The following is a 122,618-nucleotide window of genomic DNA, read 5'->3' as shown; positions in this document are numbered from 1 at the left end:
CTTTTCACTTTTTCGTGACGACTCAATCTCAGCCAGCATCTCAGCAATACGTCGGTTCCTCTAAGTACACTTGGATTTGCTATGGCCAAATCCTCGCCCGGGCGGGGCCGCCCGGCGGAGCGGCGCTGCGGGCGCCGGGGCCGCAGCGAGCGCAGCTCCGAGCGCCGGGGCGCCCCGCACACGCCGTGCCCGGCCCGCCCGGGCCCTCCGCCCTCCCGGGGCTCCCGCTGCCCTCGGCCCGGCCCGGGCCTGGCTCAGCTCCCCCCCGGCCTCGCCCTGCTGGGCCACCAGGGAGGCTCCGAGCGGGCCCCTGGGCCAGCTGAGCGGAGCAGAGCGGAGTCACTGCGCCGCGGGCACGGCTCCGTGCCCAGGAGACGCCGGGCAAAGCCATCCTCACAGCCCACGCTAGCTCCTAAAACAGAAATGTGCTTATTGCTTTTGTCCGTACGTGCTGCATTCACCATTACGGGTTACAGACAGTGCTGCACGGCCGGGACGGACACACGGCTACATTCAGGACTAACCGACACTTGTTTTTTACAGTAGGAAGGAACAAAATGCAGTGGACTCGAGTGGCTTCGGGGGGTCTTCCTCCCACGTGTGCCCCTCTGCTCCCACGTCCCGTGTCTCAGCTCATCCCCGGACCCGCTGCCTGCGCATTGCTACACACCCCGGCAGGACTCAGGGTCCGCTCAGGAAACGCTCAGTGACGGAGTCATTTGCAACTGAGTTTTACAGTAGAAACAGAGAACAACATAAAAGGTTACCATCACAGTTATCACAGGACAACTTGTGACTTGCTACAGGCTTGTAACAAATCACAGTCACAACAAGAGGCACAAATTAAAGTAGTGCTTGGTTAAAGTGCTTGATTGTTACACTCTGCTATCCTACTCCAGCATTGCAACAACGACAACAAAAAGTCAACATAAAGTGCTTTTCCCCCCACCCCGAGATTAAAAACCAAAGACAAATTATTTCCTACACAATTTGACATAACTTTATTGAAACAATAATATTTTAAAAACCTAGGCTGGTGGCTGCTAGTTCTGTTCACTTAAAATGGTCAGATCTTTTTTTTTTTTTTTTTCTTTCTTTCCTCTTTATTTTCTTGTTTCATTTAAAAATAACTGGATGTTATTAAAACATCAGGCCTGATTCTCCTGCCTCTCGCAGCCGCTTCGTGCCACGGCCCTGCAGGAGCCTCTCCTGCCCGGCCTCCTGGCGAGAGGGAGCACAGCCAGGCCTGGGACGGGTCACTAACGAATCCCTCTTTTTGCATATTTATGTAACACTTGCATATCTTTCACTGCGCTGCTTGGGCGCAAAAAGCTTCGGACCAACCTGCTCCTCTCCTGGCCCCGGGCGAGGCTGGGCCGCGCCGGGGCCCCGGCAGTGCCTGGCACGGGCAGGGCAGCCACGGCTCATCCCCGGGTGGGCAGGGCGAGCGCCGCCGGGGCGAGCCCCGGGCAGGGCTCTGGCCGCGGTGCCTCGGGGCGTCCTGCTTCTGCATGGCTCCTCCGGCCTTCCCGCGGGCCACGCGCTGGCCCTGGGGCGGCTACCGGCTTCTAGCAGAGGGCAAGTGCAAGTCTCACTATGTCCTAGGGCATGTTTGGAATTAGATACAAGTGGTGCAACTCACCCTGCTAATATTTCAAAAGAAAACATCAGGTCCTACAGGATATCAGATTGTTAAACACACAAAGAGCATTTTAAGAATTGGTTTCTCTAGACCATTAATTGTTTCAAATGCTTTTCACTTGGATTTTCCAATAATGCAAGTGTTCCCTGTTACCTTTAAACATAATATCCATCAGAGAAAGCTGTAGATGGGGAACCGCTGCCCTTACGCAGTGAGCATTGTGTTTTTGAAAGCTTTATACCAACCCCAGCAATTTATTCCAGAGTTCAAATCTGGCTGCCTTGGCATCCTTTATGGAACTAATGCAAATCAGATGTTAATATTTCCAAAAGGAGCTCTAGCGTTCAAGGGGAATGGATGGATATTTGGTCACATTGGCTTCACTGGACAACATGAAAGGAGATCAATGTGTGATCATGATTTGCAATCATTTTTTTTGACTGATGTGGGCAATGTCTTTAAAGTTGTTTCAGAGAAGGACATTTTCACAAACCCACACTGGACCTCCCCCAGACTTTTAGAAACGGGTGGCTTGTTTCAGCCAAGTTCATGCCATGCAGAAGCTCTTTTGTTTGTGTTGACTGTGAAGATATTCCTTTAAACTCTCAGTAAGTTCTTTCAGACCCCACCTCAGATGCTTTGATCATGTGTGCTAGCATGTCCTCCGCTGCCTGGTAATACATGGACTTCTGGGGAAATGTGATTTTCTAGTCTGACAGTCTCCTGATTGCCCTGGGTTCTTCCAGTGATACCTTCCATAGAGTAAATGCAGTTCTGCCCTATCAGCTTAGGGGAGGTGGGTAAAGCTGCAGCTTCTAGATGGTTCTTGTCTGTTCTATAAACATGGTCCTTTTGCTTTAGATAGCCACTGTTTGCAACATTGTACTTGGGACTCACATTTCCAGGCGGACTTGAGTCATACATCAGCTGACCTTCATCATCAGTGTCAGCATCTATGTATTTGTGTATACCAGCATCGTGGAAGTTGAAAGCTATGGCTGCCTGGGACTCTGGTGACTTTGGTGGAGTTCTCGCGCTCGCAGTTGTGTAGATCGAGGTTTCTGGGCTCATGAGAGACCTGTCAGAGAGTAAGGAAGCATCTGTGGCAGCAGCAGCAGCTCCCCGGCTCTTGAGAGGGTCTGGATATGTTCTCAGTACATTTGATGCTGGTACTAGTGTGCTGGTGTCCTCTTCCATGAAGTTGACTTTCAGAGATCTTAGTTTTAAAGGGTTACTGGCCTTTATGGAGCTTTTGGGACTTTCAATGAAAAAAGCAGAACGGTGGCTGCTTTCGGAGCTGGGGTTCATTTCCACATACCTGGCACCGCTCCCCTCCGGCCTGCTCTGCTCCTGGATGACGTTGATGCCCCCCTTGCAGGGCAGGGCAGTGAGCGGGCTGTGCGAGAACCGCGTGGGGTCGGGGAACTCGGCGGCGCAGCTGATGAAGCTGTCGATGCTGGACATGCTCCTCATGTCCATGATCCCGTCAGTGCGAGTCGCCAGCAGCGGCACCATGGGGCCAGGAAGGGTTTCCATTTCGAGCTCTTCCTTTTGCTTTCCAGCTTGACTCGACTCTTTAGTGATAAGGTTTGGCTGGGACTGAGTCTTTGCCATTTTGTTGTACATGTCCTCCAGCTGTTGGACATTCAGGTGTTGGGGACTTGAAGATGACCTGGCTTTTTCTGGGGATCCTTGTTCCTTAGTTTCAAAAGATTTACTAGAACTAGTTTCAGAGAGTGTTCTCTTGGTCCATTTCCATTTGCTTGGAGATAAATGATTGTCCTGGACTTTATCCTTTTTGGCTATGCTTTCTCCATTCTTTTCAACCACAATGTCCATGAGTTCTATGCTACGGGCAAATGCATCCTTCATGTTCATGGAAACAATACTGCCATTTCTTTTTGCTCTTTCAAGAGCTTCCCTGCGCTTAATGGCTTTCTCTTGCCTCTTCTGCTCTTTGTAAAACTCAGAGAAGTTATTGACAATAATTGGGATGGGAAGAGCTATCACCAGCACACCAGCAATGCAGCACAGTCCTCCTACTATTTTACCCAAAAGAGTTTTGGGGTAAATGTCTCCATAGCCTACTGTTGTCATGGTGATTGTTGCCCACCAGAAAGAAGCTGGGATGCTTTTGAATTTTGTATCATCCTCATCCTTTTCTGCAAAAAACACTAAACTGGAGAAGATCATAATGCCCATAGCTAGAAATAAGATGAGTAATCCAAGTTCATTGTAACTCCTCCTCAGTGTAAACCCCAAGGACTGTAGACCCGTTGAGTGCCGGGCGAGTTTTAGAATCCGGAGTATCCTCATAATCCGAAATATTTGGACCACTCTTCGTACATTTTGGAACTGAAGTACACTTTTATTGGATTCTGTGAGGAAGATAGTAACATAGTAGGGTAAGATGGCCAGCAAATCTATAGCATTCAGCGGGCCTTTGAAAAACTTCCATTTCTTAGGGGAGGAGAGGAACCGCAGGAGGTATTCCATTGTAAACCACGCAATGCACACCGCTTCCACGTGGGCGAGCTGGGGGTTATCTGTGGTCTGCCCGAATTCATCCACGCCTTGTAGTTCAGGAAGTGTATTAAGGGACAAGGCAATTGTAGATAGTACAATAAACATGATGGAAATGATTGCCAAAATCTGGAAAGGAAAGAGAAAACAGTGAGTTAATCTCAGAATACACGACGCTGTCTCTTGCTGCCGTTAACACATGGCTGCATTTTCACTCACACGTTGCAAGACCCATTTTGCTCAGTACACAGAAGTCAGATAACCAATGCATCCTGAGCTGAGTTTGTTTTGGAAGCTGTTTTAGTTATGGCAGATGCATAAAGGAGATAAAGCATCTACCTCGACTCCCGTGCTTTCATCTCCATGCAGTCAAGGAATATGTAAGGAACAGCTAGGATGCCAGGAGGGCTGTGAAGCAGCAGGAGCTTTTGATTAACTACTAATTAGGTGCCCAACAAGGCCCATCTGGACAACAAGCTCTGAAATTTAAGCAAGAAGGTATGCAATCCTGAATGCATTATTTGATCGGAGCGATGTCCTCCATTTAATGAACGGTTACTGCTGTAATTTGGGGTGCTGATGGCTAATTACAGAGATGTGCATACAATTCTACTACATAAGCATACAAATAACACACTCTTGTTTAATGACTCATCTCTAATTCAATTCTTGATGGTTGTGAAAAACATGAAAACTTCACCAAGCTTTCTAAGCCATTTTGAGTTTTCTGGAGGAGAGAGCAAGCATCTGAGCAAACCAAACTGGATACTGAGACAGCCAAGGCAGGGCAGGTCCAGACACTGGGGGCCTCACACGTCTCAAACTCAAGAGAATAAAATATAAGTCAAGTGTCTCATGGTGAAGTGTGGGGAAATTTAGACATTAATTACTTCTTCATGGTGGTTTGTTTCAAAATACCATCTCCTGGAGACCAGGCACTACCCCTGAAAAGCAGAGAGCCTGATTTGCTTTCCTAGAAGGCTCTTTTGGTGGTTTTGCTGTCACTGCTTTGTTTACAACCCACCATTTCTGAAGGTGTTTGGGATATTTGCAATGGTAATTTCAATTAGTTTTGCTTGGCTTTATCTCTGCCCACTATACACAGAAGGGCTTATTTGTAGGCTTAGATTTGTGTACCTGTTGGGTTTTATCTCCCTCACTTTCAGTGTAAATATTAACACTCCATCTTTATGCAGTGAATGACATCCAGCAGCAGTAATTGGTGTCAAACCTTCTGTTTCCTTTGATATACCTTCCTGCTTTGAAGATCAAGGCAATGCCAGATGAGTATAAATAAATAAACTGGGAGATCTAACGGTAGAATTTGATTTTGGTTTAGGAGATTTAGCAGCAAAGCTAAGCAATAAACAGAGACAGACATTTATAATTTCTCCCACAAGTTGCAGCAAGATGTCACTTGTGCTCCCAAGAGACAGATTTTCCCCCTTACTCATCTACTGCAACCACATCTTTGGGAATCTTCTTAGGCTAAGAAAAACTTCTAAATGTAAGTTGATTGTCCTCAGTTATTCAAGGCACTTTTCAATTGGAAAGAACATAAAATTGAGATGGAGTGTCTCCAGCACGGTTTAGAAGATCTTCCTCCTTCTGTAAGAGATATCTTGTCCTGGTAGCATCTACCATCCACTAAAGGCCACCCACAGAGCAGTTGTGCACAGAAAACTGGATCCAGATGCTGCTTTCAGGCTTTAGCACTGTTCAGTTGCACAGGGCTCTTTCCCAAAGTATTTACAGTCTAGGATTTCAGATTATAGAAATCACCATCTGTCTCTCTCTAATAAGGTTTCCCATCTTGGCTGTACTGAACCTCCAGCTTGGCAGCTCTTGTATTTTCCACTGTCAGTAATGAGAGACAGAAAGCTGGAGGGAAGACGTTTACACTCCCAGGGGGGCCTCTAGGGATGTTGTGCATTGCAGGCAGCCTTTTCATTCCATTCCTGGCCTTTCCTCCTCCCTTACTCTTCCAGGTTCACTTCTCTTCAACAAGAAAAGCCAATGGGACCAATTTCGACTTGAGCAGAAACAATCCCTCTGCAGTGCATGAGGCTCCAGCTCCTACAGAACTGGAAATCTTTTTTCCAGTCACTGTAAAAAAGCACCTGTGGTCCCTGTTCCAAGACCACTGACTCCAAATCTCGCTGCTTCTCCAGCTGCTTGCAGCTGCATGAAATGGAAGGAAGCATGGGACACGGCCTCCTCCCGTGGCACTAATCTCCATGATTCCTTAAAAGGCATTAAACATAGCCTTGTGCTCGTGAGAACTTTGGATGGGCAATCAAAGAGCTGAGGTTGAACAGGCTCAGGAAGGTCCCTAGAGCCCAGGCTTGGACTGGCAGAAGGGACAGGGACAGGAAAGCTCAGCATCAGAGGCCTGTTAGATTTTGTGAGTGCTGCTGAAATGTCCGTGTCACTCATGGAGCAAGCTGTCCCTGTCCCAGGTCTGGCTGCTGGCCTAACTGGCAAATGTGGGCTGTTTTTTGGGATCAGGGAAGGCACCTCCAGCATCCCTGCAGGAGCATCCAGAGCTGCTAACTTGGATGTCCTAAAAAATGCATAACTAAAATTGGAAAAGCTTGCAGCCTAAAATTCAGACGCAGAGGAAATAAATCAGGAGTCACCAATGGCTAAAATGAGTGACGTGAGGACACGTTTGTGACACAGGCAGGTGCGGGAGTCCCTGCATGGTGGAGCCACAGCTGTGACAAGTGTTCTCCAGTGTCCCCACGCTGGCTGCACGCCAGCCGAGGCCAGGAGCCCGACAGACCAGGCTGGACTGGGTGGGCACCCTCAGCAGAGCAGCACAGACACTGCTGCAGGTGCTCGTAAAGCTGACGGGGGTAAGGCTGGATTTTCCCCACACAACTTTCAGACCATTTGCACTAACAGCTTGCATGAGAGAAGCTCTGCAGTCCCCTTCCTCTTTGCTTCTCTGTATTTTCTCTTTCATTTCACCTGTAGCAATACACCATAAATTGTGAAAATCCCCTCAGGTACTTTACCAGGTTGCTTGCAGAAGGTATTGGAAGGAGCCCTAATGATGGCCCTGGCTTGTGGTGCAAGTCTCAGTATGGGCAGGATTTCAGGAAAAAACTTCTCCTCCACTAAATCAGCTGTTTCACAAAAGTTTTGGTGGAGTGAATCTCTGGATTGCTGCTATGGCTCCTTTGTGGAAGCTAAATAACCCAAGAACAGGCAGGGCAGGGTTTTGGATGAATTTAAAGCAGTTGTGATTAGCATGATTGTACACACATGCTGGTTATTACACATGCAAATGAGACAAGCCAGCTGATTTTGGGAGCAAGTGTAGCCAGTTTGTGCAACTGCTGTTTCCTCAGGCAAGATGGATGTGCCATGCTGGCAAGCCTTTCATGGCAGGTCACCTCTACCTGGCACCTCTCAGGAAATAACCACCTGCCCTGGGTGAGAGTGGCCCCAGAGATTCCTCCTTTGTGATGGCAAGGTCTGTGCTCCGCCCTGGGGAAGAGGGCAGGCAGCTGCTCGGGAGTTTCCATCTCTCTCTCTGCAGGAGAAGTTTGTGTGCTCACCCCGCAGGTGGCACAGAGGGGGGAGTTTTAGGCAGCAGGGACTAACCCCGCACTGAGGTTTGGTGATATTTATTGCTTGGTTGTTTTCTTTGGACTGCTAAAAACCCTAACAGAGATAAAGGCATAAGACAGGAGACTTTCAAGGCCATTAAAATTTATGAGAACTGGCTGTCCCAATCCCATAGATGGCTCTAAAATCTCAGGGTAAGCATCTGAGATCTCTCTGCTCGTGGCAACATGCCCTATACTTTTTCTGTCTTCATACTTGGTAATGAAGCTGATATAGCAAGGAGAAGGGGTGGTGTGTGGGAGAGAGTAGGAGGGTGTTTGAATATAGATTCGATATTCTTGGAAATACGATGAGGAAATTGTTATGTAATCAAGAAGTTCAATAATGGTTTTGTCTAATGTGCTTTTTTAGCTCCATCAAGGCCTGCAGAATAAATCTGGCATGAGGACCAGGTTTCATTCATATGCTCCATTTACCAAGGGATTTTTCCTGCAGCCCCTCTGCTTTCCCAAGCTACAATACACTTTGAGTCAGACTGTCCAGCTCCATCCTGCCATGCCTGTGCCAGCCTCTGTCTCCCCAGGCTCTGAGAAACAGAGCACAGTGTATTTTGAGCAATATCCCACGTGCTGCACAGTGCAGAAACAGATGGAGAGTTCCTTAATCTCCTCCCTACTTGATTCTGCACAGGAATAACATCTCCTGCTCACAGCAGCTATACATGTCTGCGGTATTTATTGACAGGGACTTGTTTTAGGAAACATCTCTTCACTAGAAAATGCCTATTTATTCATAAACTGAGTTTGCAGAACACAGTCACTTCTGATGTCAAGATTCTGACCACTGGGCTTGCAGGATGTCTATTCTAGAAAATGCTGAAGCCATAATGAGGGGTAACACTTGCTTCTTGCATCATGGCAAATTGAGTCAAAGTGGGGGATATGGTTGCAAGGGAAGTACAGAGAACCTTTAATCTGCTTTTTTCACCTGGAAGGATGTTAAGATGTAACGTAAGACCTTGAATCTCCAAACCCCTTAAGTCCTGCTGGTTCCTGTGGAGTATAAAGCTCTGCTTAGGAGTTTTCCCTGACCTGGCACTTTGCATGCCACTTGGAGGCACTGCCCCCACAGGCTCCTTGGGAACCCTCTGCTCCAGGAGCTCTGTGCTCTGGAGGGGCCCTGCACGCACAGCTGAGCTCCCTGCAGTGTCCTGGGCACCGAGCACACAGCCCAGAGGAAGGCAAACCCCCACACTCCTCTGCAGGCACTACTGCACAGCGTAACATCCATAAAGCCAGAATCAAGATAAAGTCACCTCTGTTTTGCCTGGGAAATATATGAGATCTCAATTTTGATATTTGCCTGGAAAAGCCAAGATTGAATAATGTTTAATTATTTGATTTCAATTACAGCTGTAATAAGTTTATCTGTTGAGAGAGTATGTCTATTTAGCTTAAAAAGGATACTTTTGCTGGTTCTGTCTCAATGTTTCATTTGCCTACTGGTGCCCAGAGAGCTGAAGATACAGCTGCTGCTGACTGAGGTGTAGTGGGCAGAAAGTCGCCTTCAGGCAGAGCTGGCTGTAAACTCTTTAACACTCTTAAGAACATGTTTAGTTGTCAGAGAGCTATCAAACCCCATTAAATGATAAATGGTGTCAGTCTTCTTTCAGAGCAAAGCCCAGATGTAAATGGTGCACTGGAGAAGAAAATTATAGATGAATGAATATACTGAAAAGGCAAACTTGAAAAACATACACTGCCTTTAGACATCAGTGCAGTGACAGCTCTCAGGAGAGGATGAGAGGGAAGCATCTGTCCTATTTCTGCTGCTGCTAGCATGGGGGATATCAAAAAAGAAAACAAATGAATGGCACATGGAAGCTGAAGTTTCCCGTTTTGTTCCTGGCCTTGCCTCGTGCCCAGGATGATGGAACCCCAGCAAGCAGCACTACTGGGAGACATCCACCCCCCCAGCCCTGGTCGGACCCAAAGCTGTCCTCCCTGCACGGCCATGCAGACAAACCCTGCTGCCATCCTCCGGCAGAGCCGGGCTCTCATCAACCCCTCCCAGCCTCCTGCTGACTCTCCTGCCTTCACCTTGCTCACACACTCCCACCCTTTTTGCCGTGCAAATGCGGCTCCTGGAGCACAGAGGTTGGCCGTGTGGTGCTGCACAGCCCGGCCCTCCCCTGGAAGACAGCTACAGGCACAGAGCCGGCTGAGACTGCCCCCGGCACAGAACACCCACCTGCTCTGCACCCCTGCGCTCCGGCAGCTCAGCGCCTGGCACTGGGGCCGGGCTCCCAGCCCTGCGCGGACAAACCCTTCCCCTGGCCTGGGGCCCCCTCAGGTGCATCTCCCATTCCCACCATCTGTCTTGCATTCTAGCAGACAGAGGTTTGGACTCAGAAAAAGCAAAAAAATAAAGCAAAAATATAAAGTAAAAAAAAAAAAAGCCTGCCTTCCACCTCAGCACTGGTGAGTGCTGGAGAACAGCTCTTCAAGATGCCTTTGGGATTTTACCCTGCACCATGGAAAGACTGCTCGTGACTGACTCCCACCATGCAGAGCAGTCTGCTCAGCCTCAGACACTATTTACAGAGGATGCTGAGCTCCAAGTGTTGGTGTTTGCAGGAGTAGTTGTGGGAGGGTTTTTTTTAATGGTTAAATTCAATCAGGAATGTGCCAAGATAGCATGAAATCAACTAAATGTAATTAAGCAAAAACTATTAACTTGATTGCTAAACCAGTCTTCCTCTCATGAATATGCATGAGAATAATTGATATTAATTCTTTTCAAATCTGAGGCACATTAGTCCTGCATATTATAGTGTAGAGTTTTTTGGAAGACTAAACCAGCTCCACTGCTGCTTTCTCACCAAAAGGCATAATTAGTCTTGCTGCAGGAAGATTTACCGAGTCATTGATACCATCCTGAGTTGCCACATAGAAAGGAAATTAGAACAGAGCTCAAGTGATGTTTTGTCTGCAAAAAAAGATGACCTGTTTAACATTTCTCCCAGAAATGTGTTAGGAAAAGTGGCAAATCCATTTACCAGCATCAGCCACACTAATGGCATTCTGAAGAGACAGGGAAGCCTGCAGGAACAGTAAATCCCTGTGGACAGAAAGGCAGGGGCAATACCCTGTCCTGCTGAATGTGTGGCCTTGTCAGCTGGGTGTCCAGGTGTCCCTGGGCTCTTTCTGAGGGCTGATTTCAGCTCCCTGTGGCTCCTGCTGCCCCTGGGCTCCTGCTGCAGGTCGTGGGGGCTTCTCCACTGGGTTTCAGAGGGCATTTTTGTTTTTTAGCTGATGCCTGGAATAAGGGCATACAATTCAGGCTGAGGCATTTCTGCTGCCTCACAAGCTGTCCTTGGGCTGCAGCCTCTGACCAGGGTTTGCCTGGACACTCAGCCTGATCTAAGAGGGCTTTGGTGGCACCTCTTGCACTGAATGGAAAACCGTGGGCTCACACAAGGGATTACAGCTGTTACCCTTGCAGTGCCCTGCAAAGAAATGGAATATTAACATTCTTCTTTTTTTTTCAAAAGAGACTTATGAAGCTTCTGCAGGTGGTGGGAAACAGACTTGCAGGATCACTCCAAGCTCTCAGCACCCTCCCAGCTCTTAGTTCTTTATTCTGCTAAAACCTTTTGCTTTCTTGTCAGCTTCTCAGCTCTCCACCATGCCTACACCCCTCCTCCTGTCTGGCAGGCAGACTTTGTGTCAGACAAAGGACTTTGATGCAGGGACACATCCACACAGGAGTCCACCTTCCCAAGCCAGGGTTCCCAAGGCTTTTCTTTAGAGCACAGCATGGAACCCTTGCTGGCAGCTTTGGCACAAAGTGATTGAAGTGTTTTAATCTCAAGCACAGATGGTTCTTCCGTTTATAAGCACCAAACACTGGATTAGATGTCACATATTTAATAAATAGCAACAACTGTATACAAACTGTTTACAAAAGCTGCTAAAAACTAATCCTTGGCAACAAATCATTCATATTACCATGGGGCCATAGCAAGTGGTAAGTAGAGCCAGTGGCCAGCAAATCTGTGTGAACATAAAAGAAAAGGCAGCTCTACATCAGCAGTTCAATAAGAGAGTTTGATCTTGCCTCACTATAAGAGTTTTGATGCATTCTTGCTATAAATATAGAGGATGAAACAGAACTGTGAAGATGTGTACTTAGTTCTTTGTTGGGGCACCTTTTCTTTTTCCTTTTTTTTCTTTTTTGTTTGTTTATTGTTGTGTTGCTTTTGAGGTTTTTTTAAACTCAATTTAAAAGCTCAGAAAATGCTCAAGCTCTTTGAAGTGTTCACTGGCAGTCTGGGAATATTCACTCCATGCTTGCTGACTTCTGGACATGGACATGTGAACAAACCTCTCCAAAGCACAGGGGATCAACACTATCTTGGGCAGCCCTTGGCTCTCCCACAGCTTTGCCAGCCTTTCCTGCGTCCCTGCATCCCAACAGCCCTGCACAGCCCAGGCAGCAACAGCACCTGCCTCTCCCAGAGCAGCCCCTCCTGCTCTCATCCCCCGGAAAAGTGAATTTACAGAAGGAAAAGAAACATAAAGCCCCACTGGCCATTTCGATAGGGAGCATAGCTGGGGTTTGTTTTGTTTCTTGGAGGGGTTGGGCTGTTTGGTTTTTAGTGGTTGGCTTACTGATATTTTGCACTTTCCCCTAATAAAAGTCACCTGAAACTGTTTGGAAAATGAAGGTGTGCTGCCTTCTAGTGAAGATTTATTGCAGAGAGGGGAGGGGAAGAGAAAGGTTTCCTGTAAGTGGCAGCTGAACAGTGCCAGGTGGTATATCTGATTTTAATCCGAGTGGAGAATAGCAAAGAGCAGCATTGAAGATTCAGGGAAATGATACACCTCACTGAGTTTTAGTGCATTTTTCAGTTACTTTTTTTTTTTTTTTAATTCGGGGTTTCTGTGTTAATGTAGGATGGTGCCATACAATACACTGGGTGGTAGAAATTAATCTTGTCATGAATGTACTTCTCTGAAGGGCTGAGCCTTCCTGAGCCCTTAATTTGAGCTGATTGGACTGGCTCATTATCATAGCAGCAGATATTGGAATAGCAAAGTTGAACCTCACTTGAGCTTGTTGGCTCCATAAGCGCTGTTCTTCTTTCTCACCCCCACCTCCATCCATGAATAATAATACCCAGGACCCCTTTTTTAAAAACCCTACCAACTATCCTAGTAACTATCTGCCAAACAAACACACACTAGCATTGAGAGAAGCACAGTAAAGAGCCTGAGTTTTGTTTGGCAAAGACAGAACTTGTCATTCCAGGGAAAGGCGCAGTTGCGATGTCCTGGGAAACTCGGGATCCTCCGCCAGGCACGCGGTCCCGTTATCTCACACATCGCGACAGCTTCGGGCTTGCAAAGCACACAGAGCGCGTGGCCCGGGGCCCGGTCACTTCTGCTCTGCCTTTCTGGTGTGAGCTGTCACTGCAGCTCAGCCGGGACTCGCGGCTTCCCTCTCCGGGCAGGGCTCTGCCCGACTCGTCCTGCGCTTCCAGGTCACCGCAGGGAAGCAGCTCGAGCGTGCTCCGGCTGTTTCGGTCCAGGCTCTGCCCGGCCAGCAGGAGAACGCAGCCCGTCCCCCGCAGAGCCCCAGGCTGGGACGCGGGCCGGTGCCCGCAGAGCGGTGCCATCCCCGCGGGCAGAGCCCGGGACAAGGCCAGCGGGGCGAGGCCAGCGCACCTGCGACAGGCTCCTGCGACAGGCTCCTGCGACAGGCAGCTGCGACAGGCAGCTGTGACAGGCACCTGTGACAGGCTCCTGCGACAGATACCTGTGACAGGCACCTGTGACAGGCTCCTGCGACAGGCTCCTGCGACAGGCAGCTGTGACAGGCAGCTGTGACAGGCTCCTGTGACAGGCAGCTGCGACAGGCAGCTGTGACAGGCTCCTGTGACAGGCTCCTGCGACAGGCAGCTGTGACAGGCACCTGTGACAGGCTCCAACGACAGGCAGCTGCGACAGGCTCCTGTGACAGGCTCCTGTGACAGGCTCCTGCGACAGGTAGCTGTGACAGGCAGCTGCGACAGGCAGCTGCGACAGGCAGCTGTGACAGGCTCCTGCGACAGGCTCCTGCGACAGGCTCCTGCGACAGGCAGCTGTGACAGGCAGCTGTGACAGGCTCCAACGACAGGCACCTGCGACAGGCTCCTGTGACAGGCACCTGTGACAGTCTCCTGCGACAGGCACCTGCGACAGGCTCCTGTGACAGGCACCTGTGACAGTCTCCTGCGACAGGCTCCTGTGACAGGCAGCTGTGACAGGCAGCTGCGACATGCACCTGCGACAGGCAGCTGTGACAGACACCTGCCACAGGCTCCTGCCACAGGCTCCTGCTGCCTGCTGCCACCTGTGGGACCGGGCCCATGAGAAGCTGCTCGGCAGGTTTGGAAATGAGGCACAGGGTGAGCCCAGCCCAGGGAGAAACCCACTGCTGAGGGCAAAAAACAAGTCCAGTCCAAACTGGGAGTTGTTTAAAGAAGGCAAAATAATAAGGGAAAGAACACTCAGCATGCCAGGGAAATAAGTTTATAAGAATTATCAAGGGATCCAGGAATAACCTTTCCATGGCTGCAGTCTGGCACAGACGTGAATGAGCATCCCTGGCAGCTGAGGGCTCTCTCTCCATGTGTTACATGGAATGAGCTGGCAAATCCCACGGCAGTCCTGAACGGCCAGACTGCTCAGAGCAGCTAATATTGGCTAATTGTTTTCCTTTATTTCTTGGAAAGAAAAAAGAGTCCTAAGGGCAGTGACACTATGGCCATGTGTCCCAATTAACCTGCTGCAGGTTGTGTCAGTCTGCTCTCTCCTGCATCCCCTGCCCCATGGGGCAAAAAGCGTGTCTGTTCCCATGGCCACTCTCCCCTGGGAAACAAAGAGGAAGGAAAAAATGGGCTGCTTTCTATTTATGAATGTCCTGCCTTTCCTGCAGCCAGGCTGAAGGCTCTGACTTCGTTTCACTCGCTCTCTCTTTCCCATTTCTCTCCCAATTGATTGCTCAGTGCCAGAGGGCATTATGGGCTTCAAAAGCTTCATTTTCCAGCTCCTGAGCTGCTCATCTTCTCCCAGCTCATTGCTGTTACTGGAGGTCAGATCCAAGTCCCAGAGTCTTTAGGCTGTTTTGGATTTGACCTTGAGAGCTTCTTTTGCTCACTCCACCACGTGAAACAATCCTTTGATCATTGTAGGCATGTACTTAAAAAAAAATAAATCCAGTGGGCAGAGATTTTTTTATTATATCAGTGGCAAGTGGAAATAAGCTGGAACCAGCCAGGTTTAAAGAACAGCAGTGCCTGGGGGCACCCCTGCTCTCCGTGGTGCTGGGGCCTGTGGCACACACCAAAAACTTGCTTCAGTTCCATAACTGAGCAGCAATTGTGCTCTGGTCCCAACTTCTCCTGTGCTTAAATTCAAGGGCTGCAAGATGCAGTTGTGTAATTTACATGAAAATTACAGCCTGTTCCTGAAGTATTTCCACCTGGAATGGAAATTCCTAAACTGTAACTTTCATCAGTGGCCACTGAAAGCACAAGGCAAAAAAAGGATGGGAGTAGTGAATCCTGAACTTCTGTGCCATGCTGGCCAGCCTCATCTGGCCTGGCTGGGGAGCCACAGAGAAGATGGTGGTAAAAATCCAGAGGTAAAAATGCCTTACAGAAAACATTTTTCCTAACTAAGCTGCTTATATACTGTTCCCTGCAGTACTTTAGAGAATCAGCTTGTTTTGCAAAGTCTCGTGAGATTCAGATCTTCGACATGACGTTTTTGCTATCCTCTGGGCAAAAGCATCTCTATCAGGCCATAGAGTAGCGGGTGGGTTTGCTCAGGAAGAGGTTCCTTCGATCAGCATTACCAGGAGCAGACCCTGCTCCTGCAGGCAGCAGCCGGGCACAGGCTGTCCTCTTCTGGGGTGAATAAGCCAGACATGGAGCTGCCACTCCAGCAGCTAAGCCTGGCTGGCTTTGGGCAAGCTGGATGTCAGTCCAGACAAACTGGGTCACTCTGGCTGACGTCCTGCTTTTGGAGACATGAAGAGGTACTGGGCTGTATTAAAGCTGCCGCGTGTAAGAGGTGATACTGTTGGAAAACTAATAAAAAACCCTCACAGACTTTGTCAGCAGGGCAGGAGGGGGAGGGATGGGTCCTATTTAAAGATGTCTTAATCAAATCCATCCCCTTCTACACCTCTAGGTTTTGCTCCAAAATCCAGATAAACCACAAACCTACTAAAGATCCCAGTTACCAAAGGGAGGGATAATGAAGATACAAAGGAAGAAAATTAGTGGCAAAGCTGTGCTCCTGGATTGTTTCAGTACTCCACGGGAGAGCACTGAGTTCCTGACAATTTACCTTTCAAATCTCTCAAATAAAACAACTCTTGAAAATTGCCAAAACATTATTAACACAAGCAGCAACAAACAGCAACAAGCAGCAGGGTGGCTTTGTCAAACGACAGCAGAGGCTGTTCCCCCCAGCTGCCAAGAGCAGAGGCTGAGGCCACGCCAGGTGGGTTTGGCTCCGTGTGCAGGGGGGCACAGATGTGGGATCCCTCCTGTGCCACTGCACCCCCACGAGTGGGAGACCATCACTCTCACTCTCACTCACACCCTGGGGGTGCCACTGCTGCAGCTGGAGCAAAACTCTCTGAAACAGAGGATTTTCAAAGACTGGAATACAGGGTGTAATGGGTGTCCTCCTTTTAGTGCCACCTTCTGCACAACCTCCCCTCTCTGCATCAAAAAGTAATTCCCAAAGAAATGAGCTCAAAACTAGTGTGGGACCATGCTCAGTCCCTGCGAAAGGCAGCCTGGAAGAAGGGCGCTGGAGTGCATCTTGCAGGGCTCACCTTCCTCTTCCAAGAAATGGGAAGTTTGGAGGTGATTGGACAGTTTCTCACACAAAAATATGTGTTATTGTTAAAAAAAAATTACTTTGAAGAAAAAAGTAACGATCACCAAGCCTCTGTGTTTGCAGTGCAGTGGCTGTGATGCCTGAAGATTTCTTAGGTTTTTATATATGTTTCATATATTTTTAGCCTTGTAGATTTTTAATCTATAGTTGTATGGTTTCTAGTACTTTTCCTGACTTTTCTCACAATAAGCTAACCCTAACTAACACATTCTTTAAAATCTGTTTAGTCTTATTGTTAAGAAGATAATTTCTGACAATCTTGTTTTTCACCAGAACTTAAAAGACATAACAAACAATGGGACAAAGAAACCCCTGGACCAACTCCAAGGGGCTGACCCAAGGGTGGGTTGTAGGGTTAGCTGATCTCCTACTGGATGTACCTGCTAGATATATTAATTAATTTACCTTATAAAAATTGTAGAAACCCTTCCTTATGTGTGCGCAGAGCTATATTTGTGCACCTGAAAGCTTTCACTAAAGAGTTGCTTTTTATATTATCACTCTTAATACTGTTTGGAAAGTTTTGTGTTTTTATTCCGGGCAACAGCTGCTGCTTTGAAATCAGGCTCTGGCAGATGTTATTTTGGGGTATTTAAGCCAGGCTCTTGCTGTCACCATCTCAATGTTCTTGGCTTTGTTACTGTTTCTCCGTGTTACTATTCTGAAGAAAATAACTCTGTTTGTGATCTTTTTCTGGCAAGGAAGGGCCGTGCCAGCACCAAGTGGCCAGACTCCAGGTGGCGGTGGCTCAGGGCTCGAGTCCCTTCCTCCTGCTGCAGGCAGGTGCTGTCACCGGGATTTCCCCCGTGGGGCACAGGGGTTCTGTGCCTCCCGTGCTGCCTGACGGAGCTGCTGAGCTGAGCTGCAGTCCTGCGGCCCAACGCTGCCAAGGGCTGCCCTGCCCGGCCGTGAGGCCGGGGCCAGGTGGAAGGGCTGCCCACGAGCATGCACAGCCCGGCTGGCCACGGTCTGCCCCGTCCCCACCTTCACGAGGGTGTGTGGCACAACGCCTGGAGTTCACAGAAAAACCCCAGTCCCTGCTATACACGAAAGCTGAACGCCAGCACCAGGGTCACTGCGTGGCCAGGGTCACTCTGTTCCCGGGGTCACTGCGTGCCCAGGGTCACTCTGTGCCCGGGGTCACTGCGTGCCCAGGTCACTCTGTGCCCGGGGTCACTCTGTTCCCGGGGTCACTGCGTGGCCAGGGTCACTCTGTTCCCGGGGTCACTGCGTGCCCAGGGTCACTCTGTGCCCGGGGTCACTCTGTTCCCAGGGTCACTCTGTGCCCGGGGTCACTGCGTGCCCAGGTCACTCTGTGCCCGGGGTCACTCTGTTCCCGGGGTCACTGCGTGCCCAGGTCACTCTGTGCCCAGGGTCATTCTGTTCCCGGGGTCACTGCGTGCCCAGGGTCACTCTGTTCCCGGGGTCACTGTGTGCCCAGGGTCATTCTGTTCCCGGGGTCACTCTGTGCCCAGGTCACTCTGTTCCCGGGGTCACTCTGTTCCCGGGGTCACTCTGTGCCCGGGGTCACTGCGTGCCCAGGTCACTCTGTGCCCAGGTCACTCTGTGCCCAGGGTCACTGCGTGCCCAGGTCACTCTGTGCCCAGGGTCACTCTGTTCCCGGGGTCACTGCGTGCCCAAGGTCACTCTGTTCCCGGGGTCACTGCGTGCCCAAGGTCACTCTGTTCCCGGGGTCACTCTGTTCCCAGGGTCACTCTGTGCCCAGGTCACTCTGTGCCCAGGTCACTCTGTGCCCAGGGTCACTGCGTGCCCAGGTCACTCTGTGCCCAGGGTCACTCTGTTCCCGGGGTCACTGTGTGCCCAGGGTCACTCTGTTCCCGGAGTCACTGCGTGCCCAAGGTCACTCTGTGCCCAGGTCACTCTGTTCCCGGGGTCACTGCGTGCCCAGGTCACTCTGTGCCCGTCCCTGGCGCTGCTGTGCTGCTGCACAGGGCTGGGTGCAGCACAGCCAGCAGCACCTGTGGCTGTCCTGAGCACAGACCAGGAGCCAACCTGGCTTCACCAAACTGCTCAATCACCTGGCCGGTACCAGCCTGGCAGGCAGCCTGGCGCATCCCCTCCCATTGTTTTCGGGGGTTTGTTGGTCCCCTGCTGTTCAGCAAAGGTTGGAGCTGTGACAGTCTCTTGCCTCTGAGCCGTCTTTAACTGTCCCCTGGAAACCCCCCACCCAAGAGGTACCCAGGTAAAGACCAGCCGAGGCTTCAATGCCTACATTTAAGAGGGTGGCCCTAGTTTGGGAAGCATTTTTGGGGGCCAATCTGTAATTTGAAACAGTTTAAACATATTTATAAGTAATCCTGTAAAATACTGTGACGCCAAGCAAGAGCTTTGGGTTAAATTACACCTGCACAAAAATCCCAGTGTGCAGAGGCTGCTGCTGGAGCTCTGACTGCGGCAGCCCCGCTGGGTGACACCGCGGCAGGGCGATCCAAGCTCGGCAAAGCTGCGCTCCGAGCGGCGGGGCCGCCCCGGGCCCCCCGTGCCCGCCCTGCCCCGGAGCTGTGCCCCGCACGGGGCACGACCCCGAACCACGTTTGCACGGGAAACACCTTCCGAAGAGCAACTGTGTCTGCTTGCTGGGGGAGGTTTCTGGGCTGCTTCTCTTCCCAGTTCAGGCTGCTCCGAAAAATAAACACAGAAACTGCTCTGCATAATATTTCTTGACACAAAGCCACTGCTCTGCTGTGTTGCTTGTGACAGTGCCACCATAAAATATAAGTTCCTTATCCTCTATTCTGATATTCACAGCTTGAGGCTTAAAAGTTTACTTATTCCCCCTTTCTCAGCCCTCTCCCACATCACCTCCTATGGAGCCAGGAGTATAAAAACACTAAGCCTCGTTGCTAATGGCCTAAGCAAATGATTTAATCAGTGATGTAAAAGGAGTGACGAGCCTGTAGGATGGAAAAAATGCCAGATAGACAGTAAGACTAATGAGGTAATGTGTAAATCCAGGCATTTTCTAACAGATGGGAAATGGCAGAGTTGACATGTATATTATTAAAAGGGACATAAAAACAGAGACAAAATAATAGTCCGGGTTGGCTGTAGCTTGCTTTACGCAGTGGAAACATTTTTTCTTCTGAAGGCAAAGGCGAAAAACATAGAAGGCTTTGCTTGGTAGTGAAGTTACAGCATTGTGAGTGGAGATGCAATGCCTGTATCCAAACACAGCTGGGAGCTCTGCAGCTCTGCAGCTCCGGGGTGAGGCTGCCTCATGCAACAGGTTTTCCTGGGCTCTGCGAGAGAAAGCAGCATTGCTGTGCCCACGGGAAAGGGGACCTGGACACCCTGAGGCAGCCTGGGGGGACAGCTCAGGGGGACAGCTCGGGGGTACAGCTCAGGGGACAGCTTGGGGACAGCTCAGGGGGACAGCTCGGGGGTACAGCTCAGTGGGACAGCTCGGGGGTACAGCTCAGGGGACAGCTCGGGGACAGTTCAGGGGGACAGCTCGGGGGTACAGCTCAGGGGACAGCTTGGGGACAGCTCAGTGGGACAGCTCGGGGACAGCTCAGGGGGACAGACTGGGGGGCCAGCTCGGGGCCAGCTTGGTGTGGCGCAGGTGCAGCCCTGGTTTGCAGGAGCCGGATTGCAGGGCTGCGGAGGAGAGGAGAACTCAGGGACGGGAGCACAGCTCACTATGGGATGGCTAATGAGACAAGTCTGTATTTCTGCCTGCCTGCTTTTACTGGAGAACCCCTTGGAAATTCCTGGTGGTGAAATGCAGAAAACCATAAAGCAAAAACCCTGAGTCATCTGTCTCAAACTGTCATAGCAGCTTCCCCTGTCAATCCACATGACCCACTCAATTCTCATCCATTTTCTCCATTTTGGGGGAGTTGTGAAAAATAACTACAACCATTCCAACTGATTGGTTATAACATATGCTCAAGTGCATATGCAGTGATTTGGCCAAATTCTCCCAAGAGTACCACATCTTAGGCTTTATATAATCCAGACAAGAGCACCAGACACAATCAGGGGACCTGGTCTGCCCTCGGTGCTGCTCTGCCCCGGGCAGACAGGCCACAGCTCAGTGCTCTGCAGCAGCTCAGACAAGAGAAAAATAATATAAAAAAAGAACGTAGTTACTAATGTCATTTTCCATTGAGATAGTGCATGAAGTCAATCTATCCTGCTAAATCTACAAGTTCCAAACTGTATACATAAGGTATATTAAGGGATTTGGAAAGATTAAGACTACCTCCTACGCGTCCGTGTGTGTATAAGCACCGATTGTTTTATCTGTGAATTACCTGCCGCTGCGGAAAAGGCAAAGATAAGGAAAGCAGCCTCGTTGGGAGCAGCGTCAGTGGGAATGCTCGCTCAGAGCTGAGCTCTGCCTCTGCTCCTCGGTGCCACAAAACAATCCCGGAGAGGTGCTGCCCTCCAGGGCCGGGGAGCCCGAGAGGTGCGAGCGGCCGTGCCCATGTGCTGCTGCCCCAGCCTCGCTCCCTGCTGGCGTCCCCTGCTAACCGAGGTGTTCCCGACATCTCTAACAGCTGCCTCCTCCTCCAAAAATTCACTGGCCACTTCCGTGTTAAAAAAATACAGCACTGATAAAATACAGCATTCAAATGCCATAGTGACTGGAGGCAGTGGGAAGAAGCTCCTTGCTCAGAGCGGGAGGGGATCCCAGCGTGGCCCTCCCAGGCAGAAATTCCTTATGGAGCACTTGGGACAGACTGGGCGAGAGCTCAGGACTCGGTGCTTTTACAGCTCCCTCTTGTTTGTGGCGCAGCTCGCTCCTCCCCGTGCCCCGAGAGCCACCGGGGCTTGCGGCTGACCCCGGCCGGTGGCCACGGCTCCCCCGGCCCCGAGGAATCCCCCCTGCTCCCCGGGAATTCCCGCAGGGACGGAGCCGCATCGCTGCCGGGACACAGCCCTGCCCTCGCCTCGGGACCTGCTCCCCGGGAATTCCCGCAGGGACGGAGCCGCATCGCTGCCGGCTGAGCCCGCAGCAGAACTCCGCCAGGGCTCGCCTGGCCGGACGCAGCTGGACCTCAGTCCCGGGATTTTGTCGGGAAGTGCTCACAAGGAAGCTGTTCCACGGGCAGCAGGTACCGGCTGTGGCTGCCAGTGGCAAACCGGGGTGACAGAACGTGTGCTGCTCCTCAGGGCTCACCTGGGCCGGCTCCGGCACCCCCGCCTAGGGCAGGATACCCTTCCGGACACTCAGAGCCTGCGTAACCGCGGGTTATAAAAAGCATCCTCTGAAAAGATTTTCCTGCTGGGTAAAGGCCCATTACCAGGACTTCCTGGCTTAGGCAGCTGTATATAGCAGCAGTAATCCTATTATGCTTATCCTAAACCGTCCTCCACCGAGCAGTGAAGTGAACTTTACAGAACACTGGAAGCCCAATTAAGCCTCCAAGCCTGCTGCGAGCAGCTCAGTTCTGCCTCTGTGCAGCCGCAGGGTCACGGTATGATGGAAAACACAAACACCTGTACCACACGCACCCCAAAGGCTGTCCCCTGGCTTCAGGCAGCTGGTTCGAGTAAATGCATCCAGTTCTTTGCAGGAAGAGCCGTCCTACTGATTCTTTATGACAGAGAGCCCAAATCCATGCCCACATAGCTACGGCAGTAACGCTGCCCTCGCAAACGGCTGTGCCAAGGCTGAGGGCTGCTCACACACTTCTGCATTTTTGTTGCACAGCTTTGAGGACAAAGAAACCTGGTACTGATCAGCGAGGCCCTGAGCCTGGCCCTTCTGGAGAGGCTGTGTAAAGAAGCAATATTACACCTACAGCTGGGGTGCAGCCCTGGTGCCTGAACAGCTGCCTCAGGCTGTGCCACGGTGTCAAGGCAGCTTGGAATGGCCTAGCTGCTTCATTCCAGCTGCATGAGGCTGGATGACAACATCCATGTTTCTCCCAAAAGCTTTTCACACCTGACAGTCTTTGAATGCCTCCAGAAGAAGCTGAATATCAAGGAGGTTTCCTTGGCAGAAACCAAAGGGATGATCAAGGAGAGAGCAGCTGCAGCTGGAAAGGGCTAAATGGATGATTATCCTGAAATCTTAACACTGTTAACTAATGTCTTAAACATTGCTTTAAAAACCCCAACACAACTCAGTCCTGCACACAGCACATGTCTCCCTGCAGTGGCACTCTGCGTGATGCATGCCCAGGCCTGGACAGGACCAGACCTAACCCGAGGATGTCACAGCACATTTGCAGCACAGCATGAGGTGCTGGCACCACCCTGTGCATGGCCAGCATGGCTTAACTGCTAACCACCACTAAACATGGATTTCTGTGACTTTTTCAGAGCTTCCTTGTGCCTTTTCCTAATGGAGGCAGCATCTGACATGTAGCTCTAGAAATTAATATCTTCAAATGCTTGTTTTTTTGGTGTAACAGACTGAGACAGGCTAAATATTTGTACTCTTCTCTTGGCTGGCTGGTAACCTAGATACTATTAGTGAAGCACAACTGGGTCATGAGAATTAATATTAGCATCTGCGTTAGCTGCTTTATTTACAGCACTGTAGCTGTCAAAAGTTGTGGAAGCTTAAAAGGAACATGGTTTATTCATGCTGACACTAGCAATGGAATAGCTGGATGAAGGCTGGCTGGCTCCTCGGGACCAGGCTGGGCCCGTGGCAAGCACAGACCCAAGCTGGGCAAATGCCCTGTGAACAGTCTGGGGCGAGGAGGGACAGCTCATCCCAGCTCACATGGGCCAGCAAAAGCCTTGGCTGGCAGCACAGCCTAACACATCCCCTGTTTTTCTGTACTGCCCCAAACCAGAGTGAGAGTTTCTGGAAGAACACAGGAGGGAGGGACCCTTAGGTTATGGTTAAGTTGTAAAAACTCTGATCACTGTTTCAGTATAATTAAGGAATTAATTAACTTCCCAGCTCAGTAATTATGGAAGCTTCAGCCCCATGAAGTGGCACCAGGTCCCTGTGGGCCTGGCAGTGGTCAGCGGGTGGGAACACCCCGCAGGTCCTGCTTGGAGCAGAGGGAGGGCTCCGAGGGGGCTGCTGTGCGTGCAGTCAGCCTGGCAGGAGCCCGAGCACACAGAGCCTGGGGAGAACACCATCATCATTGTTTCCAGCCAAAGACCAGAAGAAGCAGTGAAGGGGGCCCGTGGCGCCTCTCCCCACCATGCTGCAGCCAGGAGCTCCCTGGGATGCAGGTGCTGTCACACCTGTGGGTGCCCTGCAGGGCCAGACTTGGCTCCACCCTGGAGCCTGCTGCTGTGACACAGTGGACTCCAGCCAGTGCCTCCTGCTGCTGCACCCCTGTGAGATGGCCACTACCTTCTCAAGCAGCTGCCACCTCCCTGCCAGGTTCTGTCTCCTTTCCAAAATCACCCCTGACCAAGAGCCAGCCATCCTGTAAACAAAGCCAGTGCCGGGTTTCAGCTTTATATGAACTGAGACAATACAAATTTCTGTGTGACTGATGTCTCAGCAAGGAGGTCTTTAAATAACTATTGGCATGGGGCTTTTTATCAGCAAAATTATTAGAAATATTTTATCTTATCAGTAAAAATTGTAGCAATTTATCACCCAGTCTGCTCAGAAAAACCGTGAACAAAGAAAACTAGAAAACAGTATCACAAACTGACTTTACTAGGCAACAGCACTGCCAATTCTCTGGGTACCCAAAGGTCATGTTAAACCAGTATAAAACAGCAGAGCAGACTTTGAGACACAGCCATTCCAGGCAGGAATGGTGCCCAGCGGAGCTGCCTTTGCCTCGTGCTCAGGCCAGGGCTGGAAAGAGCTTGGGAGCTGGGAGGGCAGGGCAGCAGTGCAGGGAGCGTGGCCCTGGCTCCCCTGCCCCATCACAGCTGCACTGCTCATCTTCCAGCACGTGGGTCAGGCAGATCACCACCTGTCCAGCCACTGCACCAGGAATGCAACTGCCTGCTGGACAGTCCAGGGACCGCTGCACTCACCATAGCATCCTCCCACGTGGGCCACAGAAATCCTCACCTTCCTCTTGTATTCCTGTCTCAATTCTGTATGGATAAATTCTTAAGCCATTATATCACAACAAAGGCAACATCTATTTTTTAAAATGAGGAATCTGGCGGCCCCAGAGCTGGAGGTATTGTTCTCCATTGGATTTGGATGGATCAGCTGCTGAGTTTCTTTTTTCCTTCAAGACACACAATTAGCCATCTGGAAGCTTCATCAACACACCAAAACAGCAGCTATAATTGTTCTTATTAAAGAAGAATCTAAATCTGTCCCAGAGAAAGCAAAACTCTCCCTAGCACATGAACCCATGGCAAGTCTGACCTCCCATAAGCAGCAGTAACTGGTGAGCAGAGAAACTGTGCCTGAGGCATGAGCTTTAGGGTGAGAGGGACGAGCTCTGCTCTCAGCTTTGCCAGGTGCTGTCCGTGGCACGGACCCACCGAGGCCTCCAGCCTGAGTACAAATATTCCCAAACTGCAAAATCCAGCAAAACCCAGTGACTTCCTCAGAGTGTATTTTACATGGCAAGGTAATGCCAGTCCTTGGAATTCTCCTGGCCTGCTGAGGCTGATGATGAGCAGACGAGAGGTGGGAGCAATAGGACTTTCCCCCAGCAGGTGACTTTGTCCTCAGGAGCACCACAGGGGCAGCACACAGGGTCTGCACTTGGCTTGGCAAACACCCCGTGCCAACCACGCCCCGCCTGTTCCACCCCCTCATCCCTGCTCATTCTGCAAACCTAGATCCTAAAGATCCCACTGTGCACATCCAGTGGCAGAAATTTGTCCCTGGAGGTTCTGATCACGTGTGGTAGTGGGCAATAGCTATTTGCATACAATCAAGGGTGGTTAACCTTGAGAATACATAACTGCTGCCTCAGCTGTCCAGAAACCCCACCCTAGGTCCCCCCCAATCCTGCTCACAGCAAACTGAATTTCCTTGAACAAGAAGGGCTTAGAGAGAACAAGGTCATGCTTCACTGCCCCCCCTCCACCAGCACTTGCAAATCCCACCTAAGGATTACACAGAATTCCTCCCAGCAGTAAAAGATCCAGGAGTACAAAGTAGAAGTATTTGGAAAATACTAACAAATGCTGCTCCTGGATCTGAAGAATGAGTTGGAGTTGTTTTGTTGCTCTCTGCATTGCTGCTGTGGGGCCAAGAGCTTGGTCCAGGGGCTGCTCTCCTCATCCAGAAGTTCATGGGAAGGAAATGCAAGGAGAACAGAAAATATATGAAGAACTGGTAGAAAAAAAAAGAGTTGTTCTGACTGGTTATTTCTGACAGAGAGCTCTGAGCTTCTGCTGGCTTTAGTTTTGCTAACTGTACTTTTTAATTTTGGCAAGGGTGCCTAGAACCCAGGAAAGGAATGCATTGTATATATAATTATAAATCAAAATATAATATAATACAATAAGTAAAATGAACACTGAAAAATACCACTCACTAGCTGCATATGACATCTACCTAATTGTTCCAGGCTGTGAGTCACCACTTGAATTAAAGAGGTGCAGCGAGGCGGCAGAGGGCCAGCTCTGCACACGCAGTCGGGCTCTGGCTCCCCTGGCACCCACCTCGTGTGGAAGTGAAATCCAAACCCAGCTCAGCTCCCCCCAGGGCCCTGAGCTCAGCCCTGTCCCACCTCAGTGCCCTCGCAGAAACCCCAGCACCAGCCTGTACCTCCTGTGTTTTATAGGCAAAGAGTTAAATGCCTGAGAAATGGGATCACAGACCTGAGACCAGCCCAAAGCAGCAAAAGAAATCCGGGGCTGGGGCAGAGCTAAACATCACCGTAAAAGGCAGACACTGGAACCTCCAGGAGACGGACACCTACACCGGGGCAGTCCTTTCCCATAGGAAAACAGGGAGAAAGAGAGGTTGTTGCCATGCCCTGAGGGCTGGAGCACATGTTTGTGACCAGAGGAGCCAGTCCAAACTCTAATCCCTGCCCTGCCAGGCTGCAGCAAACCTTGGTTAGCTCTTGTTTGCAGCGAGAGAAACGATCTGACAGTGCTGCTCAGCTTTAGTGCTGGGCCATGGGAGGCTGTGAGAAGCAGAAAAAGCTGGTGCAATTGGTGTTTTTAAGTGACCACTTAATCATAGAATACTCTGAGTTTGCAAGCACCCACAAGGATCATTGAAGTACAACTCCTGGCCCTGCACAGGACAGCCCCACCAAGTGTGATCAAGGATTTAGAGAATGGAAATGTGAGGGTGAGAGGGACAAGGATGCAAATTCAACAGGTCTCTGCTGCTGACCTTAATGCCCTGAATGAAAGATCAAATATGCATGGAGATAACGAGGAGGAGGATGGGTGTAAGAAGAAAACATCACCCTGTGTGCAGTAACACACACCCCAAACACATCTGCACACACAGACCTGCACCCTGAGCTGCGGTGCCCAGGCCAAGCCACCAGCCACAGCAGGACCTTTCCTGAGCCCCCTGCTCCTGCTGCTCCTGTGACAGCTGCTTGTGGACTTCCAAAAACCAGCAGTGCAAAATAATTTACTGCTGCTTCTCTGCAAGATGTCAGGATCCCATAATAATAAGTCATGATGATTTCACAGCAGCTTTAAGCCAGTTTCCATCCTGCTGCCAAAGCCATGTGTCCTTGGCTTTAAACAGTTTCCTCCCCACTGGAATTCAGCCACCTCTGCACTGGGACACACTGGGATTTTAATCCTGTAATTGACAGCATCAATCATGGCCTCAGGGGCTTTCCTGGGAGCGAGGAACATGCTGCAGCATCCTTCAGTTCTGTTTTCAGACAATCAAATATTTCCAGCAAGCTGTTAATCTTTGAGAAGTGAGCTGGGCTTTGGTCATCATTACTTAAATGGAGTGGATGGCAGAAGGTAGGTACCTGAAAACTCAATAAAAACCCCAGCCAAAAGGTGTGAATATTTCATTCTTCTTCTAGAGCAGCAGGAATGTCACAGGATGTGACAAAGCTGATGGCTTGCTGGCTTGCAGCTCTGGCTGGCCAAAACAAGGCAAAAAAGCCTTTATTACATCTTTTTCTTTACAGGATTCCAGAAAAGCTCTCGGTCTTTTTGAAACTTCAGCAACAACCTGATAAGACTGGGAGTATTTCCTTTGCAGGGTTTTGGTTCCTAATGCACTCTACGTTTGTGATGCTTGGGATGGGAAAGACAATTATTCAAGCCCATAAATCAAGGCTCCCAACACCTTGTGTGTGGTTTCAGTGAAGCAGATTTGTTTACAGCATATTAAGGGCACTGGGAGGTTTGAGCATTTTTACCAGCTGTTCCTTGTGATTTTTTGGCAGCTCTCAGGATGTCACTGTCATTGTCATTCCCAGCATATCTCGAGATGGCTCTCAGAAGCCCAGGGAATGGCAGCCAGGCACTCGGGCACCCTCCCAGAGGTTCACTGTGCCCTGCACTCTCTGTTGTCTTTGGGAAAGGAAAATCCCCCCATCTGCTGTGCCTTGGAGCCTGAGAGGTCTGTGGGTCAAGAAGCTCCTCTCTTTGAATGCAAGATGCAAAGACAAAAAGGAAGAACACTTTAAAAATATTACTTTAGCCCTTTCAGAGCTTCTCACTAGAAGGTTTTGACTCACTGAGAGAAACAAAAAGGTATTAACTGTGATGCTGAAAATAGAGCCCCTTGCTCTCAGGCTGAACCCAGCCAGGGACTTTCCAGAGGATCTCATGGCACACCTGGTTCATGTGATTGTCCCCTACAGTTACTCTTTCTGATCTTTTGATCCACATCTGTTTTCCTCTGCAGGAAATTAACTGCTGTGCTTGGTGGCTGCTCCTTCATCTGGTGAGGGATGGATCTCCATGGGTCTTGTAAGACCTTCAAGATATACAGGCTGTAATTTGGGTGTTTCCCTTTCTTGCACATGAAATTAATTTTTGGTTTGCTCCTGCTACAGAGCTGTTTTGTGTACGTATTTTCTGTGTATAGAGCTGGTTTGTTAATGTATTTTCTTTCTTCATTGATAATGTTTCAAGTGACTGTGATACATTTACCTGTGAACTCCAGCAACAGAGTTCCACACTTTGTCCTGGGACAAGGCTCACTCACTTAATGCAAGGAATTAACTCAGATACTGCTGATGACCATGTTGATGCAGTACTTGCTCTTGACACTTTCAAACTTGATTACAGGCAGAAGAGCCCTTTGCAGGGCCATCAGGATAACTACAGATTGAAGGGCTTTACCATGTTCACAGATCAAGCTTATCTCAGCCACAATTTAGGCTGATGAAACAATCAGTCCCACTACTTCACGGAACAGGCTTTTAAAACCCTGTCATTAGAAAGGTTAAAAAAAAACTGTAGTCTCAGCTCTTCCCAATGCAAAACCGAGCACAAATTAGTAGAAATCGACGCCTCAACACAACAGTGTAATTTGCATTTAGACTGCTAAAGAGTTGAGCACAAACCCACACTGAGACCGAGAACATCAGAGTGCACAGTGACACTGCTGGGCCAGAACGGGGATCTGGGGCAGGAACCAAATGACAAAGGGCCTGGGCATGACAGGGTAGGAATGATGGAATGCCTGGGGGAGAGTCAGTCCCAAGGGGGAGGAATAGCACATGCTGTTAAAGCACACAAACTGGAATTAGGTAGTCTGGGTCCTTTTCCCAATTATGGCATTTTGGATTTGTTCTATGACCTTGAGTAAATAATTTATCATCTTTGTGCACAGTCTCTTCATCTCTAAAAGAAGGTTAATAGCTACGGCTCAGAAAGGTTGGCTTTTCCTGGCTTAGGTGAAGGTATGAGTCAGGGCAGACTTTGGCAGATGTGCTAAGAGACACTACAGAGGTAAAAAGTGTAAATAATTACTATTTCTTTTACCTGAGGTAGGTGATAATCACAGATGTGTTAGTGGTGCAGCACTGACCAGAAGAGTTGCCTGCCATGGCAGCAGGATGAGTCGCCAAGCCAAGAAGAATAATAGAATATTGTATTTCCTCTAGGTTTTCTGCAACCTAACTGTAATGCACAGTAGATATACTCACTCGGAATCGTGCAAGCTGGCTGAGGGTGATACAAAATCCCTCACACAGAGCAGTTTGGATGTGACCACGTTTTCAATCCCTTTCTACAGATGTTGTCGCTCCTAGTGCACAACACTCCTCCCTACAGAACCTTCCTGTCTGCTTTGGGTACCTAAAATGGATTTTTGGAGTCCATAACCAGCCATTTTTAGTGCACTCCAGAGTCACACATAACATTCAGTGACTTGATCAACACAGCAGTGACAGAGCCGATAGCAGGGTCTGACGGAAGTACTGAATTTCTGTGAACAGCCAGCATTTGCACAAAGACACCCGAGTAGAGAATTTATCTCCCAATAATTAGAAACCCTTTTAAGTCAAGCTATAATGCTGATGGTCTGTGTAATTTTGTATTTACTTCTTGTTTCCAGTAATATTGGTACTGTACAGAGTCTCCTTCATGGTAAGTGCCCACAGAACACCACGAAATCCCTGTGCTGCTCTCCCTGCTGTGTGTTAGCGGTGTGAAAATGCAGACCCAACTGGTTCTCCCTGTCTCAGTGCTGGCCTGGATCCCTGCAAAGTCGCTGACTTCCACCTCAGTGCACAGCAAAGAGAAAATCCAGGAGCAGTAATGCTGCTGTGGCATCAGCCTCTGGCAGCCTCCGTCTCACCAAGGGGACACGTGGGGACACTGGGACTACACAGGGAGCAGAGGGAGCAGAGCTGGGTCTGGCAAGGCAGGGCCCTCTGCGGTGTCCGCGCTGCTCTGCTCCCTGTGGGCTGTGAAACAACCCCTCTGTGCCCCACCAGGACGCAGGCCATGCACTGCTAAGGTGAATAACAAACCAGCCTGGACTGCAGATAATTTTCCTGGTCATACAACAGCCAACAGCATCCATTCAATTCTATTGAATTGCTTAGATTTCGGTATCTTTTATAAAAAAGAAGCCATGTGTGCATATAAGGGAGCTCACATTTTAGGAGCTTCCTATTATAGATGTCGTTCCCAATGGTTAGCTCATCCAAGTGTGACTTGAGTAGCCCACATCATCAATATTAAATGTGACATTTACTATCAAGAGCAAAGTTTTGGGGCTGCTGCCAGCCCCACTCACAGAGCTGTAAATATTTTGATCACGGAACAGGCAGGAGAAGGAGCGGCTCAGCCCTCGCTCACGGGGACACCAGCAGGAGCTGACGGTGTTTGCACAGAGCCCCGAGGGGCTCAGCAGGGGCAGCCTTGGCAGGAGCCTCCTCGGCTGGGCAGCCAAGGCTGTGAGCAACCCTGTGCCCAGGCTGGTCCCTGCGCTGCTGAGCACGTGACGGGCACATGGAGAGGATGGAGATGTTCCCTGGTGTTCCCTGCAGTGGGGGCACATGGGGAGGATGGAGATGTTCCCTGGTGTTCCCTGCACTGGGGGCACATGGGGAGGATGGAGATGTTCCCTGGTGTTCCCTGCAGTAGGGGCACACAGGGAGGATGGAGACGTTCCCTGCACTGGGGGCACACGGGGAGGATGGAGATGCTCCCTGGTGTTCCCTGCAGTGGGGGCACGCTGCAGAACAGCTCCCCCAGTCCTGCACATGCCTGCACTGACCTGAGCACTCGGCACAGCCTGGGAACAGAGCAGCCCCAGCACCCTGGGGAGAACCCGTGGCCCACCACAGCACCCAGTTTCCAACAGGTCCCTCAAACAGGATCAGCAACATGCTTCCTTCCCTTCTGGACGCCAGCTGAAGTCTGGCAAGTGATTTGTGCAATGATTTGACCCTCTGGAGGTGCTTTACAAGCGGTTTGCTCATGGCTGTGGCCAGCCGGGAGCTGCAGCTGTCTGGGGTGTTTACCCCCAGCTGAATCCCACACGTCCGTTCCCATCCCCGTCCATGGAGCCTGGGCACTGAGCTGGGCTTTGCTGCAGCTGCTCTGTGCCAGGAGCTGCTGGAGGCAGTGGGATCTCTGCTGAACAGTACACACAGGTACAAAGCCGAGGAGCTGCTGTTTCAAATAGGTTGTGTTTCAACAGTATTTTAAGGGGACGACCTTTTGGAAGACAATCAACTGTGTTTTTGTGAATGTGACCCTACACACACGATGAAGTCAGCAAGGTCTCATTGCTAAGGAATGGAGAAGCATAATAAAAACTGCAAATACCAAACAGCTTCATTACTTCCATTATCATCTTTTATCTTTAATTGCATGTATCAATTTTTAATAAAGAAACTTCATGTGCCTATGAGTTTGATCTTACTGAGGGAGACTTTCATTGACTGCAGGAACACAGCCAGGCTAGCTGGGCCTTGCAGACAGAAACAAGGTGGAGCAGGATCGAGCACCTTAGTTGTTGTGGTCTGCATTGTTAAACCTTACTTGGTGTCATTTAATGTTATTAGCCCTCCTGCACCAGAGGGATTTTACTGCTCCTCCAAATAATGACAAATGCTGCAGCTGGACAGAGATGAGCTATTCAGTCCCGTGATAACTGCTGTACAATGATAGTGAAGAAGCATTCACCAAAAACTTCCCTGGTTAATGATGTTTAATTCATTATTAAATGCAGCTCATTGCTGTTGGAAATAAGGCCATTTAGCAGACATCAGCTTTGCTAATATTGCTGAATGTCTTGCAGTGGTCAGACAGCAGGGGGGAAGGCAAGTTTTAAAAATATATTTTCACTTAAGAATAAAAATTTTTAAAAATTCTGCCAGTGTTTAGTAACAAAATAAAGCCTAATATCATCTAAATCTCTTGCTTCTCTGTAAAATCAGAGTACTCAGTTGTTTGCTCCTGGAACTAACATCTCCTTTACATGGGATTTTAAAGGTGAATTTCAGTGCAATAAAACCTCTGTATTCAGCACTTGTTGCCCTCCTGCTCCCCACATGCTGTTCCAGGAATACAGGAATTTAAAGCACAGCCTGTCTCTAAGCCTTTCCTCACAGCCACTGAGCCCACAGGCTTCCCCCAGCAGGGACAGGTTCTCCTGCTCCTGCAGGAGCTCCCAGCCAAGCTGCAGCCCCACACCTGAGGGGTCTCAGCTGTGACACAGGGCAGGGCACACCCGAGGGGTCTCAGCTGTGACACAGGGCAGGGCACACCCGAGGGGTCTCAGGTGTGACACAGGGCAGGGCACACCCGAGGGGTCTCAGCTGTGACCCAGGACAGGACACACCCGAGGGGTCTCAGGTGTGACACAGGACAGGACACACCCGAGAGGTCTCAGGTGTGACACAGGGCAGGGCACACCCGAGGGGTCTCAGGTGTGACACAGGACAGGACAGACCCGAGGGGTCTCAGGTGTGACACAGGACAGGACACACCCGAGGGGTCTCGGCTGTGACACAGGACAGGACACACCCGAGGGGTCTCAGCTGTGACACAGGGCAGGGCACACCCGAGGGGTCTCAGGTGTGACACAGGGCAGGGCACACCCGAGGGGTCTCAGGTGTGACACAGGACAGGACACACCCGAGGGGTCTCAGGTGTGACCCAGGACAGGACACACCCGAGGGGTCTCAGGTGTGACACAGGGCAGGACACACCTGAGGGGTCTCAGCTGTGACACAGGACAGGACACACCCGAGGGGTCTCAGGTGTGACCCAGGACAGGACACACCCGAGGGGTCTCAGGTGTGACACAGGACAGGACACACCCGGGGGGTCTCAGCTGTGACACAGGACAGGACACACCTGAGGGGTCTCAGCTGTGACACAGGACAGGACACACCTGAGGGGTCTCAGCTGTGACACAGGACAGGACACACCTGAGGGGTCTCAGCTGTGACACAGGACAGGACACACCTGAGGGGTCTCAGCTGTGACACAGGACAGGACACACCCGAGGGGTCTCAGCTGTGACACAGGACAGGACACACCCGAGGGGTCTCAGGTGTGACACAGGGCAGGGCACATCTGAGGGGTCTCAGGTGTGACACAGGACAGGACACACCCGAGGGGTCTCAGGTGTGACCCAGGGCAGGTTCCCACTGCACCCCACCACACCCGGGCTGCTCATGTGCCACGGGCGCTGCAGGCTGGCCCAGATGGTGCTCTACTTCCAAAGCTCATTAGGGAAAGGTGTTCGGTGGCTCATGTCTAATACCACATAAACGTTTCTCCAAGCCCTCGAGTACAATTCCCAAAGCCTTTCCCAAGCTGGAGACCTCTCTTTTGATCTGCAGACCCTGCACTGGCCAGGGCCAGAGCTGTGCTGGCAGGGCAGCCAGGTACCTCCAGTATAACACCCCCTAACGTGAGGAGAGCAAAGCTATCAACTCTGTGACTCGGGTCTCTGCTGTCTCAAGGCCCCCGTCCGTGCTAACACCACAAAATGCCACAGCTCATTGCACAGAGAAGTGAAGGGCTGAGGGGGCAGGAGACACGAGCCACCCTCCTGCGGTGGCCTGTGTGCTCCGTGGGCTGCATAAACCCAAAGATCTTTCTGACAAACGGATGTGCTAAGGGTACTGCCTCCCTTCTCTGTCCCTCCTCTCTCTTGCTGGGGATGGCTCTCAGCCCTCTCAGCTCCTGGGTGCTGCAGCTGCCCAGGCAGACAGCACCTGGCATGTCAGAAATGCAGATAAAACCAACACACCAACCACCAGCCACAACAGCGAGCAGAGTCGAACAGACTGGGATCACATCAAACTGATCAAATAAGCACGTAGATCTAGTGGTTTGCAACATACGATTCCCAAAGCAGCCACCCAGGAGCACCAGAGGCAGGCGGCAGGAGCTGGATTGCTGTGGAGAAGACTGCTTTTCCCTGGTGGGATGGGGCACATCAGACTGCTCAGCACAGTTTTTCACTCAGCCCTCCTCAGACAAGCAGAGTACTGCAGACTGAGGGAGCTGAGGTGCCAATTTCCTCCAAGAAGATATCTCAGCATTAATTCATATCTTTTGAGCTAAAAAAAAGATGTACAGGGTAATGTCAGGTTATAAAACAGGCCCTTGACTTGCCCTGGTTTAATTAAGATAATGAGAAATGTAGGATGATGAGCTATGGTTCTAGACAGCAGGAAAAAAGGATGAAGAGCAATTACATTTGGAACAGAAAAGAATCTATGGAGCTAGAAGCTGAGGAACAGGCTGTGACAAAGGGGATGTCTACAGGAGATTTATTGGTACTGAAAATAGAGCAGGGCAGGACTGGGTGACTGGAGAAGTTTGGTGAAGCAGAGCCTTCTGCACCTGGAAGGCAGGTACTGCTGCAGCCAGCGGGTCTGCTAGGTGGAGGAAAAAAGAGCTGGCAGCTCTCACACGGTCCCTTGGAGACACAGTCACGGGCAGGTCTGTGCAGCAGGGCTGCCCCCAGCCCCCCCGGCCCCAGGGCAGCCCCCCCGGCCCCAGGGCAGCCCCCCGGCCCCAGGGCAGCCCCCCGGCCCCAGGGCAGCCCTGGCTGCCAGGCAGGGAAGCCTGTGCACACGCGGTGTGTTGAGCACTCCCAGCAGGCTCTGACAAACAGCCTGAGCATGTGTTTAAGTCTCACAGATTTCAGTGAGACTTGTGTGGACCCAAGCTGAAGCATCTGTTCAATCACTCTGCTGAATTGAGCTCAGCCACTCCCAGCACCCAGACATACACAAGAACATTTCTTCCTTGATGCAAAATGCTGGGAAATCCTGTATAAAACTGGTCTTACTGTGAGAGACTATTATCTCTGCTAGCTCTGCATCAAACCCAGAAGAGGTTCAGTACTTTGTAGTTTAAATACAGTCTGTCCTCCCCTAAGCATAGCCCCATGTCTTATTTTTGCCCCAGCTCAGAGCCCACCCTGATAGTAATTTGGGTGAAGGTGTGAGAGAACCCAGAGTTCTTTGCTGATGCTTTCCTAATTGCAATAACTCTAATAATGTAGTAACACCTCCCCCATCCCACCAGCACCGGAGCCGGTGTGACTGAATTTACCATTCTGCAGCAAATTTGCTGTTTGCTTCTCCTGTACCATCACTTCCACTCATTGCCTGCAAAAGAGACCCCTAAAGCACAGGTCTGCCCTGTCTGCTTAACTTGGAAAACAGCTGAAAACTGTACTCCAGGAAATCAGGATCACATGCTGCACTGGGACAGAGGGGAAACTCCACACGGGTCTGTATGTGTATGCTGCATAATTCACCAGCACCACAATTAATCCCGATCACGTAGCTTTACAAGAAGTGCTTCTGCAGAGTAATTAAGCTTATGACAGAGCAAACTGGGTTCAACTTCAGTATTAAAAGAGCAGTCAGAGAAACACCTGGGAACAACGGGCGTGAAGAGGAGAGTTTAGAGAAGTGACAGTTGATCCATACTGGGGTGACATGAGACATATTACATACCTCCTTAATAAATATACATTTAATTTCTGACCTACTGTGTCAAACCCACTTGTCTGACACTATTGTATTACATTTCTGTGCTGTTTTTATAGGTTGAGTCCCAAGAACCATAATTTATTGACACTACTTTATAAATCTTTAAAAGGGCAAGAGAGACTGACTTAATCAGAATGAATCGTTTCCCTTCTGTTTGGACTAGTTTAAAATCAGTTTCTTGCTACTTGACACAATTTAAATGACTAATTATGACTTGATTTTCTCCCCTCCCTATCCCTTTGAATCATAATCAGTGCTTTCAGCTCATGAATTTACCATTCTCAGAGACTATTAAAGAAAGACTTGGTCTTCTCCATGAATAGTCTAATTTATGCAAGCTCCCAATCGACTTCAGAGAACCGAGTGATTAATTCACAAATAATTTATCTGACAAATGTTGCTTCCCCTCTCCCCCTTCCCACCCTTGCAAACTGCCTGTGGGTGAATTTGAAATTTCTCAATTACTCATTATTCAGAATTCTTGCGGGTTTTTCCCCAGTAAATAATTTTTGCTCTAAACATTGAGTAGCTGCAGTGCATGTGAGCACACTTTGTGCTTCCAAAGCCACGTGGCCTCATTTCGTCCCACAGCCAGGATGGTTTCCACACCTAACCAGCACAGAAGCAATGGGGAATGCTACTTTCTGACACACAAAATTACAGCTAATTCTGTATTATCTTCAATTATTTATCTATAGGCCCACTTTGAAGTATTTTAGGCAAGAGTTACATAAGAGGAAAGTATTGTTATTCCTTCACGTGCCCTCCTTTTCCCGGGATGGTGCTCCTGGCTCCGGCGTGAGCAGCTCCAATGCTGCTCCGGGACTCGGGAGGGGATCTGCGGGGGCAGGAGGGGATTCACGGGAGCTCGGGGTGCGGCTCTGCCTGTCCCCGGCACGCCCAGCGCAGGGAGATGCCCTGCTGGTCCCCGCTCCCACACCCTGAGACGAGGATGCTGAGCCGCTGGGCACGGGCTTCAAACGGCCACGGATGGAGCCGGTGGGGTTGTGCGGCCCCGGGGACAAACCAGGGACAAACCAGGGACAAACCAGGGACAAACCAGGAACAGCTCCAGGGATAAACCAGGGACAAATCAGGGACAGCCCCAGGGACAAACCAGGGACAAACCAGGGACAAACCAGGGTCAAACCACGGACAAAACAGGGACAAACCAGGGTCAAACCAGGGACAAACCAGGGACAGCCCCAGGGACAAACCAGGGACAGCCCCAGGGACAAACCAGGGAGAAACCAGGGACAGCCCCAGGGACAAACCAGGGACAAACCAGGGACAGCCCCAGGGACAGCCCCAGGGACAGCTCCAGGGATAAACCAGGGACAAACCAGGGACAGCCCCAGGGATAAAGCAGGGACAGCCCCAGGGACAAACCAGGGACAAACCAGGGACAAACCCCAGGGACAAACCAGGGACAAGCCCAGGGAGAGGGGCCGAGCACCCGGGGCCGTGGGTGGGCTGCAAATAGCAGCCAGGGCTGTGCCAGCACCCGGCAGGGTTCCGGGGTCCCCCAGAGACCTCCCTGGCACCCGAGTTCCCAGCAAACGTGTGCACGCTGGGCTCTGGGACCTCTGTGCGACTGCCAGCCCTCCTGCCCGGTGTCACCAGCCCTACAACACCTGGGGCTGACCTGGCACAGCCCAGGCCTTTGTGGGCAGCAGCTCTGAGCCACTGAGGCAGGGCCAGGGGCTGCGAAGAGAAGCTCCTGACTTGTCAGGAGACAGATCCTAATCTGACAGTGAATTCTGGGCAGCCACTTACTCCACTCTTTATGGAGAAGGTTCTTCCACCTTTTGGGCTTAATATTACATGTAAATAGAATTGATTTATGTCTGGAGAAGAAGCTCCTCAGTGAAGGAAAACAGCCAAGGTCTGCAGAGGGAGGTTTGTCAGGGAACATGTGACATCTCTCCTCCAGCAAGGGGCTTCTTCTGTAGAAAACCCTTCACTGGAGAGGTGCTTGAGGCTGACAGGGCTTCATCTAATTTAAATGAAATAACTCCCTGGCTTGCCCTCTGACCTCTGGTTCTTGCTCATTGTCATGGAAAATGGACAGATGAAACCAGAAAGAATTTGAAGGAGAACTTAACTAAATTGAAATTGTAGCCCTGGAGCCTTGTTTGTCAGCCTGTTTCTGCAGTGGCCCTGCTGCTAAATAACTGAACAGCGACACCTGACTAAGCACACGTTACAAAGCGAGTCAAGGGAGGGCAGGTAAGTAAAGGCAGCCTGTCCAACAGCACTCTGGTCCCTGGCAGGGCCTGCCCTGCCTGCAGCCCAGCACGGCTCAGCCTGCGTGGAAAGGGAAGCTGGCGTGGCTGCTGTGTCTCCACAGAGCCTTCTGCTGGCCCTTGCTCCTGCCAGAGGCAGGGACGGACAGAGGGCAGGTACCAGGACTTGAACCAGGTCAGGGGGACAGGAAGGAGGTCTGGAGGGCTTATGAACGTGTGTGGGGATGGGAGTTTCCTGCTCCGCTTTATGGCCCCTCTGACCCTATCTCACTTAGCAACAGTGGGGGGAAGAAAAGAAAAGCAGGTATCTATGATGCATAAATAACCTCGTTGCCATGACAGCAGCAGTATCTGCAAGCACTATCAGCATTGAGAGCTTTTAGGTAAATGAGACCTGACACCCTGCTCACAAAATGAAACTCCTGGGTTAAGCAGGTGAAAAAGAAGTCAAGTCATCTGCCAAAGGGCAAAGGGCTGGATACAAGTGGTTTGGTTTTAAAGAGATTTTTGAGCACAACAGATATTCCATCACCATGCCTTTGTAAGGAAACCTTACAAAGTGTGTGAGCGGCAGGCTGGGCTGTGGCACAGCAGGATGTCACAGAAGTGATGCAGCAGTTGCAGCACCATCACATCACCCCTTGAGGCCCTGATGGCCTGAGCTCGCCACGGTGTGTCATCCTGCCCCGTGGCTGCTGTGACACCGGGCACTCACCGAGGAGCTGCTGTCTCTGGAAGATTTTACACACTTCCCAAGGGCCCTCTTCTGTTTTCATAAATGAACAATGAACAGTGACACACTCACTGCAGGGAGAGCCAAACTGTCAGCATGGACATGGGGGGCCAGGTTTGTCTGTGCCAACAGAGAGGGGCACAATGGATCATCCCAGTGCTCTCATTCATCATCATCACCATCATCATCATCTCCCAGTGCAATCAAAACCAGCGAGGCCTCTCAATTTCCCCTTTTTGTTTGCAGTGAGCTGCCTCTTGCTTTTCAAGACCACTTGGAAAAGAGAAAGGGAGGGCAAGGAGAAGATGGGGTCACTGACACTCTGTGATGGGATGGGGAGACTGGCCTTTTCAGAATATTCACCTTTGAGACATAAGGGAAATGCAAGGTGGGTGCTGTGGCTCGGCTTTGTGTGTGCTTTATCCAGCTCTGCACCTCCAGAAACCAAGCCAGAGCAGGAGAACACAGAAGTAGTGTTCTCTCTGCTGCACAGCCTGGCTGAATGCTGAGCTCTGGGTGCCCCCTTTGCCTTGATAATCCTGCCTTGTTCAAGTCCAAGGAGTGACAATCTTGGATGAGGCATTTCCAGCCAGCGGAGGTCCTCTGCTGGCTCAAGTGACCAATCAGCGCCCCAACACCTCTGGGGTGAGCTTTCCCCTGCCTTCCCTGTCTTCAAACACATGCCTAATAAGCTTAATGTCCCAGGTAATTACTTCAGGAGAGCTGATCTGCTATTCCACGCTGGCAGCAGTAGGCCTGGTGTCAACCAAACCCGGGGAGAAATCTCTCACAGATAAGACACAAGGCAGCAAGGACAAAGCAGACCAGCAGCTCCCCTCACCTTTAAGCACTGTTTCAGGGACTTTTTCCCCAGAGCATTTTTTGAATATGATCTGCAAGTATTCAGTACAATTGAGGGGGTTGGTTTTATCCCAAAAATGCATTGCTCAGTCTTAGGTTTGTGCTTCTGGAAACTGATGTCTGTATTGAGGGGGTCACTGCCATGCCTCCCCCGTGCTCCTGCCCTCCCCTCCCATGACTGTTTCCATATCCATCGTGTCCAGCCTGATGGTGAACTGGGCCAGTGCCTGCTTCCAAGTTTATTTTTAAAAACTGTTTTGCTCTGCATGATTACTGGTGCCAATGCAAATCTCTGCTGGTCCCAGACGGAGAAGAGAGGCCAAGAGGTCATTCCTGCTGCAGATGTACCCCAGCCCCTCCTGCACTCCCTGCTGGGGCCCAGGAAAGCCTTTGCCAGGGGGCACCATACCCATAGGCTGAGCCCTGAAAGTGACCCCTCTTATGTGAACTAATGACTCCAAATGTTCCATGCAGAGTACTCCAGGAGAAAATTTCCCTCACTGACTGCTACTGCTCTCCAAAGAACCACTCCAAAAGTGTTCTCTGTATATCCCACTTTGGGAATTACTAGTGTAACTAGTCTGTATTTTCCCCAGGGAAAAAACAGAAGGTTTTTTCTGAAACATTTTTTCTCCTTACTGGAAAAAACTTCATTACTGGAGTTTTGAACATGAGGTGTAAATCTTTCTTTTAGATCATTAACTCTTCCTTGGCTCTTTTAATTTTTTCAACTGTCTCTTAAAGACATGCAGGTGCTGGAGGAGGGGAGATGTGCAAGAGGAAGCCTCTGTGAGGAGCTTGTGGAGGGAACAGGAATGAACCTGTTGGTATGAAGCCCTGATGGCCTTTTTGGCCCCTTTTTTGAAAGGAAGGGGGATCCAGAGGTAATGCCAACCTGTGACTCGCAGCTTGTACCTTCAGATTTAATTTTACCAAAAATCAGCACGTAGCACGTACTGCATGCACACCCCTTTGTCAGCCAGCAGGGTCTGGTGATGCTGCAGCAGCTGGTGGGTGCTGCAGGACTCTCTGGGAGGACAGAGGGAACAGATTCACCCTGCCTGTACAAGGCACTCAGACTTACACAGCCCATGGGGTGTCCTACACATCCCTTCTCCTTTCTGGAGGATGGATACAGACTCATGAACTACCAAGGAAACCATCTACATTCACCTACTTAAGACAGAAATAAGTACACTGACTTAAATGGGAAATATCCAGCAAGCTTTTCCCAACATTTCCATCTCCTTGCCCAGTAACCTTATTACAGCCAGACAAGTGACCAGGGCTGGCCTTGTTTAGGTTTCTCAGCAAGCATAAGAAGATTACTATATACATCTTATGTCTGTGGTGATAAGCAGCTTAGACAATATGACTAAGGGTCACTCCACACAATAGGTCTATGGAATTATTATCAGTTTCTGGTGGGCAATGAAGTGAGCTGAAGGTTTCCAGCATGCAGCCTCAGGGCTTTGCCACTAACCAAGCAGCTCCGTGCTAAGACTGGAGCTTGTCAAGAGGCTGGTTTTTTGTTTTCCATAGGAAGTAAGGACATTTTGACATTTAGTGCATGAAAACATTTCTGAAAATATGTTTCAGATAAATAAGAACATTTTGAGAATACTGAAAAAGTTTGTTCCAATTGTGATCTTAAGAAATAGTGTGTGATAGAAAATAGGATAAGCCTTGGAAAGAAAAGTCATTCCAAAACCAAAGCAAAGTTGGAGCATCTCAACTTCACTGAACACAGTATCCCCTTGCTGTTTTCTTCCACAACACACACCTCCACTGGTAGTCCTGTCCAGGACAGGCAGGCAACACACCTCACCCTGTGGGCAGCCCAGTGCTCAGGCAGCTCCTCAGGGAGCTGCTCCTTCCCTGGAGGGCAGCAGTACTGACTGACCCCTCCTGCCCCACAGAACCCCAGCTCAGGGATCCCAGCAGCTGCTGCCCTGCACCCCCAGCTCTGGGTGCAAACCACTTCTTGGCCTCAGCACACAGCTGAGATCTGCTCCTTTGGGAGCTACATCAGCCCAAACTAATCCCAAACTTGGAACCACCACAGTGCAGAAGAGCAGCCAAACCTGCTTTCAGCATGAACTGCACGGGGGGCTGGAGCTGCTCACAGGAGCCAGGCAGGAAGCACTCTGCTCCTCCCTGGTTTCCAGCGTTATACAATTCCTTCACTCAAAACTGGAGCCACATTTCCCCTCCACTCCTCAGGTGTGTGCTACCCTGCAGATTTAGAAGCACTTCAGTGCTGTGCTGCACCATCCAGTAACATTTTGAGGCTGCAGCACAGTGCATTAGGAAACAGGTCAAAATGCCTTTGACTGAATTTGTTAAGGGAAAAAGCAGTGCAACATTAAGGAATTCAATAGATAACGTGGCTCCAGGTGCAGGCAAAGCCAACTGACCCGTGGTCCGACTCTGAACACTTGCAAATGTCAAGTTACGGGTTGCAAAAGGAGAACCTGAGGTGTTTTAACTGTATCAGGACGTTCTGACTCTTAAAACGCCATTGCTTGTCTCAAATTCTTCCATCCTGTTTCTGGTGATCACTGGGCCTCCGTGGCTGAGAAACAGAGTGGGTTCACCTCCAGCTCCTGCTGGGCTGGCCCCTGGCTACTGCACAGCCTGTGTGACACCAGGGACAGCCGGGCTGGCCCCTGGCCACTGCACACCTGCAGCCCTCTGTGACACCAGGGACACCCTGGCCTCCTGGTGAAAGCCCCCTGTGAGCCCCGGGCCTCGCTGCACCCCCTGAGCTGAGGGGTCTGGAGGGGAGGGAGCAGCCTGTGCCTCAGCTGGAGGGCACCGAGGGTTGGGCAGGGCAAGGGGGAGGCAGCGTGGGGCCAGAACGTGCCCGGTGTGGGGAGACAGCCTGGCACAGTGCTGGGTTTGGATTTACAGACAGCACATTCCCACTGGGGAGGGGACGGTGTCTTTGAGAGGGAGCAGGAAAGGGGAAAGGAGATCATGTTTTCTCAATGCTCTTATCTGAAGCAAACCCTTAATAAGGATTGGGATGAGCCTGGCTAGAAGGGAGGGTTCCCTGTGACATGGTGAAGAGCTGGTGGCAGGTGGGGGGCGAGTGTGGGGGCTCAGCTGGCCCGGGAGGTGCTGGCAGAATTGTCCCCAGTCCAGAGGAGAACAAGGGCACGCTGCCATGCCAGGCTGCCTCTGCCAGCCAGCACTGCCCGGGCTGACAGCGCTGGTCACTGCCTCTGCCCTGCAGAAGGGCTTGGAACACTGACTGGGCTAATAATGACAAATACTGCCTTGGGCAGGCGGAGCAAGGCGTCCTCCTGAACCCAAACCCCTCAGACAGGGACAGGATGCAGCAGGACTCCTCTGGCACCTTCCTTCCCTCCCCACCAGGACCTGTAGCATCTGTTAGTGTGTGCTGGGGTGTGTTAGTGTGGGCTGCGGTGTATTGGGGTGTGCTGGGGTGTGCTGGCTGTGCTGGGGTGTACTGGGGTGTTCTGGGGTGTGCTCGGGTGTTTTGGGGTGTGTTGGGTTGTTCTGGGGTGTGCTGGGGTGTACTGGGGTGTTCTGGGGTGTTTTGGGGTGTGTTGGGTTGTTCTGGGGTGTGCTGTGTTGTTCTGGGGTGTACTGGGGTGTGCTGGGGTGTTTTGGGGTGTGCTGGGGTGTATTGGGGTTGTTCTGGAGTGTGCTGGGGTGTTTTGGGGTGGTTTGGGGTGTGCTGGGGTGTTCTGGGGTGTTCTGGGGTGTGCTGGGTTGTGCTGGGGTGTTTTGGGGTGTGTTGGGGTGTGCTGGGGTGTTTTGGGGTGTTCTGGGTTGTGCTGGGGTGTTTTGGGGTGTGTTGGGTTGTTCTGGAGTGTGCTGTGTTGTTCTGGGGTGTACTGGGGTGTGCTGGGATGTTTTGGGGTGTACTGGGGTGTTTTGGGGTGTGCTGGGGTGTGCTGGGGTGTACTGGGGTGTTCTGGGGTGTGCTGGGGTGTTTTGGGGTGTGCTGGGGTGTATTGGGGTTGTTCTGGAGTGTGCTGGGGTGTTTTGGGGTGTTCTGGAGTGTGCTGGGGTGTTCTGGGGTGTTCTGGAGTGTGCTGGGGTGTACTGGGGTGTTTTGGGGTGGTTTGGGGTGTGCTGGGGTGTTCTGGGGTGTGCTGGGATTTTTTGGGGTGTGCTGGGGTGTATTGGGGTTGTTCTGGAGTGTGCTGGGGTGTTTTGGGGTGGTTTGGGGTGTTCTGGGGTGTGCTGGGGTGTGCTGCTTTGCCACGGGGTGGTGAGGGGCAGTGGCAGAGCACGGAGTGGGTCTCCATCCCCTGTGCTCAGGGTCTGACAGTGATTCCAGCCCCTCTGTGTTTCCATCCATCCTGAGGAAGCTGCTATGCTGACTGGAAGCCAAATATAGCAGGAAACATCAGTTGTGACAGAAGTTCCTCTCTGAGGGCTTGGAGAACTCAGAAGTGCCATTATTTCCTGCATTTAAAATGACTGGTAATCAAAAGCCTTGTTTGGGAAGCCCCATTTGTGCCTCACACAACTCTAGGCTCTGATGTATACTAAAATCTCACATTAATTATGCATTAAATGTACAGCTTTGGCTTTTAGGGACAGAGGAAACAGTTTTGTCTTGGGAATAACAGAGAATTATTTTGGCCTGGAGTCAAGAACACACAGCCCAGTTTTTGTTCATTTCATTTGGTTTTGGGCTCCTTCCTGTGTGCAGGCAGCTATTTGGAAAGGGCCTGTTTCCTACAGAAAATAAAGTTATTGTGTTCTCTGCGCATTCTTTCAATGCACCATTTCAAAACCTGAGCAGGCAGTGCCCTGCGTGTTTGCCTGGCTCCAGGGCTGGCAGCGATCTCAGAGACTCCAGAGGACATGTCCCCCAGCTCTGGGTTGTATTCCAGCCTCTGAACATCCAGCTGGGAATGCTCCAACACTCTCAGGCACCTACCAGGGAGTGGATAAGCAGTGGGCTAAGGAGAAAGGACTGCAAGGCACAGAAGTGATCCCAAGGGGGATGGGGAGCTGGGGAAGATGAAACAGGAAAGCCTTATAAATATGATTGCCTGGCAAAAGATTTTGAGAATATGGAAACTGTAAGCGAGATTGAAATGAAAGCAAGCTTTGAGACACCAAGCCTTGGTTACTGAACAACTGGAAAACAATGAAACCGGCTGAAGGTAATCCCCTTTTGATGAAACAACACCCTTTGCTTGCAGACAGCTCCAAGGGTCAGAGCAGACCCTACCAGCTTGGCAGAAGGGGTCCAAAGAGTAGGGTTTAAAATGTAACACAGTAGGGTAATGTCATGATTCTTGTAGGCTGTATGTAAATGCTATAGGATTTTTATCTTGTACTGGATTGGTTAGTGAAAATTAGAATATTCAGGACAGAAGAAGATTTATTGTATTGTAACGGGAACTTGCCTCTCTTGCCTCTCTTGCTCTTTCGGCCTGCTCCGAGCTGTGGCTGGCAGCTCTCAGCAGGGCCCTGCACCCACACCCTTTGCAGTAAACCACAAGTTCCAAGACCTGACTGCAGAGATCTCTCATCTCCGTCCATCCGACCCACCGACGACAACGGGGCTCGGAGCTGGGAGGGGACCGGGAGCAGACCCTGCCCGGGTGTGCCCAGCCAGGCTCCCCTGGCTCTGTGCCCGCGGTGGCACCCTGGTGTCCTGGCTGGCACCAAGGGGCACCGAGTGCCCCACAGGGGTACACAGGGCCCTGCCGGACACGGGGCTCACGCAGGGTGCGCCTGCCCCGGCCCTACAGAACGGGAGGTGGGTGTGAAACACCCCAGCAGCTGCCACAGCCGGGCCGTTCCCTTGCCCAGCAGCTCCAGGCTGGGCCATTCCCGTGGGCTCTGCTGGGCTGTGGCACAGAGTGGCACTTCTCCCTGCAGCTGGCCAGGTGTGGCTGCAGGGCTCCGTGCCCTGCCCGTGCCCCAGCCCCAGAGCACCCAGAGCTGCCCATCTCCAGATTGTGCTTCCAAGGAAGAACAAACAATGCAGAGCTGCCATGATATATTTAACGATGAGTCATCCTCTTAAAAATTATCAGCTGTGAAAGGCTTTCACCACTCTGGGAATAATGCAATGAGGTATTTCATGTGAATCAGTGCGGAGCGTATCCATGGCAACCTCATCCTTGCAGTTTGCCAACAGTTGGGGTAACCGGCCTGGAAGAGTTGCAGAAAATAAACCCGCATATTATGGGTCTTTAAAGGAAAAATCAGGCTGCTTTTGAATTACAAGTGGCTTGTCTGTATGCTCAGCTTAGGCTGGCTCGTTTGGCACATTGTGGGACCCCCTCCCAGGGGTGCCCTCCCCATCCCACAGCCCCCGTGGCTCCTGTCCCTGCCGTGCCACCTGTCACAGCCACAGCCCAGCCTGGGCAGGGGCACGGCCCGGAGCTGGCCAGGTGTGCTGCTGGGCTCAGCCCCTTGCCCTGCCACAGGCAGAGCCTGAACCCCCAGGGCACTGAGCACGGGTCAGGTCCAGCCACGGCGCAGCATTTCTGATGCGGGAGCTCCCAGGCAGCTGAAATGCTGCTCAGAACCCGGGCTCCAGCACGTGCTCCAGAGCCCGAGTTCTCTGGGGAGACAGACCCCCTCAGAGGCTTCATCCACAGGATGTCTTCCCCCGTTGCATCCCCCGTGCTGGTGTGAGCTCCACAAAGGTGCTTTGTGGAAAACTGCTACCCCTGCTTCCCAGAAATGTAAGGGCAAGACACAGAAATTCCCTGTGTGACAGCCTCCTCTGAGCAGCCTCTTGCATTACTCAGGAGCTGAATTTTGAAAATTATACATAAAGCATTGTGGAAAGCCTCAAAGAAAAAATACATTCCAATCTGCTCTTTGCTCTGGTACAAGTGTCAGATTCTCCCTGGCTCATCAAAGTGGATCCTATAGAATGAAAAAAATGTAATTTTTCTGTATGGTAGCAGGATTTTCATGAAGTTGCTTGAACTCCTTGAAGGGTGCCTTGGCTTGTTTGGCACTTGCTGGGTCAGTCGGGGGTCTGTGTCTGCCCCAAGGAAAGAGAAGCAGAGAAGGGCAGGTTCCTTCAGGGAAGGGAAGGGCTGGGTTGATGCAGATCACTGGGCATTAACAGGCTGCCCCTGGTGTGCTACCTGCAAACTCAGATCAGGAATGCCCAGGAAGGGGGAGACCAGCAGAGCTGGGCCATGCCTCTGGAGTGCTCATCCCTGCTGAGCCTCAGTCCACTCCTGGTGCTCTGGAGCCCTGGGAATACGTAAGCTCTGCTGAGCTCTGCCGGGATGCCTAATGGCTTTTATGCCTGGAGTGTGCAGCTTGAAAGCCTGGCCTGAGGCAGCATAAAACACAAATTTCCCTTCAGTGTCAGGAGGCGAGTGACTCCAGCCCATCTTTATTTTCTCTGAAGCATTGTGAAAGACTAAACACTCCAAGAAGATGGCATCCATTCACAGCATGCCAAGGCCAGTGGCATGCTGATAAAAATTCTAACTGCAAGAGGGTATCTATCAATCTCTCTGACTCATGCTACAGAAGATGCTGAAATGGCACTCTTGTTTTCCTCTCTCAAGCATTCTGTCGCAACAATCATCTCTTTATGAAAACATCCATAAAGCACATGCAGTTCTTGATAGGCTTTCTAATTTCACTGAACAAATCCTTTCTATTTCCCTATTAAAAATAAGGAAAAACAAACAGGGAAAGGATGAAAAATGGAAAAGAAGAAAAGAGGGAGAAAATGGGGTAAAGAAGGGTTAGGAAGAGAAACAGTTTGGCTTCTGCCAACCTAAGATTTTTCAGTGTTCTAAAAAATTGTAACCAAGTATTTATCCATTTCCCATGCTTCACCTCTCCAAAAGCTCACCATCCCACATGCCACCAGGCCAGCCGGGCTGCCATGCCCAGCCCCTGCCTGGGACCATCTCCTCTCCCACACAGTGGACACAGGACAAGCAGTGCTCAGGAGATCCAGTCCTTCTGCCGTGGGGAGAATTTCCTGGATGGTTGGATATATCCCAAAAACCAGCAAACCCAGCTCAGGGAAGTGAGTTTATGGATGAATCCATTATCATATTAATCCCCTGACTAACTCCCAGACAGCAGAACTGTGTCTTGGCACAGCCCCAGAGCTCCTGAGCCCTTCCATGCTGTCAGCAGCACTACCTTGGCCTCGGCCAGGACCAGACAGTACAGCCTCAGGGAACAAACGTGAGCAAAATCCAATTTTCTGTTGGATCAACCCGAATTGTAAATCAGTGGTTGAGTTCCTGACGGTTTTGTGGGGTGTGTTGGCACTGACCAGGACACAATTCTGTACAATTCTGGTCAGTGCCTATGGCAGGTGACAGGACCTGCTGGGCTGGGAGGGAGGGATGGGCACTCAGCATTGGGAAACTCCTCCAAGGGCAGCTCCTAGCACTGCTGCTGCACCACCAGCACAGACATGACTAGTGACCTCACAGCAGCACAGACAGGCTGGCTGCCACCCGAGAACGTGAAGGAACAGGACCTGGGATTCTGAGAGGGGCTGGGAGGTGCAGATCCATGGATCCCCACGGCCTCCTGCCTGCCCATGGCAGCTCAGCCCCTGAGTGGCTCCTGCTCAGCTTCCAGACTGGTGGTGTGTGTCTAGAGAGGGACAGAATGGGAATATTCAGATCCTCAGACTAACTTGGGTGATGCTTGTTTGCTTAGTAATATCTCACACCAGGTGACTGCAGTATTGGATGTTGCATTACATGAGGAGTTGCAAAAGCTCACGTTTGAGGAAGGGTGAAGCCTATTTATAGACACATGTGCAGGTATATTCTGCTTTAGGAACAATGCAAACCCAACCACCCAGGGCACAAGGGAGTTACAGCTGCTCTGTCCAAGCTCTCAGTTTGGACAGTGGCAGAAGCAGGACACATCACTTAGTCTAAGTGTAATTAAATTGCAGTGGCAACGTCAGGGCCAGAGCCCAGATATGCTGCCTGTCAACATCCTGCCTTCAGACAAGACCATTCTGATTGAAATGGTCCATGCAAGAAATCTCCTCTTCCTGAAACAAGTGGTGAAAGAGTGGAGTGGCCAGGACGCTCAGTCCATGCATGGAGAGCTTTGTGCTTCTTGTACCTAGAAACCACAATGCCTGCCCTTCTCACTGTGCCTACCACAGAGCCCAGCTGGGCGCAGGCACACCCGGCTCTGCAAGGACAGCGACAAGGACCGAGCTGATGTGGCTGCCCCTGCCGCTGCCCACGTTCCATGGATACAACTTCCTCACTCCCTCTGGCAGCTGACTCAAGAAGTCTGACTTCCAAAGAAGTGTCTCACCCTTCTCCATTTCATTTCTGCTTGGTTTCTGTCCATGTCTGCTCTCTGCAGGCCCGCTGCAGCCAGGGCTGGACTGTGCCTGCCAGCTGGGCTGAGCTGGGCTGTGCTGATGACCAAAATCCTTCAGATGACCAGGCTCTGCAAAGCCCTGCTGGCCTCTAGCACCCCACAGACCTGCAATGCCAGTCATGTCCAAAAGGACACGTTTTCCTTACCCACATCTGCTAGGAACCATGTCACAGACTTCTCTGAAGTAAAAATAAACCCTGGTGGAGTAGGCAGGCCTGGACACAAACTCCCATGGAGCAATAAAACCCCCCTGCCCTCTTCTGCAGAGGCACTGTCCTTCTGCTGGCAGTACAGATGTGCATGACAGGATAAGATCAACAAATTTCTACCATGGCAGAAGGAACAGACGCGTCTTTTAGAGAGAAAAATGGATGTATGTTTTCTGAGCCTCAGTCTGCCATCAGGTTGGCCAGCACAGCTGATATCAGCAACAAAATAGGATCTGAGTGGTTTTAAGGAGCCCGCAGAGCACATTATGGTGCAGGACTGGGACCTGCAATGCTATTTTCAGGGCTGTGTTCTCTTCATATTCATACCATTGCTGGATCTGCAGCAGGCAAGCCACAGAGGGGAGGTTAAAAATACTTTCTCTGAACACATAGCCCCAAACAGGGGAGACTGAGTTTCAGCCTGTTGAGATAAGCAAATTGAATATGCCATTCTGATAACATTATTTTCAAAAGGTAAGCTTTCCTCTGGAAGTTGCCACCCTATTAATATCTTATGTCCAGGTCTTACCTTTCATCGCTTGTGTTTTGCATCACCAGGTGGCATCTCTGGTGGAGACAAACTGACCATTGAGGACACCATGCTGTCCAGAGGGCAAATGACTTTATCAGTGTTCTATTAATAAAGACTCCATTACTTTTTACTGCCTGCTTCCTTCTAGGTACCCTGAGACCTGGATTTCCACCTTGGCTGAGAGCAGAGTCCTCATGTTCTCAACTCTCAGCTGCCTGGTCAACCCTGAGGAACCCCAGCCTCCCATCAAAGAGGGTGTAATGTAATTTTACAGAAGAGCTCAACAGGGTGCTTTTACTGTGTTGCTGCAGGGCTGCAAAAGACAGTTATGGCTAAATTCCAAATGCTCACTTTTTTATCCCTCTGATTTTGTTTGTGTCCTGGACTGTGTATGCAGCAGCATGTACTTGTGGGGTTTTAAAGGTGGTTTTTGCAGTCATTCTTTGTAACCAGTTTCTCCTATGGACCAGCTGAGAACAGCTGACCACAGCCTGAGGATGCTCTGGAGGAAAACAGCCTGGGCATCCTCTCCCTGGCCCTCACTGTCACCAAAAGTCAAAACTCTCACAACATCTCCAAACCCTTCTACTGCTGAAGGTCTGGCAGCTAAAGAACCATCCATTTCCTCAAAAAACAACCTATGAAATGAATCATTTTGATAGGTGCCAGGATAACATTGTCCTATTTTGTAGGAATTCGTGTTCTGAAATGAGTTGAGCTACAAAGTAAGTAGAAAAGCAGAAAGATATGTGAACACAAATTTACATAGTTTGTATGACAAGGATGTTTTGTTCAGATAAGACTGAAAGGCCTTGAGGGGAGAATGAAAGAATATATACACTCAAAAAAATTGCAAATCTGGAATGGCTTCCCCAAGATAGACAAGAATTTATTAATAATTTCCTTCAGAGAGAAGATAAGGCTGGCACACAGGAGAATTAACCTGAGACTCGTCAGTTCTCTATGAGCTGAAGCCAAGCAGTGAACAAACCTCTGGTTACACCAGAGCTGCAGCTGGGAGGGATGGTTAGTTATTAGTTGTTAATTGTATGAACATTTCCTCTGCCTTTCCTAACAAAGTTCAGCGTGTGTGTGTGGGAGATAAAGAGCTACAGCCCTTCTGAAGGTTCAGCTTTGAGTGTATATGCCAGGAAGCTCCAGGAATCCCCATTTTTGTGGGTGAAGCCCTGGAGGTCTGCTGTGCCTCACAGAGAGGCACAAACTGGGGAAACACCGCAACCAAGAGTTGTGGCCACTCTGGTGGTGTAAGACAAACACTGGCCCCTGGTTTTGTCACTTACAGTGAATTTTTGTTTCAGAGCTCCTGCAGGAACAAAGCACCAGGAGCAGCTGCTGCTTCCCAACGTGGTACTTGCATGATGGAGAAAACCCTACTCCCTTTCCAGGGGACTTGTGCCGGGGGCTGTGGGGATGGTGGGTGGTGGAAAACACCACCAGAGCAAGGCTGTGCTATTCCCAGCTGCAGCAGAACAGACAGGGAACCAAACACTGTCTTTCATTCCCAAACTGCAGTGCTTTCCAGCTGATTCCTTTCTTTAACAGCCAGCATAGTTATAAGGTCGCTGTCCACTCCCCCTGAAAGCCTGACAGGAGCTGCTGTGAGGCAGTCCCAGGGTTGTTTTCCCCCTTTTCCCTGCGGGGATGCAGTGGGATCGAGCAGAGGCTGTCCCTGAGCAGCCCATCTCAGGGAACCTGCACATCCCACGGGGCTGTACCGAGGAGGCAGCGGCCAGGGAAAGTTACTGGAGAGATGTGGAGCATGGCAAGTGGAAATAATGGCACAGGTGGGTTCAACTTGAACCATGAGCCAGCCAGTGGCAGCACTGGCAGTACCTCTCCAAGGTAATTCAATTTTTCTATGCACAGTAAAGGACAAAACCACAGGTAGATTCTGATGAGCCCCACCAGGCCTCCTCCCAAAGGCACTTCTGATGGGGGAAGATGGACAAACTGTAATGGAGAGTCTGAACATTTCCCACTCTCTTATCCCCTGATTTTATGCACAACAAGGAGCTTTCAATTCTCCAAACTTAACAAGTATGACTGTTTTTATCTCCAATTTAGCAATGTTAATCAGAAAAATCTGTTTTGTGGAAACTTGTGGTAGTCTGGAGAGCTGTCATTGTGTTTTCTTTGGAGCAACAGAAAAGAGAGCATGAGAAAATGGACTTTGATAATGTTGAATTGTTTCAGTTTGAGGACTTATGATGCGTTGTGCTAAAACTACAAAGTCATAATCCACTATAAAAAATTAAACAGCTTATGCACCTTATACTCTTATACATTCCCATTTTAGAGCTTGTATTTTCATCAGCCTCAGAAGCCAAACTGACACAAATTGAAATGATCAAATCAAAGTGAAACATTTTTACCTCAACAAAATGAAACACCTTTGATGTTGTCAAAACTAAACAAGAAAGTAAAAATGATTTGACACTTCCCATCAAAACTCAGTACTGACACACTTCTGTGAGACGTTTCTGATGTGAAGATTCAGGAGGCCCCGTGCCCTCCCAGCAAAGCCTCCCTGTCCCCACCTCCTGCTCCCATGTGCTGCCTTCTTCTACATCATCCTACCCTTGCTTAAGAAAGAGGTTACAAACTCTTGTTTAAAAAAGAACATTATGCTTTATAAAATCCTATAGACATTTTTATGAGAGACCTAAGAGAGGAAACAAGAACTATGTATTCCATATGATACATTCAGTATTTGAGAAGTATCTTAATAAAGTTAGAAAACAAGATAATGCAGCCAAAAAATACTGAAAGCCTTTCAGTCCAGGCCTCCCCTGTACAGACCAGTCCAGGTGGAATAAAAAGAGGAATTAGTTGTAAAAGTCATTAGTATGTGATTTTATTCCAAAATGCTCAATATTTCTAGGTCTGCCCTTCAATATTCTAGGGAGGAGAAATCTTAAACCCTGATTTTTGTGTTTTGACTTCAGAGAGCTCCTGTTTACAGAGCAGTGCCTGAGTCAGCCAGTTATTTAACTATCACAACAGAGACATCAGCTGAGACTCAGTTAAGCTGTTTCTCTACCTTTGCAACCAGAGGTCTCCCTCTGGCTCCGGGGCTTTTCTCAATCTGGCTGCTAAAGAAGCAGCCTGGCCAAAAATACGGCACTGTGCCCTTTCCAGCCAATTCCCTCGCAGAGGGGAGAGGAAAACTAATTTACACACGATTCTTTCCCAGAGGACAAGGATTCTTTGCCTGTCCAGAGGCAGCAGCGGGGTCGGGGCATGGCGGTGCCAGCCTGGACAGCTCCTGCATCCCCCAGGCATGCCCCTGCATCCCTCTGCATCCCCAGGGCATCCCCCTGCATCCCCAGGGCATCCCTCTGCATCCCCCGAGCATCCCACTGCATCCATCCTGCATCCCCCCTGCATCCCCCGAGCATCTCCCTGCATCCATCCTGCATCCCCCTGTATCCTCAGGGCATTCCCCGAGCATCCATCCTGCATCCCCCGGCCCTCCCGCCCGGGCAGCTCTGCTCCCTGCTGCTCCTCAGCTCCCGTGTCCCTCCTGGACAAGGGAAAGGGGACAGGGAAGGAGAAGGAGAAAGAGAAGGAGAAGGAGAAGGAGAAGGAGAAGGAGAAGGAGAAGGAGAAGGAGAAGGAGGAAAAGGAAAAGGTTTCCTCTCAACTCTTGTAACAAGAGGTGCATCTTGGCCTGTGAGACCCTTGGCTTTGATGTGGTTTCAAGCACTTCAGTGGGCTGCAGCTCAAATGTGCTGCTCTGAGGAAAGCAGAGCACTTTGTGCCTGACAGATTCATTGGAGCTTTTACTTCAAACACTTCTCAGGATAAACTCACTGCACAGGGTAGTTATACAACTGGAAACACACTCACAGAAAGAGCCTACAAACAGAAAATAGCTCTGGAGATGATCCCTTCCCTAGGGTGTGATCTTAGTCTTTGACACAGCCCTCGGATGGACCTGAAGAGGGTCCCATCCTTCCCCACATCTGTTTTTGTGTCCCCCTTACTCCAGTTACCCCTTGGGGTCAGCACACACTGAACAGCTCAGGAAAACTCATCCCCTTTTTGAGCTCACTCTGCACAGGAGTGTGAGACCGACAGGGTTGCTGTGTTGGGGCCTCCTCAGCTCATTGGCTTCTCCCATCTGCCCTGCCCTCCTGCCAGGGAAATTGACAAAACAGTGGGTTTTTTTTAATTTATTATTATTTTTCCAAATAATATTCCTAATTTGAAGGGATAGTTTTGGACAAATTTACTAAAAAGTGTGGTGATCTATGGGGCAGCTTTCTAAAAGGTACTGTTAAATGCTGGCTCCAAACCATTCATGGGAGCTAAAAGCAAATTCATTGCACAGCTTGGGATAAGGTCTGAAGAGATTCTCTTACCATTTCCATGAGACCAAGAGGGACTGACTGTGCTGCAGTCAACAGAAACAGGGTAGAGCAAATACATGTAAGAGTGAGGTCAGAGCCAGCCTTTAAATCGTTAAATAGCAAACCATGCTGGCTTCATTATTTCATTTAATGACATATGAACTATGGAAGTGTGGGAGTAGAAAATTAATATCTGGAAAAGCCAAGACTCAAATGAAAACATTTTATCAGACAAAGATATCTTTCCTTTCTTCAAAAAGGCTAAAAAAAGAAGAGGGAAATATCCAGAATAATTAGCCCAAATAACACCATTAATCCTGAGCAGAAAAAGACACTTGTTCTTCCTGGATCCCTGGAGTGGGATGAGAACATTTTATCCTGTGCAGTGTTGTGATCTCCCTTGTTTACTTGTTGTACATTGTATGCTCCTCTTCCAACAAGCAGCAGCTATTGCCAGTCCTTCAGCAGAGCCCAACCTCAGTGTTCAGCTCATATTCATCACTGTTTCAGAGCCAAAATGCTGAAAATAATCTACCACTCAAACTTGCTATTATCTGGACTGCCAAAGCCAGCTGCTCTTGCTGCCTAGCTTCCCCTTTCAAAGGAAACACGCTGTTTCTCCCAGCCTTGGGTCTCCTCTCACACATTGGTGGAAGCAGGATAGTTCTTCTGAAGCCAGTGGGGATGTAGAGATGTGAGGCATGTGAGAGGCATTTACTGCTGTTGTGTTGTCCCTGTTGCCATAACTCCCCCCAGCCCCTCAAGCAAATACGTGCTCCAGTTGAACTGGGAGCAGTACAGCATGTCATCCTCGCAGCACTTGGACTCAAAGCAAGCCGGTTTTGTTTTCTCTCTGGTGAGGAACCACCTGGGCTGATGCACCTCAGAAGCACCTGCAGTGCTGAGAGAGAGCCTGGAGCCCCAGGGCTCAGATCTCCTGTGAAGGCCAGCGCAGCACCAGCACCGGAGTCACGTCACCCCCGCTGCCCTCCTGCCACTCTGTCTGTTCCCTGCATCCTTCAGATGGCGTTCCTTCCACTAGCTGGTGGCTGTGCCAGCCCTCCTGGCGTTTGGAAACAGCCTCGGAGTGTACTGCCAAGGATCCAGCTCCAGATCTGTCCTTCACATCTGCAACAGCAGCCGGGAGGGAAACAGCCCTGGCCCAGTGCTTCCCCCAGGGCACAGGCTGGGAGTCTGCTCTACAGCATCTCCAGTGCTTTTATTATCCACTTTAACCACACTGAAGACAAGCCTAAGCCATGCTGAGGTCCCCATGGAAACAGGTCCAAAGAGCTCTGGTTGACTATTAATCGAGGTATATAAATGCCCTTTCTCTTCCAAAGGTCCTGAGGAAACGTGTCCTGTTAGAAGCCCCAGGAGCAGAGGGACGTGCAGCAGGACACACCTGGAACAGTGCAGCTGGGGCTGGCATGGCATTTTACCTGCTTTACCTGTAGAAAAATAGAAAGGAGGAAACCTGATCGAATCTTCAGCATGTTTCCACCCTTTTTATGCCACAAGTAAATTGTTTAGAGACATGAAGTCACACTTTGTGTCCTTGGTCTCAGTGCTTGAAGGCCAGCGGTGGCATTCTCAGGGATGGTATTTGGGATGACAAAGTGTTTGCAAGCAGGGGTGAATCATTTCCCTAAGGACACCCTCATACTTGTATTTGGGAGAAGAAAATGTTCTGCCTTTGGCCTTGATAGTCTTTCAGCATGTCCCAAGTCCACCCACGTCGGTCACACACGCTGTGGTCCCTGCTCAGCTGCACTGCTGCTGATGCTCCGAACACAGAGCAAACACAAACCTCAGCACCAAAGTGCCGTGGATCAGGGGTTCTGGGGCACGTGTGAGACATCCGGACAGCACAGTCAAGAAGGACCTTTAGAAAGCTCAGACCCCTTTTCCTTTGGAGCAGACGACAGTCACTAAGGAACTGTGCTGGCAGGAAACGTGTGCCCTCTCCTTCACCCTTGTCTGGTTCTCAGACTAAATTTGCACTGGAGAGTGATTGAAAATGTATGTTTATATCAGAAAATAAGAAAAAAATAATATAAAGAGGATAATCTAAATTTCAGATCTCTATAATCTCAAAATATTGTCGTAATATAAAAAAGTTCATTTATAATATTAATTTTTAGCATTAATTAGCTGAAATTTTATTGTAAAAGCTGTTTTGAATCACACATCAGAAAATAATTTCAAAGCTTCTCTTAAACTCCTGCTTTAAATTTGTTTCAAAGAAGGGAGCCCTGCAAACTGTCATTTTCCTGTGTCAGCTTCAGCTATAACAGTCATCCTCCAACAAAAATATTTTGCCAGAAAGTTTCCAAACAGCATTTCTACAGCATCACATTGTTTCCAGATCTTAAAATAGGAGGCTTAGGGTTATCAATCCCAAAGTCTTTCTTGATGGTAAACACATTTTTTCTTAAAGGGAAAGCAGAGTCATGAGCCCTCTCACCAGCAGGCCTGGCTTCCCAGCTGGTCCTGATGGCCACTTCGTGCCTGCTCCACAGGAGGTTCTCCAGGACGGAACTGGCAGAGGCAGGGCCCAACACCAGCGGAGACAGAACTGGGAGCCCTTGGCCATTTCCCTCCCTCTTAAAACTGGTGTCTTGGCAGAGCTGAGCTTCCTCTGCAGGCCGTGTCCGTGCCTGGCAGCCCCGATTCCCTGAGCAGAGCACTCCTTGTGTCCCCATGCTGATGCCAGGGGACCTATGGCATCCCTCTAAGCTGCTTCCCTGAAAATGAAAGCTGTAGATTTGCCTTCTCCATTGCCCCCTGTTCTTTCTCCCTGAACATAAAGGGTGCCCTGAGGAGTGAAAAGATAAAGTCCTTCTTCCCTCTGCCTCGCTGATGGCCAGCTAGGATCAGCTTTGCTGGTGAGATGCCACACAGCATCCCCAGGAGCTGCCACAGGACCAGGCCACTGGAGCAGAGCTGCGCCGAGCCTGGGGCGATGGCAGGGAAGGCTGCAGGGCTCAGCCCCGACAGCGGGCACAGGACAATGGGCACGGGAGCAGGAGCAGCCCTGGGGCACCGTGTGCTCCCTGCTCCTGGCAGCAGAACGGGGTCCTGAATTCCCCAGAACCTCAGTGGGATCCCATTGTTAGCTCAGCCCAGCTCCTCTGTGGCTCTTGGCTCCTCACCAGGAGCCAAAATGGTACAAGATGACAAAGGCACTGCTCATGCTCCCCTCCCAGGAGTTCCACACGCTTTAAATGTCTAAAGCCAACAATACAAACAGAGCAGCAATCACGTACTGGAAGTTTCTTTTTCTGTCTTGCATTAAACAAAAGGCTTTTTTTCTTTCCATCCTGTTGGAAGACTCAGGCTCTCCAGGCTGTGCTGGAGGGATCTGCACCCCTCCACCCACAGCAGGCCATGGCACTGGGGGCTGTGACACTGGGGGCTGTGACCACGGCGTCACAGGGAGCTGGCACCGGGGGCTGCACAAAGAATGGGACTGGGGCTTGATCCAAGAAAACTTCTCTCCAAGAAAACTTCTCTCCAAGTCTTCCCAGATACAAGACTGTCTTCACAGAGTCATTACACATTCTTTAAGCAATGACACTGAAAATAAGACGACGACGAATGAAAATGAAAATCAGCCAGTTTTAAAGAGTTACATGTTCCCTCACCCGAGTTCAGAAGCGGCTGCTCAGAGGACACACACAGATCCTGTTCCTATCCTCCAGGCAAACTCAAACAGGAATTGCTTGCCCTCTGACAAGTGACTCTGTTTTGCACAGTTTCCAGGTAAAGTCTGAGTTAGAGGCATTTTTACAAAGAAAAGAAAAGGCCCATCATTTTGAGTGCCACAGATGGAAAGCTGAGTGGTTTTGTGAGCACAAGATCAGGGTCAGAACAGGTCTATCTGAGTTTTCAGTTTCTAGTCACAGGCTTTACAAAATAACTCTGTGCCAGCAACTCCCACAACCTTCTTTACATGGAAAGGGCAGTGACCTCCTGGGCAGCTAAGAAATGAAAATAACCAACCTCTTTTCTGACCTCTTTTCTTTCTCTTGCAGAAGAAGAAAGGCTGGGAGATGAGATGGACCCACAGCGACTGGGGGACTTTTAGGATGCCCTGTTACCCTCCTTCCAAATGACTCCTGGATTCAGCCAGGCTCCAGCTTTTCACAGCAGCTTCAGCACAAAGCAAAATACAGGAGCTAATCCTCAGAGGCAGCAGCTGAAATAACTGGAGGTCAGACAGCCAGATCCTGCTGGGTATGTTTGAGTCTTTCAGAGAATTATGAAGTTTTTCATAGAAAGAAAAGGTTATGTTTGAGCTCCTGCTTTTGCTCAGAATTAAGGTGTCCTGGTCCCTCCTCGCCATCATCTGCTCTGCCCTGGAGGGAGCCACAGTTGAGTCCATATGCCAAGAAACAACAAAATATTTAGATACTCATTTCCTAGTTGGACTAATAGATATGGGCTGTTAGGCATTTGCACAGAAATTAGAGCCATTAGAGCTTTTCAAAACTGGACTTAAAATTTGTTTTTATCCTTACTGAACCAGAAAGCCTCTGGCATCATCATGAGAACAAATCCCACAGGGGCTGGCTATTTTCCACATCACTGCCTTATCCCTTGGGCACTAACACTTCTGAAAATTCATGGGAAAACACATATATGAGACTGCTTTGGGCAAAAATCCCTGGCCTTACAGAAAATACAGTGGTGAATGATGATCTCAACATAAAATTAATGACCTGAGAATATTTCCTACTTTTCTTGTCATAATGATGAATTTGTAGAACTAATAAAGACAGTGGATAAATGGTTAATGTTCCCCTGCAGATGGTCACAGTTTATTACTATTATTACTATATTATTATCATAATGATTCAGAGACTGGCTGGGAGAACCTGACCAGCAGTGCAAAATGTCTTGGAGGTGAATGTCACTTTTAGCTCCTCCAGAACTCTCCCTTCTTTAGAGCTCTCTAACAGTAACTGCTGCACAAGAGCCTCTCCAAAAATTTATCCCTATCATTTGCCCGTGTTTCCTCAAGGAAACAAAAATAGGAATTTCTGCAGACAACTTCCTGAGCAGGCACAGGCCCACAGGCTCTTGCCAGGGTACACTGGCAAGGTGTGCTGGTGCTTTTCAACCCTCTACAACTGGAAGGAAGAGCCTTTTGTGGCCTCTCAGAATTTTAAATGGGAAGCAGAACTAAAATGTTTCATAGCAGCAAAGTTTCCTGGACTTGACTTCTAGCTGAGGAGCCTTCCTGAGCACAGCTCAGCTGTCCTTCCCAAAATACAACGTGTACTGAGCACTCTCTGCTGTGTCTGAACAGCTTTACTGCTCTACTTTTCTCTTCAAAACCATGCATATTCTATGGTTGTTTTTCTTTAAATAGTCTGGTCCAGCCTGGCAGGAATGAAAGGCACAGAGGAACAGGCCAGTTCTCTGCTCATCTTTTTGCTGTGCATAATTATGGATGTGGTCCAATCTCCCACTGAGCGAGTGGGAATCTTTCAGTTAGGAAAAACCAAGGCCAGGATCTGAGTTTCACACCTGAGGGAACTGCTGCACAGAGCAAGTTTTCTTTTGAATCAAGCCTTGATCTTGAGTCTCTTAGATCAAGGCCTGGCTGACAGCATCTCCTTCCCTGCTTTGTCTTGATCCCCACCAGCTTTGCTTACTCAACTTTGAGCAAACTGAGACAAGTTCAGCCAAAAGAGATGCATTGGGAAGCCTCTGTAAATTCCCAACCAGGCAGACAGGAGTGATTTCCATTGCTGCCAACAGCCAGAAGAGCAGAGGGGAGCTGAGGTTTTGCCAACAGCTGAAAGCAGCGGGGCCCCAGGAGAGCCACAAGCTGCCAGTGATGGGCTGGACCTGATCTCCTGATCTCAAACCAACACAGCAAGCACATCCAAGGAAAGGCTCTTTGACACTGCAGCCTTAAATCCTCCTGCTCCATTACTGTCCCAGTAAACCCAAATGGTGTGTGACACCTCTCTGCTGGAGGAGTGCTGCCTGTGTCCCAGCCAGCTGCCCACGGACTTGCCCTGCACGACCTGTCCATGACACCGGAATGTGTTGGCTGCATTGTCCCCAGGACACCGTTTGTTACACAAAAGTAAGAAATAAAATTCAAAACAAAATAAAACAAAGCAGATTTTCATTACTCCAGAGATTTTAATTTGGTGGGACTGCCTCCTACTACTGACCATAAAATGTTACATTAAAATCAGATATTAGAGGAGCATGTTGCAGAGTAAGAGCATGAGATTAAAAGCCAGCTGTAATTTTAGCGGTCTTGTCTGTAACTCCTTGGACTCTCGATGAGGATGATGAGCATGTTTTACAGACACACTTTTACTGGCTATAATTTATAGCCTGAAGCACTATTGTCTTTGTATGAAAAGAACAATTCTGTTTTCCTGTGAGCAAACAGCTCTCCAGAAGGCACCCAAGTCCTCCAGAGAGAGGCAAAGGCAACAAAATGTTTAAGGCAGAACACAGAATTTACTGCTGGACCAACAGAGACTATACATAACCTCTTTTGCCAGTGACCTTCCCTGAACAACACCAACTAGAGATTCCAGCCTGACAATGAGATACAGCAACCTGGCTGTCTGCTGCTTGATGTGCAGTGTCTGAGGGGACAGCAGACTCACTCTTCCAGGAAAAGGGGATGTGTTCTGTGCAAACACCAGCTCTGAGCTGCCCTGCAAGGCAGCAGTGCTGTGGGCAGTTGCATTCACTGCCCTTACCCAGCTGAAAAAAACCCTGGCATAGCAGCAGTGCTGCTCCCCTCCTCTTCCTCCCCCTTTCCCCCAGGGCATCCTTCAGCCCCACGGAGAGCTAGCTCTCCACACTGTTTCCCACAAGAGTCTCAGGGGACAAGGTGGGGGCCAGGCTGTCACGTAGGTCGTGACCTGGGGGGGACAGAACAACCCTAAGGGGGTCCTCACCATGGCTCTAAGTGATAACATTGAGCAGCAGCACTGAAAGAAAACCGAATTTTGCAGAACCAAACCCATCCTCTTTTGCTCCCCAGTGAAAATGGATTTGTTGCACATCAGTTATCCAGCACTAATCAGCCATCTGAGCTCTAACTAATAAAGAGGTGAAAAACCTTCATTTCAGACATGCCTTTTTCCCAAAAATGTACCCAATTTATGCACATTTAATTACAGCAGTTGCAGAATAAAATAGCCTTTGCCTGTATGTTCCCAGTAATTGCACGTGGTCATTAGCATAGTCTATGCATTAAAGAACATCTTAATATTTAGTGGTAAAAATAGTATCAGCTCTGTAGATGGTATAAATGAATGGCTCTAAAGTTCTCACAGTTTACTTCCAGTAAGGTTTGCTCTGTCATTTTTAACCAATCAACATATTTTTGGTTGACAAATGTGAGCCGATATGGATCATGTTGCCTTGTGAGGCTGAAAATAGATTTTGCAAATATGTTTCAGGGTGCGGAGGAGGTTCATGCAAGTGAAGCAGAAGACGAGGAGAGAAAAGATGGACACGTTTTGGATCCCGAGGCTGGATTTGAGTCTGTCTCATCTGTCTGTGCTCATTAATCAGTCCAGAAAGGAAACACTGATCCTTTTCACAGAGTGCACGACTGGGAGCAGAGAGCGCCGCTGGGAGTGACAGTGCTTCCCACGCCCACTGAGGACACAGCAGAAACAGCACCTCGTGTGTCCTCTGTGTCACACCACCAGAGAAAGAGCAGGCATTAGTGCTCAGGTTCCACTTTCTAATGAAGCCTACAGGATTTTCCAAGTTGCATTGACTTAAAAGAAAAATCTAGAGACTTGTAGGGTGAAATAGAATTTGACAGAAGTGCTTCTTCCTTTCCACTCCTATTCTGCACATACAAAAAATGCAGAGAAGGGCATTGTTGAGGTTACACATACACACACAAAAACCAGGCTTAGTCAGACTTTCTGCAGTCTGGGTCAGCACAATCCTTGCCCCCTGTCTGGCTTGGGGCACTGGGTGTGGAGAGGCTGAGATGTCTGTGTGCATGAAGAGGGTGAGGATGCAGAACCCAAATGCAGCCCCTGCACAGCAAACAGCTCAGCTGAACCCCACAGGCTCAGAAAATCTGGTGTTTAAGGAACCCATATCTCAAACCTTCTGCTCTTAAAATTTAAGATTCACAGCAGCCCTAATATTCACCAAACCCAGACAGAAACTGGAAGTTTGATTGGGTTTTAGTTGGAAGACAGCCTTATGATGTAAAACCAAATCTCTATTACTGCTTAATATTTTGTCATACTCCAACTTCTTGTTTCTTCTAAAGGAAAAGGTACACTTCATTGACTTGCTCATTCATTTCTGGAAAAACAATATTTGAGAACTCTGAAAAATGTTCAAGAGCAACTTACATGAAGATCTGTAACAGCTGGAGTGGAACTATTACTTGTTCAAAACTAAAATTTGCTACAATTGTATGATTATATGTCTGGCAAAACGTAGTAAAAATCATTGCATAATAAATTACTTACAACTGACCTATTTTTATTTAGAGCAAGCAGAGAAAAAATATCTGCAAATGAGCTGGAAGAGGAGGAGGGGCTCAGAGAGTGTCTAGAGGAGCTACAGGGAGCGAAGCCTATTCAAGAAGAGATACAAGGAGAAGTCAGTCTGTGCCTCTGGGATGGAGAGAGCCCTCACTCTCAGAAAAAAGAAGACGGGAACCCGAGGATCCAGCTGGACAGAATGTGCATGAAAAGTACCTAATTGAGCAAAATTTGCATGGCTGTCTTCCCCACAGCTTTGATTTGGTAAAATTTCAGTGGATGGCTTCCAGCTTCTGGTCCATGGAGCCATAAGGGAAAAGGCAATTTAACGGGGCTGCAAGACCGTGCACAAGGAACTCCCCAAAGCACGTGGCCCCTTGGCAGGACACAGCATGAAGAAGGAGGGAGCTGTTGGTGAAGCCAAGGCAGCTCAATGCCTTGTGTCAGTCTCCAGGTGCCCAGGGAAGAGCTGGAGAGTGCCCGGGGCAGCCACCCTGGGAGCTGCTCCTCTCTGGCCTGGGAGCTGCCTCCTGTGCCAAAACTGGGAGGTCACAGGGGTCTCAGCTTCGAAGAAAACATGACCAAGAGAGCAGACAGCTTGCACAGACGTCCCCAGTGCATTTGTGCACAGCTACTGCAGAGCAATGTGTTTATTTCCCTATGGTTTGATAGATCAGTTATAAAGTACCCACCCAGTTTGCTACTGAAATGATGCAGAGGCAAGTGAGCTGAAAAAGGTTCTGGAGCTGTCTGCTGGTGACATCCATGCATGTTTCTAAGTTTTATGATCTTAACCAATACACTCTGTTCTGTGCCTAAAGGACATTGACACAGTGAACCACATTCTCAAAGCAAGCAGCATTTTTCTGCCTTTCTCCTGTTACTCAAACTAATGTAGACACTAAATGAACTTCTGTCAAATACCTCAAAATACCTGTGACATACCAGCAGCCAGCGCTGCCTTTTAGCTTGGCTCTTCTCAAAAATCAAAGGTGTAGTCTTCATTCCATTAAAGCTGAGACAAAATACCCAGTTTGAAGACTGCTGTTACATCCTTTGTACTTAGTCTGCCAATGTGATAGGAATGGATACGACAGGAGAGGAGCAGAAGAAATGTATTCTGATGGGAAATGCTCTTTTTCAAATAATGAAATTCTCCAAGTTAAATTTTATCCAAACACTGTCCCTTGAAAAAAACCCATATGTTTTGTGGTTGCAGCTTGTTCCTCCCATGCCCTCAATTCTATTTATGAATGCTTTTTTAGAAAACCCTTTTCCCATTAAAGCAGTGTAGTGCTGGATTTTTTTCTGAGTGACAATGGAAATGCTTAAAGGGGGAAGGAGGGAAGGTAGGGAAAGGCATTTCCATTTCACTCTGCCCTGTGCTCCCATGCACTGGGGTGCTGGGGGTCACGCCGGGGCAGAGCAAGCAGCAAACTTGCACAACAAAAGCAGGGACACGGCACAAGCTGCTGTATCTGACTGAAGGTGACACAGGGTGTCACAGAAGTGCTGTATCCAACAGACAGGGAAGGGAATAACAAGAGACACTTCACAGCTGTCTGGACTGAGGTTTGCAGGCACAGCCATTTGAGCACTGCAGGGGCAGAAACTTCTCAGGTCTTGTAGAGAGCACGTATCCTTCTATTAATGGCAAAACCGCACCAGAATTAGACATGTTCTTCTCTGGAGCTTCTTTCTGCTCCTGTATATTTATAGCCTCTTTCAATCCAGATAACGTGGCTGACAAAGCAGGATTGATTTGATTAGCATGTAAATAAAGCCTCATTGCTGCTCCTAGCTTGTCTGTCACAGTTATGTTTTGATGGGATTTCTGTCTGCCTTTTCTATTTACATCTGCTTCTTAGAATCTTAGAACCATTTAGGGTGGAAAACACCTCTAAGATCATCAAGTCTAGTTATTAACCCAGCACTGTCAAGGCCACCAGTAACCCATGTCCCCAAGTGTCACATCTACACAGGTTTCAAATCCCTCCAGGGATGGCGACTCCACCCCTGCTCTGGGCAGCCTCATTTGTGGCCTTCCTGAGCCTGTGTTTCGGGAAGGGTTCAGGTCTCTGGGAACAAAGGTCCTATCCCAAGATTTGGCACTTGCCCTGACCCAGCTGCAGGAGCAGGATCCCATCAAGTCCATCCTGCAACTCCCTCCTCATGAGGGAGAGTGAATACTGGTATACCAATATCTCATTTTTCAAGCAGAAGGGCTCTGAATAGCTTATGGGGGAAAGAAAGAATTCAAGTACATTCCACTGAATGTTCCTCTGCTGGGAGCAGAGGAAAAGGAGCCTGAGATGGAGAGGTTCAAGATTGCAAGATTCGAGTAATGGTTAAATACCTGTGCCCCAGAATTAAACAAACAAATCCCCTTTCCAAATAAATTCTACCACACCCCTGTCACTTCCAGAGCTGGGGCGGTTTTGAGTGACAATAGTGAGGAAAGATAAATCTGCAGAATTTTCTAACAGTGAGAGCTCCAGAACTGAATCCTGACAGGGAAAGATGGTTCACAATAACCTCTTAACAGGAGACAGAATCCCAATAAATGGAAGTGGCAGAAATCCACAATACAAATCAGCAGAGTGAGAGCTCAAACGGATCATCAGATAAACTGCTATTACCAACAAACGACTTAAAAATAAATACAGAAATTGTCTTGCAAAATTATCAGAAAAGATGCTAAGCTAAGGATGGGGTCTGTCTCCATGGGCACATGTGTGCACACTCACACATTCCAAGGATGGCTCCCTGGAATCAGATGTGCAGTCAGCCGCTAGGGCAATGGGACAGATCAGGAAAAACAGAACTTCTGATTCAAACTGAAAATAAAAAATCACGTGTTTGAGGTTTACCCAGAACAGCATTGCAGAAAGGTTCTGTTAAAGCCATGCCACATCAGTTTGTTTCCAAAGTTGGAGCAGCCAAGGGAATAAACATGCTGAACCTTCACACTGCTCACTCTGCAAACACAGTGGAGAGGGTTCATCTGATGTGAGCAGGAAAGAGAAGCACAAAAAATAAGTTTAACCAGTGTCCCTCTAAAACAAATCCAACAAAGCTGTGCTTTCAGATGGAATATGATTCTTCAGAAACTACTCCTCTACAATCCCTGAGAGGGCCCAGGGGAGGCCCCGGCACCTGGGGCACTCCTGGCCCTTCCTGCCAGGCTCCTCAGGTGGCCTTGGTGAAGCCATCGCTGGGTACCTGATCCCCCTTCCTGAGATGGGATAACGGCATTTCTGCCGGCAGCCTGCTCCCATCACAGACTGCAGTGACCACACCGAGGGCAGAGACCAGCGCCAAAGGAGCCAGCCCAGCTCTTCCATGCCTGCACTTGCTCAATAACCTCCCATGTAATGTTGGGGGGAGGGATTTATCATCAGCCCAGCAAAGAAACCACCTCAGAAGCACTCACTTACTTTTGTGCCCACTCTGGGCTGTGAAAATTAATGGGATGTTAATTTGTGACCAGAGGCACAGCGTTGCCAGCGGGGCTGCTCCCTGTCCAGGTGCAGGACGCAGGAGCTGTGCCTTGGCTCCTGCTGGGGGGTCAGTGCTCCAGCCAAAGCAGGATTCAGCACGGAGGCTCTGCAGCTCAAGCCCTTAGAAACTCTGCATGTTGACAAATTTTATTATGAGATAAATCACAATATATCCGATTAATCTCCCTGTTTGTGGCAGCAGGGTTAGACTGCAGGCTGACAGCCTGCATGCTTGGATTATATTATCCAAAGGAAGCACCAGCCAAAGACTGCCTAATGTCATTTTCCCTCATTAGGAGGTTATTAGTGATTGCACTCGCAGTGCTGCGCTGCATCCCGACGCTCAGCAGTATTTCGGGGCATGGCATTTTCCACTCTCATTTAGAGGGAAAGGGAAGCGATAAAAGTTCACCATCATGAATGCCTGGGCAGGGAAGTGTTCGTCCCGGCCTGGTCCATGCGGTCCCTGAATCAGGGTTCCGTGGCCATCGGGTGGCACGACACGAGCAGGACACGGTCACCAGGGATGTCCCTGGACTGGGCTGAGCTGAGGGACCGAACCACCATGGCCCTGTGGCCGGAACAGCCCCGAGAGCGCAGGGAGCGCTCCTGTGGGAGCAGGTGTGAGCCTCGCACCTGCACGGCTCACACAGGCTGTGTCCGGCCGTGTCCGGCTGTGTCCGGCCGTGTCCGGCTATGTCCAGCCGTGTCCAGCTGTGTCTGGCTGTGTCCGGCTGTGTCCAGCTGTGTCCAGCCGTGTCTGGCCGTGCCTGGCTGTGTCCAGCTGTGTCCGGCCGTGTCCAGCTGTACCTGGCCATGCCTGGCTGTGTCCAGCTGTGCCTGACTGTGTCTGGCTGTGTCCGGTCGTGTCCGGCTGTGTCTGGCCGTGCCTGGCTGTGTCCAGCTGTGTCCGGCCGTGTCCGGCTATGTCCAGCCGTGTCCAGCTGTGTCTGGCTGTGTCCGGCTGTGTCCAGCTGTGTCCAGCCGTGTCTGGCCGTGCCTGGCTGTGTCCAGCTGTGTCCGGCCGTGTCCAGCTGTACCTGGCCATGCCTGGCTGTGTCCAGCTGTGCCTGACTGTGTCTGGCTGTGTCCGGTCGTGTCCGGCTGTGTCTGGCCGTGCCTGGCTGTGTCCAGCTGTGTCCGGCTGTGTCCGGCCGTGTCTGGCTGTGTCCAGCTGTGTCCGGCTGTGTCTGGCCGTGCCTGGCTGTGTCCAGCTGTGTCCGGCTGTGTCCGGCCGTGTCCAGCTGTGTCCAGCTGTGCCTGGCAGTGTTCAGCTATGACTGTGTCCGGCTGTGTCCTTCCCCACTCCACCCAGAACAGCCCTGGCATGGCCCCGGCACAGCCCTGGCACAGCCCTGGCATGGCCCCAGCACAGCCCCGGCACAGCCCTGGCACAGCCTTGGCATGGCCCCAGCACGGCCCCGGCACAGCCCTGGCACAGCCCTGGCATGGCCCCAGCACGGCCCTGGCACGGCCCCGGCACAGCTCTGGCACAGCTCTGGCACGGCCCTGGCACAGCTCTGGCACAGCTCTGGCACGGCCCTGGCACAGCTCTGGCACAGTCCCGGCACAGCCCTGGCATGGCCCCGGGAGCGCGGCTGCGGCTGCGGCTGGGCCCGACAGAGCCGTGTAGGCAGAGAACCACAATTGCCAGCCGCAGGAAATCCGGGTTATTATAGGTTTAGATAATAAAATCCTCCTGCGCTGGAGAGAAAAAGCTCCAAACCTTGAAATTTCCTATGGATTGAAGTTCAAGGAACAGCTGACTCACTGAAACGCTGTGCTTTAAGCAGATTGGTATGCATGATATGAATATTAACTATAATAAGGAAATTACAGTTAAATACAATATCTGTATTTAACATAAAATTAAACAAAACAAGACCATCAGTTCATTTGGGCTATTCCAGTGGGGAATTCAGACTAAATTAACACAGCCCACAAAGCGTCTTCATTTGAAGATGCGACTGAAATGTTGTGGATCTGTTGGCAGATTTCTTAACAAAACCAAAGTTCTTAGCTAAGTTATGTGGCTTCAACAGTAAAACTCTTTTTCCTGGGGCATAGTCCTACCCTAACAAAACCCTGGACAAGGTTCAAGCATCTCCAAAACCTGGGACTGTTCCCAGTTGGTGGGACCACAGTCCCTGCTCCCATTTTGCTCTCCCACAGCCTCCTGCTTACATGAAAACATGGAGCAAAACATCACATTAAGGCAGACGTTATCCAATTTCTGTTCCGAAAAATTTCTTCTCTCTTCTCAGGGGACGGACACCTCTAATGGCTTCGGTGTTTTGAACCCCTCCTTCCAAAAGCCAGCTCCTCCCTGAGCAGCCATCTGCCAGGGCTGCTGCAATGAGACACGGCGGGACAGCCATGCTCGGGGCAGGCACGCCTCTGCCTCGCTTGTAACAATCGGCTGGTTTTGTCCATTACAGAGAGCTAAAAAACGTGTTGTTGTTGTTGTTGTTGTTGTTTTTTAATAAGAAGTACTTCAGGGAAAAAGAGACTGCACTGGAACCTGCAGTAATTTCTGAGCAGCTCTTCCCCCCTCACTCAGTGCCCGAAGCCCCTTCGCCTGCCCGCCCCCTCCCACTCGAGCAGGGACACGACGGGAAGGGCCGGGGCTGCTCCCGCCACCGCACACCCGTGTGCCCCAGTGCTGCTTGCCATTTTTGGCAGTCAGGCCCAGAAATATGCAGGAGACATAAATAATTCCTTTTTCGCAGTCGGTCAAGAGGACGGGGCGCGGGCTGGGCGGGCAGGGGCCGCGGGCACGCCAAACGCAGCAGGGCTCTCTGAGCTGCCCAGCCTCCCTCGGGTGAAGGAAAGGAGAGCAACCCCGAGATCTGACGGCAGCCCCGAGACAGAAGGGGTTTTTAACAGGAATTGCTGCGGAGCGCTGCGGCAGGCCAGCAGAAGCTGACCCAAAGGCAGCAGGGTGCAGAGGGTCCCTGCCCTGAGGTGCTCCCAGCCCAGGATTTGGGGTAGCAGTGCTCTTTGGGCACCCTGTGAGGCAGCACCTTGCTGTAGCTCAGGCAGGGGAGGTTTTTGGTGGACACAGGAGCCGCTGCCCTTGCCCATCTCCCACACTCTGCCCAGGCTGCCACATCTCACCACAGCTGCTCAGAGGGGCTCTGTGCTGCAAAAGTGCCCTTGGAGAGTGAATTCCTCGATCCAACATGTGTCATGTACCTGGATGCTGCCATCCACCTGGGGCTTGGCCTCTCCACAGCTGCTGCCTGCCAGGAGCTGAACTGAAGATCGCAGGCAGAGAGACGCCCTTGCCAGGGAAACAACCGCTCCTGTTACCTGTCACAGCACGGCTGAGTCCCACAGGGACATCAGCAAGTGTCACTGGGCTCTGAGCCTCTGCAAGGTGCATCGTCCCTGTCTAAGGCTGCTGGCATGAGGCACTCTGCCTCCCCAGCTGGGGGTACAGGGGATCTGGAAGCTTTGGCTCCCCTCCCCACCACTGGGGTCCCTCAGCCCAGAAGGTCTGCAATCACCATTGCAGGACCCTGCAGTGGCATTAGACCTGGGCTCACAGTGGGAAAGTCTCAACCTGAATAGCTGAACAGGGTCTCTGAAACTGGCCTGTGACCAAGTCTCATGTGCAGAAACAACCTCCCCATTTGAAGCACCCTGTGACTTCATTGGCTGCCAAAGAGCCTGGCCAGCAGAGTCCTTAGCACTGAGACAGCTGCTTCACACCACTATTTACTTCAGCTCTCCAACTGCAAGAAAAAAAAAACCAACCCTGGAATATTTTCCTGGTGCCCTGAAAACAAAACACTCCGGAGTTTTGGCACCACACGCTGATCCTTAGTAGGTGGAGATTTGCGTTGACTCCAGCTGAGCTCTGCTCTTTGACATCAGCACAAGAACTCGCCTGCGTCTGCAAATACCCTGCTTATGCAATGCCACTAAGTGCATTCCCTTGCTGCTGCTCCACCAGATCATAAATCCAGCCCGCTCCGGCCCCGGAGCACCAGGGCTGCGGCGGCTCCACGGGAACGGGGATGTGCTGGGAAACTGCGCTCGCTTCGTTCGGTCCCTCAGCACCCGGGGCTTGGCAGCTGGGAATCCTGAAAGGTTGCCCCAGGGATAAAGACATGTCCTTTTCTCTATGGGAGGACCTGGGAGGGTTTTCCATGTCCCACTCTGCAGCCCCTGGAGAGCTGCTGCTCTGCCTGCCGAGGCACTGAGCTCCCAGAACCCGCCACCAAGGGCCCTTCGAGCTGCAAAGAGGGAAAAATCTCATGCTTATTCCCCGTGGGTGAAAAAAATATTTGCTGGAGGGCCCAGTTTAATGAATAATGAGGGGATAAAAGGGCTGTACCAGCCCCAGCAAATGCGCTTCATGCTCAGTGCTTCCCTCTTCCATTGTAATCTGCTGGCGCTGGGTGCCCGTGGCACTGACAAATGGCTCCACGCGTGACGCCAGCGCTGCCGTGCAGCCTCGGGGACAGCTCGCAGGTGCTGCAGGGCAGGGATGCTCACAGCCCCCTGCACCTCCCTGCACACCGGGGTCCCCCTCGGTGGGTCCAGCCCAGCCTCTCTCCGAAGGGAGTTGGGACGTCTGCATCCCCAGCCCTTCCAGGCTTCTCCAAATGCCGAAGCTGGCAGATCACCACCGACAAAATAAGGTTCACTAATGGCCCTGCAGGCTTTGCAGGCTCCAAATGAGGGGGGTGTCTGGATCTTCCTTCTTGTGCTTTTAAAGTGTCCCCAGTCGCAGCTTGCGGCTCCAGCAGCGGGAATGAGCTGCCATGGAAACCTCCAAATGCCCTTTTCTGACAGCGGCTGCCGAACACGCAGCTGAAGAGCAGTCCCTCCCCAAAACACACGACTAGGAAATTACCCCTGCTATCGCTGGTAGGATCTTGTGTGCCTGCAATGTTAAGATAAATGGTTTGGAAACCTGTGGAGTAAATTCACTGCAAATGAGGTTGGGCACAAAAGCATTGTAAGCCAGAAATTCAAAGAAATACAGATATTCACCACTATATTTCAATCTTGTCCTGTGCTAACGAGTTTCCTTCAATGACATTTGCTGCCACAAAGGCATTTCCTGGTGCTATGAGACTTCCAAGGGAAAAAAAGTAATATTTCCATTTCTTGCAGGTAGACCACGATTCAAATAATCTCTCACCCACATCTCTTTTTGATCAGGCCATCGCAGAGCACTGTCAACCAACCATGAGTCCTCAGCTGAACGAGGCTGGTGGGCAAACAGAGGCATGAGAATGTGGTGAGAAAGGCAGCACAGCAGTGGGGGCAGGAGCACTCAGAGCCTGGAGCTTCTCTGGTGCTGCTGACAGTGCAGGCCTCAAAGAGTTTGGTGAGCATCCTGAAACTGAGTGCAACAGAAACCCCACGTGCTGCCCAGACTCACCGAAAAGTCAGCTGTTATTGATGCAGCTTGAAATCTCCTGGCCCGGAGATGTCATCTAAGAAAAACCAGCAGATACTTGAACTGCCTGAGGTCCTGCATAGAACCACCACCAGTGCACATCTCTTGGTACCCAGGAGCCTTTCAGAGTCTGCCCAGGGTCAGGGACTGGGGTTGGCAGGGGGCTGCTGACAGCAGAGGTGCCCTCCTGGCTCCTCAACTCCTGCTCTGGACACACAACAGCTCCCTTGAGATGTGGGAAAGGGATTCAGAAAGGCAAACACCCCAACTTTCCCGAGTCCTGGAACAGCCTCCCAGCAAGAGTCTCTGCTCTGAAAGCCATGCTCTCATACCAACCACCCCAACTTTTACACTGAATTTCCCAGCATATTTGTTGTTTTAATAAGTTTTGCAGAGGCCTGAAGCAAGGACAGCTGATAAGATCTGTGTGAGTTTACTGAAGCAGCCATCAAAGGAAATTCTGACAGACTGATAAGCAACCAAACAATTCTTGCCACAAGAGTTACCAGACAGTTTAAAGATTAATGAACAGCAGCAGCCCTGTGAACAAGGCCTGCAGAGCCATCAGACTCTTCCAGAAGACACCGTGCCACATCCAAGACATGCCCAGCCTACAAAAGCAGGGACAGAGGTGGGGTGGAAGCACCAGGTACAAAAGTACTGCACAAGACATTCATCACTGGGTTTCTTCAGCTTACTATTCAGGTCACTTGACTTGCCTTGATGAGAGGAAGGAGGATTTCACAAGACAGCTAGAAATTATTTCAACCAAACTATGCAGGAGTGTTGCCAGAGCACATTGCAGGCAAAGCTGAGAGGGCTGCAAGGGAGAGGAGAGGAGAGGGCCACTGTTCATTTGTTTGGGCACAGGAGATCATTCTGGATTTCAGCACTCAGCCATGTGGCCACTGACCCCCTCAGCCTTCTCCATTTCTCTTCAGCCCAAGAGGGCTCCACTCTGCTGGTCAAACCCCACTGCACTCCTGGCCATCAAAAGGAAGGGTCCTGCAGCAGCCATGCATCAGCTCGGGGTACACCCCTGCCATCCATTCCTTTGTTCACTTGTTGTGCCTGGCTAATCTGTCTTTAATCACTTTAATTATCCAGCATTCAAAAGAGATGCCATTTATAGGCTCTAATTGCCAAGCTCCTACCAGTTCTTGTTGCTGCAAAGCTCTTGTGCTGTCAGTCAGAGATGGTCCCTTGCTGCAAGATAACAACATGAAATTTCACTACACAGAAAGAGAGACCTTGTACGAGATTGGCATCTAATTACCAGGAAGAATCTAGATGTTGCTAGTATCTTTATCAAAACAAGTATGTTGGACATACAGAAAAACAAAGGCTCAGGGTCCAGGCTTGTCCCAGTGCTCCCTGGCACTTCATTTAATTATCATGAGTGTGCAAGTCCTGGAAACCCACTCAGCTACAAGGATTTGTTCCCCATCCTGTACCTGAGGAAAGCAATGAGCAGCATCTTCCTTCCCACCACCTGCAGCCAACACTCAACACAAAATCTCCTGGTGGCCTCCCAGAGCAGAGCAGGGTCACACGTGTCCCAGCCTTCTGTCCTTCCCCATGCAGGGCTGCAGCAAGGCAGAGAGGGGACCAGAGGGGCAGCGCCCTCCCTCCCCACCTCCTGAAGCCCTGAAGGCTGGCTCAGGGCTGAGGTCCCCCCTGCCAGGAGAGGGATGTCCCTGTTCCCTGCAGATCCCACACACTCCTGACTTACAGGTCAGACCCAGCAAACGTGCTCCGGGCTGATCAAAGGCCAAGTCACTTGGGAAGCCCCTGTGGGCACCTGGAAATACCAGGAATTCAGGTGGGCTTGCTTTTCCCCCTCTTTCTAACTCCCCAGCCTTGGTTCCATGAATATCTCTCCAGCTCTGCAGCACCAGCAGAGCCAGCCCACCATCGCTGGTGGTTGGGAATGGTTTCAGTGCTCTGTGCTCTTGAGCTCAACATGTAAATCCCCTCAGCAATTTTTTTCCCTCAAAGACTGCTTAAATGGAGATAGTCCGACCTCTCCTCAAGGCCTCTGTGGGCTCACACTAAAGAAAATTGCAACACATTCCCAGTCTGGAGTTAGCTGGGCTAATTTCAGCCAGGATCTGATTGCTCTTTGCCTGTTTTCCTTTGCTTTTGTAGGTGCTTTTCCAGCCCCCTCCCTTCCCTTCCTGCTGCAGCTCCCCTTGGTCAGCAAGCTCTGCCACAGCCAAAAGTCCTGTGGCTCTCAGTCCTCAGGGAGGGCTGCACATCTGCACCCGTGTTCAGCTCGCCTCCGCAGCACAGACTCAGCTCTGCCTGCAAGACTTCTTGCAGCCTCTCTGGGAATCTTCCAGATTTTTTTTTTTTTTTTTTGGTTTTTTGGTTTTTTTAAGCCCACAGCTCTTTATTAGAATTTGCTCTAATCTTATTTTAATTCCTTCTGCAAAGTCTCTTGCTGCCTTAGATCTACTTTAATTCCTTTTGCAAGATCTCCACCTCTTGTTTTATGTCTCCATTTAAAGTCTTTTGGCCTAAGGTCCTGGGCTCTGTGTATGGCTTGGGAATTTGCTCCATCAGATTCAGCAGCAATTCCAGCTCACAGCTTGCTCCTTTGAAAGCAGCTCCTGCTCCTGATAGCCAGACTTATCCCTGTTTGATCTGGATCAAAGTTTGGGGCCCCACTAAGATGACCCAGTTAATAGGAAAAACTGACAAAACACTTAGGCATTTCTCTGTTGAAATCCTACATATTTATGCAGATTGAACAGCCCTGGTTCCCTGAAAAAGAACAGGAGTGAGGTTTCCTTTCTCACAGCTCCAGGCATGCATCAAACAAGACTCAGTCTCCCTAACTGCTCCTTTTAAACTTTCCTGGGATAACTCCCCAGGATGCCCCTCCTGATTTATTCCCCTCCCTGACTCTGTTTCTCCAATCTTTATTCTCCTCTTGCCTAGCTTGACGAAAATTCATCAAACAGCTGCCTGGGGGTCTCTTCCTCAAGCTGTGCCAGTGAGCAGACAGAAGGAAAGGGGCATTATTTTAGAGGCAGACAACCAAGGGGTCAGCTCCTACTGACCCTGCAGCTCCCACCAGTGCAGGCTGGGGTGAGTCACTTCTTCCCTTTGAATTGCATTCTCCTGTTTCAAAAATGAGGGCATGACAACATTCAAGAAAATGTTGCTCTGGTTTGGACAGAAACTGCAGTTTGTAAAGGAACAACCTCCTCAGTGTGTGCAGCCAGCTGTGCTAGAGCCTGTCCCTGCCCTGCACACATGTGGCCATTCCCAGATCCTCTGGGGCTCCTGGCATCTCTCTAAAAGCAGGATCTCCAAATGACATCCCAGTCTGCCTTAACTCCCTCGGCAGCAACTGCAGGGGGAATTCAGCCACCCTGCAACTACCTGGACTTACAGAGGGGAGAGAGGGGAGGGAGAAGGGAGCTTGTTTTTCTGCTTGTCAGCTTTTGGAAGTGAAACCAGCAGCATTAAGAATTGCACTGGCAGACAGAAAGACAAGTTTTCACTGGTGGCAAGACCTTAAAAGATAATTGTTTATTTAAACTAACTCAAGGTCACAGAGATGTCCAGTTTGAGAGAACTCATTTTTTTCCCTTCAAAATTCTGCATCTGAAGTTGCTCAAAAGATGAAGCAGGACGATATGTGCACGTGGCTCCTGCTGATGGTGGGAGGGCAAAATGGGGCTGGGAAAGATGCTGGAGCCTGAAGAAAAGCAGAAGCTTTCTGTGAAAGAGTACAGACTGGGCAGCACAGAAAGGTCAGCCCTCCCACCCAGCAAAAGCAAAGCTCAGAGGCAGCTGGAAGATTTCAATATCTCATCTTCTAGTTTTGGGGGAAAAAAAAAAGTTCAATCTCTGTCCTTTGAGTAGTGAGGATTTAAGTGCTGGGTTATCCTAAATACTACAAGTGTATTTCCTTCCAGTGGCAGGTGGCTGGGCATGGCCAGGGTGAGCTGAGCACAGCAGAGTCCTGGGCAGAGTTTCTGAGCAGCCCTGCACACATCATTCTTGTGAGCCCAGACCTGGAGAAGGGCACCGTGTCCTGGCAGGGCTCCCCCTTCCCTGCACATGAACCAGGGGTCTCTGAGGAGCCACATCAGCTGGGTCACAGGCATGAAACTGACCTTTGAGTGCTGAGTAACAGGACAAACAGCCCGCCCAACCTCGTCCCATTTCGCTAAGACCACAACTGGACCAGCTGGTGGTGGCCATTTGCATCTGGGACGTGACTGCCCAGGTGGATTCCTCCTGCAAGTTGCTTCACTAACCTTTCACAGCTTGATGCTATTTTGGAAGAGGCAAACCATCACCACACCTGCAAATCTGGCATCTCCATGGCTGAAAGGGGAAGACTGGGGAAGTCATGTGGCAGAAAAGAGGTTTGAGCCTTTTTTTGGGAAGAAACTGCCTGAAGTGTTGGAATTAGAAGGTATCTGGAGACAGCTTGGAAAGCAAGATCTTGATTGTAAGCATAACTGAAGTGAAGTCTCATTTTGTAATTGAAAAGACAAAACTGGCAAAGCTCTTTGGATTTATGGCTACTGGAAACCACCTTCCAGCTATTTTCTAAATTGGTTCTTTCCAAAATCAAAAGAAAGCTCTAAAGCTCTGTCTCTGCAGAGATTTTGCTAAAGAAGAAAAGCACAGTTCTCGAGATTTAAATTTGATTTGTTTTCTCAGGGACTGGGTGATTTTCTTCCAGTACAACAGAAATTGACTGATGTCAGTATCATGGGAAATGGAAAATGTTTTGTAAGAGTTAACTCACTATTGTTCTAAGCCTTCCTTCATGGATTTATATGCTTGGGACCCATGCTGAACAGACCCATGACTTAGAGAATTCTTAGAGTCTTTGCAGATAAAATACCTTTTCAATTTGGCCCTTGCACGGCGCAAAGTGAAAAAGCCTTGAGAACTGTCCTGAGCCCAGCAGCATGAGCAGGCGGGAGCCGCAGAGCCCTGCCCAGAGGCAGCGTGTGCTGCCCAGCCCAGAGACCTTCTGCCTCTGCTTTTGGAGTCTGCAGCTCCCTTCTCACAGCCTCTGTGGATCTGCATTGGGAAGGAGGTGATCAGTCCTCCTGGCACTGGGCTGTTGCTCCAAGCACACCAGTCAAAGGCAGAGAAGATCCAATGACAGATTCCCAGCCATTGGATGGTGATTGGGAGTGATAATTAAAAATTATGGAGCAATGCAATGCCAGAGATACTGCATATGCTTTCAGGATAAAGCTGAACTGCTTCAAACTGGAAATTGTGCTGTTTTCTCTTGCCAGAAAACATTTGCAATTTTGAACCCATCTTTTATCCTGACTGGTCAAATATCTGTATCCACATAAATCTGCACTTGCAGCCCCAAACAGCCCTGTGAGCTGCACTGCAGGAACAGTCTGTCACTACCAGGCAGATGTAGTGGGAGAACACAGCCCGTAGGTGGGAGATGGTCAGCAGGTTTTTGATGTCTATAGATACAGGTATTGTATAGGTACCCGTTAAATAAATAAATAAAAGAAGTAAATAAACAAATACATGCAGACTTTCTGTCGTACATGATGAACCACCTCAAAACAATCCCCTATCCAGTGCAGTCTGGAGACACTAAAGCCTTCTACGTGCCCCATCCCAGCCTGGAAACCACAACTGTTTCATTTTCCAGCCCTAACAGTCCTGACCTCTCCCAGCCTTTCGTACACTCCTGAGACTCATACTTTCCTCGGGATCACAGTGAGCTTGTGTTTGTCATTCTCATGTGATTAATAAATTATGCTCTACAGATACTTAAGCAGCTCATGTTTATTTTTCTGTCAATAGAAAGAGAATGTTTATTTGATCTGGGAGCACTATTTTCCATTGTCTGAATTTAAACTTCAAAACAAAAACTTGAGATATTAGGTGATTTATGAACCTCTGCTAAAAATAGCTCAGCCCATTCTCATCAGCGAATCTCCCATTTTGCTCTTAGCAGTATCCCAGCAAAGCGATGGGGAAAGAGGAATGGAGGTCCCTGGCTCCTGGCAAACACTCAGCCCTTGAGCACAGACCCGTGACCCTGCTCTGAGCAGACTGCAAACGTGCTGGGACCTCCAAGCACTGAGCAAAGCTGCAGCTCTGCCCCGCCAAGGAACACGGGCGGGTTTTTGTTCAGGTTATAAGGACTCACAGCTTTAGTTCTTGGATTCTTATTCTCTCAGCTGTGGCATCAAATGTGTGAATACCTCTTAATTTAATCTCCACCTCTGGACAAGTCCCGAACTTCACTTACTACGTGCCTTCCTCCTTTCATGAACCTATGTGGTACCCCGAGAAAGTTTGTTCAATCCTGGGATCTCAGAGCAGAGGGAGGAACAGGCATACAAGGCACTGGACTACAATTCCCATGAATCCCTGCAAAAGTATTTCCAAATAATTTCAGGGTTTTGGGGAAAAAAAAAAAATCCAAATGATCTACAGGGGAAAAAACCCCAAATGAACCCACTCCCGGAAACCAACCCAAACTAGAAGATGAGCAAAAACTATTGTTTTGCTGAAATAGTTTTCAGTTGGAATCCAGCTTTGCTGGCCATTGTTCCAGCTCCTGCAGCCGTGCTTGCAGGGCCTGGGGAAGGCAGGGCGGGCGGTGAGCCGGGGCAGGGCCCCTCTGCTGTGCGGGCACGGCTCGCTCCGGGCTCCGGCGGCACCTGCCAAGGGCCACCTGGCCGGGCACTGCAGGAGCCAGAGCCCGGGCTCCCTCCTCCTCTTCCTCCTGCTGCTCCCCGCGGGAAGGTGCTGGGAGCCACGTGCGAGGCAAACCCCGGCGCGGGGCGGCTGCGGAGCGTGGTTCCCACCTCTATATAAAGTGATTTCCTGCGATGCCGGCGCGTGGGCGTGAGCGAAATGGATGTTTTCTGTCAGGGATGACAGCGCCGGGCTGAGCGGGTGCTTCCCGCAGCCGGCAAGGCAGGAGAGAGGGCCGGGAGAGGGCCGGGAAGGCAGGAGAGAGAGCCGGGAGAGGGCCGGGAAGGCAGGAGAGAGGGCCGGGAAGGCAGGAGAGAGAGCCGGGAAGGAAGGCAGGAGAGAGGACCGGGAAGGAAGGCAGGAGAGAGGGCCGGGAAGGCAGGAGAGAGGGCCGGGAAGGCAGGGGAGAGGGCCGGGAAGGAAGGCAGGAGAGAGGGCCGGGAAGGAAGGCAGGAGAGAGAGCCGGGAAGGAAGGCAGGAGAGAGGGCCGGGAAGGAAGGCAGGAGAGAGGGCCGGGAAGGCAGGCAGGAGAGAGGGCCGGGAAGGAAGGCAGGAGAGAGGGCCGGGAAGGAAGGCAGGAGAGAGGGCCGGGAAGGCAGCAGCGCTCGGGGCACGATCTGCTCCTCTCGCTGCTTGCCCCGGGCTGCTCGCAGCGCGCTGAAACGGCCGAACCCGGCCCTGGGCAGGGCTGGGCTGTGCCCGCAGCTCCGGGAAACAGCAACGCCTCCCGGCACCCACCCGCGCCCACGGACACCCCTCTGCAGAAAGAGCAACAGACAGCCGCTGTCTGCAGGGCGAGGAAGGACTGAGGCTGCAGCCCAGGGGACAAATCATGAAAAGCAAAGGAGCCAGGCAGAGCCGAAAGCCCGGGAACAAACCTCAGCCATACTGCACAACGGGCTCAAATTCAACAGCTGGGTCCCCAAAGAAATCACTCCGTTTGCTTGGGTGCCCAGCAGAGGCAAACAGGCCACTGTTCCTGTTTCCTCCTGCAGGGATGCTCATCCATGGATAACCTGTCTCGGGCTGGCAGTTAATGGCTCCACACCACTCCCTCCAAAAATCCACCAACACCAGCTCCATTTGCCTGCTCGAGGCCAGCTGTGCTGGTGGCAGGCTTTCCGCCCATGGAGATGGGACAGGACCTGCTCCCACCCCACTGTGCAGTGGCATGGCAAGTCAGATCCCATATGGGGAGGTCAGGGCTGTCTGGATCGTGTCCCCCAGTAACTCACTGGGGTGGGCAACCCAAGCTCATGGTCTCTTTCAATCCCTAATTTCCAGAATACGTCAGAAAACTATAATTAAGGAGCCCTCCCCTTCTGGTGGAAGTCTGCTTGTGTCAACAGAGAGACGGGAGTATTTAGCAGACTTCTTTTTCCATCCTGCTAATTTTAGGCCTTTATATAACATTTCGTTCAATACAACCCAGTTTCTGTAGCCCACTGAAGGAACGGCACTTCTCATTTGTCTTACACCAGTGCCTAAAATATTCCCCAGAGCTGGAGGGCTGGCTCTGTGCTCCCCACCACGCATGGGGCCAGCTCTGCCCACCACACCGTGATGTTTAAATAGCCCAGCACACAGGGACACACACACACAGAGCCGAAAGAGGGGCTGTGCTAGTGCGGCAGCAGTGCGGGATGGAATTAAAGGCAGTTGCCCCTGACCCGCACCACCCCAGCTCCACGTATTCTCCGGCAAACGCCAGCAGGGAAGAGGGCTGAGGAGGTGACACATGACACTGATGCCTGAACCTCCCGGTGAGCGCTGAAGCTCCACATGGTGATGCTTCAGCTTTCAGGCCTCACTGCAAATTCCCTCAGCCCCTTCCTGCGCTGTCATCTTTGATGAGAAGTGGTTCTTACCTTCCTAAGTAAACCTCAAAGTTTGTGATGCTCCAAAGCACATCAAAAATACATCAAAATAACTCAAACTCCCTTTGACGGACCACATAAAGTTTGCAATTTGCATTTCAAAGCCAGGGTAAGGCATGGAAGGCAAAAGCAAACAACGCAGCAGCAGACACCCAGACCTGTCAATTATTCCACTGTTTTTTTTGCACAAGGCTGGGAGAGCCGCAGAAATAATTGCCTGGGGCCAAGCTCAGCCTTGCCCTGGCACTGCTGAACTCAGTGGCTCTACACGTGTAGACAACACTTGGCTTTTCTACTTTCTTTTCCGTGTGGAAGGCTGCTTATCAGCATCACACTGCGGGGCAGCCTCGGAACACATTGGTTAGCACAGCTGACAGGTCAGGAGGGATCCAGCCAGTTAACTGGTTTAAAAGGAAGGAGTTTTCACTACTGCTGAGGGGAAAAAAAGAAGTTGGAGTTGCCTGAAAGCGCAGCGAATGCTGTGGAGATGCCACTGAGATGTGAAGTGTGAACAAGTGCCAGCAGAGCAGCAAGGTGTGGTGGTTCCCTGCGGGAGCAGCTCCTCCCACGCTGCCGCTGTGGGTCCTGCTCTCCTCCTTCCCCAGCTCAGCCTGGGCACCCAGACCCCACCCCACGGCTCTGTCCTGCCCTCTGCACCCGGTCACAACTCCCAGCCTGCTACCCACCAAGGATTTCTGGTGAAGCTTTGAACAAATTCAAATTTCACTTTACAGTAATTAATCTAGGGAATAATGCACGAATTTACCAATGCTGGGAGCATTTATCTTCTCCTCAGAAAGAAGTTTTTGCTATAAAAGAGTCATGGTAAGCGAATAAAATCTAAACTCCTGTATCCATCTTACAGCAGTAACTGGTTTTAGCAACAGCATGGAAAGGGAATATTTTCTCTGCAGCACAGTGGTGTGGTACCATCCCCTATCCAGGAAAGCAAAAGCTTTCTCTCCGTCCCAGCAACTCCTACGAAGATTTGGAAGAAGACAAATGGTATTCCCCAGTCTTTGTAGATGACTCCTGCCTTTCCCTGCCCTTCTCATTCCTCTTAGAAGCAAGAGTCAAGCCTTTGGGCTGTGCAGCACCTCGCTAACACAGCAGGCTCCTGGCCCAGGACTAGACCTCCCAAGCACTACCCTAATATAAATAAATATGATTCATAAAGTCTAACTTCAAATTTGGCAACTGATCCTCTGAACAAAGCTGGTGAGTCAAGCTCTGAAGAGGTGGAACCAGCCACAGCCTTCATGATCGCGTTAGTCAGCACAGAGACCATTGCAACTGCTCTGACGTGTGAACGCAGCACAGCTGACGTAAGCGTTGGCAGAAAAGTATTTGCATCAAAACCTCGAACTGCTGGACTGTCTCACTGAAAATCATACCAAGGAATGTATTTTTTTCCAGCTACCCAAGCACTGGCACTGCTGTGCCAGACCCTGAGCTGGCATCAGTCAGCACAGGCTGTGCACACAGCGGGGCTGGAAGCGCTCACAGCTGGGACACCGCACGACAGGAGAGCAAGGAGAAGGGAAGAGGGGTTACAGGGTCATGGCCCTGGCACCTGCAGTCCAGAACTGCAGGAATTGACAAAAACTGCCTGGCACAAACCCCTCTGCTGCAGGGGGGAACGCTGGCCTGGCCTGGGCAGGCGGAAATAAAGGAGATGCAGGTGGGGGAGGATGGAGAGAAAGGGGGAGAGGAAGGCGAGAGCACAGACAGAAGATCTGTCACTGCAGCTCCGAGGGAGGCAGCGCAGCTGTCACACAAGCTATCACATAATTTAACGCCTTGGACCCCCTGGGTTTTGGGTAACTGGCACTTGCATGTTCCACTCCAATGGCGCCGTGGCTCCACTCCAAGGGAGCGCTGCCCTGCCAAGGGCACTGAGCCCTTGGGTCCGGGCGGTGGCACTGCCACTCAGGGGACAGAGAGAGCGCTGGGGACGGCAAACGGCGCTAGGCTGGGCAGTGTCGCTCCCCAGCGCGGAGCTGGAGCTCAGGCGTGCTCCCAGAGCCGTCCCACGTGGATGAGCTCGGTGGCGAGGAGCCGCAGAGGTGACAGGAGCCAGGACCGCCCCGCAGCCCCGGACGCGGCCCAGAGCCGCCGGCACGGGAGCTGCCATGCTTTGTGTCTCAGCTGAGGTTCTTATTGTGACAAGTGAATCACCAGGAATGAAGCTAACAAAGCGTGGTAAACTTAACAGAAAAATTATATCCCTCTGGATGTGTGTTATATTTTGAGAATAAACTGAAGAACAGGGCATTCCTCAGTTTAATCCATCTCCTGGGTTTGCCTGGGGTAAAAATACAAACCCTACAAACAAGCATTGTTTTTTCATTTCCATTAAACCTGTCTTTGTCAAAGTTGAGACTGAGACAGCCCTTGTTAACCTCAGAAATTCCACAAGTACAGACTGACTGCGGGTTCTTGGTTCTCTGCCTTCTCAGACTGCTCTGTTGGGAAGGACGAAAGGTCCAGACTGATGGCAGCAAGCTGGTACTGCCCCTATGACCCCCTCGTCTGCAGCTCGCTTACCAAGCACTGACCAGTGCACTTGGCTTGCAGATCCTGAATTTTTCAGTGAGGATATTACAAGGTGGACCCCAGCTCTGATAATGCTGCTGAAGGATGGAGCATTAAGGTCCTCCTCTGTCCAGCTCTGAGGGAAATCTGGGACTCAGCAAGTCTGCTGGCACCTTTCTGATGCTGCACATACCTGTGTCAACTGCAGGCAGCATCTGTGCCTTACAGAAAAAGCCTGCTGAAATCCAAATTGCACATGAGGAGGTCTGAGATGCTGTGGAAACCTACAGACAGCTGTTCTGAAACCAAAACTCCAGACTGGCAAGGACACTGCTCAACAAGGCTGTCCTATCCATAATTATGCCCATTTCTAACCAAAACTCCCTAACACTATAGGACTGAAGTGAACCATTTAGCCAAATAGTCTGTTCAAGCTGTTTTCTAAGACACCTTCACTGGGGACTCGGCCTCCCCTGGCCCGTGCACACAGGGAACCAAATCCACCCTCCACTGAGGAACCCGGTCTAAACTCAGCCTGAGCTGGTAGGAAAGCAAACCCACCTGCCCTCATTTTGGAGTGAACATTGCCATGTTCCCCCTTTGCCACTCATGAGGGGCTGTGAAACCCAAGGCCCTGTATGCTGGGATCCCACGGGTTCCTAATGGGAAAACAGCACATTGATGGGAAAAGGCTGAAAAAAAGATTGCAGGGGAGCAGGACAGAAAAAGGCCACCCTGCACTGAGGGAGATAAATGCAACTCCAGAGCTGACTTCCAGCCTTACTGCACCTTCATCTTCCCAGTTAATATTTATAAAGCTCAATATTTGTGCAGTGTTGTGCAAGGGGAGGAACATTAACCAGAATGTCCGTGAGGCATCCAGGAGAGCAGCACAGCCACCTCCCTGCCATGGGGCACCACTGTCACACTGGGGGAGAGAATCATCAGAGGCAGAGTTTTAGCCCTGGGCATTTAATTCAGGTTCCATGTGCAAGTGTGGCTGCGGAGATAAAGGGCAGCCAGGATAAATCCCACAGCACACAGCGGCTGAACTGCCAAAACAGAGTTAAAACACAGCCACGTTCTCAGTACTGAAATACCTGGAAATCTGGCCAAGAAACCAGACTTTAGGGAAAGATCAAAGGATAAGTACATCTCACCAACATGTTTCCTTTTTTTTTTTTTTAGCTGTGATCAAATTTGCAGGAGTAGAAATGGGTTTTAGAGAGGAGAGCAGGCTGCCCCTCCTGAGGACTCTGCCCTGCCCCGCGGCAGCCGCATTAGCTCTGGCTCCAAGAAGTAGCCTGCCATGACTCATACTTTCCACTCCCCATAATCCCTCTCAGTAGGGTACAGACTTAAGAGTTTTCCTCTGACTTCTGACTTCTATTTTGTTTTAATTTATGCATCTGCTTTGGAAGAGCCTTTGAAAAATCTGACAGTGGAGAAGAAAGGAGCCTGTTCAATCTGTCTGATGGACAGACTGAAAAAAATACCCCAGCACAGTGAAATTCTGCATTACCAGGAAAATAACGCCTGCGTCTACAGCTTTCTACAGGCTGTTAGTAACAAAAACTGAACCACTAGAAACCTTTTGTCAGAACAAGGGCAGAGCTTAAGTGAAAGAATAAGCAGTTCAACTGAGTCAGAAGCGTGTGGCTGACACAAGACAGAGCAAAAGTCTTTTTTAAAAAACACACCAATGAATTATGTACAAGCCCACGCTGAAGGGCCCAGATCCCATGTCTGGCTTCCAATGATACCAGCAGCAGCCATGCTGGGTCCCACATCTTCCCCAGCCTCTGGAGCCAGGCACGAGGCAGCGGCTACTTCTGTAAAAGCACTTCTTTTTATGGGTTTGGAAAGGTCAATAAATAAAATCTAGGTTTTGACATGCTAGCTATTTTAGGAAAAGTGACTTTTTTTCCATTGTCCCTGGGTCTGAAACAGGGAACACCACTACTTCAAAGCCACTCTGCAGCTGCAGCTTTATACACAATGCCAGACTGTGTCACCGCTGCACCTCACAGCCTAACTCGGGACCTTCCCCATCCCCAGGCGGCCCCCAGGTCTACAGTCAATGTGGCTCCTGCCCCACAGCCTCTCTGCAGCCTGTCCTTGACACAGCCCGTGCCCCTGAGCCCCCGGCCAGCGCCAGGTCCCGTGGCCGCCCCTCCCTGGCACCCTGGGCTCTCCGAGGCACGGAGCATCCCCGGGCTGCTGCGCTCGTTCCCAGCCCTGCGCTCTGCACCCACTGCCGAGGGGAAAACACAAACTGCACCTCCCCTCCGGCTCCTCTGAAAGCAGAGTTCATCTCAAAGGGCAGATTTCATTGCTCACAAATGCACCAAAGAGCTCCCAAGGGCAGCTGTCCTGCTGTGTCCCCCTGGCTGTCCTCTCTGCTAAGGGACGTCCCCAGAGCACGGCCCAGTGCCCCCCTTTACATAAAATCCTGCCCTATAACCTTGTATGCCTCTCCCTGAAGATAAAACTGTAATGAGGAAGATTTCCTTGAGTTCCTGTTTATTTAGCATCATTTTACAGCTCTGTTGGTCTAAGGTGTGTATTTTTAGTGTCTCAGATTGCTTCTTCCATCTAGAGAAATAACAGTGAGTGCACAACATGTGCTGGAAAAACAAACAGTTTTACTGCTGGCTTTCTGGAAGCTTTTGGTAAATGGCTGCACCTGGTTCCAAGTGTACTTTGTTCTAAGGTGCTGGTAGTACCTGCCTGATGCCATGCCCCCTGAGGCTGTTAATTAAGAACATTGTGCTTTATTGGTGCTTGCATCTGGGGTTGTATTGTGAACATATGAATGAATGGCACCCCTAGAGAATATTATTATTTCTTCTGGAATCCAAATTGAAGAAATATATGAAAAATAGAGGCAGACACTCTTGAAACTGCTCAGTTTATCTGATCCATTTCTAGAAAGTCATATTATCCACCTGAGAGTACATAAATGATGCAGAATTGCCACGGTGGTGAGCTATTTCAGGATATTCCAAACCCAAGAAATAACATCTGGGTACTCCTGTGATGGATTTATTGAGTGCTAATCCTTCTGCACACCCCTGTCCTGCAGTCAATGAGCAGCTCTACTCTGAAAAGCTCAGGAGCCTTTAGCATCTGTCATCTTGATGACTCCAAATCTCTCTTTAATGGTGCGAGCCCCAGGAATGGTTTGCACCCATAGGAGAGTATGAAATTTTACGAGTACTCCTTTCCCAGGAACCTCCCTGAATGTTAATAATGGGAAGGAGACAAGAGGGCAGTGGGAAGAGTTTTAGAAGCCTGCTGGTCTACATTAAAGATGGATCCCACAGGTAACATCTCCACGTTACCTTTGACCTTCACCGTTGTTAGTGCTGCTAATACAAACACCTTACTCCACACAAACCTCCCTGTATCATTCAACAAACCTAAAAAGAGCAAATTTGACAGTTTAAGCACTTTTATAGCCTTTCCCCAGCAGTGGGGGAAGCATTTGCTCAGAAATCTTAACTACAACCCTGCTCTTATCTCTATATTTAGACCAGTTTGGTAATTTTGAATGTAGTGTGCATTGCTCACCTCAAGCAGCAAATAACCTGGCATCCCACCACACTCTGTGCACCTTTCCAAAGGTTTAGAAGCCTTGCTGCCTGTGTGGGACCATGCAATGACCCTGAACTGCTCTGGGAATCTGGTGAGGAGCCCTCGTGGGCTCAGCTGCCACAGGGAAAGGAGAGAGCTTGGTGCTTTTCCTGCAGCACAGAGTCAAGTTGAAGGCTCCGTTCAAACACTGCAGAAATGCTGGCACTGTGGGGAGGCTCTGTGGGGATGAAGACGTGGAGGCACCATCAGTGCAGAGCTTCCTCAGGCCTTTACCAGCACATGGATGGAATGCTGTTCATGGGCACGGCCCTCCGGAGCATCCCAGTGCCCACCTGCCTCTCGCCACCTCACCTGAAATCTCACAAACCACCAGAGAGCTCTGTGAGGAGCAGGGGAAGTACGAACCAGATCAGAACACAAGCCCTAGCATTAATGCTGCTGCACCATCAACTCATGAACCCAAAGAAACTATTTTTATTTCCTTTTTTTTTTTCCCCTGAAGGTATCAGATAATCCCACGGGAACCAGCCTTTCAGAGTGGCTGTCATTTGGTCAATACAGCTTAAGTCATCAATCAGAAAACCAGGTCCTTTCACCGAATCTGTTTCTTTACAAAGCAGTAATTTGGCCTGTACAGATGCTGTAAAACTGCCCCCTGACCGAGTTATTTTGGGATGCTGTGCAGTGGGTCACAGAGCACAGAATCTTTTGCTACGTAAGACTTTCACCCAGCCCTAGTGAGTGCCTCGGTCACAGACACGACGTAGCCTTTGCAGTCCAGTCTCCATGGCTTCAAACACACAACTGAGGATTAAACTGTCCCACACCACACAGAAACACCACCCCGGGGAGTCCCTGAGAGCTGCTGAAATTAAAGCCAAGCCCTGGCTCCCAGCAGCCCCACGTCTACCCAGGAAGCCTCAGCAGGTGCCCACTGAGCCCCTCTCCCTGCCCGAGGTGCTGCAGCCACTTGCTGTTGGGAAAATAACTTAACTGCACACCGAGCACTGAGTCGAAGGAAGCCACATGGGTTTTGTTGTTAAGGACTGTGTTTCTAGGATTGCTGGCTGACCAGCACTGTGTTTTCCAAACGAGACAGAAAGGGCAGAGAAATCTCATTAATGACAGGACAAACAACCCAGCAATGCAACAGGGCTTGCTGCAAACTCAGTGACAGATGTGCCAGCATCTTCTGCTCATCACTTGCCAGATAGTCTTGAATGGCACGAGGTCATTAATTAGAGGCAAATTTTATACTGTGACCCTACCAACAGAGGGTGAGGGCTCACCCTACCCAAACTCCCCCACAGAGGAGCACTGTGAGAAAAGGGAGGGATTTACTCCAAGGGTGATAATGAGAATGGATTTCACATGTGAGTGAGGGCCCAAGTTGGAAATCTGTGCTAAATAACAGTGCTGGGAATGGCACTGGAATGACCCATAAAATGGGTCAGTTTCTGCATTTTTCTTTAATTCCTTCATTACTTTTCAATGCTTTTGAAATGAATGCCCAAGAGATGACCTGAGAGCAAAGGCTGAAAAATGGCAAGTCTGGGCAGCTTGGAGGGGTGGTAACCCTGTGCTCACCTCTGGGTGAGAACACCTGGAACAGGAGGAGAACAAAGGACACCAATGCTGCTCCAAGAAAAGCCATCAGAGAAGAAAAAAAAATTGTGGCTTCACCCAGTATTCAGGGCAGGAGGTAAATACTGAGGCAACATGATCCACTCTCATCTGGTCTCCTGCCAGTCTGGGACAGGGCCAGATGGGACCCTGCTGGCCCCACTGTTGCTAGGAGGGTTTATTTGGGATAAATCCATGTGACACCTTGGTTTCTCTGGGCCATTGCAGACTCCAGGCAGTGTCAGCAGACACCCAGCTCTGCCCTGGCACAGATCCCCTTCAGCAGAGCCCAGCACAGCTTTAGTCAGCTTTGGGGGGACGTAAAGACCTCATGAAAGCACTCACTGAGTGAAGCCTACGGGCACATGTTTGGCTGAATTAATTAGACTGCAATAAATAAGCAGCAGGGAAGTTGTGTTCAAAGCTTTGGTGTAGGTATTTGCAGCTGAACATAACCACAGCCTCCCACAAACACAGCACAGACAGGGCAGAGAGCTGGAGACCACTGCTCAGTGTCAACAGATGTGCTTCCTCCAGTGACCTCTTCATTTCAATGTGGGCAGAAACTATGGCAAACATTGACTGTCTTTATGATAATCACTGCACAAAGACTCAGTGCCACCTACCTGGAGGCTTTACACGTGCTGGGGAAGTGCTGCTCTCCCACGTTTGGCTATTCACTCTCCCCCACTTCCACACGATCTGCAGGGCCATAGCTTTCCAGCACAGCCTCCCCAGGAAAGTCTCTCTCAGCAGGCAGCAGACTCTCGTGCTTACAGTCTAACACACAAGCATGCAGAAGGACACTGTCCAGAAGGAAAACAGAGCCTAGGATGCATATTAATTACTGGTGGCACAAAGCCCAGGCAAGGTTGCTGCTCCATAGTCAGGCTATAAATCTGTCCAAAAAGGATTCTGACCACGTCTGCCTTGTTTACATTACTAAATTTTATGGCCATGTGATTCTTCACCTGGAGAGGAAGAGTACCCTTGCACAGCCAGTTAAGGGCTGAGATTTATGACCTGGTGAGAAGGGCCTGGCTGTTCCCTGGCTGGGCAGTGCCCATGCCTGCAGTGCTCCCTGGGACCCCCCAGCCCCTGCTCAAGCTCCTGGAGAACTTTTACACCTTTGTTTTCCCCAGCGAAAACTTCAGAATGACAGAAAGCTTCAGGCCCCCTCCAGGCTGTGGAGCCAGCCGAGCTCCAGCAGGGACACCCCACCCTCGGTCCTGGGAGAAGCCTGGAACAGAGAAGGCTGCCACGTGGATTTCTGCTTTCAGAGTGGCCTTGCTATGCACTTTGGGAGGACATTTCCCAATGAGGACAGAAAGAAGTTCACAGCCCTCTCTTGCAATGAGACTGGCTCTGCCATGCCAGTAGGAGAGGGAATCAAATGTTGCTTTCACCAGGGAGGGGGAAGGACTTGAGCTGAATCTGTGGTGGCAGACTGATTGCTGAATTGGAGAAAAAAACCAGCTTTCCTTCCCTGTGTCGGGCCTTTCTCACAGCTCCCGGGCCCAGCACTGTCACAGTTACAGACACAAAAAGCAGATGACAAAGTGCCCAAACAGACAGAAATGTTAAATAAAATTTGGATTGTTAAACATCTGTTCCACAGAAACAAATCTCTGTAAGCTTCTTGGATGTTGTACATATCACATTAACCTGAAGCACTCAAAAATTTTAACTGAAGGAGGAAAATGTCCCTATTTTTATAGAAACTTCATCAGCACACGCTCCTGGCTGCTTCAGTGAAAGGATCCTTTAACTGCACCATAAAGTCCTCCTCCTTTGCTAAGTGCTTAATGTTAAGAAGCTGCTTAAGGCTTGTTGACTTTGAGGAGATCACTCAAATACTGAGTTATGTGTGTGCTGAAGCTTCCCACTCTCAGCGAGGGCTTCATTTCGCCTCCAGGCAGGTCCAGCTGCAGGGTGAGCTGGACCAGAGCCCTGTACGTGCCCAGGGGCACAGAGGGGGATCTGCTCGGATGCTCGGACACTTGCTCTGAAGAGGGAACTTTGCAAAAGCGTGGGGGAAGGCATCTTCCATCCCTTGTTATTACACAAACATCTAGCTCCAAAAATCTTCATTCTGTACTGTGTCCCAAAGGAAAACATTGGAAACAATCCATATTCATTGGAGTTTTTAATCCCTCGCAAACCAGAATTCAGCAGGCAGCTAATGAAGAAGACAATTATGCAGCATGTCACACAAAGAGCAAACCAGAACAGGTGCAAAGGCTGGAGCGTTGCCACAGTTGCTCTGTTCTTTGGCACAGGGATTGGTGCTTCCCTTAAAACATATTCACACATCCCCACAGTTTAGGGACTCAGCCTGAGAGGAAAAGAGGTGACATGTGAGATTGATCATTAGCTGATGACCACCTAGGGTACTAAGTCAGGAAGGAGACAGCTGGCCAAACTCAGCTGTATTTGTTTTCCTTCTGAGGGGCACAGGCAGAAATGGTGTAGTACCAGCAGGGCAGTGAACACAGGCTGTGGTTTACCCCTTGAATTAGGGCTCTGATGTACAAGTACAGGGCAAAGGAGTGCTGCCCAAAGGACTTCTGTCCAACCAGACAAGGATGGGAGAAGCAAAGACAGATTTTCAATCTCTCAAAAGCAAAGAGATTTTTGCAAATGTTGCTCAGAGACTAAAACTCCCCTCTTGGAGTTGGTGCAGGAAACTCAGAGCAAAGCCATGACCCAGATGTGCCAGCAGCAGCCACGGCACTGCCCACAGGCTGTCCCCTCTCACTCTGGGGAGGGCCTGGGGGGAAGGCAAACCAGAGCAGTGCCATGGAGCTGACTTCAAGCACACAGAGCTGCTGGACTCACCAGAAACAGCCTGGGAAAGACAGCAGCAAGGAGATCAACAGTGAAGGACTTTTACTGAAAGAAACAGCCTCTTTAACAAGGGGATTCCAATGTACTTTTAATGCAAAAATCGTTTTTGTGAGCAGGAAGAAGGAGCCTTTGCCAGTGTTATGGATTATTCCCCTGGCAAATGCTAAGGAAAATAACTATTCCAACAGGTAGGTGATAATACACAGGGAATAAATGACGATTAGATAGCAAAGATATGAACTGCCTAAGGACCTGGTGGGAAAGGAAAAAAGAATAAGTTTAGGAAGAGACTCAGTTTCTGTCAGGATATTGAATTATTAACAGAAAGGTTCTGATTTGCTGACCATTTCCACACACGACTGCACCTCACACAATTCACAGTTATCCTCTTTTACACACACAGGTTACGTAATTGCTTGTGTAAACTTCACGACACATTCACGTATTCCTGATTTGCACGTGAAGGCACAGCAGCTGTGGGTACAGCCCCCCTTCCCCTGCACAGCCCCTCAAAGGAGAGCAGGAAAGGATCAGCAGTGCCCTGCTGGGCTGCCAGGGCCACCGGGCACCGGGGCAGGGCCAGCCAGAGCAGCCGGTGCCTGTGCATGCCCCGCTCCCTGCTTGGGACACCCTGCCCCAGTGGTCCCTCAGCTCAGAGCCCTGCTGGACGCAGATCCCAGCCCGGGGGGCTCTGAGCTGGGCTCGGGCACGTCCTGCCCCTGGGGAAACGTGCCAGCCTGCCAATGGCATCAGCAATTAGCGAGACTAATCCCGCACCTTTCCACAGCCGCTTTTGCTTTCTCTGTAAAACATATTTATTACGCCTTTTGGGGTAGCATACACGAGCAGTGAGTCAAGACCCTGTTGTACTTAGTGCTATATAAACACAGAACAAAACGACAGACCTTCCTACAAAGAGTTTATGGATTCAATTAATTACATCTATAACTCCTGGAAGTGGCATTGCCATGCTTAAGTTATCTGGACCATGAAGCAAATTTTCCAGAAGACAGTGCAAACTAAGATGTATTTCACAGCCACTTTACAGAAGCTCTTAAGAGCATCCTTAAAAACAACTATTAAGTCAAGTAGGTTTCATTCCTGGCCATTCATTCATAGCCAGAAAATTCATCAAATGTGTTCTTTAGCTTAATGAACAGGCAAAAATAATGCAATTGCACCTGCCCCAGTGTTCAGCAGAGAGAAAAGAGAGGCCAAAGACCCCTCTGCTGAGACCCGATGCACTTGCCTAGCATGATAAAAATCTGCTATTTGAGCAGGCATGTGCTGGAGCTTTGGCCAGGGCTGCAGATGTTAAATGAGACCATTCCCTGGGATTGCAGGAAGTCTAAAGTTACACCTATAGAATAACATTGTGTGCAAACACAGAGAGAGCACAACATGTCCGTTATCAAAATGCACTCTGATACCTGATGTGCTCTAGAATGCAGCACATCTCATGTTTGGGGGAAATCTCTCCTGATCAGGACAGCCCAGGAGTGTCCTGTCCTGCTGAGCCACAGTCAGGAGCCTGGAGTCAGGAAGGGTGAGAACACACACAGCGAGTGCTGGGTCTGTCAGTCCCTTGGGTGGCATGAAGAATGCACCAGGCTTTTGGTCCTCAAAAACTCCCTGTGACAGCACCTGCTTTGGCCAAGGCAGGGTACTAGGGCTCTGACCAGCAGGAATTAATTGTAATTCCTAGACTACACTTCATGTGCCTCCAATTTACCTTAAGGATCAAAAACAGTAAGTAGGATCCAATATACCTGGAGTTACCAAACCCACCTCTTCATCAAAATAGACCAGAAGTAAATGCCATCATGTCACTTGACATCTCCTCCATGAGGAGAAACTAGGGCATCTGAGAGCTCTCCTGGTGCCACAAGGTGCCCAGCACTCCTGGAAACTGGGCCCAGCCACGTCCTGGCAGCCCCTCCCAACACCAACAGCACCTCTCTGAGTGCACCCCAGAACCTGGCAGGTCCTGCCCAGGGCAGTCCCAGCCCACCTGCCTCACAGGAACAGGCAACACCTTCCCAAGACACGGCTCCCCCCAGCTGAGCACTGCCAAACCTGCTGAGATCAATCAGACTCTTACCTGGGGAAGATTAGAGGCAAGGAATAACAACTGTGTTATTGACTGACTGCCCCGAGTTTAACTCAGCACCCTGGCCACAGGCGTGAGCTACAGCTGCACACGGAGGGGGCACTGCTGGCAGAACACTGGTGTTCATTTACTCTCCATCTCTGTTCTACCCAACAAAAACTGTTCTAAGGGATGCCAGCCAAGGTGATGAGACAGAGGTGCTCAAGCAGTTCAGGCCAAGGACTGAGAGGAAAGAACTGGGGTGAGCTTTGCAGCTGTGCAGGACTTCCTGAAGCTTTGTGAGCAGAAGGGAAGGAGCAGCATTTTGTGGGGACACCATGAAACCTGTGAAGGTCCCCTGGGTGGTCAGCTGAGGGTTAAAGAGACCCTTTGTGGGACACTGCACGTACCTGCCGGAGCCCTTGAGGACCCCTCCTGCCTGGGGTAACAAACAGAGGCTCTCTTGGAGCAAGGATCAGTCAATCCCATTGCTGAGGCAGCTTCAGAGACAGCTGCTGCCACCAGCTCTGCTGCTCTCAGCCAGGACACGGGATCTGCTGCCAATCACAACTTTCCTCTTGCCAGCAGAGAAAATTCTGCATTGGTCAAGAAAATCTCCTATCTGCTGTGTCCAGCCAGTGTCCAATGCCCCAGAGCTCCAGAGGGAATGGCACTGATGCACTGGCAGGGAAGCTGCTGGATTCCCACAAAGAGCAGCCACGAATGCTGGCATCTGCTCCAGCCTGCTTTGCCTTTCCACACCAGCTGTGCTCTTGCCTGTCTCTGGGAGGCTTTCTTATTTACTGTGTCTTCTGCATTGTCATATTTCAGTGCAGATTGATAGCAAGAGTTACTGCACCAGGCAGGCGTGAGGATTACTTAATTAATGTTTGTGAAGCACTTTTAGATCCTCACATGAAAGAGCTAGGAAACGCAACACATAATTATTATGTATTATTAATAAACTTCTGGCACATTGACAGGAGGGAAGACAATGCTTCTTTTTTTTTTATCCTTTTATTTTCTAAAAAGATTCAACTTTTATGCTATGAAGGGCAGATTTCCCAAAAATTCATGAGTAAGTAAACAAGGAGTGAAAGCTCCATATTCCACCAGGAAGGCAGAGAGCAAACACTGCCTGAGAAAGTGAGTTCCGCTCCTCGTCAGCCCAGACACTTGAGGAATCCATGGTTTTTGAGAGTAGCCAGTTATGGAGAAGTACAGGGACGTTGCAGACAGTGGAAGTGGTCAAATGCACCAGTTCCAAGGAGTAGAGAGCTTGTTTAATGTGTGGTCATTGTGGCTGACAAAAGCATGTGCTGCAGAAGCAATGAAGTGTGCAGAGCAAGAGATGGACATTTTCAAACAAACAGAAGAATCACAGCTGTGTGAACCAAGTTTTTCAGAGCTGAGAACGTGCCAGACACAAGCCCAGTTCCCAGAAATGCAAAGAAACCCAATCTCAGCGGGATTCCTAGGCAGTTCCACAGAAGGGGTCAGCTCTCATGTATTCCAGCTGCTGCTTGAACACTTATGGCTGGGATCCAGCTGCACCCGAGAAAAGGGGCCCCAGAGATTAGGGGTGAATTACAGCTCTGCCCCTTTCTCCATCACAGGCCCCGAGAAGCCTCTGCACCCTCTTCAAATACACCAGGACAATCACAGTGCTCTACCTGACAGGGCAGCTGGGAGGACAAACACGATGCACTGGATGGACAGAGACAGCCAGGGATGGACAGACACCACAGCACTGCAGAGCAGGACAGGAGAAGAGTAGACATAGTGACACCATAGGCTGCTGCCTCTGGTGCCTCTACACGTTTCCATTCCTGTTTCTGCTGCCATTGGATGCTGCTGAACCACCCAAGCAAAGCTCAGCTGGCATGTGGAAAAGATTCCTTGCCATGGGAAGGGTGCTTACTGTAGTTCCTGCCCCTACAAAAGACTTCAAGTGGTGACACTGCAACAGACCTCTTTGCTCACACCTTCAATTTATTCTTGTAGCACAATGAGGGTTTTTTTAAGAGATATCCACAAGGAATCTTGAATCTGAACATTTGGTAAGCATCATCATGCTTTAGAAGCATTTTGCCTATGTGTACCAATGAGAGAGCATTTCTGGTGTTTATACTGTTTATGTACTGCAAATGAGATTTACAGCTCCATTTTGTTCAAAAATGAACAAGAGCAAATGGACTTAAATAAAATAAAACAAAACTAATCTGTGCTTTTGGCCAGAGACTCTGCACAAATCCTAGTCCAAACAGTATTGAATAAGTTCAACTCATAATAACAGGAACTGATCATATACAGCAGAAAAAAAGAACTTTCAAATAAATTGTTCCTTCAATTTGCTTTGACTGTTCACCAGCTGTCATTAGGGACACAGGGTTTTTATCAGACTAGACAGATACCTGATGGATGTTACCAGTATTAGTTGAACACCAACAAGTGCTCGATTTTGGCTTTGCTGTTCATTTATCTTGCCCAAACACAAACCAAGAGCCCGAGTGCTGAGCTAAAGCCACCTTCCCCCCACTGCAGTGCCAGCAGCTCAGGGAAGGGGCACAAATCATCCCGAGCCCCCGGACCAATAGCCCGCATCACTGGACCAGAATGACTGCAAACCTCAGCACAACCTCACAGGAATCACAATGGGACGGAGAGAGACCTGTGAATAGAGGAAGGGGGGACGCACCCAAAAACGCAAATCCATCTTCAAGGAGCTCCCAGGCTACCCAAGCCCATGCTCTGAGCTCTGTTTCTACCAAAGGCAGCAGCTGGGGTGTCTGAGGAGACACCGCTCCTGTTGAGTAACACTAGGGCACCCACTGCATTTGCTGTGCTCAAAGCAGAGCTGGTTGCACAGATTAGCCCTTAATTGGAAATAAATAACTTCCTTACAGAGGTTAGGTTTGGTAAAAAGGAATCCCCATATGGATGGGCAGGTTTAATGGATGTGCATGCATATCAATGGACAGTGCAGCAGTTATGTATTATGGCTTATTTCATCACTTCACACCACAGGTTTTTCTGTCTGTTAGCCTGACATCTGCACTCCCATGCTGCTCAAAACACTTCAGCAGCGTCCCCTCCCTCGAGCCAGAGCTGCATGGAGACACCCCAGTACAGACCTTCTGCTTTTAGACCCAGCACAGGAAAACCTGCTATTTTTCTGTAAACACTCGTCCCTCAAACCTGACAAAGGTTTCCAGCACTTTCCCGTGCAGGCTGGGCTCATGTCAGTGGGAATGCCTCTGCTTAAACAACAAGTGGGTTGCTCTCTCTCCATCCCCTTGGATAAAGCACCAGCCCCTTTCCCTCTGTAAGATCTCAGGGTGGGCAGTGCCAGGGACCACGGGAAGCTCATCTAGACCATGAAAAGGTCCTGGTGACATGGGAGACTGGAAAGCCAGGGTCCCCCCAGCCCTGCCCAGGCTTCCTCACTGACCTTGGGCCATGGTCACCGCCTCACTTTAAGATGGGGATAATACATATATCACAGGTGTGTCCTGGCCTTAACTAATCCATCTTTTCAAAGCACTTTGAGAGCTTTGCTTGATGAGCACAGACACTATAATACTTATCTGTTCCCAATACGATCACCGGGAGTTTTACCTCCACAGAAGCAGGACTGGGACTGCTGGTGTTACTGGGGACCTAGAAAATAAATCTGCTTGGGAATCTAGTGCTTGGGGAGGGGCCATAGCCAGGCACCAAGGCACAGTGCTTACCTCAGCCCTCTTCCAGGCTATCCCTACAATAAAGGGTACAATTTCTCATTAGAAATCACAACAAGACCTCACCAGGGCCTGCTGGCAAACATGTTCAGCAGGTGCCAGGTGTGTAGGAGATAGGAGGGGCTGAAAGAGAAGCTGGGACAGTGGGGAGGAGGCAGAGACCAGGCCAGCTCAGGGGGAAGCTCACAACGAGGTTTATGGTTGCTGTACTGAGGAACTGGGAATGCCAGGAGGGAAACTCGAGGCTGCTGCCCCAGGGACTGAGCTCAGGGCAAGGTCAGCCTAAGGATGACAGGTGCCAAGGCGAAAGCAGCTCGGGCAGGGCAGTGAGGCAGCGGGGTGTGGGCAGGGAGCCGTCCCCAGCTGCTCAGTGCCCGGCTCGGCAGCGTGGAGCCCATCCACCCCTTGGCCCCAGAGCTCTGCCCTGGCAGGGCAGCCCCAGAAACCACCCCTGCCCAGGAGGGAGCTGAGCCTCGAGCTGACCTAGGAGCCAAACCACACACCTCTCACCACACCTGATCCTCACCTGCCCTAACACAACATGGATGTAGAGCTTCTTGAGAGAAGGCTCAGATTAAAGCCTTGCTCAAACACAGCGGCCCCATTGTGCTTCTGCTGCTGCCAGGCCTCTCCACAGAGTAAATCACAGGGACTGTGTTTATTGTAAGAACTAAGTGATCAGCTGTGAACTTTCTTTGACATAAATATTTTGCCATTAGCAATGACAAATAGCAACGCTCATGTTGTAAAAGTAACATTGGGTTATTCCTCTCCATGGGGGCATTCACATCATGAGAAATCAGAAGGAAATTGTGATTGGAGAAATGGGTAAGAGGAAGACTGTGACAGCAAGGATATTTATCCACTGTGTAAGGAGAGTTAAGAGAAGAATGGATTTTTCCACAGAGCTCTGGAGTGCCCCTGCAGAGCCAGCTCTGGACACGGTGGTGGTCAGCATGGGGCAGGGCCTGGCCACACGTGCAGCTGCTTTGCACAGGTCCCTGCCAAAGCTACACCTGCACATGGAGAACATTACACCACACCAGCAGATCCTGGGGGGTTGGGCCCTGCACTCTTCTTCTGAATCCAATTACTACTAAACCTCTGCAGTTACAGCTGGACAAAACAGGAATTTGCCATTGTTGCAAGATTTCCTAATTTTTGACTGGTGATGTTGGCACCTCAAACTCTGTCTGCTCTCAGGCTGAACAGGATGGGAGAACACTGAGCAGCAAGGGGAATTAATTTCTCAGAGATTTTTTCCAAAGGTACTAATGAGAGCTGGTGCTTTAAAAATAGCATCAACTATACTTCTATAGCACATATCCTCCAAGGAATTCAGCCCAAGCATGTAAGCTTGTCACTTCCCTCCAGAGGCAGGCAGGCTCTCATGGATGTGGATGCTCAGGCAGGACCACAAACTCACTCCAGGCTCCCCTAGCAGAGAGGTACAGAGAAGTTAAAAATCCAGCAGCGTGCCAACACACACGTGTTCATGCACACTGGTACTGCATGGACTGGATGGCAAGTGCATCAAACGAAACACAAGGCCCAGCAATTAACTTTCCTTTGAGAGAATTCTCTAGAGACCACAGAGCTGCAGGCTTGGATGGGAAACAGCTGAACCCAATCCATCCTCAGTAAGGAGTGCCAGGCAACTGCCTGGACCCACAGGCTGAAAGAACAGCTCTGGGGAGAGCATCCCCTCTGACAGTGAGGGTCCCACCTGGAGAGCTCAGAACAAGCTCACTGTTGGCAGATGCATCCCATGCAGGAGGCATGCCAGGACTCCCAGCAAGTCTCTTTAGAGCCAGGAAGGAACCACAGGACACAACTGCCAAGCTAGCAGTTTTACTGGGGTGTGGCTGGGGGTTTTCTCCCCCAGCTGGGAATTTGTGGAGGCTATAATGGAGAGGAGTTCTGGGAACTGGCAGCACAGCAGTACACTGTGGGCAGGTCCACCGGTGAGACGGACACAGAGGACAGTGCAGGGAACTAAACATAGGAATTAGGGCTCCCCAGACAAAAGATTTAAGTCCACTGGAAGGACAAGACCCAGAAAGCAGCCGCAGGATGAAAAGAGATTGATCCAGAACAGAAGTCACTTGTGTGCCCACAGGACAGGGCTGTGCTAGAAGCCCAGCTATAAGCTGCAGACCAAAGTGGCAAATCCCTGAACCCAGGGGACAGGCTTTGGAATGAGGCCATGCTTTTGAGGATCTCTGAAGATAGGAGTTCATTTTGGATGAAGGGAAAAAGATTCCTATATATAGCAAAAAAGCCAAGGCAGTAGCTGCATTACACTAAAAAAAGTTACAGATGGAGGCAAAATATGGGCAATCTGCCTTTAATAGTCAAAGACAGGATCTGCCCTGTGATGGGACCCTTGGAGACAGACAGGACACGGCTAAGATGTGACCCCTGCGATTCAGGAGAGGGGTTTCCTCTGCCAAATGCTAAATTCAGGCAGGTTTAGAGATGAATGAAAACTGCACACCATAAGGGAGGGCCAGGAATAGAAAGCCCATGTGGGGGAAGAACGCTCTAGATGTAGCAAATGCATCTCCAAGAGGCTTTTATCATTCTTATTTTGTCACTACTATCAACAATAATAAGAAAAGAGCTTACAGAGCATCCTCCCCAGTCCCTAAGCAATGCATCCAGAGATTAGCAGCAGAGAGCAGTGGGCAGCAGAGAAAAGCTGTTCAAGGAATGTAGAGGCATGCATAATGAGATTACCGAATTGGAGTTGCATGTTTTCAAGGATAAATGTGATATTATTGCACTGGCAAAGGCATTGCAGGAGCAGGGGAAAAGATGAGAAATAGCCTGTCAGAAGGGAGGGATCACTGCAGCTGAGCTCCCAACAGGACAGGGACAAGTGGGAAGTGGAGGCAGCGAGGAGGAAAGGAAGTGCACATCCTACTTGACATGCAGATATGCAGAGAAGCTTTTTGCAAAGTGGGTGATGTCATCGTGTTTTTCTCAGCCTTCAGGACAGCAAGAGAAAAATAGATGAAACCAGCACATGCAGAGGAGTCTGTAAGACGAGCAGGCTTCCCCCCCATACCCCATGCAACACTAATTGCTCAAATATTGATCGGGGAAATCATTTTTAAAGACTAAAGGAGAAAAAAAAATACTTTCCTCTTAAGAAGCAAAAAGGGCAATGTTCTTGCAGAGTTGCTGGAAAGGTCCAGGTGATCAGAGAATTTCCAGAACCACAGACATTAATCTAAGATGTTGAGCTGGTCTAATTTGTTATTTGTTTATACTGGAGAGCTCAAACAACTGCAGCCTTTTATTTTTAAAGGATAGCACATGAAGTCTAGCTGTAATTACAGCTAGGCTGGTTCTCCCAAGGGCCAGGCAGGTGAGTGACCCATGGATCCTAACTAGCCTTGGTTAGTGGAAAGCAGCAGCAGCTTCAGAAGGGACTTTGGCAAGCCAGGACTGGTAGCTGGGCTGAGGGTGACAGGAACCAGCTGCCCAAGCTTAGCCTTGGCAAGGGAAGGAACAATTAGGATTAAAAACCCAAACCAGAATGCTGGAACTGTGCTAACCACTACTGCCCTGGCATGGACACTACGCCCGAGGAAAGCAGCAGCTCTGCCTGGCTTCTGGAGAGCTGCTTTTCTTTCCCAATGAAAGGAAAACTGCCATGCAACAAAGTGTAAGAACTACTCCAGAAAATAGCTGCACCTCGTCAGCTTCTAGAGTAAACCATGACAGAAGCGAGCACCAGAGTCCTCTGTGGTTAAAAATGGATGTTGTGAGTACACCAAAGTACATGAAGAATACTATTTAGAAAACAAAACCAAGAACCAACCACCGAACTATTAAGATAGACTGGGAGAATGATAAAAATAAGCATGAACATGCAAAAACAGTGATTGAGGAAGAGGAGAAAGCATCCACAAAGCCTGCAGTGAATGTTTCTCAGGGATACGCAGGGAAATAACGACAGGAAATGGGAGAATCAGATGCTTTAAAAGATGTGCTAAGGTTAGGAGGAGATGAATGCAGAGTTGTATTTAATAACTGCCTGATACTTTTTTTCATTTGACAGCAGCCAAGTCCCCGGAGTGCTGCATTCTGTGCACAGGGGTTTCCCTCTGGGCAAGTGAGTGCAGGGCAGCACAGAGCATCCCAGCCCAAGGCACCGGGGGTGAACTGAAACCAGGCTGGGCACTGGGTGCCCTGTCTGCCCTGGAGCCATGCTGGGGTCTGACCCCTCCAGAGGGACCGGGCTGTGCCCCAGGGAGAGCAGCACTGTCCCCTCTGCTGCTGCTGTGGGGTGGCAGCAGGGTGACAGCGGGGCTGCAGCCCCAGCGCCTCCTCTGCAAACCTGGGGCCCCTCAAGGAGTGGGAATTGGAAAATCCAGGAGGGTGCTCTCCAGTCACATACAGGGAGAAACCTCGCACATAAATAGGACCCTGCTTGCCATGATGGTTGTTTTAAAAGCCAGACAGAGTAACCAGAAGATACAGGTAAATTTCCAGGGGATAAGAAAGCAACAAAAACTATCGTCTGGGGGATTCTTCTTCTCTTATTTGAGTGGTGTTTTACACCCTGGGGTCTGCCATATATTATCCCATTTAAATAAATAATAAAAATAAAATCCATAAAAAATAAAACCAACAAAAAGCACCCAAGAACAAAAAAAAAAAAAAAAAAAAAAAGACAAACCCAAACCCCTGAAAATCAAGCAAATAAAAAACAACTCTGTCTGTTTAACTGGTCCCAGTATAACCCAGGAGTAAGCTGGTATGGAGGGGTGAGGTGCAGAAAATGTTAAAACACAGCCAAAGACTCTGGTTTGGCTTGGGGGGAGAACCTGCACCTGTACCCCTTTTCTGGACTTCTTAAAGAGAACATAAAGGTATCTTGTGTCTGTTGCACGGAAAACCCTTTGCACTCAGTGGAACAAGTCTGAAAAGAAAAAACAAACAGGAGTAGTTCAGATTTCCCCAACAGCGGTTTTAGGACCTTGCGGGACATTAAACCTCACAACAGTTTACACTGTTCCCTTTCCACAGGAACAGTTTGAGCTCCCAGACCTGGCAAAGCAGAGGCAGTCTGGCTTTAGGAGAGGTGACAAGCTCCTGGAGGCCCGTGGCCTCTGCACGAGTGCTGCACTGAGCAGCCAGCTGGGGAAAGCTGGCCAGGGGCTGCCAGCCAGGGGCTCAGACTCAGCACACACACCCTGCAAGGGAGCCTGGGCACAGCTGGATGGGGCAGAGAGCGGGTCAGGCTGCCAAGTCCCTCTCCCCACGTCCTTCCATCAGGAGTTGAAGGGCGGTGGATTGAATTCTCGGGAAGGTGATCAAAGCTAAGGGACGGCGGGGAAAGGCAATCTGGCACGAGGGAAAGGCAATCCACCAGCAGGGAGCAAATCGGATAAAGAATAGGCTTAGCAGAACTGCTGTCCCTGCCTGCTAAGCTAATTGTTCATCAGGCCTGTTTGCCCTGCTAACACATGAAATGAGTGGGAACCTGTGTTTGGGAGCTGCTGGAATAGTTGAGATTTGAGAGCACACAGCATCACTTTCATTGCAGTAATGAAGGCACAGAATGGCAGCTTTAAATGCTAAGGGTAATGATGCATTACCATTCCCTCTCAATTAATCCAGAGCCTGCGATGCCGGGTGCACTTACTCTGAGAATTTTCTCAGAAAATGAAGCTAGAGTATTTCATTTATAAATCACAAAAGACACTTATTTGGCAGAAATGACCCTTGCTCATATACAATAAATCATGAACATCAACAGTCTCTAATGGATTTTGAGTCAGTGCCACAGACAGCAAAGCCTGGGGCCTGTGTTTCAGGATTCCAGGGCTGTGCCAAAGGAGCCTTATAAATTATTAATGTGTTCATCATGGTGTCATCTGTGCCACTGGAGAGATAGAAGCACTCTGGGGCTCTGTTTGACATTAAAAAAGTGATAGTGGGTTCAGCAGGCAGACCATGCCTCCCCTTCCCATGCTGAGCCAGTCCATACCTCATGAAATCCCTTCCCCAAAGTTTCATACATGCTCTTGGCTCACGATGTGCAGCATTTTGAGAAGAGAAGAAAAGAGGTAAAAGTCTGTTCTCACAAGTAGCCCATCCAAGCCAGACTTCCAAGGGATGGAGCCAAGGTCTGCATTTGCAGATGTTCATACAGAGGGAGGTGCATTACACAGGTAGCCAGGGCTTCTTGTGACTTCTCTGCCATACAGTGAGGACGTGGGTATACAGAAAATTCAAGTTCTGGTCCCTACTGCTCAGTCTCTCATGCTTTTCAGTTATTCATCCCACAGTTTTCAACCTCTCCCCCTTCACTTTTGTCCCCATGGTTACTGAATCACTGTGTTCACAGAGATTTTCCTCACTAAAGAAAATGTGACTAACATGAGGCAGCTAAATTATCAGAGCCAACTCTGACATTGGTTTCTCCCAACATGGATCCTATCTTCAAAATGCCTTCAAGTAGATCTGTCCACTGGAACCAACTTCAGAGTAAGCAGCACTTCAGCTACTGACAGAGCTGCATCACTTGCACAGAGAAGACTTAAAGGCTGGAATCGGATAAAGGATGAAATTCAAACACCAGCTTCAGCAGACATGTAGCCTAGGAGTGCATGATACAAATAACTAGGAGATTTATTTCACCACAAAAAAAAATTAAATTAAGCCCTGGAATGGAAGGCATTCTTTCCTCACTGCACCTGGGTCTAGGAGTTGAAGCAGAAGTGGCTTCTTGAAAGCCAGTTTGTTTAAGCAGCAGAAGACTCACACGTTTTAGGCCCAAAGAAATCTCTATTACAAACTGCACCAACACAGGCCAGTGGGTAACAAGTCTAAAATGCCCAGCCACAGCAGTCTCTGCACGCTGACCCACTGCTCAGAGGAGCTTCTCCCACACTGAGCAGCCCAGGCTGCCCCAGGGACCCTCAAACCAGATCCCTTCCAAACTACCAAAGAAACACCCAAAAAATCATTTAAATTCATTTGTATATGAGAGGCCTTCCTCTCCTTCACTCACAGCATCCATCCAGCCACAAGTGCCCAGACACTAAAGCAAGGGCAGCACCTCGGGTAAGCATCGCCAGTCACGAGCCAGCAGACAGAGATGAGGAACGCTTACCTTGGCCGCTACGGAGGAGTTGGGCTTCTCCAGGAGGTCCCAGAGCTTTTTCCTTTTCTCAGCACAGCAAGTGTTATCAAATTCCTCCCCTTCCCTTTCCCTCAGGGTCTCTGCTTCCCTCTTCAGCTCCTCATTCATCTGCTCTTTCTTCTGGTGGTAGCGGGCCTGGCAGCAGGACTCCAGGTAGATCTCGTCCACCCCCCAGTAGTCCAGCTCCTGGCTGAAGGACAAGGCGCACATCTCCTCCATCATGTGCAGCTTGCCAGTGCGATAGAAGTTCAAGATAGAGGTGAACGCCCCGGGATGCCTGTCGAAGAAGTACTCGTTCTCCTCCAGGTTGTAGTCGTCGCAGATCTCCATGAGGGAGTCGTGCGTGTTGCAGTCTCTGAGCTTACCCAGCCTGGTCCGCGGCAACCTGTCCAAGGTCCGCCAGAGAACCTCGTGGGCCAGCCCCCCCACGTTGAGCTTGACCCTTCGGGAGCAGGCCTTGCTCCTGACGATCTCGGTGGGGTCCGGAGGCAAAGAGGTAGTAGAGCGAGATCCATGCTTATTCATCCCCAGAGGCATCGCTGGTGCCGCTCAGGCTGGACGCTGCAGGGTGCGGCGCGGGGCAGGGCGCGGGGCCGGCTCTGCTCACCTCTCCTTCCCCTCCATGCCCCGGAGCTGCAAGAGAGGCCGGCGTGGGTCCCCGCCCGCCGCCCCCGCCAGCCTGCGGGGGGGCGGCGGCGCTGTCCGCCCGCCGGTGCTGAACCGCGCCCGGCCCGGCACCGAGCCCGGCCCGCTCCACGTGCGGCCGGCGCTGCCGCCGAGCTCCCCCGGGCGGCGGCCGGGGGTCCCCCCGCCCCGGCGGGCTGCGGGGGTCGGGCACGGCCCCGAGAGCCTCTCCGGGCGCCGGGTCGGGCGCGGGGCTGCCCCGAGCACCGCTCGGCGATGCGCCCCGGGAGGCGCCGGGCCGCCGGCCGGGGATGCGCCGGCCCCGGGCTCCCATCCCGGAGCGCCCGGCCCCGCCGGACCCCGCGTGTCCCCACGGCCCAGCCCGAGCGGCCCCCGGGGTGCCCCCCGCCCTGCCCGGCCGCGTAGGCTGCGGGGAGATGCGCAGGCTTTTAGTAACTCCAGCCTTAGAGATTTCCCGAGGAAAGAGCTGGGGCAGGGAAAAGGCAGGATTTACAGCCACTCTAACGACGCGCTCTGCCTCTCTCTGGGCTGCCCAGGGACGCCCCCCAAGCCCCCCGCACCGGCCTCTGCATAACCGGGAAAGCAACGAAAACGGGAATAAGAAAAAACCCCGAGCCTCTCCTAGGGAGCCGGGTGGCTCCTGACAGCCCCGAGCACTGTTGCTTACACAAGATGGCACGAAGATAAACCCCGGCGCAGACAGGAGCGGCTCCCCCGAGCACAGCCGGCACAGCTCGGGGCTCGGCCCCGTCCGCGCCGACCCAGGTCCCCCCAGCCCTAAAACCGGAGCGCCGCCGCTGCCTCCGGCCGCCGTACACGGGGAGAGGCTCCCGTGGCCCGGCCCGAGCCCAGCCCTCACCTACCTCCTCCTGCGGGCTCCCGGCGAGGCGGTGCGGGGTGTGCGGGGCCGAGGGCGGCTACATCCTGCGGCGGGGCGGGCGGCAGGGGCGGCCCCGCTCGCATCCCCCCGCGGGCAGCCTCAAGGCGCAGGGATGGCGGCGGCGCTCCCGGCTGTCCACGGAGCCCAGGGGGAGGGGAAGGGAAACGAGGTAAAACGGGTCCTTCAGCAGGAAGCTTTCCAAGGCCTTCCCTCGGCTGCGGCTCCTCACTCCTACCCACAGCCAGCGCCGGAGCCGCGTCGGCGCCCGCCCCCCAGCCCGCTCCCCGGGCAGACCCGGAGGAAAGCTCCGGCGCTTCCTGCCGCTGCCTCGGCACGGGGATCAACAAGTGCAGCCCGCGGCTCCGGCGCGGCCGTGCGCGGCTGTCCCGCGCGGGGCGGAGGGGTCGGGGCCGGGGCCGGGCAGCTCCACCGTGAGCCGGAGCCCAGCATTGCAGCGCCGGGGCCGCTCCGCTCCGCCGGGGCCCTCCCTGCGGCGGCGGGGCCGCTCCGGCAGCTCCCGGGGCCGGCAGCCGAGAGCGGGAGCGGCGGCGTGTGCCACAGGAAAGCGAGGAGCGCCAGGCAGCCCGGCAGGGCCCCGCCGCCGCCCAGGCGGATCCGAGCCGAGCCGGGAGCAGCGGAGCTCAGGGAGGTTGCTCATCACCCCGGGGGTGAGGGCGAACCGGGCCCTCGCCCCCACCCCGGCTGCCCCTCGTCGGGGGAACGAGCCCGCAACGATGCTTGCCGATATTTGCAGAAACAGATAGGAGGAAGAGCAGAGGAGCTCTGCTGCCGATTAGGACTATAAATATAACGTAAAGCAGCATTTACTAACCTGAAAACACGGCAGAAATAGAGAAAACGCCGACTTTCCAGGCAAGAGCACAGCAATCAAAGTATTCCTCTGGCAGGCTGTCCCTCTTGTCTCCTTCCTTCACTCCCACCAGGGAAAATGGCCCTCAGCAGCAGCCTGGAGCTCTATTAGTACCAATTAGTATCACTTAATGCAGTTCACCTGTTTGGGCTGGTGTACCTGAGGTACACAGCTGTGCCCTTCCCATGCCTTGATTGCTCGTGGCTCCTGGACTCTAGAGACAGTTCCTGAAATTGGAGCCTGATGTCTAATTTTATGTGATTAACTAGGAAAAATGACCCCCAGTGCTGCTTTCCCCCATTTTTTACGCTTCTCTCGCCTGTGCCTGGCTCCTGATGCCCAATGTTCTCAATGTCAGTGCTAGACTATTATATTTGGTGTTTGAATGCCTACATCTTCCTGAGAGGTTGCCTTCTGAAATCCCAAACAGTGCTTTTGTCCAGTACTTCACACAACTGTATATCAGATGTATATTTAGGAATTTCTCACGAGGACTTGGTCACTACCTTCCTTTTGGAGGAGAGGAAATAAAGATATAGAAAAGCAAGATCACCCAGAAAGGGGTGGAAGGAAGAATTGGGAATAAAACCTGTTGACCAGCTTAATCTCAGCCCAGGGCCCCTCCAGTGAAGCAGCTCCTCCTGCCCCATGAATACTCCCAATACATGACAGACATTAAGGCAATATTGAGAGCACTTCAGCTCTCCTGTTGCTTTGTCATCATTTCACCTCCACACCCGACTTTACCCCTCTTACAACAGAGACAAAACCCCTGATCAGAGCTAGGAAGCTCAGTCTGTTAATGATTATAAAATGCTTTGAAGCTTCCAGCTGGCAGGTGCCATAGGAGAGCAAGGGTTTGTCAGCACTGACCTGGGCACATTATCTCCCCTCGTGATGCTGGGAGGGAAAATGACAAGCAGCTAATGCAGGGAGATGCATCAGATGCACCAGTTAAACCACTGGGGGAGAGGCACCTTGGCTTTATTAGAGCATTTGTACCTTCCTGCGTCATGCAGGCTCCCCTGCCGCTGCCACTCACGTGTTCTGCCCAGAGGCTGGAGGAGCAGCTCTGGAGCGGGGCACGAGCAGGGACAGCAGGGCACGAGGGGCAGTGGGGCAGCACAGGCTCCTCCAGGGCTGGCAGCTCCCCTTCCACACTGCTCTTCTGGCCAGTGCTGAAAATGGTACTGAGGAAGCTGGGAGAGGGAGCCCTGCCCAGGGCAGTCCCTCCAGCTGGCTCTGCCTGGGGTGATCCACGAGTCTGGGGAGAGAAGAGGATGTTTCCACCCCCAGGACATCTGTTCCCTGCAGCATTTCTTGTCCCACACAAAGAGTTTGTCAGTGAGGGGCAGTGCAGGCCTGAAGATGCAGAAATGTGCATCCTGCTCGCTCTTCTCCAAGGTTATTTCACCCATTCTTGGTTTGGATACACATTTCAATTGATATTTTTGTACTCTGAGCTTTGCAAACTTAATTTATGGTTTGTTATTTCCCCAGCCTATGGAGCCAGCCAAATGTTTGGATGCAGTTTGTGCAAACCCTGTTTCTCTTCGGGTATTACAGCAGTTATTGACAAGGAAACACCTTAAACCCTGAGTACATCAGAGGAAATATGCAGAGCACAGCAAAGATATGTTCTCCTGGGCTTGCATTCAGTGGCATAGTCATATCTGGATTTCACTGCCAGGCGGAGCAGGTCTGTAAGGCAGTGTTTGTTGAACTACAACATGAGAAGGAAATAGGCTGAGCCTAGATGTGGAAATAAATATCCCTCTGCTGATCTGCAGTGACTCTTCTGCCTGCATAAGGAAAAGCATCACATCTTCCCAAGCACCTGCACCGTGTGACGGTCCGGCATCTTCCTGTCCGTCCTGTGAAGCAAGAGGGAAGCCTGGATTACTTCAGTTACTGCTGGCAGGAAAACAAAGGGCTGTGGGAAAAGGAAGGCTCCTGGCCCGTCTGCAAACCAGGGCTCAGCCCGTCACAGCCATGACGTGTGGGACAGAGAGGGGAGCAGCAGCTTTGGTGGCCCCCGAGTTTTGGCTGGTTCCCCACTGCTGAGTTCACATTCTGAAACGAGCTCCAAGAGGTAACAATAACTCATAGTGTTCTTGCAACCCAAGGCCCTTGCACTTGTCTTTGGGAGTGGGAAAGGCAATCATGCACAATAAACTGCCTCTGTTGCAGAGTGTTGCCTACTATGTCCCTTTAAGACTTCCCTCAGTTTCCAGGGATTTTCTTTCCAGACTGGAAACACTTTAGGTACAATGAAGATTTTCTTTTATAGCCCAAAATTCTTTCCCTTAAATGGGAAAAAAAATTTATCAGGTTCCTTGGCAGAGATCCATAACAAGTGTTGAAAAGTGCAAAAAGAACTGAGATAGATGGTGCTTGTGCTACTGAGAGCCCAGGAGCATGGAAATACTGGAATACCAGGGGGAAATACTGGAAGCAGACGGCAAAATATGATCCAAAAATGAACCTTAAAAAAGATAAAGAGTTGAAGTTTTCAGCTTGTCTAAACTTTTTGGATGCATTTTGAAGTCCCAGGGGTGCCCCCAACCCCCTCATTCCAGGCTGGCTTCCCTCCCTGCTGCTGGCCCGAGGAGGGGCTGGCAGAGCTGCAGCCCTGCTCAGCTGGCTCTGGAGGAGGGCAGGGAACACGCCCGTGCACACTGGTTTATCAGAGAAGCTTCTGGTTCGGGCTCCCACAAAGCACACTCGGAGCCCTCCCCTGTGGCTCCAGCTCTCCGCCTTTCTCAGGATGGGCATTTCCTCCCGGGCATCTCTTCAGTCTGCCGGTGCTTACTGACCACAGGCACTGGCCCCTGGCTCCTCTTCCCGAGGATGGCTCTGTCAGACCCAGCTTTCCTCTTTGCTTGATGAGGATGACTCTGGAGGCATGGAAAGCTCTGGAAGCACCAGCCTATTCCCTAAGGTGTATAAAACACCATCTCCTGGCCGTGTCTTGTTCATATCAGATTTGAGAGCAAATACAATTGCTTCGGGAAGGACAAATACACAGATTTCTGCTGGTTGAGGAATGAAAAGCCCCCAGTGGGTCCATTGGTCACTGTCACTCATCTGCTTGGGAACTTGTAAAAGGATCTGAGAAATTTTCTCCTACCTATCAACAATGTAGGCCAAATGCTTGGGAGAGCCAGGGTCCAGGACCTGGAGGCAGCAGCATTCCCAGGAATTCATAGGCAGGAGGCCTTGCCTGCTCTCACAGTCTTCACAGCAGGGCAAGAGGAGTCAGCTCCCCTCCCTAAAGAGCTTCCACCTGAACTTGGGAACACAGCTTCCCGAGGTGGGGAGGTGGCAGTGAGGTAGCTGTGATCTGAACTTGTTCCTGCTGGGATTGACTCCTGTCCCACACCCCCCCGATTTCCCCCCCTGGCCTATGGTCTGCCCAGCTCCTCTTTAACAAACACAGGCTGAGGGCTCAGCCTTAGAGGCAAAGCAAACACTGAACTCAGCCTCAGACAAAATCTGCTTCATGGTCTAACGCTGGAAAAATGCCATCAGTTGAATGTCCTGGAGTGCAGAGAGTTTCCTGAGGATAATGAGAACAAGAATTGCTCTGCTCTTGCATATGTGGATCCTGAAAGTGGATATGCAGTCAGAGAGCAATCTCACATGGTTCCTGGGAAGAAAGTACCATAATATTCCCTTTCAGCCTGAGAGATGGGCGCCATGGGATGGGGGATGAATGAGCAGCTAAATGTACTTTAAATCTGAAGAGATGTCCATTAATGATTCCTACCAAGATTGTTTGCCTTGACCCTGTTACCACTGACAGACGTTGTTGCCACCAGTGGGAGAAGCTTTCATGAGAACTGCACATGAGGTGAGAATCAAGCTGATGGGAGTTTCCAACAGGTTAAGCTTTTTATGGCTCACCTTTTGTGGGAAACTGGTAGAAAATAGGCAGGCCTTGAAAAAAGTTTCACAAAGCAGCCCTTTTTTCTTGGCCACTCCCTGATCTGAATTGCCATAGACACTGTCCTTCTCCCCTCCTTTGTGCCATTCCAACAGTAAAAGCTGGAGCTGCTTTGGGGTTGGGAACCCTCATACCATTGGCTGTGGAGGGACATGGTGATGAGGGAATCAAATGGAATTTCAAGCAACTACTTAATGTTCCTTCCAGTGCTGAGGAAGCCCAGCTTCCCTGGGGACAAGGCACGGGGGAACGGCTGGGCATCTCCTGCACCAGTGGGGCTGGCTCCTTGCAGGGGACAGCTTTGATCTCAGTGACATCCTGTCACAGCACAGGAATAGCATAAATTGCCTCTGGGAAGGGCCACTCCCAGCCTCTTTTGGGTTGTTTTGCATCTGCGACTTGTCCTTAATAAACTACATTTTAATTTGGAGGATTATGAAGATCATTTTAAAGCAGCTTATCTAACACTCTGTTCTCTTCCCTGTTTTCCCCCAACGTGTTTGTGGGTGATGCAGAAGGCTGCAATAAGCCTTTCTTGAAGGCTGTGTCGGATTAAACTTCTTCACATGGGACAGCACTACTCTGCACGAATTTTCATGAGCTCTTCCCAAATGCCCTTTTCGCTGTTCTGCGGGGGAGCAGAATCCACCAGCACCAGAAAGGACAAAGGGGAGGTGGCAACGCAAACGGAGAGCCCTAAACCACGCACGGAAAGCGCAGCTCCGCTTCCCCGGCGCGGGCAGAGCGGAGGTGCCGAGGGCCCCTCGGAGGGGCTGCAGGGCTGGGGGTCACCCCGGGCTCCTGAGCCCGTGGGCAGCAGCGCAGCACGGCTGGGAAGGACCAGCAACGGAGCAAGGAGCGGCCTGAGGCTGACCAGGAGGAAAACTGGGGAATGGAGCCACCTGAAGATCACGTTTTGGCTTGTCTGGCCCCTCTTTAAGGTGCCAGTGATATTTTTCTTTCCCCTTGGGATTTGCAGCCTGAGACCCCTCTTAAAGGCTGTTCTGTGTGCTGCATCTTCCAGAGCGTTTCTTAGTGTCCACTTCGTTTTTCAAACAGCAGCAGCTGGAAAAAGTCGGAAAACTGCAGATTTTATTTTGTTTTTTAGAAATAGCCCAGCAGTGAGCACTTGTCCAGAGACTCCTGCTCATCCTCCAGCTCAGTGCCCTCCCTGTCCTCAGCTGCTTTTGATTTAGGCACCAAAATTCCTTACAGCCTTGCAACAAAACCTTTACCCCAGCACCTGACCCAGTCATCCCTTGCCCTGCTGAGACTTATTTTCTGGCATGACTAAACATCTAAAAAGGTCAACAGCTAAGCAATTTCTATCCTCTCTGAATTCCAGCATTGGATTGCTCTAAAAAGCATTTTTCTGTTCAAACTCCTCATTATAACACAGAATTCTGGTGAACATGTTGTTTTCTGCGAAAAGCAGTTGCAGTGCAACTCTCCAGTAAAGCACATGAGGTTCCTTCTCTGCAAAGGGCAAAGGATGTGGCAGGGCAGCCCTGGAAATCCTGCTCTGTGCTCCTGCCAGCTCTGGAGGGATTCAGCAGATCCCAGACCCACCGGGAGGACAGAAATTCCTGTTGCCTGGCTTTAAGCAGATGAAAAGATGGGATGTGGCCAAGCTCCTGTGGCTCTGCAGCTCCCACCAGCTGCCCTTCCAATCTCTGCTGGCTGGGGAGGGGAAGGGTCCCGAGGGAAGGGGAGAAACGAGCCCAGGTCAAGGACGGCGCTGCGAGCCCAGGCTCAGGAAGCCTCCCGAGACCCTGCAGGGGACGTGGCACCCACGGGCAGGGGCACCCAGCCCGGCCAGGGCTGAGTCCTCAGCCCAGCAGGCAAAACCACAGAGCGCCAGCTCAGGTCCAGGGGATAGACATGGCCACAGCTGTCACAGACTGGGGACCTCCTGTCCCCATGTCCTCCCTGTCATTCAGACTGCAAGCTTCTGACCCTGACCCCTGTCCCAGCGAGGTTTCTCTCCCTTCTCCCAGCCTTTATGTTCTGTCGTTCCAGTAACCAAAGTAACACCAATACAAAGATTCCTCAGAATTGTCATAATAGAGATTTTTATTTTAAGAGAGTTGTCAGGTACCTAACAACAATACAAAGACTCCTCAGGATTGTCATAATAGAGATTTCTTTTTTAGAAGAATTATCAGCTACCTACCTTTGTCTTTTTCCATTCATTAAATATTAACAACATAATTAACAACAACCAACATAATGCAAAATTTAAAAGGCCCTCAATTCAAGCTGTTAAGCCCCATTAAATCAGGAAATCCTAGCAAACTCCCAAACTTGACAATAACCATCATGTTTGAAAAGCAAGCGACCATTTCAGTGTTTCACAGCTGTTCTCCAGAATACTTCGATGGCTGTTCAAGTTCAAGCTTGGCCTGCATTTTTAGCTGAACTCACCACTCCTTTTGGTCTCAGAACGAGCCACGGCCCCGGGCAGCCCCTGGCCCCCAGGGCTGTGGAAGGCAGCTGAGGGGTGCCCACCCCCTCCGCCCCAGGCAGCCCCACAGCCCGGAGCACCGGCATCCTCTGCCAGCCCCCTCTTCCCTCTGATCCCCCCTGCATGTGCTGCCTCTGCTCAGAGGCCACAGCTGCAAGGAGGGGCTGTCTGCCCCCCCGCACACCCTCACCCCACCTGTGGGAAGCACATCTGGAGATGTTCTCCCCAGTTTTCAACTCCTTCACCCCGTCTGTATTTTCTGGCACGTTCACAAAGGTCAACCACAGTCTTGCACAAAAACCCACAGGGGTGAAGAACCGAGCCCATCCCAGGACTCCCTTGGCCGTCCTCCTCACGGCTGCTCTTCAGTGTCTTTTTTCCTTCCCCATAAAGACTGAAGGTGGTTCTCCCTCAAAATCAATAGAGGAGGTCAATGAAATACCTCTGCTCTGCAGCACATCAAAGCCTCCTCTTCAGGCCCAGCGTGTGCTGGAGCTCTCTGCCTGCCTTGCCCAGACCAGCCCCTTTGACTTGGGAAGGGCTGTGCAGGGGGGCAGAGGAAGCCACGCAGCAATCCAGCTCTTTGGATCAGCCAGGACAACACGAGGAGATCTTGGGCTCCACAAAACAGCTATAATTTCTTCCTCGCCTAAAGCTATTGGTCCTGCAGGGGTGTTTTTCAACTTTCTGCAGTAAAAGTCCTGATAAAATATGAATTGACTTTTTGGGTGCTACACGTGGCTGCAGAAACCGTTCCCACTTCCAAAGGGGAGGAGGAAGGGAGATGGATGGCAGCAGTGTGGAGGCTGATGTGGGCTGAGTGAATCTCAGGGGCTGCAGCTTCAGGGAATGTGCCACCTCTGGGAGTGAATGCCCATGGTTCCAGCAGCTGCTTTTCCATTTAAAGCAGCTAATAGCCCCCAGAACTCCTGCAGACAAGGGAATTCAAGAAGATGCATTGTTAAAAGTCAGACTCAACAACTCAGTTGAGGTCTCAGTATCTGTTCTTAAAGCATCTGTCTTTGTGGATTTCAATTTAGTAAACCAAAGAAGAACAGTTCAATTTTGGGAAAAAAAAAATGACTAAAACGAGAGTTTCCCTGTGGAAAATGTTTCATTAGGTTGGGAACAAGCACAAACAAGCAGCACTATCTGGGGAGCCACCCCGGAACTTCAGTGGTTTGCTTTACAAGTCTTTGCAGTGCAATTTGAAACCAAACCTCCCCATCATTTGCTTAATCAGGAGAAATGTGATGCTGCAGCCCTAACATGGACTGAAGTACATTTAGGGGGGTGACTTTGTAGATACAAACAAATCCTTTAGCCTGCTCACAGTTTCCAGGTTTGAATTCAGTGTTCCTGAAGGAGCCCCGCTCTCCCAAAGAGCAGGAGGCTGTGTCAGCACCGAGCGGCTGGAAAGCTGCAGCCGGAGGAGAGGAACCTTGCAGCCGGTGCCCTGCAGGAGGCACCTGTCACACCCACAATCACGCCCAGCGACCCCAGTCCTCCAGTGCCTCTGTGGCACTGGAATGGATCCATGTGCAAAGTTAATTGCAAGTTGCAGCCTTTAGATTCTGACAGTCGTTTTCCCTTGAAACACATCTCCAGGATGAGCCCTCCAGTGCTCAGCTACTGGGAATGACTGCAGAGCACACAGAGCCCACCCCAGACCCTCAGACACAGCCTCAAAGCTGCAGTCCCACAGGAACAAAACTGATATAAACAAGGGTGGAGTGCAACTTCCACCAATCCATCACCCCTAGGCACTGATCAATGCCCAATGCATTGGTTGGGTTAAAAAGTGACAATTCTCAAGAAAGAGAGAGGTGGAAGAGGACAGCCAGGTGATGGAAAGCAAGTCCTTGCTGTTTTACTCAATGTTCAATTGATATTGAACCCCGATGTCCTTTTCTGGGCTGTGAGATCCCCAGGTGGTATCTTTGCTTCTTAAACCCCAAGATTTATGACCTAATGTCTTTCAAATCTAGTTCAGAAGAGGTCAACAGAAGGAAAATGCCTCTGAGGGGATAAAGGAGTCAGTGCAAAGAGCTGCCTCCTACTGCTGCACTGGGGGCACCTGCCTGACCCTCCCAGATTGTTCCATATTCAGTTACTTGTACCTTTGCCAAAGCTAAAAATGCTCAGGTTGGAATTTTCCACCATTTGTTGGTCTCTAGAAGGAATGAAAGGCCATTTCAGGAAAGTTAGCTACTTTCAATGACTCAACCAGGAGAAAATTACACAATATTAAGAGGGATAAGATGTTATTGGAGATGGTAAAGAATAAGGGTTTCATCTGACATTTGCAGGTTGCACTTCTCTGTAGATTAAGAAGGGAGAGGAATTAGGATTTTATGAGAAAACCTTAATTTTAGCATTTCATACCAACCAGCTGCTTTGTCTTGCAATCCAAGTATCCTTCTTACAAACTAACAGAATGAAATTACTTCAACTACACCACCATAATGAAAGCAACAGAGTAGAGCCAGGATTCTGGGAGATCTCCCACTGTATTGCAACAATAAATAATTCCTGCAATTTAGGGCTCTTCCTGATCCATGCTATAACACCCAATTTTTAATTAAATAGATAAACAAGAACTTCTAAAAACATCTACATCATTTGCTGGGCAATAAACATAAACATAACAGATGGTTTTGCAGTGTAATCATACACTGGAGATACCAAAGGCACACGGTAAATTTTCCACATGATGACCTTTCTTTCAGGCTAAGGGACTTCAGCTGGATTGGGGACCATCCCTGGGCTGGATTGGGGACTATCCCTGGGCTGGATTGGGGACCATCCTTGGGCTGGATTGGGGACCATCCCTGGGCTGGATTGGGGACCATCCCTGGGCTGGATTCGGGACCATCCCTGCCAGGAGAGCTGCACTGTGCCCAGCTGCATTCGGTACCCTCCCACCCCACAGGCACAGCTGCTCCAGCAGTTAAATGTTTTCCACTCCTCCAGGGGATCTCTTCTTTCAGCCCAGCCTCCCTGAGGATGTTCACTGGGCCAAAGCAGAATTTGGGCCCCACACACCAAAGCTGTGAGTGGAACAGGACCCCCAAAGTCATGGTCAGCAGGTCTCCTGACCCCACACACCACACATTGCTGTAGGGGTGCCCCCATTTCCCACCTCTGGGGTTCTACAGGTGGCAGCAGGGAGGGAGTAAAGCCCGCTTGCTCTGTGCTGCAGAAGGAAGGACAGAGCGGGGCTACGGGGTAAAACCTGTTCTATATTTAAGGGCTGAACTGGGTTGTTATGGCAACAGGAATTCCAGCCACCACCGCGGGCTCCTCCGACGCCTCCCTGCCATCCTCTGCAGAGCCCAACTTTGCATCACGCAGCAGCCTCCTGCCTAACGCCTGGGCTGAAGGGGAGGGGGAAAATGTGCCACTCATCTTCTCAGAGAGAGCCTTTTCCTTCAGGAGTGGAAAGCAAAGGAGAACGGCTTTAATGGCGGCCTATGGATACAGGCACCACAGCCCAGCTCCAGCAGCAGAAAGGTTCAGACCCTCTCAGCTCATGGGGCCCACAGGGACTGGGAGCCCCCAGCATGGCAAACCCAGCTGGTGTGTCCCCAGGGGACAACCACAGGGCTGCCGATGTGTCCTGGGGAGTGTCCTGTGACAGGACAGTGTCCTGTCACTGATGGGCTGCAGGAAGGTGTTGTTGCATTACTGCCATTTCTAAGAGGGACTCAACAGATTAATAACAGGATTTGCTGGTTAGAGGTAAAGGAGAATCACTGAGAAGAAGTGGAGCAGAGACCCCTTGAGTGCTGCTGCTGGGACACTGAGCTCCCAGGCTGGTGTGGCCAGGCTGAGAACTGCTGAGTGTGTGACATGAGGTGGGCCCAGAGGACACCGAAGACCTTCTGAAATACCAGCCCTAATTCTGGTCACTGCAACCAAGATGACTCCTACTGCTCCTGACCCCACTGGACAGTGACAGGAAGTGTCCTGTGGGGTGGGACTGACCCTCCTCCCACAGCTCAGCAGGACAGACCCAGGCTCATAAACACCAGCAGCCACCGTGGGGCCGCTTCCCCAAGCTCGGTTTCTTTTGTCTGACTGGTGAAAGTCTGCATTTCATCCACACATCCATCTATGTACTTATATGGTCCTCATCTCCACCATGTCCAAATCTCAAGGGCTACCAGGACATTGTTTGCTTTTTTTTTGCAGCTATCATGCTGGAATTCATAAACAGAAAAGCTGTATGTGAGACACATGCCCTGCTACCACAGCCTCGGCTGGAGTCCTGCATCCAAGTTTGGGCACTGCTCATCAAGGACGTCAGGCCCCAGCTGGAGAGAGCCCAGAGGGCAGCAAAAGGAGTGACCAGAGACGTAGAAAACAGCCTCTGAGGAGAGGTGGAAGAAAATGGTCAACTCATGGAAACAGAAGGCAGAGCAGAGATGGGGTAACAGTTTTCTGTTCATAAAAGGCTTCTGTAGAAGAGAGCAATGGTTTGTGTTCCTTGTCTACTGGGACTTGGACAAAATATAGTAGGATGGGAGAATTAGGATGACTGTTGGGAAAAAAATGGGTAAAGTCCTGGGGGAGTGTGACCAAGGAGAATAGGGAGTGGAGACATCATTGGGCTTTCAAGAAAAAGGTCCTTAAGCACCTGTCAGGATGGTCTAGACATATTGATCCTGGCTTGGTACAGGAGGATGGATTAGGGTACATCTCCATCTCCCTTCCTGCCATGCTGTGACTGTTCCGTGAGAACCTCACGTGTGCATTGCAATTACCCACCCCAGCAGCCACCTGGAGCAGTAGGAGTCATCTTGGTTGCAGTGACCAGAATTAGGGCTGGTATTTCAGAAGGTCTTCGGTGTCCTCTGGGCCCACCTCATGTCACACACTCAGCAGTTCTCAGCCTGGCCACACCAGCCTGGGAGCTCAGTGTCCCAGCAGCAGCACTCAAGGGGTCTCTGCTCCACTTCTTCTCAGTGATTCTCCTTTACCTCTAACCAGCAAATCCTGTTATTAATCTGTTGAGTCCCTCTTAGAAATGGCAGTAATGCAACAACACCTTCCTGCAGCCCATCAGTTCCGCGTTTCCAACGCTGCTTCTGCTAAACAGTCTTGCCTGTTCTGGAATTAACAGCACATTCACACCAACATGTCAGTCAGTCCCAATGGGGTGGGTGCTGAGCAGCAGGGCAGCTTGAATCCCAACTGATTTGAATGGCAAATATTAAAAAAAAAATTGATAATTGAAAAACAGAGGAAATGAAGAGTTGCTCGTAACCAAAAGAGGCAGAAGAGGAGCACCAGCCCAGAACCTCTGCATCATCCAGCTACACCCACACATCAGCTTTGCAGCATGTCCTCTGCTTCAGTCACTCCTTCTAACTCACCTTGAACTGCTGCCATGGCTGAAGGAAACCTGAGAGAAATAGGAGAAGCCAGAAGAACACAAGGCCTACATTACCCTAAAAATAAACACCCAAAAGGACCCAGAGTTATTCAGAGGTGAGCAGCTGGAGTGAGCAGAGCCCCCGCAAAGCAGCACATGGGTCAGTGACAACAGCACCGTGGTGACAAAGCACGGGGGGATAGAAGCCCCATCCTGCTTCACACATGGCACCGAGGCCTCCAGGGGGCTGTGAAAGAACCTCTTAACAGCAAGACCACAGCTACTGCAATGTAAGGCTGGGAGGAAAAGCAGCCTGTCAGCGGTGCAGCAAAGTATCAGATGGACCAGCCTGGGTATTTTTGTTCTTAGTAATAAATAAATAAATAAAATTGTGATGATTAAGTGGAAGCAAAATAGCCCTGTTATTGATACAAGTGCCTTTGCACTTGTACATTAAACCCAAGTAATTTAAAGACCAGAGCACTTCATATAAATAATTAATTATTTTTTGGTTAGAACAATGCCACTATAGCTGACCAAATTTTCAAAGAGGGGGTTGCTTTTTAATTAGAATATGGTCATTACAAATGCACGTGGGTCTTTAATCATTCATGCTGGAAACAAGCTGACTTGGTCATGCATCAGAAAGAATAAAGCAGCTGTTATCTCTCTCTAGATCACACCCAGCAAACCTCAGGGCTGCAAATAAGCGAGGAAGTCCACCTTGTGATGGGAGCGTGTTTTCATCCCCTGTGCAGCACTGGGAAGAAGCATTTGCTGAGGTTAAACAGAAGAGAATGAAGTGCTGGAGAGCCAATGTGATGCAGAACCAGCCTGCCCCAGCACCAGGCTCACACAGGTTCTCCCCAGCAAACAGGGATGTTATGAAGGTGGACAACCAGAGTGCAGATGATTTCTTTTAAGGGTTTAATTGCTTTGTTGTAATAACCCTGCAGGCAACTGCCCTCTCCCTCCTTTCCCAGATCTCTGGCTCGATGGAGAGTCCCTACTGGTTTGTGGGGTCTGGGCCCGGCCCAGGCAAGGACAGTGCACCGGCAAGCCCAGCCCTGAGCAGTGGATATTGAAGGTGTCTCCCAGCTGCTGTGCTGCTCTGGCTTTTCAGATGGAACTTTCCAGAGATGCTTCCTTCTCCCCTGCATACAAACAGAAGCCAAAATTCAGGTGCGGACATAGAGTCTTGCTGCAGTCACCTTGCAGCAGGTTTGCCCAAATCACGGATCCACAGCTCGGACACGAAGCCCAGCGGACGCGGGCAGAGCCCCTCGGGCCGTGGCACCGAGCGGCTGCAGCCCGTCCCAGCAGTGCCATCTATTGCCACGCTCGGCTCTGCCGCAGGGAGCCAGCTCGGCCACGAAAGCAGCAGAGGGAAAAGGCTAATTCCCACTTGGAACAGGGGAGACTTCCCCGTTAACCCTCACACTGCTCCACTTCTCGAAAAAAGCAGAAGGCTTTTAAAATATCTCTCTGTGTTAGACCACACTAATCTCAAACCGTGGGATATCTGAGAGCCGAGTTCCCCGTCAGAGCCAGGGCTCCACAGGGATCATCTCCACCAAGTACATCTCCAAGTCCAACTCCCTCAAGTCCCAGCAGGAGAAACCATTGTCCTTGGGCTAGTGGAAAGCAGCCAGGAAAGCAGGACTCAGTGAGTCTGCACAGCCCGCCCGGGCTGCAGCCTCCGGTGGGCAGGGGCTGCTGCAGCCGCTCTGGGGGCTCTGCACTGCTAGATACACCTCAGGAGAAACATCCACTCTCAAGGTGTCTTAAAGGAAAAGAGAACAAAACCACCCAAACCCAGCAACAGAACAGCAGCTGAGCTTCAGAAGCCTTGCCCAGCACGCCCTGCTAAGGGCGTCCATCCTGCCAAGTCAGTCTCCATCCTCCTCCCAAAGCACCTCCAGAGGCAGCTGGGGATGTGCAGCCTCCTCACCCTGCCTGAGCGGGCTTTGCGGACGCCACTGAACAAAGAAAAACATTCCACTTCTTCACTTCACTTTAGCCAAACATTTCAGCAGCTTGTCTCTTCCCTCACACATCTTGCAATACTTTGTCATCATAAATTGCCTCTGGTTTATGTTAACTAAAACCCTCTCTTGTTCAGTATCTGGTTTGAAAAATGTTGGCAATAAGCAAGAGTTCAGAGCAGATTTATATCCACAGACCATGTGGAGCACTGGGATGAGTTTCCCAGAACATGAACCCAAGTTTACCAAATAAGAACATGAAAAACCCAAGGAACTCATTCACATCATCCACCTCACACATGGCAGGTCCACGAGGGCAGTGGGAATCCGACAACATAAACCACAGGCAGACATTGCAGTGGATATGGAAGAAAACATGGACTGCAGTGTCTCAGGAGGAGAGAGAACTTGAAAGGTCTGCAGGATCAATTTTAAAAATGCATCACATCCTAAACTGCACCTGGTGGGACACAGGAGATGCTTCCAGGGGATCAGCTGCTGCCACTGGCTTGCACAGGGTTTGGGGGCAGGGATGAGTGAGTTAAGCCTTCAAGACACCTTGATTTTTCAAGAGACACATAGCTCCCAACAAACTCCCCACTGTGGAAAAAACCCCTAAAGCTAGAGTCGTGGGATGTGCAGAAACACCTGTCTCCTTTTCCAAATGCCTTCCCAGATTGTCCCAGCTTACATCCCAACCTCCTTCTGTGCAGTCCAACACCTGGCTTTTGGGCCAAAAAGGCAGGGAAGGAAAATAGAGAGAGTTCAAATATGTTCAAGCTTAAAAAAAAACCCTACCACTTTTTCTTTAAAACTAAGCTGTGACATTGTTTAAAAGAAGAAAAATGTTGACAAATAATAATAGACAAAAGGACTAAACAGAAGGGTAAAATAGCACAAACATAAAACATAATTTTTGAACTTCAGGACAGATCTGAACTCTCTGCAGCTCAGAATTTTGTCTGGTTTTGGTCAGGAGGCAAGAAAATCCCCAGCAGACCCAGACCTGCTCTGTGCAGGGGCAGTGAGAAGGGGGATCTTTACTGGGCAGGCGAATTAAACAGCTGAAAAGAAGTTACAATGATTTCTTCTTGGTAGAAGGTGACAGGTGCAAGAGAAGGGGTAACTCACCCAGGGAGACTGAGATGGTGTCACAAGGCTGCTTGGGAGCCCCTTCAAGGCCAGGCTTCATCTCACGCCAAGAAGCAAAAGCCCCCAGCTGCTTCCCCAGCGGCTACCCCACGCCCTGGGCACGTGGGAGCTTCGCTTTCCCTCTGCACTCGAGATCTCTGAAAAACTGGGATTGCTGCCCTCCGGCAAGAACTGGACCCCGCTGCTCCCCAAGCAAGGAGAAATTCCGTGTTCTCCAGGAGAGGGCCAGTGGTGCCGTGTGTAGGTGGGGACACAGCGTGGCAGCCCCGCAGGTGGGGACACGGGGACACGGGGACACGGGGACACGGGGACGGACACGCGTGGCAGCCCCGCAGGTGGGGACACAAGGACACGGGGACACGGGGACGGACACGCGTGGCAGCCCCGCAGCCGGGCCGGGGCCGCTCCTCCCGGCGCCGCCAGAGATCGCTGTGGGAGCGCGCTGCCACCGGCTCAGCCCGGCCCCAAAGCCCGGCCCAACCCAGCTCCAGCCTGGCCCGGCCCGACCCAGCCCAGCCCCGCTGCCGAGTGCCCGGTTCCGGTCGCACCGAAGCCCCATCCCACCGGCGGGGCTAAGCCCCTTGTTGAGCTAAGCGTGCTGCGGCTGTGAGGGGCCCGGGCTGCCCTCCTCCAGCCGCCCCGGCCGCTTTGGCGCTGAGCTCTTTCTGCCTCGCCCCCGGTGCGCGGTCTCTCCCAGCTGTGGCCGGGCAGCCGCTCCTGCGGAGCGGGGCTCGCATCAGGCACCGAACGCCTCCGGCAGGACGCGGACAGAGCTCGGCAGCGGCTCCCTCAGCGAAGGCTGAGCTGTGTCCTGGGAGCTGCCCCGCTGTCCCCAGGCACAGCCCGAGCTTCCTCCACGCCCGATGCCGGACAGGCACTGCCCATTGTGTTGCCAAAACGCCCCACCGTGGCTCATTTACCACCCCGACACAGACTGTAAGGCCCAACGGGAACGAGCTCCGTTAAGCACGGCCTCCTGGTCACCCCTCCGTGCCCTAGGACTGGCTGCTGGGCACGGCCGTCTCCAGGCTTCTCAGCTCAGTCACCTGTGAAACGTCTCCAGCTGCAGCCGTGGCTCTGAATTATGGATGAATGTGCTCTGTCAAGCGCAGGGCTGCGCTAGGCTCAGGGATCAGCCCTCAGCCCTGTGCTGGAGGCAGCTATTGATAACAAAGCCCCTGCCACACAGCTCCCCGGGACGGCTCCGGGGCCACGGCCCCAGTACTGCTATTCGCTGCTCGGATGCCGTGGGAGGGCAGCGGCGCTGGCTGAGGGTGGGGAGGCGCAAGCCTGGGTGGCCGGGGGGCTGCCCTGAGCAGCACGAGGCTGGCTGCAGCACGGCCGTGCCGCTCTCCAGTCCTTCCCGTGGAAAATGCGA

The 122,618-nt window shown here is 50.6% G+C and overlaps 1 protein-coding gene across 2 annotated transcripts; it reads right to left on the bottom strand.

Moving 5' to 3' along the window:
* Positions 1–1,684: 1,684 nt before the first annotated feature.
* KCNB1 (potassium voltage-gated channel subfamily B member 1) lies at positions 1,685–106,403 on the bottom strand. 2 transcript variants are annotated; one of them, XM_068208104.1, is made up of 3 exons: positions 106,278–106,403; positions 103,891–104,553; positions 1,685–4,294 (listed from the first exon to the last, which is right to left on the bottom strand). In XM_068208104.1, exons 2-3 carry the CDS (start codon positions 104,455–104,457, stop codon positions 2,273–2,275), a joined length of 2,589 nt encoding a protein of 862 aa, XP_068064205.1. In that variant the 5' UTR covers positions 104,458–104,553; positions 106,278–106,403; the 3' UTR covers positions 1,685–2,272. The 2 variants fall into 2 exon arrangements, with proteins under 2 accessions (XP_068064205.1, XP_068064204.1); XM_068208103.1 differs by lacking the exon at positions 106,278–106,403 and adding an exon at positions 105,429–105,573.
* Between the last annotated feature and the right edge of the window lie 16,215 nt (positions 106,404–122,618).

The sequence above is a fragment of the Anomalospiza imberbis genome, chromosome 17 (assembly GCF_031753505.1).
Source record: "Anomalospiza imberbis isolate Cuckoo-Finch-1a 21T00152 chromosome 17, ASM3175350v1, whole genome shotgun sequence".
Lineage (NCBI taxonomy): Eukaryota > Metazoa > Chordata > Aves > Passeriformes > Viduidae > Anomalospiza > Anomalospiza imberbis.
Note: the sequence above shows the minus strand (reverse complement) of the source record. Positions and strands in the feature narration are given on the sequence as shown.

Coding starts and splice junctions, on each gene's coding strand:
- KCNB1 (XM_068208104.1), bottom strand. CDS start 104,457: ATGCCTCTGGGGATGAATAAGCATGGATCTCGCTCTACTACCTCTTTG. Junction 4,295..103,890: donor ACTCCTCCGTAGCGGCCAAG/GTAAGCGTTCCT, acceptor TTTCCTTTCCAG/ATTTTGGCAATCATTTCCAT.